Source organism: Homo sapiens, chromosome 7 (assembly GCF_000001405.40).
Source record: "Homo sapiens chromosome 7, GRCh38.p14 Primary Assembly".
NCBI lineage: Eukaryota > Metazoa > Chordata > Mammalia > Primates > Hominidae > Homo > Homo sapiens.
In genome coordinates this window covers 95456334-95578805 of record NC_000007.14, presented here as the reverse complement: position 1 = coordinate 95578805, position 122472 = coordinate 95456334, and the positions used below count along the sequence as shown (strand labels likewise).

The 122472-nt window shown below is 38.5% G+C and overlaps 1 protein-coding gene and 2 long non-coding RNA genes across 8 annotated transcripts, besides 6 other annotated features; all 3 read right to left on the bottom strand.

Annotated features, from left to right (window-relative positions):
* Nucleotides 1–16360: 16360 nt before the first annotated feature.
* LOC124901699 (uncharacterized) lies at nucleotides 16361–25839 on the bottom strand. Its single transcript, XR_007060438.1, has 3 exons — nucleotides 21839–25839; nucleotides 21055–21124; nucleotides 16361–19853 (listed from the first exon to the last, which is right to left on the bottom strand). It is a non-coding gene; the product is annotated as an uncharacterized LOC124901699 (long non-coding RNA).
* Nucleotides 25840–27488: 1649 nt separating this feature from the next.
* Nucleotides 27489–108150, bottom strand: ASB4 (ankyrin repeat and SOCS box containing 4). 4 transcript variants are annotated; one of them, XM_017012303.2, is made up of 5 exons: nucleotides 92648–92863; nucleotides 82749–83048; nucleotides 50503–50993; nucleotides 42256–42369; nucleotides 27489–34594 (listed from the first exon to the last, which is right to left on the bottom strand). In XM_017012303.2, the coding sequence occupies exons 1-5, from the start codon at nucleotides 92832–92834 to the stop codon at nucleotides 34580–34582; spliced, it is 1107 nt and encodes a 368-aa protein (XP_016867792.1). In that variant the 5' UTR covers nucleotides 92835–92863; the 3' UTR covers nucleotides 27489–34579. The 4 variants fall into 4 exon arrangements, with proteins under 4 accessions (XP_016867792.1, XP_047276427.1, NP_057200.1 ...); XM_047420471.1 differs by lacking the exons at nucleotides 27489–34594; nucleotides 92648–92863 and adding exons at nucleotides 38573–41235; nucleotides 108001–108150; NM_016116.3 differs by lacking the exon at nucleotides 27489–34594 and adding an exon at nucleotides 38573–41235.
* Nucleotides 50798–51299: an enhancer, noted in NCBI's record as "H3K4me1 hESC enhancer chr7:95156819-95157320 (GRCh37/hg19 assembly coordinates)". NCBI's record gives its function as "activates a minimal SCP1, AML or CMV promoter by ChIP-STARR-seq in naive and primed H9 embryonic stem cells {active_cell/tissue: H9 hESC(naive and primed)}" and the evidence as "EXISTENCE:reporter gene assay evidence [ECO:0000049][PMID:30033119]".
* Nucleotides 66642–66791: an enhancer, noted in NCBI's record as "active region_26295". NCBI's record gives its function as "activates an Ori minimal core promoter by ATAC-STARR-seq in GM12878 lymphoblastoid cells {active_cell/tissue: GM12878}" and the evidence as "EXISTENCE:reporter gene assay evidence [ECO:0000049][PMID:35858748]".
* Nucleotides 77407–77456: an enhancer, noted in NCBI's record as "active region_26294". NCBI's record gives its function as "activates an Ori minimal core promoter by ATAC-STARR-seq in GM12878 lymphoblastoid cells {active_cell/tissue: GM12878}" and the evidence as "EXISTENCE:reporter gene assay evidence [ECO:0000049][PMID:35858748]".
* Nucleotides 77755–78049: a silencer, noted in NCBI's record as "tiled region #3033; K562 Repressive non-DNase unmatched - State 24:Quies". NCBI's record gives its function as "represses a minimal TATA promoter and a strong SV40 promoter by Sharpr-MPRA in K562 cells {active_cell/tissue: K562}" and the evidence as "EXISTENCE:reporter gene assay evidence [ECO:0000049][PMID:27701403]".
* LOC107986823 (uncharacterized) lies at nucleotides 104804–107994 on the bottom strand. Of its 3 annotated transcripts, none has more exons than XR_001745284.3 (3): nucleotides 107349–107994; nucleotides 106744–106920; nucleotides 104804–105113 (listed from the first exon to the last, which is right to left on the bottom strand). It is a non-coding gene; the product is annotated as an uncharacterized LOC107986823 (long non-coding RNA). The 3 variants fall into 3 exon arrangements; XR_001745285.2 differs by having other exon boundaries at nucleotides 106744–107428; nucleotides 107533–107994; XR_001745286.2 differs by having other exon boundaries at nucleotides 106744–107651; nucleotides 107872–107994.
* Nucleotides 107157–108356: an enhancer, noted in NCBI's record as "CDK7 strongly-dependent group 2 enhancer chr7:95099762-95100961 (GRCh37/hg19 assembly coordinates)". NCBI's record gives its function as "activates an origin of replication core promoter dependent on BRD2, BRD4, P300/CBP, MED14 and CDK7 cofactors, with strong dependence on CDK7, by STARR-seq in HCT116 cells {active_cell/tissue: HCT116}" and the evidence as "EXISTENCE:reporter gene assay evidence [ECO:0000049][PMID:35650434]".
* Nucleotides 108199–108248: an enhancer, noted in NCBI's record as "active region_26293". NCBI's record gives its function as "activates an Ori minimal core promoter by ATAC-STARR-seq in GM12878 lymphoblastoid cells {active_cell/tissue: GM12878}" and the evidence as "EXISTENCE:reporter gene assay evidence [ECO:0000049][PMID:35858748]".

Here is a 122472-nt window from a genome sequence, read left to right as displayed (position 1 = left end):
TATGGTCTGTGACCTGAAACTGCTGAGCAAGGCTGAAACCTGTTCAGACAGGGATCAAACCGAGACCTTGGCCTCTTCAGTAATGCTATCCAACCAAACCTGGGTGGATAGTGGTGCCATATGTTACCTAATGAGATCTATTAACTCTTTTAGGTCCCTTTGAGAGCACTGCAAAGCTGCACCTCCCTGAACACAGAGGAGAAGCTGGCTCACTACACATTATAAACATATACCTAGACAGCCTAACACAGCACTTAGCCCAGAGCGCACTCTCAATAATTGTTTGTCTAGCGGATGAAAGGAGGCTTAAGAGGTTAAAGTAACAATTAGGCTTCAGTTTTTCCCTAGGCAGCCTCTTTCCCCTTCTAAATATCATATTTCATCTTGTGAAAGTAGGACCTTCAAATGATAACAAAAGCAAAAAAACAAAGTTCTTTAAAAGCTTTGAAAACAGTACCCTGGCTTGTTAGAAAGCAGAGAATATTTTCTTACTTTTTTTCTTAGAATATCTGACAATAGTTCTTTGTAACTAAAAATATACCTTGCAATTTATGTAGAATCAGATGTTATTCTTTTTATATAATTCAGATAGTTCCAGGCAGAATCTTCATTTATCATGCACTAATTTGGGGGAAATTAGTTTAGGGATAAAACTTGTCATAATACTTAAAGAAAAGCTTTCTTAACCAGACAATAAAGTTGATCTGATTTCTTTTGAACTATATTTTTCAGTAGCCGTAAAATATGTTTTCAGGTATTAAAATAGAAGTTGGCTTCACTAGACTTTCTTTTCTCTCCGAAATCTTTTTAAATTGAATAGTAAATAGGAAAAAATCTATAGAACTTATGTGTCCTGTACTTTTCTAAGGATTTTGGGCTCGCGCCTGTAATCCCAGCACTTCGGGAGGCCGAGGCGGGTGGATTGCCCGAGCTCAGGAGTTTGCGACCAGCCTGGGCAACACAGTGAATCCCCAACTCTACTGAAATGTACAAAAATTAGCCGGGCGTGGCTGCGTGCGCCTGTGGTCCCAGCTACTCAGGAGGCTGAGGCAGAAGAATTGCTTGAACCCGGGAGGCGGAGGTTGCAGTGAGCCGAGATCGCACCACTGCACTCCAGCCTGGGCGACAGAGTGAGACTCGTCTCAAAAAATAAAAAGAAAAAAAGAAAAAAAGAAAAAGAAATTAATACTTTTTTAATCACAACAATCCATTATGTTAACTCCTACATACAAATTGACTCCTTTTATTCTCACAATAACTGTGTATTTTTACCCCACCTCATGTTACAGATCGGACACTGAGCCACAAAGAAGTCGAATAAACTGGCCCTATGGAGGGGCAGAGCTGGGATTGGGGAACTAAGGCACTATATACTCCAGAGCCTTTGCTCTGTAGAAACAGTCCTTCTTCAAGGAATGCACCCAGGACAGCACCAAGGCAGCGGAATGCCCGAGGCCATGCAAATGAGTAACCCATGACTAGTCTCCAGGGGAGAGGAATACCCACACTGGCCTCATCAGACTTGACCCAATTCCACCAGCTTTAGGTCGCTGGAATTCTTCAGACAAATATTTCAAGAAAGCCCTACCTACTTGCAGAGCCATCAGCAGCTTTGGGTTGTTAGATCAGCTCCCACATTCTACTGAATGACATTTACCTATTCTTCAGGCACTAAGACAATTCACTTACCTCTTCAACCAGCCATTAACAAAGATTTAAGTACCACATACTGCCAGGCACTAGGAACTCCATAATGAATCACAAGGATTCCTACACCCAAGGGCATTGTAGCCTATTTCTGAACATAAAAATTCAATTTACAAATACTGTTGTTTTAATATCTATATTTATTCATGATTCTGAGAATACAAACATGATTTCTGGGGCTGGGACTAATTATTTGTACTTACTTATATTAATAATGGCATCAGCTTCCCTTACCCTAATTTATCCCCCATTATAAGGTAACGCAATAAAACCCAGATGTCACCTTACACTTGCTGGGGTCTGTAGTATAGGTAAAGAATTCCATAAGAATCTGAGAGTTCTTATAGAAGAGGGACACTTATCTCCCTCTTCTCCTTCTGAGACAGAGAAAGAAGCCTATGGTTCCTAATGTACACAAACTCTCTTTTGGGAGAGAATAGGAAGGATCCTGGGTTCTAACCCTTCAGCATGTAAGTAAATGTCTATAGGGGAATATAAGACAAGTTTCTCCCTGTTTTACAACCCCTGGATTGTCTTCATGCTCCACCTTTTCTCATGTCTTCTCATCACCCCTTGAAATAGAAGCATATCTCTAGGGAGGCAAGTCTCTTACTATCTTATTCAGTTATCTTTAAGTTTCAAGGCTTGTCCTTGAATCCAAATCCCAGTAAAATTTGCCCCAAAATCCCTAACCATGCAGAGACATGAAAATGCCCATGCTTCTTTACTTCCTTCTGGTATTTGGTCTTCAGAAAGGTTCTCCAAGAGGAAAAGATGGCAATACCTTCCCCAGGACAATGACTATGCCCAGCTTTGGTTACATGCCTTTTTCTGAATCAACCAATGTCAGTGTAAAGGAGAAAAACCAAAAACACCTTTTTCCTTGACCATCTTAGATTCACTGTCTGGGGCCCTGCAGATTGGACTGACAAACGACAAATTAACAAGATAAAAAGCAGAGTTTGTTAATACATGTCTCATACAGTCCCAGAGGAAAACTCAGTGATGAGTGACTCAAAAGGATGCTTAGAACTTGGGCTTATATTGCATTTTAAAAAAAAAAAAAAAACAATAAATTTGTAGGAAAGTGACAAGACAGAGAAAAGTCTTTGGATTCCCAGGGCAGCAAACCATAAAATGGTTAACATGTGGGTGAAACTAACAGAACAAGTTTTGTGTGTCCAGGTTGATCTCAGCACCCATTTTCTATCTTCTTCATGGCCATAAAACTTCCCTGAAAGAGGATATTTGTGAAGTCTTCATTTTTCAAAATTTTCTGCTTTTAGTCAAATAAGGAAAGCTCTGAGAAAACTTCCTTCTGCATTAGTTAAATCTCAAATGTCTTTAAGCTCAAAATGATCCTTATGCCAAAGTGGCATAGTTGGAGTTGGCATATTCTGATCCCCTATGCAGTCATGTGGCTGGAACATTCTGATTGTCTAAGGTGGGGCCATGTGCCTACCACCCATGGGGCTACAAGAATAAGGATGTGGTGACAATTGGCACAATTCAAACCATTTAAACTGAGCAGGATGATTATGAAATATGGAGAGATGCCTCCCCACAGGAAAGGATGATGGCAAACCGAAGACATAGATCCACTCCAGCAGGAAAGGCTGAGGTCCAGAGCATGGCTGGGAGGATTTTCACTAGCTCCATTATAGCAAAACAAAACAATGTGAGATATAGCTAATTGTATTTGGGGCTGTGAAACTTATCTGTAGAGAAAAGGAAAGATGAAAGGATCAGAGGTTAGAGGATAGGGAATAGCTTTGAAATAATGGCAGAAAGTGAGAAAGTGAGCTGATAAACATGGTAGATTCAGTGGGGATAGGAGAAAGGTTGTTGACTAATCTGCTTAATTGCGTAAATTTTTTTCATTGTATGCTCAATAGTTTGGATTAGGAGTCAGCAATTTTTTTATTTTTATTTTTATTTTTTATTTATTTATTTATTTATTTATTTATTTATTTATTTATTTATTTGAGACAGAGTCTCACTTTGTCACCCAGGCTGGAGTGCAGTGGTGCGATCTTGGCTCACTGCAACCTCTGCCTGCTGGGTTCAAGCAATTCTCCTGCCTTAGCCTCCCAAGTAGCTGGGACTACAGGCATGTGCCACCATGCCCAGCTAATTTTTTGTATTTTTAGTAGAGACGGGGTTTCACCATGCTGGCCAGGCTGGTCTCGAACTCCTGACCTCATGATCCGCCTGCCTCAGCCTCCCAAAGTGCTGGGATTACAGGCATGAGCCACCGCGCCCGGCCAGCAAATTTTATTTTCTGTAAAGGACCAGATAGAAAATATTTTAGATCACACATAGCCTCTTTCACGTATTTTTCTTTGCTATTTTAACAATCCTCAAAAAGTAAAAATTGTTGTTAGCTCCCTGGCCAGGTTCTAGTTTGATGCAAGCAAGGAAAGCATGGAAGCTTCCACTCATCTACAGTTATGAATTTTCCTGGTAAATAAAATGAAAAGAAAGAGGCAATAAAGTTTAGAGTATAGTGAACAAAATAATGGAAACGTTGAGTCCACTGGACAGTGAAGTCACCAATCATTCATTACGTATGAACAAAGCAATTACCATTGGTTAGGTATCTGCCATGTGCTGAACACAAAATTAGACGCCGGGATATAATGATAGTCAAAAAAGGCATAATCACTACCTCATGGAGCTTAGCATTTAGTGGGCAAAACCAAAGATTTTGTTTGTTTCTGCTTTTGCTTTTTGAAACAGGATCTCGCTATATAGCCCAGGCTTGTCTCCAACTCCTGGGCCCAAGTGATCCTCCCACCTCAGCTTCCCAAGTAGCTGAGATTATAGGCACATGCCACCTCACCTGGCTAATATTAAAATAACACAAATAAAAATATAATTATGCCTTGATTAGTATACAATGGGTACAAATTTTGCACTATAAAATTGCAAGAAATATCATAGTCCTTTATTCCAGAAGTTTAATCCATAAAAGAGAATTGGTAAGTGGGACTTTATCAAAGTATAAAACTTCTGCTCTGTGAAAGTCACTGTTAAGATATTTAAAAAGAAAAAACAAGCCATAGACTGGGAGAGTATTTTCTGTGAAACATATTTAATAAAGGACTTGTATTTAAAACTTACAAGAAACTCTTAAAATTCAATAATAAGAAAACAGATATTTAAAAATAAGAGATCTGAACAGACACATCAATAAAGAAGATATAGAAATAGCAAATAAACATATTAAAAGACTCAAGCACCATTTTGTAATTAGGAAAATGCCCAAATTAAAACAAAAATGAGAAACCACAACACACCTATTAGAATGGCTAAAATCTTAAACACTGACAATATTGTATGCTGGCAAAGACACAGAGCAACAGGAACTCTCCTGGTGCAACCACTTTGGAAGACAGTTTGGCAATTTCTTATAAAGCTAAATATAGTCTTACCATACAGTCCAGCAATTATGCTTCTAGGTATAGGTATTAACCCAAGTGATTTGAAAACTGTCCACACAGAAATCTGTAAACAAATATTTATAGTGACTTTATTAATGATCACCAAAAACTAAAAGTAGCCAAAATGTCTTTCAATAAGTGAATTGATCAATAAATTATACATTAATAAGATGGAATATGTATGGAATACTATTTAGCAATAAAAATAAATGAGCTCTCAAGCAAATGCTAAAAGGCATGGATAACTCTTAAATATGTATTTTGTAAGTGAAAGAAGCCAGTTCGAAAAGTCAAAATACTATATGATTCTATTTATATGATATATGAAAAAGGCAGAACTTGAGAGATGGTGAACAGATCAGTGGTTGCCAGGGACTCAGAATGGAGGCATGGAAAAGTGACTAGGTGAAGCATGGGGCTTTTAGAGCAGGGAAGCTACCTTGTATGATTCTGTAGTGGTGAAGACATGGCACAATGCATTTGTCAAAGACCATGGAACTTTACATCACAAAGAATGAATCTTGATGTACGCAAATTTTTTAAATCATTTAGAAAGTCAGAGAGATCCCAGGATGGAATACAGTATATGAGAAAAGAATGTGTGTTACTAATGTGTGTACCAACTCACTGAAGAGGGTGGGAGAAAACGGGCTGACCTAAGTGATTTTGGAAATGAGAGGAGCCTGTAAGACTAAAGGCAAAAGGAATTGCACATAAGCACTGCACTCTAGTTAATAAAGTTGCTTCTATTCTGAAACCAGTATACATGTGTACTGGAATTAAATACGTACATTTATGGATGACAGATATGGAAGCCAGGTTTCTCACTGTTGAAGTGGAAAGTTATAGATAAGCAAGGGGAAAAGGTTAGAATGATCTGAGTGATAATGGATTAGAGCTGAAGACATAACTACGAACTCATAATTAGTGCAGTATATAAAAAGATATATATGGAAATATAAACACATTCATAAATATACATATATATATATACGTGTGATTATATACCCATATATTTTCTTGCTTTGTCATCTCTGAAATAATGATACCCCAGTAGCAATGAACACACCTAAGACCCAGATCTTAGTTACTAACATGGAGTTGTGCTAATAATGAATCAATGTATCAATAATATATCAATAACATACCAATACATCAATATTGGGTTCATTAATTGTGACAAATGTACCACACTAACGTAAAGTGTTAATAACTGGGGAACTGAGCATGAGGTATATGGGAACTCTCCATACTATCTTCAAAACTTTTCTGTAAATCTCGAACATTTTAAAATAAAAAGGTTATTTTAAAAAATTAAACAAGGGAGCTCAAGTTCTCCAGCCTAGTGGCTCCTCTTTTAACTCAACAACATAAAAGTCCTTGAGCCAAAAAACCCACTGAAGCTTGACTATGTTTTTGATTGGGACAGGGGAAGAAATTTCTACAGAGATAAAAGCAAAGCAAATAATATTATTTCAATACATTTTCAGCTTTCAAAATTATAAAACAGAAAGTACAGCTTATTCTGACCTTAAACAAAGGAGTGCCTAACCTAGTAATTGGAAGTGAGCAAAGGCTTCTCTGAGAAAGGAGAAATAGAGGCTAACCAGGTAAAGCAGACACTGAGGAAAGTGTTCCTGAGATGAGGGGATAGCATATCCCTAGACCCCGAGGTAGAATCAGGAAGAATCATGGTGAGTCAGAGGAAGTTAAGAATGGCCAGTGTGGCTATGGTTAAGATGTAGAGTGGGACAAGAGGGAAATTTTAAGACATTTTAAGTGGTATTCCATCATAAGTGGCCCAGTCAACCAAATTAAGAGCCATGGTCTTTATCAGAAAAGTAACAGGAATCTATCGATGGGTTTTGATGATCAAATTTAAGTTTTGAAGATAGCACTCTGGCTGCACCAAGTGGAAGAAATTGGAGCTGGGTTGGAGTAGGCAGGATGAGCACTAGGAGTTCTGTTTTGTGTTTGTGATGACTGAATATGGTAACCTGAGATAGGATAGTAGTGATAAATATGGGGGGAGATGAAGGATTCAGTGGCCAGTTAGAGTTAAAATTGAAAAGCACCTAAGATTAGGAGGAAGGCTAGGATGTTTACTCCTACCACCACGATTTGATATTGTGTTATATGTTCTAATCAGTATAATGAATCACAAAAGAGAAAAAAGGGCATACAAATTGGAAAAGAAGAAGTAAACCTGTCTTTCTTCACAGACAATGTGATCATATATATAGAAAACCCTACGGAATCTACAAAAAAAGTTGCAGGAAACAACAAGTGCGTTTAACAATGTTGTAAGTACAAAATTGCCATATAAAAATCAATCATATTTCTATAATCTAGCAATGAACAATTGGAAATTATAATTTTTAAATAAAATACCATTTGGGTAGCATCAAAAACACAAAATACTGGATAAAATTGATGAAAGATTTGTACACTGAAAACTATAAAACATTGCTGAGAGTAAATAAAGGTGATGCAAATAAATCGAGATATATTATATTTATAGATCAAAGGACTCATTATTTTTTAAAAAATCAATTCTCTTCAACTTACACTTTTGATTCAATGCAATCCTAATCAAAATCCCAGTAGGCTTGTCAGTGAAAATTGACAGACTTATTCTACAATTCCTGTGGAAATATAAAAGATATAGAAGAGCCAAAACAAATTTGAAACAGGAGAACATAGTTGAAAGACTAATAGTATCTGACTTCAAGATTTATTATAGAGCTGTAGTGATCATGACCATGTGGTTTTGGCATCAAGACAAAAAAATCAATTGGTGAGAATTGAGTTCAGAAATAAACCCACACATATATAGACAATTGATTTTTGACAAAGGTGCAAAAGCAATTCAACAAAGGAAGGATAGTTTTGTCAGCAAATGAGCCAGGTACAATCAAATATCCATATGGGAAAAAACTACACTTCAATCTCAACATATACAAAAATTAACTCCAAATAGATCAGTAACCTAAGTGTAAATCTAGAACTATAAAACGTCTAGGAGAAAACATAAAAGAAAAGTCTTTGCATTCTTAGATTAGAAAAGATTTCTTAGACATGCCACAAAAGCATGATGTATTGTAAAAAAAAAAAAGATTTGATTAAAATCGTAAATTTATGCTCTTTAAAAGACACTATAAAAAGACAAGCTACAGTCTGGAAAAATATTTGTGTATTATATATATGTTAAAGGAATTCTATACAAAATATATAGAAAGTTCTCAAAGCTCAATAAGAAAACATATAATCCAGTTTTTAAAAGTCAGCCAAAAATTTGATTAGACACTTCATAAATGAAGATATGTGGATGGAAAATAATGTTATGAAAATATGTTCAACATTATTAGTCATTAGGGAAGCACAAATAAAAAATAGGGAATACAACTACATACGTATTTGAATGACTAAAACTTGAAAGCCTGAGTATACCACTTGCTGGCAAGGATGTGGAGCAACTGGAACTCTGATATACTACTGGTGGGAATATACAATCACTTAGGAAAAATAGTCTGGTAGTTTTTCTTTTAAAGTTAAATATACATCTACCACATATTCCAGTTTTTCCAGATATCCAGAAGAAGAAAAAATAATACAGCTATACAAAGATTATATGTGAATGTTTACAGTATTTTTTCCAATAGTATCCCAAAGTAGGAATCAACTGAATTGCCCAGCAACTGGTGGATAAACACATTTTTATGTGTCTGTATGATGACATATGACTCAGCAATAAAGAGAAAAACAGTCGATATACACAATTCAAGGATGAATCTCAAACTAATTATACTGAGTGAAGAAGCTAGAACAAAGAAAAGTGTATACTTTGTGGTTCCATTTATATAAAATTCTAGAAAATGAAAATTAGTCTTTGGTGAGAGAAGCTGATCCATCAGTGGTTGATGTGACGGTGGGGGAAAAGTGGATGGGAGGGAATAAAAAGGAGTATGAGGAATTTGGGGGGTTGTAGAAACATTCATTTTCTTGATTGTTGTGATGGTTATATAAACATATCAAATTTACACCTTAAATATGTACAGTTTATCATATATCAATTTTTAAAGTATGTGTTCCAAACATTAATTTGAAAGGACTTGGTGACTGACTGGATATGCTTGGTAAATAGAAATAAACTATCAAGAATGATTCCCAGAGTTCTGGTGTAGACACCCATACACCAGTTCTGGTGTTTTGGCAGCTAGGATTCCTCATGGGGGTGCTTTGCGTTGAGTCATTGCTGCAGCACTCTACAGACAGGTGGAAAGAGGGCTATTGAAATTGAATGTTTGTTGATTATGCTCCATTGTATGCCCAGGAAGGACTGTGGGAGATGCAAAGGAAGCTTAAAAATCACAACACAGGCCGGGTGCGGTGCCTCACGCCTGTAATCCCAGCACTTTGGGAGGCAGAGGCGGGCAGATCACGAGGTCAGGAGATGGAGACCATCCTGGCTAACACAGTGAAACCCCATCTCTACTAAAAATACAAAAAATTAGCCGGGCGTGGTGGGCGGCACCTGTATTCCCAGCTACTCGGGAGGCTGAGGCAGGAGAATGGTGTCAACCCGGGAGGCAGAGTTTGCAGTGAGTGGAGATCTCGCCACTGCACTCCAGCCTGGGCGACAGAGCGAGACTCCGTCTCAAAAAACAAACAAACATGCTGTTTTGGTTACTGTAGCCTTATAGTATAGTTTGAAGTCGGGTAGCGTGATGCCTCCAGCTTTGTTCTTTTGGCTTAGGATTGACTTGGCGATGCGGGCTCTTTTTTGGTTCCATATGAACTTTAAAGTAGTTTTTTCCAATTCTGTGAAGAAAGTCATTGGTAGCTTGATGGGGATGGCATTGAATCTACAAATTACTTTGGGCAGTATGGCCATTTTCACGATATTGATTCTTCCTACCCATGAGCATTGAATGTTCTTCCATTTGTTTGTATACTCTTTTATTTCATTGAGCAGTGGTTTGTAGTTCTCCTTGAGAGGTCCTTCACATCCCTTGTAAGTTGGATTCCTAAGTATTTTATTCTCTTTGAAGCAATTGTGAATGGGAGTTCACTCATGATTTGGCTCTCTGTTTGTCTGTTATAGGTGTATAATAATGCTTGTGATTTTTGTACATTGATTTTGTATCCTGAGACTTTGCTGAAGTTGCTTCTCAGCTTAAGGAGGTTTTGGGCTGAGACAATGGGGTTTTCTAGATATACAATCATGTCGTCTGCAAACAGGGACAATTTGACTTCCTCTTTTCCTAATTGAATACCCTTTATTTCCTTCTCCTGCCTAATTGCCCTGGCCAGAACTTACAACACTATGTTGAAGAGGAGTGGTGAGAGAGGGCCTCCCTGTCTTGTGCCAGTTTTCAAAGGGAATGCTTCCAGTTTTTGCTCATTCAGTATGATATTGGCTGTGGGTTTGTCATAGATAGCTCTTATTATTTTGAGATATGTCCCATCAATATCTAATTTATTGAGAGTTTTTAGCATGAAGCGTTGTTGAATTTTGTCAAAGGCCTTTTCTGCATCTATTGAGATAATCATGTGGTTTTTGTCTGTGGTTCTGTTTATATGCTGGATTACATTTATTGATTTGCATATATTGAACCAGCCTTGCATCCCAGGGATGAAGCCCACTCGATCATGGTGGATAAGCTTTTTGATGTGCTGCTGGATTCGCTTTGCCAGTATTTTATTGAGGATTTTTGCATCAATGTTCATCAAGGATATTGGTCTAAAGTTCTCTTTTTTGGTTGTGTCTCTGCCAGGCTTTGGTATCAGGATGATGCTGGCCTCATAAAATGAGTTAGGGAGGATTCCCTCTTTTTCTATTGATTGGAATAGTTTCAGAGGAATGGTACCAGTTCCTCCTTGTATCTCTGGTAGAATTCGGCTGTGAATCCATCTGGTCCTGGACTCTTTTTGTTGGTAAGCTATTGATTATTGCCACAATTTCAGAACCTGTTATTGGTCTATTCAGAGATTCAAGTTCTTCCTGGTTTAGTCTTGGGAGGGTGTATGTGTCGAGGAATTTATCCATTTCTTCTAGATTTTCTAGTTTATTTGCGTAGAGGTGTTTATAGTATTCTCTGATGGTAGTTTGTATTTCTGTGGGATCAGTGGTGATATCCCTTTTATCATTTTTATTGCATCTATTTGATTCTTCTCTCTTTTTTTCTTTATTAGTCTTGCAAAACAGCATGGTACTGGTACCAAAACAGAGATATAGATCAATGGAACAGAACAGAGGCCTCAGAAATAACGCCGCGTATCTACAATATCTGATCTTTGACAAACCTGAGAAAAACAAGAAATGGGGAAACGAATCCCTATTTAATAAATGGTGCTGGGAAAACTGGCTAGCCATATGTAGAAAGCCAAAACTGGATCCCTTCCTTACACCTTATACAAAAATTAATTCAAGATGGATTAAAGACTTAAATGTTAGATCTAAAACCATAAAAACCCTAGAAGAAGACCTAGGCATTACCATTCAGGACATAGGCATGGGCAAGAACTTCATGTCTAAAACACCAAAAGCAATGGCAACAAAAGCCAAAATTGACAAATGGGATCTAATTAAACTAAAGAGCTTCTGCACAGCAAAAGAAACTACCATCAGAGTGAACAGGCAACCTACAAAATGGGAGAAAATTTTTGCAACCTACTCATCTGACAAAGGGCTAATATCCAGAATCTACAATGAACTCAAACAAATTTACAAGAAAAAAACAAACAACCCCATCAAAAATTGGGCAAAGGATATGAACAGACACTTCTCAAAAGAAGACATTTATGCATTTATGCAGCCAAAAGACACATGAAAAAATGCTCATCATCACTGGCTATCAGAGAAATGCAAATCAAAACCGCAATGAGATAGCATCTCACACCAGTTAGAATGGCAATCATTAAAAAGTCAGGAAACAACAGGTGCTGGAGAGGATGTGGAGACATAGGAACACTTTTACACTGTTGGTGGGACTGTAAACTAGTTCAACCATTGTGGAAGTCAGTGTGGCGATTCCTCAGGGATCTAGAACTAGAAATACCATTTGACCCAGCCATCCCATTACTGGGTATATACCCAAAGGACTATAAATCATGCTGTTATAAAGACACATGCACACGTATGTTTATTGCGGCACTATTCACAATAGCAAAGACTTGGAACCAACCCAAATGTCCAACAATAATAGACTGGATTAAGAAAATGTGGCACATATACACCATGGAATACTATGCAGCCATAAAAAATGATGAGTTCATGTCCTTTGTAGGGACATGAATGAAACTGGAAATCATCATTCTCAGTAAACTATTGCAAGGACAAAAAACCAAACACCGCATGTTCTCACTCATAGATGGGAACTGAACAATGAGAACACATGGACACAGGAAGGGGAACATCACACTCTGGGGCCTGTTGTGGGGTGGGGGGAGGGGGGAGAGTTAGCATTAGGAGATATACCTAATGCTAAATGACGAGTTAATGGGTGCAGCACACCAGCATGGCACATGTATACATATGTAACTAACCTGCACATTGTGCACATGTACCCTAAAACTTAAAGTATAATAATAATAATAAAAACAAACAAACAAACAAACAAAAGATCACAACACAGTTTATATGTTCATTAAAAAAGAAACACTATAAAATGGTATTTAGGCAAGTCTTGGACAGTGTCACCCTAAATAAGTAACAGGAATAAGAAAGTGGCCTAGGAGTGGTGGCTCATGCCTTTAATCCCAGCACTTTGGGAGGCCGAAGTGGGAGGATCATTTGAGCCAGGAGTCTTGAGACCAGCCTGGGCAACACAGCAAGATCTTATCTCTACAAAATAAATGAAAAAATAAATAAATAAAAATTAGCTGGGCATGTTGGCATGAGCCTGTGGTTCCAGCTACTTGGGAGGCTGAAGTGGGAGGATTGCTTGAGCCCAGGAGGCCAAGGCTGCAGTGAGCTGTGATCATACCACTGCACTCTAGCCTGGGAAACAGAGCAAGACCCTACCAAAAAAAAAAAAAAAAAAGTGGATGGATAATGTAGGTTACGGTCATCGGGGAGCTTCTTGGAAGAAAGTAGAATTTGTGGTGACTTTTAAAGAAGTTTAGATGTTGCTAAGAGAAAAACTATACATACGTAGACATCAGAAAAGGAAAAACGCATAAGTAAAAGTCCCAAGGCCAGAATATGCATGAAATGTGTGTGTGTGTGTGTATGTGTGTGTGTGTGTGTGCATGTTTTATATACAAACCCTTATGTGTTGCAGTTGACAGGGACAGAGAAAGGCAGTAAGGTAATAACAAAGATTATTATAGGGAAATGTGAAATAGAATGTAGGATAGGTAGGATGGAGGCAGATTATTAAGGGTCTTGAAAAGTATAGACATGATCTGAAACACCATAAGTCATTATTGATTTTGATCAAGCAGCTGAATGATCAAAGTAGCATTCGATAAAAATTAGAATTGCATTTGTGTACAGCATAGCCTGGAGAGGAGACAGGCAATTTTATAGCTCTATAAAAGCGCCTTTGAAAGTTAAAACATTTTTAAAAATCTCTATAGGGCTAAACTGAAGAATTCCCAACCACATGTCATTTTCTTTCTTTCTTCTCAAAGGAATGTCAATGTGATAAGCAAAATAGTTTCACCATGTCTTCATACTTTCTTTTTTAAAAGAGTGTTAAATAACTGCTATGCTTTTTAATCTAAGGAGCTCAGGCACAAGGACTTGAACTTCCATCTAGAAATTTTATTGTGGGAAAATTTCCTGTGAAAATGTATACCACTTATTTTCACTTGGTGTGTAAAAAATTCATTTCCAGGCACGGCGCGGTGGCTCACGCTTGTAATCCCAGCACTTTGGGAGGCCGAGGCAGGCGGATTATGAGGTCGGGAGATCGAGACCATCCTGGCTAACACGGTGAAACCCCGTCTCTACTAAAAATACAAAAAATTAGCCGGACGTGGTGGTGGGCGCCTGTAGTCCCAGCTACTGGGGAGGCTGAGGCAGGAGAATGGCGTGAACCCGGGAGGCGGAGCTGGCAGTGAGCCCAGATCGCACCACTGCACTCCAGCCTGGGCGACAGAGCTAGACTCTGTCAAAAAAGAAAAAAAAACTTAACTTCCAGTTTGGTTATTTAAATCTTAACATGGAGAAATTGATGTGAGATCTTTCCCCCAAAATTCAAATAACTAAAAGTTGAAAGCTAAAACCTTTAAGATTAGAGGAACTAGGGTTAGTTTGTGAAGAGCAGAATAACTGAAAACTTTTATCCCCAATAGACATGGATTTATCTTAAGGTTTATCTTATCACATAGTTCTTCTCTCTACCAAAAATAATGCAAGAACAAACACATTTGTTTTGAACTATGGTTTCAAGGAGAACTCAAAAAAGGATATTCTTATGGAAAGTGATAACCTGGGACAGATTATTAAGAAATATTATTGCACTTTCTAAAAGAGTTTTGCTAAGACTGTGGAGGTCCAATTTGAGTTTAGGCGAGACTCAAACATGTTATATGCAGAGGAAGCAGAGGTCTAGGGAAATTTGGGTTATGAATTTGAATTTTATTTTTTATTTTTATTTTTATTTTATATGAATAATTTTTATTTCTAATTGGCAAGGTGAAAAATTGTATATATGTATGGTGTATAACATGATGTTTTGATATATGTATACACAGTGGAACAATTAAATCAAATTAATATATCTGTCACTTCTGCATATATTTATCATTTTTGGTGATGAGAACATTTAAATCTACTCTCTTAGCAACTTTCAAGTGTACAATACAATATTATTAACTATAGTCACATGCTGTACTATAGTTCACCAGATCTTATTCCTCCTGTCTATTTGAAACTTTGTAGTCTTTGACCATAACTCCCCATTCCCTGCTCCCACCCCTAGCCCCAGTCCCTGGCAACCACTATTCTACCCTTTGCTTCTATGAGTTAAACTTTTTTAAATTCCACATGTAAGTGAGATCATACAGTATTTGTCCTTCTGTGCCTGGTTTTTTTCACTTAGCTTGTTGCAGATGACCCGATTTCCTCCTTTTTAAGGCAAAATGGTATTCCATTATATTATGTATACCACATTTTCTTTATTCATTCATCAGTTGATTCCCTATCTTGGCTATTGCAAGTAATGTTGCAATGAATATGGGAATGCAGATATCTTTTTACCATACTGATTTCATTTCCTTTGGATACATATTCAGAAGTGAGATTGCTGGATCATATGGTAGTCCTATTTTTAATTTTTTGAGGAACCTCCATACTATTTTCCATGAGGCTATACTAATGTACATTTCCACCAACTGCGTGCAAGGGTCCTCTTTTCTCCACATTTTTGCAAATGCTTATCTTAGAGAGGTGAGATGATAGATATCTAATTGTGGTTTTAATTTGCATTTCTCCAATGATTAGTGATGTTGAGCATCTCTTCATATACCTGTTGGCCTTTCATACATTCTGTTTGCAGAAATGTCTGTTCAGATCTTTTGCCCATTTTTAAATTTTCTTTTTTTTTTTTTTTTTGCTGTTCAGATGTTTGAATTTCTTATATATTTTGGATATTAGTTCCTTATTTCATGTATGATTTACATATATTTTCTCCCATTGCATAGGTTTTCTCTTCACTCTGTTGATTGCTTCTTTTGCTGTGAAGCTATTTTTTTGGTTTGATGTAATTCCATTTGTCTAGTTTTGCTTTTGCTGCCTGTGCTTTTGGGGTCATATCCAAAAAATCTTTGCCAAGACCAATGTCAATGTCTCTAGGTTTTCTTCTAATAGTTTTATAGTTTCTGGTCTTACATTTAAGTCTTTAATCCATTTTATGTTGATTTTTGTATATGGGATGAAATAAGGGTCCAATTTCATTCTTCTGCATGTGGATATCAAGTTTTTCCAGCACCATTTATTGAAGAGACTGTCCTTTCTCAGTTGTATGATCTTGGCACTTTTGTTGAAGATCAGTTAACTGTAAATGGGTGAATTTATTTCTGGGCTCTCTGTTCAATTTCATTGGTCCATATTTCTGTTTTTGTGCCAGTACCATGTTGTTTTGATTGCTATAGCTTTGCAGTACATTTTGAAATCAAATAGTGTAATGCTTCCAGCTTTGTTCTTTTTGTTCAAGATTGTTTTGGCTATTTGATGTCTTTGATGTTTTCATATAAATTTTAGATTTTTTTCTATTTCTGTGAAAAATGTCATTGGAATCTTGATAGAAATTGCATTGAATCTGTATATTACTTTGCATAGTATAGACATTTTTACAATATACTTTTTGATTTTTACATTTGAGAGACACTCAAATTCCAGGGCATGACTGGAAGCCAGATAAGGCAGGCATCAAAAAAATATACCCTGCAACGTGAAGCCAGGTGTGATGAACTTTGTTCAGGGGTAAGGACCCACAGTAAGAGGAAGACACAATTTTGAAAGTTTGAAATGTATTCTGTCAGTCAGATTTGTTGCCTATCTCAGTTCCTACTGAGATAGGTCAATATTTTGAAAAATATTGCTTAAGCTTTTAAGCACTGTTTTTCATGCTGCAATGCTTAGGAACTCCTCTCGCAGAATGTAATCATGGGGGTCCTCCTCCACTGTATTACTTTCCAGGGACTGCTGTAAGAAAGCACAAATTGGGTGGCTTAAACAACAGAACTGTATTGTTCTGAGAGTTTGGAGTCCAAAATTAAAGTATGAGAGAAGTTGATTCTTTCTGGGGGCTGTGAGGGAGAATGTCTTCCATGTCTCTCTCTCTTAGCATCAGGAGCCTCAGGAGTTCCTTCACTTGTTGACGGTGCTCTCCCTGTGTATTCACACCATCTTCTCTTCCTTCCGTTTCTATTCTATCTTATATGAACCCAGTCATATTAGATTAAGGCCCACCCCAATGACCTCATCTTAACTTGATCATCTATAAAGAACTTATTTCCAAATAAGGTGACAATCACAGGTCCTGGAGGGTAGGACTTCAATATCTTTTTTGGGGGATGCAATTCAACCCATAACACCCACCATCATCAACCTTATCACACACCATAACACAACTTTGGTATCAAGAGAGTTCCAGTGCTTCTGAGTTGAAGCACATCAGGACATGGAGACAGTGTAAGGTGAGATGAGAAAAAAGGAACTATTGGTAGCAAATTCAAATTGTTAAAAACCTTGGTGGATTCAGCCAGGATATCTGTGGACTATTAAAGCCAACCAGGTTGAAAAGCGTGCATTAAATTTTACCTAAGTCTACTAGACCTAAAATACTACAAATGCTGCTTTGTTATTTTTCTTATAATGTTTCCATTTTCCTCAAAAGACTTAGATATGGCTTTTTGAAATCCTTTTTTAAAATATAATTTCATAAAATTGGTTTCAATTTAGCATAATATTTTGTTTATCTTGAAAAAGAAGACGGTTGCTTTGAAAGAAAATATCATTAAGCTTTCATTTTTCTTTTTCATCCCCAAAAGAGAAAGAAAAATCACCATTTCAAAAATCAAAAACCTACTACTAGGAATATACTGTGATTAAACCTAATTTATCAGAAGCAACCAATAGCAAGGAAAACATTTGACTCCCTAGAAAGTTTTAGAAAACCTCATATACTCACATAAAGGAAAATTCCTAGAACTTAGCCCATTTCCCTTTTGCCAGAAAAATTAAAAAAAGGCACTAGGAGTTGACACTGACCTTGTAAATAGAGAGCCAAAGTTCCTGTAAAGCAAGGTTTGCTTTGTACACAGCTGAGAAGTACAGGAGCCAATAACAAAATCCAGATATTCTTCCACTCTGTGTTGCCTCACTACTTAGACTGGTCACATATTCAACAACCATGCTCACTTACAGAGTAAATCTCTGACGAGGGTAAGTTCTTTAGTCCTTCTTATTTATACCAGTTAGGAACGCTTTCAGCAGCAAATAACAAAGTAAATTAATAATAACATAAATAGATAGGGTTGTTTCTGTTTTCTTTTTTGCTTTGTTTTTACAAAATCTGAACTCTGGATACAGAGTTCAGGACATAAGTAGTGACTTAATGCTGTCACTAGGAATTGGGTCTTTCTATTCTTCCTCTCTACCATTCTCAGTAAGTTGACTTTTTGTCCTTGTTTTTATGATTTCATGGCTTCAAGATGGCTGTCATAGCACCAAGCATCCTGTCTGTGTGTAGGCTGAAAGAAAGGATCACAGGAGCCAATAAGCTATCTTTTTCATCCCTGTCTGTTTTATTATGGAACAAAGACTTTCTCATAAGCCTCTACTTAAACCCCATTTTGGTCAGATCTCAGTCATGTGATCACCCTCAGCTATAAACAAAAATGAAAAATTAAGTATATGGCAAAGGAACATAAGATCATCATGATTTTCTTAGACTAGGAATAAAAACACTACAACACAACCAAACTGTGGCTCTGTAAACAAAGGAGAATGTGGAAATGGCTGTCAGGTAGACAGAGTCTGCCAGAACCACATTGAGGGTATATTAGAAGGCTTTTAGAGAATCCTTAAATAGTAACCCATCACTGAGGCTGAAGTAACAACAAAAAGATGATTAAAACAATTAGCTACAAGAACATATAAGAAGAAAACAGAGACTGTTTACCACTTTAGGAAGCTCAAGAAAACCATTGGATAAAATGGTTTAAAATCAGAGCCCTTTATTAGAACAAGAAACATTGACTAAATTAATAACCCATATAACATAAATTAAAAACTCATATAATAATATCACTAATATGGACACAAATAAGTATTTGCTGATCCTTAATGGACATTGTCCATAACATATTTAAGTGCTGAATGCAATCATTTCAACAAGTGACCTTATGAATAATTTTACAGCATCTAGAACAGGACATTAGAAACTCTAATGTGCTTAAAAATGACCTGGCAATGTCAAAATGCAGATATTGATTCAGTAAGTCTAGGGTGGGGCCTAAGACTGAATTTCTAACAGTTTCCTGGGTAATATGAATGTTGCTGATGACACTTAAAATAGTACGGATGTAGAAAACAGTTCATATCTTTTAAATTATTTCAGCATAGCCAATATAAGTTTACTTTGGGTTGAGATTTCCGCAAATAACTATCCTTGCTTTTGGTGAGAAATATCAAGACATCAAGACTGGTCACTGGAATGTTATTAAAAAGCCTCTGATAATTGATTACTTCAAATGTCACCTTTGCTTCTTTCACATAGTGTCAGTCTTAAGTTACCAGTCTTAAGTAATTTTTCCTCTTAAAGTTATTGAAAGAAAACCCATTTCTACCATAACCTAAATGCCTTCTAAGGACACAGAATTCTTCAAAGGGAAACACTTTTTATTCTGTTGAGCCCTTTGATAGGTCTAGCTTTAAGGTTTTAGTCAAAAACCGTTTAGATGTAAACCAGTTATTTAATGTTTCTGGGTGTATTACCTTCCGCACACCTTCAGATAAAATATGAAATTAGGTACAAGTTGTTATTTACTTATCTAACTGCAGCTTCTTGAAAATAACCTTTTACTTACCGGCTAGGCAGAGCTAGAGCTGGGGGAGAGGAGGTCACATGATGCAATAAGGGATCAAGGTTTACCAGAAGGACATCAGAAGTTATGCAGAGTCCAGGAGCTGATGCAGCAATCTAACATTTACCTGCTTAAAGTGTGCAGGGATACAGAAGGCTTTCCCTTGAAAACAATAAATGTTTAAAATCAAAAGCTGCATCTTTCCTTATTTTTAGGTGCTAAAGTCCTTAACATGGAGCATGTTTTGTTGAAGTTCTTTAAATGTTTAATGATGACTGGGAAGTCAATTTCATTTGGATACCTTCAGGGTTCTCCTGTATTCTTCATACATGGTATCTATATGAATGTGTGCTGAGAGGAAAAATCAGATTTAATAATTGTGGGTAGTGAGTTGCCCACCATCTAAGAGCCGGAATTAATATCTCTACCCTCCATTTAGCTATTTCTATCTCTATTTTTATATTTCTTTCTCTCCACCCCCCATCCAGACTTCTCCAGCAAACCTTTAAAATATGGTCATTTCCTCAGAATAGAATCCACTCTAGCTGGTTTAGGCAAAAGGGATTAAATTTTTTTTTCACAGAGCATTAAAAGGTTTACAAATCACTTGAGAGATAAACAGTCTCTAGGTTGAGCATCCAGGAGAAATGTCCAAAGCCACAAGACACAACTGGGCACCTCTGAGACCAGTTGTCTCTGCCATGATAGGAAGTACCATAGTGGCTGCTGGCCACTTACCCAGCAGCTACTACCATCACAGCTCATGCTTCTCTCCCCACTTCCTTCAGTTCTAAATTCAGTTCTCATGAATACATCTCTTTGGTAGAACCTGAATCATATTCAGAACAGTAATTTCATTGAAGTCTGAAAAGTGTTAGTTTTAGCTTTCCAGGCTCAGCTGTTTAGGAAGAAAGTTGAGATGATCACTGAATTGCTAAAACTACAGGATCAGCCATAATAAGCACAACAAAATGGGCACACATCTCAAATTCATTCAAATCAGCCTATGGAATCCTAGCTTTTGGCCATTCCTAGAACGTCACTCCAATACTACATACACTAAGTTACACATTTGTTGAGACCTCACTCCTTCTAGACATGCTAAGTTTTCATCATCCATTTTCCTCACTCTTCCAGACCTATCTTGGACATTTCCTCAGATCCTCCTGGGCCTCATCTACCCTCAGCCCCAGACTGTTGCTTGCCCAGAGTCCTGATCAGAGGAGCTCAGCAATGGTTGATTGACTCATGCCATTCCAATGGTCATAAAACTCAGAAGACTCAGCATCTCTCACCCTGGTTTTTGCAGCCTTCCCTGCAAATCCTGGGGAGAAAAAGCCAGGCTTTGACATGGCCTCCATACCTCTCATCACAGCAGAAACAGCAGCAGCTCCAGTAACTAAGTTGGAGTTAGTTACTAACCCAGCAGCTGTCTGGAGGGAAGATGTGCAAGTTAACACTTTGTTAGGTCAAGTAAGCATGAGAAACAGGAGATGGAAAGAAGCCAGTAGATAGATTGTTTGCCCTTCTTTCCACCAAAGAATTTTTCTAAGGTGCCGTGAATTCATGAATCTCTCTGGAGATGTTCAGTGTAACTGAGTAACCATTTAAATTTCCTATAACCAGAGCTCAATAACATGACTTTTTGTTTCCTATCCTTCCTTTTTTGTCACACTTGCTTCTCTGGACTTGTACTCTACAATAAAGCATGTGCTCATAAGATTAACCTCAGACTCTTTTCTTAGGAACCCAAGCTAAGCTACCACCTTTGCAGAGACCACTCCCTCAATGTGGAGTGACAGTTCCTCTTCATCAGCCCACATCTAACTTCTCTTCAAAAATCTGTCTCAAGATATTCCCTTGCACAGGAGCCCATACTTCACTAATTATTTCATTACCTCTTGTCTTACCTCCTTCACTCTGTGTTTTTCTGAATATTTTTGTGATCATATTAACTTGTACTTTTCTTCACATAGTTTGCACATATTATGCATGATATTCCCCCATCCTCGAGCTGGTCAGAACATAGCCTTTTTTTTCTACCATATATTTTCTCAGTTGCACTTACGCAAAGGCTTTACAACAAGAGAGTGCCCAATTTGAATACAGTTATGGAGTATCCACCCACCCTCTAGGTTCTGCCTTACTTCAGTCAGCATTTTTTCCAAGCATGCTTTGCCTTCCTGATGCAGCTGCAGGCTTTCCAAGGCCAGTCTGCTATACCTCTCTCCTGGGGCCCTGTCCCACAATCACAATTATTCTCCTCATCCTTGTGCATAGTTCTCTTTCCACTGCTCCAGCCTAAGAAAAAAAGAAAGAAAGAAAGAAAGAAAAACACTTGTTCTGGGTCCTGTTCTTGATTACCTGGCAGATAAGTGATTTATGCCCAGTTATTAATGACTAAAAGGGTAACTCCCAGGGCAATATTCATATATTTAAGGACATCCTATGAACAGGTGCCTTAAACCAAAGTGAGCTTACTCTAAAAAGTGTAGTTTAATGGAGGAAAACCTTCTGAGCAAGATAATTTTAATTAATAATTGCACCATCAATGTTCAACATTCTAGAACTCTAGTAGATCATACTACAGACTCTTATGTACCCAAACGCCAATATTTTGTTAGTGTGATATCATTATTTTAACATTTTTAAAACCTGAGACATGAATTATTTATACTTTGAGAATTACCAGAGAGTTAAACCCAGCATTAAAAGAGAGACCTTACGATCTCTCAAGGCCTCTGAGCTAGAAAGCAAAGATGACTGGGACAGTAGCCCAAATTTTCCCAGATTAAATTCACCCTAGTTCTACTTCCTGAAAGAAGGTTTTTAAAAAACAAACAAACAAACAAACAAAAAACAATTTTCCCTGAATATTTAATGAAATAGGACCTCCTTAAAAGACAATTATAAGGAAAAAGGAGTCCGTCTTACTCTCAATATAAGGCTGCCTCCAATGGGGTAAGATTGATAGCTAAAACAGTCAGTGTTTGGTGGTAGAAGCTCTTGCCTGTCTGATGGATTTGTTTTGTTTCAAAAAAGGCTATTTCACAGCAAAAGCTAAGAACCAGGCATCCAGTAAGCTGACTTCTGGGCCTTAATAACAAAAACTACAGCTGTCAATAAAGACATCGTAGTCTTTAATACAATAAAAATAAAAATTTCTAAAAGATCATCTTTATACTCTCACAAAAAGATGGAATCATTTGTAAATAAAAGTTCCAGAGGAAGATATTTGGACTTAGTTGCTTTTTGTCTCGTCACTATTTTTCTGTCTATTTTAAATTATGGAAAGTGTTTCCAGTGGCTAGAAGAATATGCCCCAAAATGAGGCTCACCATCGAAGATAACACCATTGATACACGTTGTTCTTAAGATCATATTTGCCAGAAAATCCAATTTAATTCATTTTCAATTTTCAGGATTCATTTTCTTCATTTTGTGCAATGTTTACTTTATTTTATATACTTTTGTATTGCTTTTTATCCTGCTAATTCAAATTATAATAGATGGTTAATGTTTACATTTTGAAATTTAAGTTATAGTCAATAATGTAATATTTAGTTTAAATGATTTTTTAATTTTTCTGAATTCTGAACAGTTTTTAAACAATGGGTGTTAAAATGAGTACTTATATACATCATGAGATACATATGAAAATACAAATATTGTGACTTTGCTCCAATAGTGTTATCATGACTTTCTATGGATCATCTCAATACTGCTGCGTAAATGACCACCAACCTTGGTCAAATGTGCAAATCAATGTTGAGTTCACTATTTCTGGTGTCCTTTTGACTTTCCCAATGCCTTCCTTCTGAACAACAGTACTTTATGTCTTCTTAGGGGTGTCTTCTGACTCTGCAACCTTGGAAACGGGACAACAGCTATTCCTTAAGCTTCATCTATGTGCCTAGCACTGTGTGACATGTTTTCTATAATCATCTATTTACTCTTCACAATAACTCGATGTGGTCCTTGTCAAAACCCCTATTTTACAGGTGAGGCAATGGATGCTGCATGGGGTTGGAAAACACATAAAATATCACATTACTGGGAGCCGCTCTGGGTCCCCTGGCTCCAAAGCCAGTGTCCTCTCTCTTCTACTTCACCACATCTGGTCTCCTCTTTGTGTTATAAGCGTGTAGAAATTACTTTGTTTGCAAACCAGCACAAGACACTTTGATTTTAATAACAAAGTATTTTTCTAGTAATTAAATAATATTTTATCTTAACCAAATTGGAAACGAGACTAGATGATTAGATGACCTTTGTAATCTCCTCAATCCCTGGCGGGTAAAGTGGGAATGTCCAGAAAAGGTCAAAGAAGGCAAATGCCCAGCGTAGCAAAAGGCATATGGTCAAATAACACAGAAAAACGTCCCTTCGTGGGGGAAATGAAGACTTGAAGGCATAATAAGGGCATTATGCTTTATCTAAAGCAAAAATACAAATTGAATATCTTATTCGCTCTTTGATAGCAAAACATACGTAGACATTTTCTGAACATTTATTCTCTCTAGGTGACTAGAATAATATCTACTATTTGTGGAGCACTACCTACTTGTCTGAACACCTTGCATTTGTCAGCAATTTATTGAAAACTGTGAACTCAGCAGGGTTCAAACCTGAGAAGGTTTTTTTCTCCTATTGTGGCTGTAACATGCTCTGTCGAATCTCCCTTTCCCAAGACTTCATGGCTTCTCCAGCAAATGCCAATTTTGTGAACTTTTTAGGCTGGAAAAGAGTGGAAAAGAGGCAATCCAGTGCCATCCACTTCAGTTTCTTGTCCAATTCAAATGTCCATCTCCTCCCCAGGACACAGTGGCAGTGAGAGGAGGCTACTCGTAACTCTTTCCCCTCCCTTTTGCATTTTCTGAGCCCTTTCTATGTTGAGGAAGAAGAGAGAATTCTCAAAAGTCAGCAGAAATGTTTTGCTTACCAGTTGTTGTTGTGACCTCTGTCCTCCATGTAGCAGGCAGTCTCTTCATTGCACAACCTCCTTTCATAGGAAATCGACTCCTGTAGACCTCTTCCAGTCTCCTTATTTCCTGCATAACTCACCTTACAGGCTTTTGCTGCTGGGGTCTCTTCTCTTAGTAAGTCACAGTCTAGGATGAACTTGCTTCACAATAGTTCAAGCCTGGTACCTTTGTAGTATCTACTTGACATATGGAAGACTCATGCATCTTTTTTCTACCAGACAATGGGAGTGTGCCTCATTGCCCTATTGCTCATTTTCTCTCTCTTGAGTTCTGTCCCTATATTATTTCCTACTGCTGGAGTAAGCAAAAAGAATACTACAGATCCATGACATGAGTAGGTATCCAACTGAAAAATGAGATTTCAGGCTCAACTTATTGCAGGCAACCCCCAGTCATTAAAAATATTTTCCTTGGAATACTCCATTGGATTATGCATAAGGGGCACTGAGAAAGAGTAAAAGGAAAAGACACAGAACCCTTTCTGAGGCTGAAGATTTACAATTCAGTAGTCCCCTCAAGATTAGTGAGTACAGTGGTAAGCGGAGTAGCAGAATGAATTTGCCTCTTAATGACTGGTGTTTACCAATCATCTATTTGTCTCCTAATTTTCACCTATTTGTCTCTAACTTTGGAGCCAAGTAGACAATTATGAGACAAAAAAAAATCCACTTACAAATCCTATTACACATAACTCTGAAAGATAGGCATTGTTATGCCTTAGGGAGGTAGATTGCAAATAATAATTACTGTTACTTTTTGAGGGCAGGAGAATTTCCATCACCTCACAGAGTGCTTGGCCTATATAGGGCTCAATAAATATTTATTAAATGACTACATAGAGTGAATGAATAGCTCAAGGTCATGCTTAGGAAATGGTGAACTGGAGTTCAAATCCTTTTCTTTTTTACCATCAATATCTCTCTAAACAAAATGTCATCCTAACACTAATGCTCATTAAAGCCATAGTACAGTGTCATATAAGAGTTTCTTCAGTCTAACTCAGTCATACCTTTCAGTGAAATAACCCATTTCTCTCCTCATATTGGAATCCAGTCCTGGGATGGTTCCACACACATGTGAAACCAATTAGCAGGTCCTAATGAAAGGTGACAGCGTGCTGGCAGCCCTCACAGCCCTCGCTCACTCTCGGGGCCTCCTCTGCCTGGGCTCCCACTTTGGCAGCACTTGAGGAGCCCTTCAGCCCACCGCTGCACTGTGGGAGCCCTTTTCTGGGCTGGCCAAGGCGGGAGCGGGCTCCCTCAGCTTGCAGGGAGGTGTGGAGGGAGAGGCGGGAGCGGGAACCGGGGCTGCGCGCTGCATTTGCGGGCCAGCTGGAGTTCCGGGTGGGTGTGGGCTTGGCGGGCCCCACACTCGGAGCGGCCGGCCGGCCAACCCTGCCCCCCGGGACAATGAGGGGCTTAGCACCCAGGCCAGCGGCTGCGGAGGGTGTACTGGGTCCCCCAGCAGTGCCGGCCCACCAGCACTGTGCTGGATTTCTCGCTGGGCCTTAGCTGCCTCCCGGCGGGGCAGGGCTCAGGACCGGCAGCCCGCCATGCCTGAGCCTCTCCCTTCCATGGGCTCCTGTGTGGCAGGAGCCTCCCCGACAAGCGCCGTCCCCTGCTCCACCGCGCCCAGTCCCATCGACCACCCAAGGGCTGAGGAGAGCGGGCACACGATGCAGGACTGGCAGGCAGCTCCACCTGCAGCCCCGGTGTGGGATCCACTGGGTGAAGCCAGCTGGGTACCTGACTCTGGTGGGGACTTGCAGAACCTTTGTGTGGACACTGTTTATCTAGCTAATCTAGTGGGGACGTGGAGAACCGTTGTGTCTAGCTCAGGGATTGTAAACGCACCAATCAGCGCCCTGTCAAAACAGACCACTTGGCTCTACCAATCAGCAGGATGGGGTGGGGCCAGATAAGAGAATAAAAGCAGGCTGCGCGAGCAAGCAGTGGCAACCCGGTCATCCCCTTCCAGACTGTGGAAGCTTTGTTCTTTTGCTCCTTGCAATAAATCTTGCTGCTGCTCACTCTTTGGGTCCACACTGCGTTTATGAGCTGTAACACTCACCGCGAAGGTCTGCAGCTTCACTCCTGAAGCCAACGAAACCACGAGCCCACCGGGAGGAAGAAACTCCAGACGAGCCACCTTAAGAGCTGTAACACTCACCACGAAGGTCCACAGCTTCACTCCTGAGCCAGTGAGACCACGAACCCACCAGAAGGAAGAAACTCCGAACACATCCGGACATCAGAGCGAACAAACTCCGGACACGCCGCCTTTAAGAACTGTTAACACTCACCGCGAGGGTCCGCGGCTTCATTGTTGAAGTCAGTGAGACCAAGAACCCACCAATTCTGGACACACTAAGCCTAGAATGAGCTTATTGTGCCTGGGTTTTACATTCTATATTTTGTGGTTGCATATGGTTGGTGAAATCTCTCCATGGCAAAATCCCTGACATTCACAAGTATTATTTTCCCCTGAGCTTTTCTATTTTCAGTTGCTTAATAAACAATAAGGATCTGTGTGACATTTATCATGTTAATTGCCGTAGGTTCTCAAATTCAGTCATATAAAGGCTGGTTGGTTATTCTAGGGACTTTAAACAAAAAGTATTGGACAGATGGATAGATGCATGGATAGATAGAATGGACTAAATACCTACATTTCAGGGAATTGATACCTTATGAATGCATCTTGATTAATGGCAATTTCATAAGCCAAAAAAGCAGTTGAGTCTCAGAAACTTGGAGAACTATTCAAACAGCTTTAAAACAAAAAGCTGTACCCTATATAAATACAAGGGATATGTGAATAACTCATTTAAAGTGCTTTATTTAAAAACTGGTCAGGCGCAGTGGCTCATGCTTGTAATCCCAGCATTTAGGGAGGCCAAGCCGAGTGGATGTCCCGAGGTGAGGAGTTTGAGACCAGCCTGGCCAATAAGGCAAAACCGTGTGTCTACTAAAAATTCAAAAATGAGCCTGGCATGGTGGCATGCGCTTGTAGTCCCAGCTATTCGGGAGGCTGAGGCAGGAGAATTGCTTGAACCTGGTAGTTGGAGGTTGCAGTGAGCCAAGATCACACCATTGCACTCCAGCCTGCGTGACAAAAGCGAGACTTTTATTTAAAAACGCATGGTTGATTCTTCCCAGTATTATTATAGAGGAAAAAACATGGTAAATATTTAATTTTAGAGCTGGGGCCAAGTTGAAGACACCAAGGATTTAAGAAAACTTTGGGGAAGGGGTTGGAAAGACATCCTGTACATGGAAGAGAAGAGTCAAGTTTTTTCTCAACATTGCCTGCACTGGCTGAATTTCAAGTAACCTTTGCCGTCCTTGCTGAAGCTAAAGCAGAGGACTAATGAGGAACAGCAACAACTCAGACTCTTCCTGGGCAAATGGACAAAGTTGTTGACTATTTTCCTTGGGTTCTACCTCAAAGATCCACGGCCTGAGTCTCTGAGATGCAAAACAAATGCAAGCAGAGGGAACATATTTGCATTTGGGTTTGGACAACAAGATTACAGGTGCCCAAAGAGGTATAGCGAGCTCCAGCAATAATTTTTCGACTGATCAAGAGATTAAGAAGTGCAGGGAAACAGTTTCAGGTTTGCTTTTGAAGGCTAGAGGAGCACAGAGGGGCGGTAATAACTCAGCACCACACAGTGTCCCCTTCCGAGACAGGAGAGAAGCCTTGCTTGTCTATTCTTGGCACTGATCAGACTCTCTTATAAGTTTCTGGCAACCTCCCAGAGAGAACGGCGTGTTCCCTGCTGAGTGTATAAAGGGCTTGGAAAACATGTTTGTGTGTGCAACCCTGTGGGCAGGGCCTGGCTTAGTCTCTCTGTGTCACATAGTTCCTCTCTGGAGTGTCAGGAGGCAGCCTTGGACTTTTAGACCTGCTGTGCAAGTCTTCAGAAGCTAAGATAGTCCCCAGGTCCAGTCTGTGTACGTTGCTGTGTTTCCATCATCATGGAAGAGATAAATTTTTAGGGAACCTGGATGTTCCTGTAAACCATGGTTCATAAAGTATTCTGTTGCAAGGAGTAAATACAGGTTGGATTTCAGCTAACCTCCTATTATGGTCACAAAGCCTTCCTTTGGAAACTTGCACCTGTTTTGCCCAGTGAGATTTGGCCAGGCATGATTACTCACCCTGTGGGAACTAAGATAACACAGATTAACACCAGTGCTCCTTGCTGCCATCTTGGAGCTAGTGACTCACTCCCTGCTCGTCAAACTCCCTTTTCAGAAGAGTGAAATTTGAGCAGAAGGAAGGATTAGTCAGCTTGGCCTGACAAGCCCCTAAGGAAGCTCCTAGGGTTTCCAGTAAACAGAAAAGGGGTCTTTAGAGAAATTGTGAGCTCCTAGACCCTCTGGGCAGGCAACCTAGGTCCACCTGTCAGAGTCTAATAACAAACAGCAACCAAAATATTTTAGAGTATCTTAAAAACAGACTGTAAGATTTCATCATTACAGACCTGTTCTTGTGAACAACGTAAATCCATTTTAAAAATGGAGTCTCGGCCGGGCGCGGTGGCTCACGCCTATAATCCCAGCACTTTGGGAGCCCAAGGCGGGCGGATCACGAAGTCAGGAGATCGAGACCATCCTGGCGAACACGGTGAAACCCTGTCTCTACTAAAAATACAAAAAAATTAGCCGGGCGTGATGGCGGGCACCTGTAGTCCCAGCTACTAGGGAGGCTGAGGCAGGAGAATGGGGTGAACCCGGGAGGCGGAGCTTGCAGTGAGTGGAGATCGCACCACTGCACTGCAGCCTGGGCGACAGGGCGAGACTCCATCTCAAAAAAAAAAAAATGGAGTCTCCTATGGAACTTTCTGGAATGGAATCTAGTGAAATTCCTCCATCTTCCAATATTTCAGGCACTTTAACCACTTTCTTAATATGGTCTAGCACTGTAGTTATCAAGTGCACTCTCTTTCTATATCCCCATCCTCCCGTAACTCTCTCCTAAGTGTCAGGGATTTACTGGACATCCCCATCCTGCTATCCCATAAGCCCCTCAAAATCAACATGTCCAAAATTAATTTTGTCATAAGAAACAGGATAGCATAATGGTTTTAAAACAAAGCAAAACACACAGGCATTGGTATGCAAGTGATTGAGTTTGAATCCTGCCTCTACCTTTAATTACCTGTGAGATCCTAGGCAATTGCATAATCTGTCTATACTACAGTTTAATCGTCCATAAAATAAAAATAATAGTATTTTCCTCATAGGGTTATAGTAAGAATTAAATAAATTAAAGCATGTAAAGGAATTAGCATCATTATATTTTCCATGTCAGGTTTGCTATAAATAAGAGTTAAAAAATGAATGAAGCAACACAGTTAATGCTTAATCTAATACTTAGTCAAGCTACTGGTAACAAAAAACTCAAAACATGAAATACAGATTTGAGAAGTCCAGATTTCAGCAGCAATTTTGATAATTAGTAACTAGACCTTGATTAACATAACTTTTCTAGTCCTCATTTCCTCATAGTCAAAATAGGGATGGCACTAATAGCTACCAACTGTGGGGTGTTGACTATGTGTTAGGTACCATTGCTGAGTACTTTATAAGCATTACAAATAATAACACAAAAGTTTAGTAATCATTTTGGAATAATCACTGATGGACAATATAACATTCATTCATTCTTAAAACAGTATACACTGAGTGACTATTAAATGCTAGGAGTTGAGATACAAAGGGAACAAATGACAAACTATTCCAACAGACAGTTCACCAAAGAAGATACACAAATAGCAAATAAGCAAGTGAAAAGCTGTTTAACATCATTAGCCCTCAGAGAAATACAAATGAAAAGTACAGAGACTTATCACTATTTACCTATCAGAATGGCTAAAATTAAAAAGACTTACATCACCAACTATTGACAAGAATGACAGCAACCGGAACTCTCATATTGCTGGTAGAAATGCAAACATGTACATCACTTTGGAAAACAGTTTGGTACTTTCTTGTAAAATTAAAGTGGCTGACCTTGAATTTCACTTCTAGATATTTGCCCAAGGGAAATGGAAACATGCCCACAAAAAAGATTTGAACAAGAGTGTTTACAGCATATTCATCCATTGTATTAGTCAAGACTCTCCAAAGAAACAGAACCCGTAGGTTATATATACATAGAAAGAGAGATAAAAAATATGTTAAGAGATTGGCTCAGATGATTATAGGGACTAACAAGTTTGAAATCTGCAGGGGAAGCCAGCAGGCTGGAGACCCAGGGAAGAGTTAATGTTTCAGTCATGAATCTGAAGACAATCTGGAGGCAGAATTCCCACTTTCTCAGGGGACCTCAGTCTTTTTCTTGTAAGGCATTCAACCGATGGGATGAGAACAAACCCCATATTATGGAGAGTGATCTGCTTTACTCAAAACCTATTAACTTAAATGTTTATTACTTCTAAAAAATATTTCCACAGCAACATCTAAACTGATGTTTAACCAAATATCTGGATACACATAGCCTAGCCAAGTTAACACACAAAACTAACCCTCACATCTATTATTACCCTAAGCTGGAAATAACCCAAATCTTCATCGCTAGGAGAATGCATAAATATTTATTTTGGTATATTCACAGGATGGAACACGATTAAGCAATAAAGAAGTATAAACTACTAATATATGCAAAATATGGATGAATCTCCAAAATATTATGTTACGAGAATGAAGCCAAACACATAAGAATATATGCTGTATAATTCTGTTTTTGTGAAGTTCAAAACCAAGTAAACCTAACCCATGGTGATAGAAACAGTACAGTGGTTGCCTGTGGGAGATAGGAATTTACTAGAAAGAGACAAAAGAATACATGAAGATATTCTGGGGTAATAAATGTATTGTTTACCTTGACTAAAGTGTTGATTATAAGGGTATATACACTTGTAATCATTCATACAATTATCCATTTTAAAGTTGTGTATTTCACTATTGGTAAATTTTACCTTAATCTTTTAAAAAACTGAAGAGATTACAGTTCCTTCTTTTAAGGAGGTTACAGCCTGGTGGTAGAGACTGGCAGACAGGCATTTACAACATAGTATAAGTGAGGTACTTAACCTAATTCGCCTATTAAAGCTTTTAAAAGGGGACGTGGGAAATTGGAGTGGTATTTTTGAAAGCACCCCAGGTATCTGAATGTGCAGACTCATCAGTTTCCCAATGAAGGCCAAGACTTTGCCATTATTCACCTTTGAATCCACAGCAGGTACAGAGTCCAGCTCAATAAATATTTGTTGAATAAATGGCAAAATTCTATGCTTCTCCTGACCAAAGAAAACCAAAAGTGAAATCCTGTGCCGGCAGCCCTGCCTTCTAACTCCATCCAGCTTTTTATTTATACAATTCGAGACCAAGAGCCTGTGAGAGGATTGAGAATGAAATCCAAGGATGACAAATGTATTTCACCTTGCCTATCAACTCTAAGCAATTGGAAGTAACAGTCCTTACACTGTACTGAGAAGAACTCTGCGGCTGAGTCTGGGCTCAAAAGGAGAGAATATTTTGGTTGGTTATTATTGTCTGCCGTAGGTGTAAAAAATAACACACCCCACTTTTGCCATCCCTGAAGAGCTCAAATTCAAGCACCACATAATATCAAAATAAGATACAGACACAGCATATGTTCAATGAGTCAACCTTGCTCCAACGCAGAAAAAAAAATATTTAAGAATCATTGGAAACTAAATCAAATATCTACACATTGAAAGAGGGCCCATATTAATTTATTTAGATGCGGCCCATGTCTACAAATGGGCAGATTTCCTTCAGTGGGCTGCAACTGGAATATCACTGAATATCTATTCATATGCTCACATATTTTTGTTAGATATGTGTGTGTCTAACCATTTGTGGAATGTGCAGGGTCTACAAGTCAGTCACTTACAGAAATCTAGAATTCAAGCAGGGTGGGACTATAATAATAATTGCAATTTATTAAAAGTTAACCAGGTGCCTGACATTGTACTAAACAATTATTGCTCCTAGTTACAAAGGTGGGAACTGGGCCTCAGAAAATATTAAGTGACAGGGAGGAGTTCCAACTCTGGCATGTCTGATTCTATGCATTACTCTGTATGGCTACCTATTCAGCTATATTATCTCAATAACTAATTCTTTTATGATTTTCCAGAAGGGAGCAACTCTGTGACCATACCGGTGGAGATGTCTGACTATGTGCAAAAGTGCATGGGACACCTGTGACTCAGATGGCATGATTAGGCTTCTCTGGCATTGCCTGGGATGGGCAGAAACATGCATATCTCATTTTGGAGGCTTTTCTCCTGTCTCTTTGGTAGTTTTTAATCCTAGCTTGGTCCTGATCTCTCACCTGCAATCTATTGCTAGAAAGACAACAAATGCTATTCTTGCCAGTTGTTGACAGACCCTAAGAATATATCAACATTTACTCTACATAAGTACATGCTCACACTGAGATCCTAGCCACGAAGAAGCAAAACAAAAACAAAAACAAAACCACACCCAGGAATGAGAACAAGAAACAATAAGGGAAGAGAGAAATGGAGAGAATATGAAAGAGACAGAAAGAAAAACAGGGAGGAAGAAAGAAAGAAGGGAAATTGAATGAATGGAATTACTAATGAAATTGTCTATTTCAGTGCTACACAGAGAGAAACTAACTGCAATGTTGTTTTTTTCCTTCCAGATTATGTAACCACAGGACAGAAACCTATGGTTCTAAAATCATTTCCTGATACCCAGATCTCTTTCCAATGAAGGCAAGAGCAAAATTCTTTGAAACTGTAACCAGGAGATTAAAGAAAGGTGCCATAGAATACCTATTTACCTTTCTTGATCTTTCTGGTTTAATTTTCTTCAAGACGGCCTTTAGAAATGAAAGCTGTGTGTAATTCCATAGCTGTGATTCACAGCAGGGAGAAAATTCTCCTACAGTGCCTCCTTTAGGCCAAACTGCCAGGAGCAATGAACCCTTAACAAAACAGCTTGGGACAGTTTGTTTCAGAGAGTGAGTCTGTACCACGGGAAAATCGTTGCAGTTAAAATGCAATAAAAAGAAAAAAAAAAAAGCTGGATCTTTGGCCTGTGCACATAAATGTCTTAGAAACCCTGTCATATCTGGCTGGGCACAGTGGCTCATGCCTGTAATCCCAGCACTTTGGAAGGCCGAGACAGGTGGATCACAGGAGTTTGAGACCAGCCTGGTCAGCATAGTGAAACCCCCTGTCTATCAAAAAATAGAAAAATTAGCTGGGCGTGATGGCATGCACCTGTAATCCCAGCTACTTGGGAGGCTGACATGACAGAATCCCTTGAACCTGGGAAGCGGAGGTTGCAGTGAGCCGAGATTGTGCCACTGCACTCCAGCCTAAGCAACAGAGTGAGACCCCATCTCAAAAAAATAAAATAAAATAAATAAAAATAAATAAATTCCCCCAAAGAGTCTGGAATGTCAAGTAGTTAATCACCATTACCTAAATAAAGAAATTGACACTTGAATTAAGAAACTGACCCAAGTTCACAAAGATATTAAATGGAACAATCAAGATTAAAACTCAAGCCATTGAATTCCAAAGTCCATATATTTTTCTTTGTGCCACACTGCAGTGCTAGTTGGAGTAAACAGTTTTCAGCTTCTTTGTATTTTTGTCATAGAATTAACCAGATGTTGCTTAGGAACAATTTGCTGATGCCTGTGTTTTCCTTGATGGATCATCCTAAGAGACCTTTTGTTGTCCATCTGACTTCAGCAGTATTTGGAGTCCTGGGATCCCTGAAAGACTGTAATGACGTCAGTGCTTCAGTGAATAATTTAGCACTTGAACACTGCCATGTTGAGAAGTATAAGCAGTCCTAGACCTCCAAATTTTGCTCTGTTCTGTCATTTTCTGATGCCCTGGAAGAAACATTTCTTTCTTTTTTTAATGCAATTTTTAAAATCTTTAGCTTTTGATAAAAAGAAAAAGTAAGGCTATCATCCCCTTTGTTGCTCCAGAGTAAATTATTCCATATGATTGGAGTGTTTTACATGAGAAGGGAGGGTTAATTAGTATCATTTTTACATATTTTTTCAGATCTAAAGGATCAGAATTGTATTTGGGGGTGGCATGGAAGAAAAGAGTAATGATAAAGGCAATTACCTGGTATTAAACATCATGACGGTGCTCTAAAAATGATGAATACCCTGTAAATGTTACATGGTTGTATCATAATTGTTACTGCTATAAAAATTATAAGGTTGGAAAAAGTATAATTATAATGATAATAATATTCATTGATTCCCCATGGTGCTTCCCCACTCTTTGAGACATTTCATAATTTCATCCCACTCAGCTCTTCCAACCTCATCCTCTGCTCCCCACACACAACAAATGTTCATCTACGTGCATCAAGTTACTCTAACTGACAGTGGTGAATACTCAGTGTATACTCCAGCTCTCACCCTTTGTCAGGGATACTCACTTTTAAATTCCCTCCCAAACCCCAGGGCCTTACTGTTACCCAAACTATTACCTAAACCCCACCCCTCTTCAGGTCACAGATCAAGTCCACCTGCCTTCCGTGGTCCATAGTGGCTTCTATCTGCCCTCGACTCCAATAGCACTTACCATCCCGACCACCGCCCAGGCTGTCACGGACTTGTCACAGTGTTTTTTGTGTGTGCATCAGTCAGATCCCTAGAGGAAATGGAGGACACACTCAATAGGGGTGACTGAAAAGAAACTAATTAAGGGCTATCTGTGGAAGTGTAGGTAGGGAGCCAGGAAGGGCCCCAATCTTCTGCCGATCTTCCCATGGACTGAACCCTCTAGGAAGCCAGGCGACAGGGAGTCAGTTGATACAGTCTGTGAAAGTCATTCTGCCAAGACCCAGAGCAGGGTAGAGAGAGGATCCTTGTTTAGAGAATGGGCAGCTCATTTTGTATGTCTTGCTTCCTGAATCAAATTATTCGTAATCTATATTGGTTCCCACCACTTGTCAGTCAAATACTGACTTTCAGCTTCCACCACATCTGGAACAGGACAAGGAGTGAATGTTTGCCTTTGTACCTCTCAGCAGGTGTGTCTTGGCTCCTGGATCTTGAGAAGGACCTCAGTACCTACCTTCTACATCTGAGGCTGCCTTACACACCCCAGCATGATAGCTGTTTTGTCCATTTTTCTCTGCTTAGTGAGCACTGAAAACTAATCCAGGCTGTCTTTAAGAAATACAAGGTGGCTATTTTATTTCCATAACTGGATTCAGCATATATTTGCAGAGTGGTTATCCAATATCATTGAGACATAGCTCTTTCTGAGAAAACAGAAAACCAATTAGTAAAGAAGAAATTTAAGTTCACTTAAACGACTTAGTGTCGCTTTTTTAACAACAACTGCTGGCCAGGCGCGGTGGCTCACACCTGTAATCCCAGCACTTTGGGAGGCCAAGGTGGGTGGATCATTTGAGGTCAGGAGTTCGAGACCATCCTGGCCAACATGGTGAAACCCTGCCTCTACTAAAAATACAAAAATTAGCCAGGCATGGTGGCAGGCACCTGTAGTCCCAGCTACTTGGGAGGCTGAGGCAGGAAAATCGCTTGAACCTGGGAGGTGGAGATTGCAATGAGCCGAGATCGTGCCATGGCACTCCAGCTTGGGTAACAGAGCAAGACTCTGTCTCAAAACAAAGAAACAAACAAACAACAACAAAAAAAAAAACCACTTTTGGGGGATGTTTTTGCATACATTGTTTTTCATTGATGGCAGATATGATCAAACATGAACAAAGCAACTTATCACTGAAATGTAGGTTTTGAAAATCCTTTCTGATGAACCAAATGGCTCAGTTAGACAGCATCTAATTTTTTTAAAAAACTGTGTAGTTTTTATCCTTATTTCTAAATAAAAACAAATAAACCAAAACCTTGAGCTACTAAAAATGAATCTTAAAGTGACTTGATAACAACACTCCTCTTCTTCTTCCCACATTTATCAGAGAACTACACAGGTAGTAATACCGAATAAAGTTTTTGGGTTTTTTTTTTGTTTTTTTTGTTTTTTTACAGTCAAGGTCTCACTCTGTTGCCCAGGTTGGAATACAGTGGTGTGATCATAGGTCACTGTAAACTTGAACTCGTGGGCTCAAGTGATTTTCCTGCCTCAGCCTCCGGAGGAGCTGGGACTACAGGCATGTGCCACCATACCCAGCTAAGAGAATAAATTCTTGCATGTCAAAAAATAAATGAATGAAATTATTCTACCCTCTGCTCATTCATTCTGATACCCAATGACCCTCCCTGCTAGGGATCTCATTGCTAATCTATGTCCTGCTACAAAATTCATCTCCTCCTTCTCTTTCCCCCACTGAAGATGGAAACAGCTGCGAAATCAGCTCCGTATATGATACATTTTCAAGTGACTAAATTTTTCCATAGTAAAATAGATCATTGCGTCTATTTTACTACTTACAAAAATACAAAGATGCAAAAATTAATTGGTTGGCATGTTTACTAATCCCCCACTCAGTGGAGAATTTCTATCCCTACTCCCTATCTCAAAAAAGCCCAGGAAGGTCAGGGACCTGGTTTGTCTTGTTCCCCCGTGGATTCCCAGCTGTCATCAAAGTCCTGACACAGTACAAGCTCACCCAACAGTTCCCAAAGTGAATAGAAATCTACAATGTATCACCTGCAGCTACAGATTCACTCTAAGGATATACTACTCCACTGGTGGGAGCCTATCTCTACAATATAATGATTATGACAAAAGCAAGGACATTAATACCAATAAAATGCTACTGAGTGTCATGGTCTGCTCTACATGTTTTAATCTGTTAATAACTTAACCCTCAAAACAATCCTATAAAAGTCCTATGAAGTAGGCACCGTGACTATTCTCATTTTACAAATGAAAAAACTGAGGCCTGGAGCAGGTGTGTCATTTTCCCTATATTATGAGTCAGATAAAGAGGGGACCCAGACAGAGAGCATCAGAGCCAAACCTCCAAACACCTAACTGTAATGCATCTACTTTATCCTCCTAAAGAAAGTAACAGGAATTCCTTCCAGATACTAGCTGTGGTGTTTGTGTTTCAAAGAAAATGGGTGAATAGTTGAATTCATTTGTAAAAGTTTGGAAAGTGTACCAACTTAGAACTTTGTAAGTTCTTCACAAACAATCAGATGAGTAATAAAAACGTAAGACTCAGCTGTCTTTTCCAACATTGATAACCCACTGCAAATGGTTTGTTACTTTTCTTATCCCTACAATCATCGTTCGACTACTGTGTTTTTATCAGAACCCACTGGGTTTAGAATGGAAGGACAAAGTAGAGACATAACACTCGATGATTAAAAAATAGAACACAAGTGTGTCTAGTTCCTAAGAAGGAGAGAAAACAAGATAGGTGATCTTTCCCTCATATCTAAGATTCTTCCTCTCATGTAAGTTTCAGAAGAGAGATTGTTTTTTTCTTCAAGACAGTAGATCCTATTTACAGAAAGTTTTCTAAGAAAGTAACAAAGGCGTCATGAGGATGTAATTTCCTCTGTTGCTTTGCCCAGGGTTTAGTGGACAGTGAGAATGAAGGAAAATGAAAAACCCCAGGAGGACAGAGATGGTGAGAGGCAGAGGAGAATGATTCAGTACAATTTCTTTACTACTATTAAAACACACTTGTTCTTACAGCAAGAGGCTGCATTGTATTTGTGTTTTGGCCACAGTTACCCTTTACTTTCTTTTGAAAACATTATTTATTTACAGGCACAATCCCTGATTCTCTTTTTCTTTTTAACTGTTGATAAAAGCAATGAAATGTGTAGAGTTCTTCAGTGTCATTGCTGAAAAGTCAAAGCGGGGTTAGGAAAAAGAGTCTTATTGGTAAGTAAACACAAAGATGAAAGGAGACAGAAGAGCTTTATTTAAGTTCTCTAAATAAAAGTTCAAAGATAAGGAAAAATTACTTTAATTCCACCAATAAAAAAATTACAAACAAGTAGCCATGTATTCTACACTAGATGAACATAAGTGTTTAAGCACAAGCAAGGTGAATAAGAAAAGTTTTCATTTCCCTGGGCGAGGAACATCTTCTCCCTTTGTCCTCAGCATCAGTTTTACTTGCCCCAAGTCAGTGCATCACAAGCTTTGCTGCTAGAATACGCCTTAAGATGCAGGGCAGCAAGCAATCCTCCAATTGTTCCAGGGTGTGATCTTGTTTTACTTTGTTAATTATTACTATTTTAAGATTTCAATAGTTTTGGGGGTACAGGTGGTTTTTGGTTACATGGATACATTCTTTAGTGGTGAATTTTGAGATTTTAGTGCACCCATCACTGGAGCAGTGTACACTGTACCCAATATGTAGTCTTTTATCCCTCACCCCACTCTCAAGCTTCCCCTTGCAAGTCCCCATAGTCCATTATATCACTCTGGATGTCTTTGCATCCTCATTGCTTAGCTCCCACTTATAAGTGAGAACATATGGTATTTCACTTTCCATTCCTGAGTTACTTCACTTAGAATAATGGCCTCCAGCTCCATCCAAGTTGCTGCAAAAGACATCATTTCATTCTGTTTTAGGATGTGTTCTAATACCACTTGCTGCAAGCAAACTATTTTTTGAAAGATCAAGCTTTATGTGAATAATTCATACAAATTCAGCATTCTATTCCATGATATAGATCTTGTTTTAGTACAAAATATCTCCACCAAAATATCTGAGTAAAACTGATACTTAAAAGAGATTATTGTATCCACCTATGACTTTTCTTACACAGCCCTGGGAGTAAGACAATCCCAGTTCAGAAGCACAGTCTCAACTGAGATTAACCAGTTAGGTGATTGCCAGTTAACATTAAATGATAGCCTATTGGAATATCTGACATCATCTCTATTCAACACTCCAGCATCCAAAGTTAAATATGATGGAGAACCACACACATAAAAGAAATCTGCTCACAACTGACAGATTTGTTTGCAATTTACTTCTGCTTTAACCTCTAAAAAATGATGCTAAGAGCAATGAGCTTATCTAAAAGTGATTATAGCAAGAACAAAAAAAAAAGTGAAGCAAAATTGACCTCATAAACCACAAGGCCCAGAGCTTAATCACCTACATTTTTCTTTCTGCAATCCACTAACTAGCAAGCCTGATTAACACACTAATCTTCCCAAGTTTCTCAAACTTTTACCATTTTCAAAAAGTCTCTCTATTTACTTTTCGTAGCCCACTGTCACTAGCAAAGTGCTCCTTATCTCTTAGCTACAATGCTATGAAATGTCAGTCTGCTACATAAAAAGACCGAAGTAATCAACTAGGTCCCCTCACACACTTTCTTTCCCCCATTTTCCTATGCTTCCTTGTCACATGCACTGGAGCCATTGAGTGTGCAATATTTTTCTCAAGGAGTCTGGGAAAGTATTAATACTAACCAAGAAACCATACCAAAAAGACACACTATCTAGAAAAAACCTTAAAAATACCCTAACAAGAGCAGGAGATCCCTCTACTTTACATAACCCCTTCACTCTTTAACTTCATGCTTAAAAGAAAAATCACACTTCATGTCAGAAACACAACTTTGAAAGATAAGCATTAAAAGTGAGTCTGCACCTGTACTCTTGCCCCATCACTTTATATTGCAGTTAGCTGTGTGTATGTCTGGATCCTCTGCTAAATGGTGAGATCCTGGAAGGCAGGAGTCACATGGGACTCATCTTTGCATCTCCAGTCTCTGGCTCAGTGATGTCTGGTTCAAATGTCCATTCTTGACTATTAACTGGACTGATGTTTCTTTCTCATTTCTAATTTGACTCCAAGATCTCCTTGTTTTGACTATGCTCATATGCCTTCATCACTGAAATAAACTTGAGTAGCTTGGTTTGGGGAGTAGGAGTTTGCAAAACTAGTGACAGTAATTACTGCTAAGGGGTAATGGGGGAAAACACCAAGTTTAAGAGGCCAATTGCAAAGCCTGCTATATGGCCATTTGAATGAGAATGTAAACATATTACTGATAAGGCACAGAATTATATTGGTTGGAAGAAAACCTGGGTCCCATTTCAGATGAGATAAGATATAAGAAGTTTTACAAAAATATTTCAGGTACTTAGTAAGAACACTATACATATTAGTTATTACTGTTCTATCAGTACATTCTGAATACATCCTTGTCTTTGAAAATTCCTTAACTTTACTTCTTCTTTATTTCCCCATACCATGATATTCTAGGATTAATGGCAGTGTTTGTAAAGTGTTTTGAAATCCCTGAAGTGTTATAATCAACCCAAGTACCATTTTATTTAGGCAAACTGTGTCTACCCAGCAAGTCCACTTAAATACCTAGGATTGGGAACTGCTGTCTCATAAGGCTTAATAAATAATTCCCTCTGGCTCTAAAAGCAAGTACTTTTTCAATGACAATGGGAGGGAAAGCAAAGGAATTGCTCTATGGCATCTGTTGTGTAATGTTCTTCTAATGGCACATCTCGATAAGTGCATGAGAGTCCTTGGAGAGTTACAGCACACAGTAAAGAGAGAGTGGTAAAAATCCCAGTATTTCTGAAAAGGAAGGCAAGACAAATTAAAGTTAGCAAGGCCCCACAGTTTACATCAATAAAAATCAGCAATGCTGCAACTAACCTCTATACGTAATGGCAGCTTCCTAGGGTCTCTATTGGTGAGGCAAAAATTAAACGCAATATTGAAATGGGAGCAGTGAGGCGGTGGTATACAAGGAAAGGGGAGGGGAAATAACATTCTACAATTCAGAACCCAGGAGATAAGATAAAATATGCAAGTGTGAAGTGCCTGGATGAATCTAAACCAAAATAGCAATTTTAAACACATTATGTGCTTGGTGTGATGCATATATTCAGATATTTAATGGAAGTGAAGGATTAATGCAGCTCACTCAAGTTAGGTGACTTTTAAAAGTAACACAGCCAATAAGTAGCAGAATAAGATTACACCTAAGCCACAGACCTCCAAGCCCAGTGAACTTTGCACCCTGTGCCTGATACCTCTCCATGTGTTACAGACAGACTTTGACATCTAAAACCAAGAACCAAGGGTGTTCAGTGGGAAGGACTGGTATACATTGGTAGCAAAGTCTGAAAGTCTGCAAGTGAGAACTTGACTCTGCCAATGGTTTTCTGTAGGACCCAAGACAGGGTTTTTAAAACTCTTTCCTGCCTAATAGTCACTTCATGATATTTAAAAGTAAATGAAATAATCTACACAAAACGCTTTAATATTCTGGTAAAAATGCTATATAAGCAATTCCAAATGTTATCATTTAACTCATCTAAATTAATGAGAAGAAAGGAAAACTGCCACCTTTATATACTTAATTCAACTTGCCCTTAAATGGAGGAATTCCCCAAGACACTCCTTAATGCCACATATTTGATGGAAATATTAACTCTCAAACCTGCATTTTATAACCCTTTGTCTCATTGCATTTGAGTACGCTTTAAAGGCATTCTCAAAACCAACTTTTTTGTTACAATTTTCTGTACTTCTAGAGCAGTCTGGAAGTACTTGATAGTGAAAACTATTAGAAGGGAATCGATTATTTACCTCCAAGTCATCATCGGGGATAGCTCTTCTCCACTTTGTGTTCCATCTGATGTGTTCATAGGCATTGACTACAACTTCAATTGCTTTAGGACAAGAATGGCAGGCCTGTATCACCTGCAGAGGAAGCACAGAGTTTCATCTGTTTGATGCACATATATGGTTCATTCATTCTGCTCACAGAGACATCAAGAATTCACAGACCAGTGGGCATGGTAGCATGTGCCTGTAATCCCAGCTACTTGGGAGACTGAGGCAGGAGGATTGCTTGAGCCCAAGAGTTCAAAGCTATCTTGGGCAACACATCAAGACCCTATCTGTAAAAAAAAAACCAGAACCCACAGACCTATTAAGCTCCCTGGAATGCTAAAACGATTTTCAGAAGTCTCACGCCTTTGAGTATTCCAGTACACTGCCACCATGGCAAATAGATAGATTAATAAAATCAAACCAATTTCTTTCACCTTCCACGAGCAAGTGAAAAAGAGGCACTAACAAAGAAGATGAGAATTGAAGAATTACTTTGCCTTTGTACATAATTGAAGCAATTTAGAGACAGACTGGACACAGAATACATTCCCAGCTGCCTGGGAAACTCTTCCAGCTCTACAGAACATTTTATCAAAAAATTCAATGTTAGTCAATCAACTTAGATTCACTGGTGACCACGAGGTAAAGTAAACTACAGAGTAACATGCAAGTTGAGCCAAGTTATCTTCCCAGTCCAATGCCTGCAGAGGGCTGGTGTCATGTACTAAACCACACTTATTGGTATTTTACCTTTCATTAACAAATGAAAGATGACATGAAATTCAGTTAGCTCTTAGCACACTCTGTTTAATAGTTTATTAACCAACCAAAAATACTTGAAAGCTTAGTCAAGATGGCCAGAATCTCCTTCAGGAGATAGAAAGATTTAGCTTTAACATTTAGATTAAACTACATGGATGTTTATACACTTAACCAACTTTTGGTGTGGCCAGTAAAAGGCATTCCTGACTCCCAGTTTAATCATCTTTCTTTCCATTGCCACCCAACAAGCAGCTCCAGCCACAGATCTGCTCTTCTAAATTTGTTCATCATGAGTTTCGTATCAGTTCCATTTTTCCCATGAAACTTCGGAGAACATAAATCAACCTTTCTGAGGGGGTCCTCCTAAAGCCCCTTTCACTTGGTGTTAGGTGAGGCATTAGAAGAGAGGCATGCCTCTGCACTTAAACAACTTTCTCCAAAGACATTTCTTCCTAATTTCCCAGACCGTATCAACCTCAACCTATTACTGTTGAGCAAAAGATCACAAAACCGACTTTCTCTCCATAGGGAAATGTGTTGCTCGACAACCTTCCTCATAGGTGGTCTAGCATTGCCTTTTTCAGTGTAGGGTGGTAAAGACCTAATGTCTTGGGATCACAGATAAAACAGAGACAGAAAGGTTATGATCTTAATATCCAACTAAGTAAGAGTGTGCGCATGTGTGTGCATGTGCATGTGTGTGTGTGTGAGTGAGTGTGTCTGTGTGTGTTGACAGTAAAGAGGCCAACCTGGATGGAGTCAGGGCAGGGCTAAAGGTCAGAGCTGGTAAGATGAAGCCAGCTGGCAGCACATCTGGAAGTCAGCCTGAAGAGCTTGGGATTGACTTGACAGGCAAGAAGAGGCTATTATACACTCTTAACGAGAAGGGATGATATTCAACCTATCCATTCCATTAAGAAGCCTTTATTGAGCACTGGGTTTAGTACTATGACAGTAATTCTGGGAGATTTATGACCTGTTTTTTGTCTTTAAGCAGTTTACAACCTAGTTGAAGAGAAAAGACACAAATAATTTCAAAGAGTTAGAGAGCAATATAAGTCAGTAAATAATAAAAGACTAACATAAAGATCATCAGGTGATCCTTGAGCACCATCAGCAACCCACAGAGGAGAAGACAAGTGCATCGAGGGCAGAGAGTGGAGGGGAGGCTAATGGGAAGTGCACCAACCGGCTCCCAGGCTGGTGTCAGGGCTAGTGCTGGGAAGGAGGGGTGGCTGAAGCTGGGAGAAGAAACAAGTATAGGGCTTAATACTAATCAGATAGGAGGAAGAAAGAATACAACTTGGAAGCCAGAGATAGAGGACAAACAAGAGTTGCCACTGATTGACAGAAATAAGGAACATACTAATCTGGGATGGACAGATAATGAGGAGGAGGATAGTTCATCTTTTTTTTTTTTAATGGAGTTTTACGTTTTTAGCCCAGGCTGGAGTGCAATGGTGCAATCTCAGCTCACTGCAACCTCCACCTCCTGGGTTCAAGCGATTCTCCTGCCTCACCTCCCAAGTAGCTGGGATTACAAATCATGCCACAACTCCTGACTAATTTTTGCATTTTTAGCAGAGACGAGGTTTCACCATGTTGGTAAGGCTGGTGTTGAATTTATGACCTCCAGTAATCCGCCCGCCTAGGCATCTGAAAGTGCTGGGATTACAGGTGTAAGCCACCGCGCCCAGCCATTCATGTCAGCAAAAAATGTACACAATAGATGCTCCCCATTAGAAAGCTAAGATGGAGTTATTATGTGTCATCAAAGTATGTGCTGGCAGAAGCCATGAAGTTCAGTGACAGTCTAAATGGGTATAAATGGAAAAGATAGAGGATCATTACCTACAGCTTCAGAAATCCTAATAGGCACGAGAGAGGAAGAAGGGAAAATAATAGCTACCATTTTTCGAGGACTTACTATGTGCAAGGGACTGTGTTAAATCTTCATATACTTTAACTTGCTCAGCCGTTGAACAATCCTATGAGGTTGGTCCTATATTCATCCCCATTTCAGAGATTTAAGACCAAAGGCTGAGAAAATTTAACCTCTGGGTCTTTTAGCTAGGAAATGGTAGAGTCAGGATTTAAACTCAAGTCTGCATGACTCCAAAGTCAAAAAAACACCAGACATGTCAGAGTGAAAGATACCAAATGAAGAAAGCATTCAAAGTGAGATTATCAAGGGGGTCATGAAGATCAAGAGATGAAGACAGATTAAATACCAGCAGATTGAATTAGAAGGTCAAGTCACTGGGAGTTGGGTGGACTGAAACAGGTAAGGAACAGATTGTGGGGGATAAATAAAGGATAAACGAAAAGTTGTAGCTAGGGCTGCCCTGTCCTCATCTTTAAGACCCTTGGTGTCACAGCACGAAGAGTGTTAGAAGCCCAATAAGTAATTTTCCCTTTTTAGTGTAGGACCTATTAAAAAATGAAATGAAGATGACAATCAGAGATCAGAATATCATCTTTACTACTGATAAAATAGATTACATATGTTTAGTTAGGGGGCCATACACAGCTTCTAACATTCTACCCCCAAACTGAATTTATACCCTAAAATTGCAGGCCTCTCCCTGGCAGACAGAGTTTATTACTGGAAGCCTGCCACATAAATGAACAAAGAATTCAAGGATCCTCTAGACCCAAGGTTGAGCAAGCTAAGTCAATTCCTCCTCCCAACTCATCAATCTGTTAAGTGAAGTGAGAAGGTTAGGGACAGAGATTAGTGGGAGTTTTATTTTAGCAGCATTTTCCTCATGAAAACATAAGACAAAGGAAACATGAGACAGCAGACTGATGTGGACCCCAAAGGGAGAAACCACAGCCTCCTTTTGACCTTGCCAGCCCAGAAAACAGAAGATGTTCAGTAAGCTCACCTTGATGAGTCTCTGGCATCTCTTATTCTCCCTTCATGGAGGAACAATTAGACAAAAAAGTTATTTCTACTGTGGTGACTACTGAAGAGAGATTTAGACACCTCATCTCACCATCCAACCCCCAAAAGCATGGATTAATACACAATCTCTTAAAAAAGAGATTCAAGGTAAGTCTTCCTGCCTCTCTTCTCATCCAAACATCATCTGTAAGCCACTTCAGCAGAAACATTCTCAAGCTACTTCCACTCTTTTATATTGATATATATGTGTTCAGAAAGGTACTTAATGATCAAAGAGAACTGCCTACCTTCATATACAGCATTGTTCAATGGCAGAAATCATCCTTACCTCTCCCAGACCCTCGTGTTACCTTTTCCTCCTCTAGAAAAATGTCTTTCTTGCCCTACAAGAAAACCCAATCTTGGCTCCCTGGGGTGTCACTTTCTTCTGAATTACGCTGGGAGAAAAAAAAATCAAATGTCCTTTTGTACCCTGGAAAGCAATTGCAGACCCTATAATTCTTTTTTCCCCCGCTTATGTAATTTACACATTGGCTTTCAGTGAAATACACCCTCTACAAATTGGCTTTGTATTTGGAAGAAAACATCTTCAGCTCTGACCTTGTTCCTTGTAAATAAGGAAACTGAATTCCCCATCCACACAAGAACGAATCACTTTATCTTCTGGATAAATGAGTCAGTCACTTACTTGTCGTAAAGATGACTTTCTCTTTGGAAAGTCGGGCTGTGGAGTAGTTGTTCTAAATCACTTTGAAGCATCTGCATAGTAAATTGAATAGTTTTTCTTTACTTTTCCTTTGGAGGGGGGCCAGCTCTCCTACACAGTCTGTTGAGTAGCAACAAAAATGTTTGTAATACCAGCCATCTACCAGTAGCCAACTCTATCCTAAATGTCTTTAGCATACAGCCAAACTAAAGGAACTCAAAGGAGCAAAACAACTGAATAAGAAAATGCTAACCATGGACAAAGTTGGTTGGAACACAAAATTGTATGCCTACTTTACAGGCTGGTGGAGCTACCAAGAAAAGCCAGCAGGGGAGATGCTTATGCTGGACCAAGAGCACATGTTGAGAGGAGGAGAAAAGTGAACACTAGGGTTGAATGCCACTACTAGATTCCACAGCAAGTTTCAGAATACAAGTCAACATTTAGTCTCTGGGCAGGGACTCACACACATACTGTCTCTCCTGGATGGGAAGACTGCTATAGTAAAGCAGGCCCAGGAGCACCAATTCTCCTGCTCAACACATGTTTAAGAATAGTAATAGTCATAGCCATCATTTGTTTAATGGTTACCATGCCCATGGCACCGTGCTAACCACTTCTCAAATGCTATCTCATTTAATTATCAAAACAGCCTTACAAGAAGGCTATTACTATTCATGGATAAAGTGATAGAGTATGTTTCTCTGGCACCTTCATGCCCTGTGTCCCTGTCCATCCTTTTCGCTGGAGGGAAAGTAGTCTTTGAACGACAATATGCAGAAAATTATGCTTTGTGAAGTGAGCTGTATTACAGAGGTAGATGTTTTTGTCTTCTAGAGCTAACGTCATGAAGAATGACCAGCCCTTAGCAAGATGTAGGTAAGAAAAAAAGATGGAAGTAAACAAAGAGAGAGATGTGTATAGATGTAGGATAGGACTGAAGGGAGGAACTGGGAAAGAGACTCTGCTGTGACTGAAAGAAGTCCAAGAGAAAGAGGAAAGAAATGTTTGGCACCATCCTCTGAGCTTTGAGCATATTTGTGATGTGCTATGAGTAGGAATAACTTCCTTCTGGGGAAGGACTGAGTCTGCATCGCATTGCCAAGGCATAAATTCAGGGTATACTCATTCAACAGGGGAAGAAACTGAGGCCCAGAAACTTTCAGCAGTTTATTTAATCACACTCTTAAGTAAGTGACAGAATCCAAGTTTGACCCCAAAGTCCATGATTCTCACCACCTTCACTATTCCACTGTGAATCTAAGTTACCCTCATCTCTCATCTAAATTATTGCAAATTTGCCAGCCCCCCACTCAGAGTTATTCTCTGAAAGGCAGTCAAAAGGACCATTTTAGAATATAAATCAGACTTTTATTTTTCTCAACTCAAAATCTTTCAGTGACTTCCTCTCCCATGCAGAGTATAACACCAAGAACATTCCCACAGCTTACAAGGCGACATATATGGTCTGCAAACAACCCACATATATACCTCTTGGATTTATCTTCCCCTTGCTCACTCCACTTCAGCCACTGAGGCTTCCTTGCTCTCCCTCAAACATGCTTAGCCCTCTCCTACCTCAGGACCCTTGCACCTGCTTTTCCTTAGGCCTGGAATGCTCTCCCCACCTCCCCATCAGGTATTTGCATGGCTTGTTCCTCCACATCCTTATTTTTTCTTTTGGAGACAGAGTCTCGCTCTGTCACCCAGGGTGAAGTGCAGTGGCACAATCTCGGCTCACTGCAACCTCTGCCTCCCGGGTTCAAGCCATTCTCCTGCCTCAGCCTCCCAAGTAGCTGGGACTACAGGCGCACGCCACAACACCCAGCTAATTTTTTGTATTTTATTAGAGACAGGGTTTCACCGTGTTGCCCAGGCTGTCTGTCCTTGAACTCCTGAACTCAAGCAATCCGCCCGCCTCAGCCTCCCAAAGTGCTAGGATTACAGGGGTGAGCCACTGCACCCAGCCCCCCACATCCTTATTTTTTCTAATCAACTTAAAGTAGCACACATAATCTGGCATTCTCTTTTTTTTTTTTTTTGCCCTGCTTTTTCTCCATAGCACCTAACATATCAGAGTATATTTATTTGGTTGTTGTTTTGTTTGTTTCCTGTCTCCCACTAGAAAGTATCTTTCATGAAGGCCTTTGGTTCATTGCTCTACCTCCAGCAAATAGAACAGTACCTGACACTTCGGAGGTGTTAAGTAAATATTTGTTAAATAAACAAATGAGTGAACTTGACACTTACTCTGTGTGACTTTATGAAAATATATTAACACTATTAGCTTTAGCTTAGTCACCTTTTAAATGTGAGTAATGCCAGTGCCCACCTCAGAGTCCATTATAAAAATAAAATGAAATAGTCTGTATAAAACCTATTTAGAGCTCAACACAGGACAGTTACTGTAACATTATTCTTATTCTATTCCTCATCTTAATCATTTGTAGTTCCCTAAAAAACTTTTGGAAAATTCATGACATTCTGGGCTTTACATATAATTTTTTAAAAAAGAATTAGTTAATCTTCCATTAGCATCCTGATAACCAAGAGAAAATTCCTATTGAGATCACAGGATTGCTGAACCCATCAAATCTTCATTTGAAAGTTCTCTGGTTTGTCCATCTGGAATCTGCCCTGACTGAAGGCACTACCCTTAAATTCTCTAGTAGAACTTTTCTTCTAACTAAGCCTCACACTGCAGGACTTCAGACAAGTCCCTGACATTTTACCCAGGTAAGACGTAGAACTTAAGCTGTGAATTCAGAAAAACATCTGTTACTTTGCTTTCTGTGGCCTAATTAGTCAGTTGTTGTATACTTCAAACTCTTCTTGTTGTTAATTAAATTTTTAGAGCAAGGGGGAAACCTAAGTATAGTATTATTTGATTTATTTTCAGGTAAAATGCATTTTGGCCTCCAAATTAATTACTAGCTATAAAACTATGCAAAATTCACTCTCTTCCATATTTCTGTAGCACTCATTATTCTTCTACCTTGTCATTTACCACAGCATATTAAAATTACCCCTTTATTTGCTTGTCTCATCTGCTAGATTCTAAGCTTCTTGAGGATACGTCCCATGTCTTAGTCATATCAATACTGGTAGCAACTGGTCCCTACCAGCCTGTTTGAGATTATGAATGTTGTTAAGAAAAACCGTGCAGTGTGATATCATAAGAGTAGATGCTGGAACCAAAGTATCTAAGGTTGAATCCTGGCACTGGCACTGTGGGAGCTCAGGTAAGCTACTTAACTGTGCCTCAGTTTCCTCCTCTGTCAAATAGGGACAATAATAATATATACCTCGTATGATTGTTGTAAGAATTAAATGAAGACATACAAAATGCTTATAACAGTGTGCTTATTTATTATACATAATAAATATAATTTTAGTACTTAATAAACGTTAGCTTTCATTAAACTGGAAAATCGGGTGGCCCTTTCATGGCTACAAGCTAATTTCAAAGCAGGCTGAGTCATCTTTAGATCAGTCATTCTGTTTAAAAGATGGCAAATGTATGCCTGTCTAACACTATTCACCTTTCTGGCAGACTTACCTCAGTCCCTCAGGAAGCCACCAGTGCACTGGTGTTCACACAAGGCAAAACAAATTATTTGCTACTCTTTTTCTCATTCTAGCTCTCACACCCAATTTCAAGCAAACCTAGACTAGGATGAGATGAGGAGACAGCTAGGATTAGGTATGTAATGGAAGGTCAAAGAGGATCAGAGGTAGTTAGCCCAGGACTCAAGCCTCAAGCAAGCTTGAGTTACTTGGAGATTTCAGACAAGGCTGCCATTTGAATCTTCCTCAACCTGCTGACCACTGGGCAGAGCCTCACCTTATGGAACTGTGGAGGGTATATTCGGGCAGCCCCATGGTTCAACAGGAGCTGGTAGCAGATCTCAGGCTGGGCAGCAGGGCGCACGGAGGTGACCTTCAGCACGTACTGGATGGCAGCACAGCCGTTGATATCCATGAGATTGGCTTCGGCGCCAGCTTCCAGCATCATGTGCATGAGCACGTGGTCACAGTTCCAGGCTGCCTTGTGGAGGGGAGATTTAAAGTCGTCATCTCGGGCATTGACTTCGGCTTTGTAGTCAAGCAGCATGCGGCAGACCAGGTGGTGCTCCGTGCTGTACTCCTGCTCCTTAAAGCGGAGGGCCCAGTAGGCGGCGATGGCCAGGGGGGTCTCCATGTGGGCATTCACGCTGTCCACTATGGCCCCGTGTTCCACGTAGAAGGCCACCAGCTCCGAAAGGCCGAAGTGGGCAGCCGTGTGCAAGGGCGTCTCCTCATCTTGGTTGTTGGTCTTCATGTTCACATTCGCCCCTATAAAGGGAAATTGAGGAAGACAATTATTTAAACATGTTTTGTCATTATTCCTAAGGTTCATTAAACAAGACTTTTCTCACTGCTTCTCTTTTAACTTCTGACTGCCGTATATTATCCCCAACCCTCAACCCCTTTGCCCCCAGGCTCTCTTCCTGGGCCTCGTGGAAGCCATTCCCTTGAAGCAACAGTGCCATCTCCTGGACAACCAGCAAAGGTACCCAGGGGAGGAGAAGGAAGGATTTGTGCCAGAATGCTGGAGCGTTGCTGAATTTCACTTCTTACTCCCAGGTGGATTTGGAAATACCAAGAGATTTCTACAACTAAATCTTCTTAATCAACATAACAATGATATTTGCTAATATCATTAAAAACAAATGTTATGTCACAACACTTGACTCTTTAAAAATCAACTGTTTAGAATATTCCACAAAATAATACTTTTCTTCTCTTTCATAGCAGATAAACCTAAAAGTTTGATGCAAGTAAACTTTAGTGGTATGGAAACTTCCCATCCCTTTGACTGAAATTGCAGTATTAGGGCTGCCCAAGTCTGTGAGGCTTTCTTGGAACGCAGCACCACCACCACCACATATGCCTGTGCATGCACACACACACATACACATGCACACACACACACGACTTTAGTCACCAAACTAGCCTAAAGGTTATATTTTTCATCAAAAGGGGCAGAAGCTGGTATAGTAGAAATATTCATTGAAAGAGAGAAAATGATTCAGAGACTGCAAAATGTTTTATTTATGGTTGACAAAGGATGTTAGAAATAGGAATTTTTTGTACTTGGAAAGCTCCTTAGAATTACTTAATCCAACCCATTTATTTAACAGACTAGAAAACTTAAGTGAATTTTGTTTTTCTAATTAGAAATGTTAAATGTGAGAGTGGTCAACTCAAGAAGCTGAAATTTTCCTTCTCTGCCTAATTTAATGAGGTGAACCAAATGACCCTTAGGGGGCCAACTCTAATATCAGCGCTGCTGGAATTTTTTATAGCTACTTCAAGTATTAGTCTGTACAGACTTATTATTATTATTGTTATTATTATGCTAGTAACTAGTATTTATTAAGCACTTAACCATGTGAAACATTCTGGGCTAAATGCTTTTCATATATTGCCTCATTGAACCTTCCAAGTAATCCTTTGCAGTGGGTGCAGTTTTTAATCCTAATTTTATGGATGAAGAAATTTGTACTCAGAGAGGTTAATAATTGGCCAAAAGTACAACCAGCTAGTTGTCACGAGTGCAACTAGCTGGGGCCGGTGTCACAGGTGGTAAAGTAATTTACCAAGACAGTTGTAGGTAAAGAAAGGCAGATTTATTAGAGAAAGTATGTATGAAAATGCGTTGCAAAGTTGCAACCGGCAGCACAGCAGAGAAGGGGCTGTGTAGAGGCAGGGTGCAACTGCAGCGAAGTTTTATAGAGTTGTGCTGGGGGGAGCTGCTGTGCTGAAGGAGGTCATTGTGCGCACAGAACAAGGTCATTGTGCCAGGAAGAAGTCATTGCTTGTGATTTCCCATTTCTCAGAACAACTGTTCATTGTTCTTCCCCACCTGGGGCTCTCTCCCACTGGGGACCCCTTCCTCATTGTTGAACCAAGGTTTGAAAACAGACAGACTGGCTTCGAAATTCCTTATCACTGTTCTATTCCACCTCATATTACTTTTCTGAAGGAAAATTTTTCTGTAGTTTACTCTCTTTTACTATATGAAAACCAGAAAGTACTAGAAAGATAACATTGCATTTTGTTAGCTTTAAAAAAAATCCGTTTACCATGTATTGTTCCTTTATGCCCTTATTTATGGCATCTCCTGATCATATGGAACATATTTGAGAAAGCCAAAACTCCTACAAGCATGCTCAATATCCTATACAAACTCAGTCCCCAAGGAAGGTACCCAAGAGTACATTGCTCTGTAAACTCTGAGACTGTATTCCTAACTTGTAGAAGGCAGAATTGTAACCAAAGATGGTCTTTCATGAAGCCATCTGTGTTTATCAGTATTCTGCCCTAGAGAAGTTCTGGGTCAGGTCTTATTTCAGGTCAGCTCGTCTTTGCTCTGGAGTGAAATGGAACGAATGAGAATGTCTTCCCAGAAGCCATGTGCAGGGTCACTTCAGATGCTGGAGAATTTCCAGTAAGGAAGAGAATCAAAGGGTCAGGATGAAATTCTTACAGGCCAACTTGGAACAAACCACATCCTTTTTTAATGTACTTGGACATTTACGATTGATCTTTGACCTGTTGGTGCAACTAGATATGCTACATGGTTTCCTTTTCTGAATAGGAGTTCCTTATTTTTATACTTGAATTGTGTCGCCAGTGTAACTTTTCCAGGAAATATATAAAGTACAATTATTTGGCTACTTTTTTATTTTAGATTTTGTGATTTATTCAATAAATTAGAGACCAGAAACATCAACTCCTGGGAACTTTGAAATATATTTTTAATGTGAAAATACAATGTATTAGTTTCCAAGAGCTGCCCTAACAAAATACCACACACTGGGTAGCTTAAAACAACTGAAATTTATTCTCCCACACCTCTGGAGACTGGAAGTCCAAAATTAAAGTGTCTAGGGTTGGTTTCTTCCAGAGACTTTGGAGGAGAATCTGCCTCAGACCTCTCTCCTACCTTCTGGTGATGGCTGGAAGTTCTTGGCTTGTAGACCTATCACTCTAGTCTCTGCCTTCACCTTCACATGGCATTTTCTCTGTGTCTCTGTGTTGCAGGAAAATCTGGGTTCTTGTCACATGACCAGGTTAATTTAGGCACGCAGACACTTTGAAGGGTGAGTGGTTACAGAATTTATTTGGCAAAAAGGAAAAAGACTCTCAGCAAAGTAAGAGGGGTTCCTGTTAACAGGCCCCCATCTTACAGACTGGATCCCAGGTTACCACCCAGGAAAAGGAGAGGCCAGGCTGCTCCCCACTGCAAACGGCAGGAACTTCCATAGCTCCATCCCATTCTCCCAGTGCACAGGCTGGTTAGAGGGTCTCTGGGGACCCGATTATACTTGGCTGTCTCATTTGTGTCTCCACATGGTCATCTTATAAGAACACCAGTCATACTGCAATAGGGAACAACCTTACTCTAGTATGATTTTAACATAACTTAAGTAATTACATCTGCAGCAACCTTATTTCCAAATAAATTCACGTGCTGAGGTATTGGAGGTTGGAACTTGAACGTATCTTTGTGTGTGTGTGTTTTGGGGGGTGGCGCACAATTCGACCCATAACACATAACATACGTTACATAGTATATAAAATATATATGTACAGTTTTTTTTAATTATTGTAAAGCCATCACCTTCTAATCACATCCTTGGTCAAGAAATTAGACACTCTTAGCCCCAGAAAATCCTTCCATTTTCCAATTTTTGAACTTTGAATAAATGGAATCATAAACACAAATTCTTTTGACTTGCTTCTTTCACTCAATATTGTATTGGTGAAAATAATCTGTCTTGTGCTGTTTAGTTCTCATTTGTTCATTTTATTATGTCTGTCTTTTAGCACGAGTAATCCACAATTTATCCATTCAACTGTAGATGGGCATTGCCCGTGTCAGGCTATCCCAAGCACTGATGCCATGGGCATTCTTGCACATTCTTGTACTCTGGTGCTCACGTGCAGGGATTTCTCTGGGCTCTACATCTATGAGTGGAATTGCTGGGTCACTGGGTATGCATATCTTCAACTTCATTAAGTACTGTCAAATAAGCAGTTGTACCAGCTTACACTCCGATAAGCCATGGGTGAGGGTTTCTCATTGTATTACATCCTTATCAACATTGGTATTTTCCGTCTATTTAATTTTAGCCAATTTCTTGGTTGCAGAGTGATATCTCATTGCATTTGAATGGTTTCCCTAATTACCAATGAAGTTAGACACGTTAATATTTTTACTGACCAACAATGCTTTTATATTACTCTTATAAGCATTTCCATGTAATTATATAGTCATTTTAAACATAATTTAAAATAACTACATACTCCTTAGAGTAAGTTTACCCTACTGTGCTGATTTTTTCCAAAATTTTGATCTTAAAATTAATGCTACAATTAATAATTTTGTATGTAAATTTTAGGATTATTTCCTTGGAATAAATTCCCCCAAAATAGAATTATTAAGCTGAAACATTTGAACTATGTTAAGAGTCTTTATTAATAACTACCAAAAGTTATATTTTTATCTCTCTCTGTGATGCATAAGACTAATTACCTCACTAAGCAGTATATTACACACTTAAAGAGAAATTCTTGCAAAAATTCTTATTTTTTAAAATCCGAATTCATTTGATTATTAGAGTTTAGACACTTTCTCTGTAATTATTAACTAATGGTATTTCTTTTTTAGTTAATTGTCCAAATTTAGTTCATTGTCTCTTTATTAGGTGAAATCGTTCGGCTTTGTTTGCACTTTTATGAGCTCTTCATCAAGATATAAGCTTATGCTATCATAATTGCTATAAACGTTGTAACCAGTTTGATTTTTCCTAAACACAGTGATGTTGACTTTCGATTGTCAAGTTTTCCCTTGCCTTTTCCTTTGTACCAGAATGTCCTACTCCTTTCAGAAGTTGCATAACAATCTTGATTAATTATAATCTAGTTTTTATAAATGTTAAAAAAATGTTTAAAATTTGATTCGTCTGGATTTTATTTTGGTGTACATATCAATTTAGGAAGAATTGACATTCTTACAGTATGGAGTCCTTCCATGCAGACATACAGTCTGTTTCTCTAAAAAGTTTTCTTTACATTTCTATAAACTATACCCTATAAAATTTGTAGCAGTTTTCATTCTAAGTGGGCAGAGTACATTGTTTCTGGGGTAAAGTGACTTTTAATGGGAGAAGTTCCTTCATGAACCTTTTAATTTATGCAAGAGGGTCTCCAGAACTAGTCTAGAATTATAGTAAATGAGAGAGATAAAAAATTAAATTTTCTCTGCATGATAAAGAAGAGGGAATTTTCAGATTTCATCTGTGGGCAAAAGAAACACTGGTTTGTGTGCACTGAGAATGGGATGAACAGGACAGATAAGATAAGAATTTCAGCAGAGAAGATGGAGACCCCTTCCTGTCCTGATGGTCTTGATTTCTTGAAAAGCCTTTGTGTGGAAAGAGACTGGTACTAAACGGGAGGACCAACACAGATAAGTGCTTCCCAACCCTTCCAGACACTTCCTATGCTGCAGTGTAAGCCATAGAGAGTATCATCTACACATAATCTTTTAAAAATAAATACAATGCCCTGCCTAACATGTAGAGGCAAATTTATGATGGTTACAAATAATATAAATAAACTACAGTGATGTAGTGTGAAATTCAATATGTTAATATTTAGGAAAGATTATCCTAAATGATATAATGAAATATTATTTGCTTAAGCCCATGTGTAGAATTTGAACAGCTACATATTCGAACTGATAGAGGTGTTTTATATTGTAATTCAAACACCACGAGCATCATTGCCATCATGAATGGTATTCCAAAATAAAAAAAATTATTGGTAAAGTTCTAATAAATCAAAGTTCAGCCTCTCCTTGATTTATACCATAGCTGCATTTCTAGAAATGCAGCTGTAGTTATTTAAAATGCTATAGTTATTTAAAAACTCAAAATTATTTTGTGTTTATATATAAAAGAGAGAACTCTGTTGTGTTACTGCATCTAAATATCTATTATTACATCAGCACCAAATCTAAGACTTTAATGAATTATGAAATAGTCAAACATAGAGAAAATTCCAGAAAATATTGACACCTGTACACCATACCCATATTTGACTGAATTTAATTATTACCATATTTGCTTTAGTTTTCTTCTGTCCTACGAGTTTTACAGAAAACCCTAGCCCTTTTCTTTCTTCTTTCTCCCATAATTTTTTCCTCCACAGAGGTAACTACTGTTCTAAAATTGATGCTTATCATTGCTTGGTAAATTTTTGTTCTTTTTACTATTTATATGTGTATCCATTTAAAAAATATACTATTATTTTGTGTTTTAAAAAACTACGTACATTGTATCTCACTTTTGCAACCTGTTTTTATCCATCACAACATGTCTTTGAATAGAGAACTGTTTTTTTTTTTTTAATTTCAACTGCTGAACAGAATTACCTTGTATAAACCACAGTTTAGCTATTCCTTTATGAAGGATGGTAAAGTTGTTTTAGCTTTTTCCCAATAGTAAATATCTTTCAAACTGTGCAGTAGTTACTTGAGAGGAAGAAATAGAATTACTGGGAAGTAATGTATGAACATTTTCAACCATATTAAATTATATTCATCAGTGTATATATCAATGTATATGTCCATCAGTAGAGTTTAAAGGTTCAAAATCATTTCCAACATTTGATACTCTCAAACTTCTTAGTGTTTGCCAATTAAATGGTATTTTGATTTAATTTGCATTCTCCTGATTACCAGTAAAGTGTATTCTCATATGTTTACAGGCCACAGAATCTCACTTGTAAGAATTGTCTCTTCATAGCTTCTGCCCATTTTTCATTGGGTTGGGCTTTTCTTATTTATTTTTCATAATAAAGGTCATATTCAAAAAGGAAACATTTCTTTATGTATTGAAAACATAATCAGAATATATAAAGATCTACTATGAAGGAAATGATAAAATTTTTATTGAAGGCAAAAGACTCAATAAATGGAAAGTTTTACTATGTTCATAAATAGAAAGACTCATTATTGTAAAGATGGCAATTCTTTCAGAATTAATCTATAAATTCAATGCAATTCAAACATTTTTCCCCACAAAATTTGCAGAGTAAAGAGCAAAAATAAATCAATTTTGGAAAAGTGAAGTAAAAAGAATGAGAAAGAAATTTTCTTAAAATTAAAAAAGAATAAGATGGAAAGAAAAGACAGTGAATAAGGGGTACTTACCCCACCAAATATCAAAGCAAACTAATTAAAATAATGTGGTGTTGATGCATAAAGAGAAAACTGGACCAATGAAATAGAACGTAAAGCCTAGAAACAGACCTACCTACAGAAAGCATCTGTAATGACAGGTGTGGCAGTGGATAAAGAATGGACTATTAATAAAGGTATTGGAACCAAAGACTAACAATGTTGTAAAAGCACAGATTTCATCTCTAGTGTGTGTGGATGGGGATGGGGGGTGGGGAGTGGGAGTGTGTGTTTAATTTCAGATAAATTAAAAGCAAATGAAAAGCTAAATAATAAGCTTCTAAGATAAAGGTGTAGAAGTAGGGATTGGAAAAGAATGGGCAATACTCTGTATTCAGTCACTATGGTTCCAGAATACCCTCTCAACTTATTTACTTTTGATGGGCACATTTTTAGCCAAGCCTTCTATGAGATCTGAAACAACAGAGCATTATTTTTTTATTCTTCCACCAGTTGAGCTTGTTTGTATACTTTCCAATAAACCTGAGTTTGTAGACAGAGTGTTAATTGTTTTCACTTTGTTCAGTCTCTTAGTTGGCTGGAAGAGTTGGAGAGATCAGCTGAACAGCTGTTAATGGTATATTTTGTTTCTGCTCCCTTTGTCCGTAACTTCCTTAAAGATTCTGCAGTGCAGTACCCACCACCGTGTCAGAGGCACATGTGCCCCTGTTGGGGGGACACTTTCAAAATTCAGAATTCAAATTATTCCTTGACTCAGGGATATAGCATATCATTGAATATAATGCCCCAGCACTGAAATTTAATATTTTATTAAAGGTTTTTCTGGGCTTAGATGTTTTTGTTAATTTTACCAAACTGAACCTACCCATTTCATCTCCAAACAAGGCATGTTTTTTAGATGAAGATTTTTTTTATTCTACTCTGTTTTGAAACATTGTTCATATTCAAAAAGAAAACATCTCTTTATGTATTAAAAACTATAAAACCATTTTTGCTTAAAATATTCACCACCCACCAATTATCAAGTGAGTTAAAGTCAATGAAAAAAAAAATCCCCTCTCAAAATTTTTAACTCCAGTCCTCAAATGCATGACTTAAAACATAGTAAATCACTAATGGCTGCCTTTTTAACATCACCTTAAAAAATTACACTTTTCTTAGAAAAGGTATTAAGACAGGTCAGAAAGACCATGGAGAAAATATTATCATGGTTTATTCGTAAGGATTTGAGAAGGAATTCGGTTCCATTTACTATAACTTCAGGTAGAAGTCCAGAATCCTCATTAGTTGTTTATTTTATCTGAGATGTTTGATCCATGTTGGTTTACACTTGCTCTCATCACCTTGACCTGCACCTGCCTCAGTACAAAACACTGCTGGGCTGGTATAGGCTTCTGTGCAGATAAAGAACAGCACATTTGTCATGCATTCTTTTATGAAAATATTAATTGTGTCTGCTCTTTTTTGAGCACTCACTAAGAGTTTTACATATATTGTCTCGCTTACTTCTCACAGCACGAATTATTTAGAAACATCTATTATTCAAAGGTTAGATCCCTTTTATTCTATTCAGGGCTTTTCATTTTCTGCATGTTCTGGAATTATTTCTCAAGTCTGCTTCTTTGTCAAGGATGCAATTTTGTACAGTGTCGAGTATGTCATGAACTGTCGCCAAAGCATATTTTCAGTTGGTTGCTTTTTTCTAGTTTCAATTTTGCCCTTTCAGTCTACATTCTATGGCAAATATATTCTCTTGTGTCTTCCATAGTCTTGTCTCAAATGAAATCTTAAATGAAGTACCATTTCCTTTCAGTTCTCATTTATCTAACACTCACATTCTCTAGAGTCTGGGGTTGAGAACTACCTTCTTCTAGAGCAACAAGAACCATTAATTCCTCACCTGTGCACCTCATTCTTTAAGATTTATGTCATCCCGTGAAATTACTCTTTATTTCTTCTTATCTATAATCTTACTAACTCCCAGTGACTCTCCCATTTTCCCTGAAGGCACAGGTGTCTGGCTCAAGTCTTCCTTTTATCTCTGTCCTGAAGTCACCCTGCAAAACCTTTGTGGATGGCCCATCCAACACACTTGCACTTACAATTCTAAACCTTCTGGGTCAAATTGTGTGGCAATGATAAAAAATCTCATTGGTCGTTCCTGCAGTGGAATCCCTGTTAAAGATTTGTACATCATCTTGTTGGACTCAGTTTGAGTTAGTGGTTCCAGTTACCCAGTTTAATCTCTATCTTACCCTTATCTAGGTATCTAGGTCATTCAACTCTTTCTTGAGTGCCAATATAGTCTAATTTTTTTCCTTAGGTTAGGATTTAGTCAGAATAAACTTAATTATGCTGTTGTAAAGACACTCATATTTCAGTGGCTTAGAGCAACAGAAGGTTATTTCTCACTGTCACATAGTGCACTGCAGTTCCAAGGGGCAATTCAGAATCAAGGCCCTCCATTTGATTTCTCAGGGCTCCAAGCTGCCTTGGTCTTATGGCTTCGCCATCTCTACCTGAGGCTTGCCCCACTATCACAATATCATGGGGAGAAGAAGACTTTAAAAATTCCTCATGGACTTTTCATTGTCTAAGCCTGGAAGCCACTCTTATTTCTTTTGTTCATATGTCATTAGCTAGAAGAGTCATATGCCTGCTGAACTTCAAGTGGACTAGAAAGCGTGGTCTTCCATGAGCCTGGAGTGGAAGAGAACAAGATATTGGTGAAAACTAGTTATTTCTACCATTGCTGAATTGAGTTTCTGTGGGTTTTGGTAAAACAAACAGAAATGCTGACTAATTCAGCATCTTTACCTTCTCTCTATCCTTTTAGGGGAAGTAGGGTCTCTCCTCCAATTTAAGACCAACACCTTCCTCTTTGCAATTGATCATACACCCAGCAGTAGAACATTGCTCCACAAGTAATTTATCTCTATTATTTACCCAACATCTCCATTCCCATGGACTCTTTGCCCTCATTTTCTAAGCATACTTAAGCTTTTGCAACTCTTTTCTCCCTTTTAGCTAACCTCCAATTTCTTTCTATTGCTTTTTGTTTGAACTCCTTGAAAGGGTGGTCTCTGTTTTCCACATCCACTGTCTCACCACCGATACACTCCTCAGTCCATCAAACCTTGCCTCTGTCCCCACACTCCACTGGAACTGCTCAGACGAAGATCACTAGTGGCCTGTAATTGATTATCTACATTTTTCAACCTTCCAGTTACCACACCTCTCTACTATATCTAATGGTATTGATGACTCATTTCTTGAAATTCTTTTTTTTTTTCAGTTTCCTTGGGTGTGCTTTCTTCTCCCTCTCTGAAAACAAAGTCTGTGATGATTTTTCTGTGATTTCCTTTCTTCTCACTCCCTAAATTTTTGCCTCACTTTGGGCATCATCATTTGCTCCTTGCACTTCCTATTATACATAACTTCCTGGAGAAATCAAAACTACTATTTTCTCTTTATCTGTGAACAGACAGGTCCCCAAATTCTATCATCATATATATGATAAAAGACTCGTGTCTAGAATACATAAAGAACTATTAAAACTAGACCTGGCATGGTGGCTAACGTCTGTAGTCCCAGCATTTGGGGAGTCTGAGGCAGGAGGATTGCCTGAGCCCAGGAATTTGAGGTTACAGTGAGCTATGATGGCTCCACTGCACCTCAGCCTGGGCAACAGAGTGAGAACCTGTCTCCAACAATAACAACAAAAAAAATAGAACTATTACAACTCAATAGAAAAAGCCAAATAACCCAATTTAAAAATGGATAAAGTATATAAACAGACATTTCTACAAGAACAAACCATGCAAATGATCATTAACACAGGGATAGGAAACACTTTCTTTCTGGACATGGAAAGCTTGAGAGGATAACTAAACATCCAGTGGAGACAGATTATATATAGTTGGATAGATGAGTCTGGAGTTCAGAGCAGAGGCTCAAGCTAGAGATACCAAGCTGAAAGTGAACACCATTTGATGACATTTGAAGTCACAGAAGCAGATGGGATCACACAGGTTTGAGTTCAGATGGAGAAAAGGGCCTCTTAGACTGAGCCCTAGGACATGCAAATATTTAAACACAGAAAAGAGTAGCAGATCCAGCAAATAAGACTGAACAAAGACCAGTGAAGGAATAGGAAAACAGCTCGGCTTTATAAATGCTTATTAAACCAAACTTTTTGACACTTGGTCTGCTCTCATGACAAGTTTCTTCTTCTTTAACAGCTACTCGTATTTTTTAAGCCATATTGAAAACAGGAAGCAAATATCACAAACTATTTCCCCTGTCTCCTGAAGCAAATCTTTTTCATATCAAAGCTTATCTGCCAACTCCACAGAATATTGCTTCTCATCCTTTGGGAGACACATTTTTTTCATTGAACCCATGTTTATTTATCATTTTGTTTATTTTTAACTTACTCAACCTTAAAGAAAGGATATCTTTCTAGACATGCTATTGGAGAATAACCAAGATGCAGACACTGAGCTCAGTCACCCTGTATTTATTTTATTTTTTATCTTTTTAATTCCAAAAAACCATTGATTAAAATTTTGCAAAGTAACCATAGATAAGACTGAATAACTCAGACTTTGGAATATGTACCATTACTGTATTATTTTGCACTAATCTGTTGGGCTCATGAAATCAGACCATATATTATGGTCAGAAAGGTGTTTTCGTTGAAGGAAATTAATGCTGCTATTATCATTCAACTGAAAAAGAGGTTAACCCTGAGGAAGACTGATTTTTTTAGAAGATACAAGTTTGGATAAAGTGATAAGGACTTCTTCCTCCACTCAGGGACAAAATTCTGTCTGTTCTGGACTCAAAGGCAAGAGGAGGCCTGGACCAGCCCTAGGGGTAGAGGTGAATGGCCCTGGCTCATGGAGGCAGGACTGGAGTGAAACAGGGAGATAACATGGCATGAAGGAGAGTGGTACCAATGGGGCTTTGGGTTATTAGAAGCCAATTGTATGAGAAGGAATTTGTCAAGCAACAGTGAGCCTACTTTTTTGAGTGGCAGCAACAGCAGCAAAAGCAAGGGTGATGGTGCCCATCTCTGGAGCAGCCAGCATCTTTGATAATAAGTAAGGAGTCCTTTAGTCCAGGGGGAATACCAGGGTTTATTCTACAACCAGTGCCTTACAGAAAGAGCAACTGCAGCTGGGCGCAGTGGCTCACGCCTGTAGTCCCAGCACTTTGGGAGGCCAAGGTCGGGGGGATCACAAGGTCAAGAGATTGAGACCATCCTGGTCAACATGGGGAAACCCCGTCTCTATGAAAAACACAAAAATTAGCTGGGCTTGGTGGCACATGCCTATAATCCCAGCTACTCTGGAGGCTGAGGCAAGAGAATCACTTGAACACGGGATGCAGAGGTTGCAGTGAGCAGAGATCACATCACTGCACTCCAACCTAGCGACAGAATGAGACTCTGTCTTAAAAAAAAAAGAGAGAGAGAAAGGAAAAAGAAAAGAAAAGAAAAAAAAGAAAAGAAAAGAAAGAAAGAAAAGAAAGAAAGAAAAAGAAAGAAAGAAAGAAAGGAAGGAAGGAAGGAAGAAAGAAAGAAAGAAAGAAAGAAAGAAAGAAAGAAAGAAAGAAAGAAAGAGAAAGAAAGAAAGAAGGAAAGAAAGAAAGAAAGAAAAAGAAAGAAAGAAAGAAAGAAAGAAAGAAAGAAAGAAAGAAAGAAAGAAAGAAAGAAAGAAAGAGAAAGAGAAAGAAAGAAAGAAAAACAATTGCTTGGACAGAGGTTGTCTCTGCTGGGAATTCATATGAGGAAGGAGTACCTTGAAGAAACAAGATTCCCTGCTAACACAGTGTGTGGAGGACCACAGTTGTTAAACACAGGGATGCCTAGGTGTCATACTGTCTACGTCACCAGCTGGTGAAACTAGAGCTATGGCTACATAAAGGTTTAGAACAGCCCCTTAGGTGAATTGAAGAGGGAAGTTTTTTCTCCAGCTCCCTTTGCATTTCTGCCTTTATCTCAGTCCATCATCTCCTTAGGTCTCATAAAGACCAAGTCCCCTTCACACTTTGGATGGAATTAAGCAAAAGACTTCACAATTTTTGTCTGTTTCTTGCAGAAAGGCCATTTCAGAATTATCTTCCCGTGTGTAGTCAGGGTAAGGCTCCCTCTATGCTGGGCCAGAATATTTTCATGGACTCCAGGTTGCGCTTCTTTGTACCATCTTCATCACTGAGAAATGGGTAAGACAGGTAGTGACTAATCATCTGAGACTATCTTTTCAAATACCTGATAGGTTGCATGCCTGTCAGAATGATGAATTTAAAGGGAGGGAGAATTTGTGTACCCTGAAGCCAGACACTGAACATGTCAGTCAACCTCTTCCTCTAACTCTTGGAGGGGTTGTCTGTCCATTTTGTTTAAGAGGGACATCCAAATTCATTCATTTTTATGATGTAATTAATAGAAATTTCACCATTCTTTGGTTTATAGTTTGTTCATATATTTAGTTTACATAGCTATTGCTAAAGGGCTTTGGTAAGTTTTTCTGTATTTTTATAGATGATTTAATAGTAGGCAGGGAATGGTGTATTAGAGGTGTATATGGTCTGTGCTAATCTAGAAGGATTGTACTGTGGCAAAGTTATAGTGTCGGTGAGACAGAAATTCAAGTAATCAACAAGGAAGCCCAGACTGAGTAGAGAAAGAAATGACGTTAAGAGAGGGTGAGAGACCTGTATTCAAAAAGGGGCAAGGAACTGGAGTCATGAAGACATTAAAGAATTGGTGCAGTGTAACTGAGAGAGAATGATGGAAAGATAAGAAGCGAAAATACTGGAGAGCCATAAAGGACCAAGGATGAGATCATGTGAGTGCACAGCTGACCTGGAGTGAAATGCAGATTGTTAGAATTGTGGAGGTCCAGGAGTTGTGAGGGTGATTTTGGACTGGTAATTTATGCCAGCATCGAAATCCTTCGTGGATGATGGCAGAATTAGAGAAATGGACCAGAATTGACAGACAGATGACCAATTCCTCAAAAGGAAATCACTTACATTATAGCAGATAGTAATGCCTAGGATGCCTAGGGTGGGTAGGTGAGAGTCCTAGCTTCTTATTGCTGCTGTCACAAGTTACCACAAACTGGGCAGCTGAAAACAACACAAATTGATTATTTACAGTTATGCAGGTCAGAAGTCTGACACAAGTCTCAGTGGAGGTAATGGTTAATTTTATGTAACAACTTGGCTGGGCCATGCTGCTTAGCTATTTGGTCAAACAATATTCTGGATGTTTCTGTGATGTTGTTTTTCTAGATGAGATTCACATGTAAATCAGCAAACTTTGAGTTAAAAACAGATTGTTCTCCTTAATGTGGGTGGGCTTCATCCACTCCATTGAAAGTCTTCATAGAACGAAGACTAACCTCCCACAAGCAAGGAAGGGCTCTGGCAACAGACTGTATCTATTCCCTAGGTCTCCAGCCTACTGGCCTTCCCTCCAGATTTCAGACTTGCACCTCCACATTGCATGAGCCAATTCCTTAAAATAAATCATTCCATTCCCTGTCTCTGAACACACACACACACACACACACACACACACACACACACATTCTATTGGCTCGATTTCTAAAAAAAAAAAAAAAAAAAAACAAACAAAAAACAAAAAAAACCCTGACAGTGGGCTAAGATTGAAGTCAACCAGAATGTATAGAAGAGTCCATTTCCTTACCTTTTCCAGCTTCTAGAGGCTTCCCACATTTCGTGACCATGGCCTCCTTCCTCCATCTTCAAAGCTAACAATGGTGGGTAGAATCTCTTATACATCCTATCTCTCTGACCTTCCTTCTATAGCCACATTTCCTCTAACTATAGCCAAAAAAGGTCCCTGATTTTAAAGAGACATGACCAACATGGATAATCCAAGATAATCTCCTCATCTCAAAGTTCTTAATTTAATCACATCTGCAAAGTGCTTTTTTTGCCATATCAAGTAACATGTAATCACAGGCCCCAAGGATGAGGACTTAGACATCTTTGGAGGGTCGTTTTTCTTCCTAACGCACTGATAGAATCTGCCCTCAGAAGAGAAGCTGGAAAGAAGACTGACGTACACAGGGCTAAATGGAGTTCTTGCTGCACCAAATGTGAGTTCCCCTTCTAGCTATAGGCCCTAATTTCATTCTTCTAAGCCAGCATTACCCAAAGTCTGCTCTGTGGCATATTAGTATTGCAAGATGGATTAAAAATAAAAGCTCTGTGGTTAAATAAATGTGTAGATTTTATGTACCTTTGTATCTTTACAATTCACATTAGCACATGAAAGATTCTGAGAAGTTTATATTGAGGAAATCTGTCCAGTTTAACATGGATTTTCCAGGACTTATTTTTCCAAGGAATTCTCTTTTTGAAACACCTATTAACAGCTCCAGCATCATTGCTTAATACAGTGGACTTTGGGAAACGCATTTCTAGACAACATAAAGATACTTTCACAGGTCCAGGGATGGGGGAAAAGAGCCTTACATAATCCATAAAGCCTTGCTGGAGTTCCCTAGAATCAACTTGAATTATCCGTAGCCCCATTTGGTAGGTGAGGGCTAAGATTCAAAGAAGTTAAATTTTGCCCTCATGAATGGAATAGTCAAGGTCTGAACCGAGTCCGTCTTACTCCAGAACCTTCACTTTTAAGCACTGTCCTTGAGTTCCTCTTTTCATATCAAGCCATGTTCGAGCCTCCTGGCCAGCCCTTGGTTGAACACCACCCCTGGTCTAATAGGCTACAGCATGGGAGGATCAAGTGTTACAGAAGATAGCAACCTGTGCTTCCCCTTCATCAGGGGCTGGGAGCAAGGCAGTTATAGAAGAAGCTGAGGGAGTGGCAGGTTTGCTGACTGACATATACAGTCTACAGTGGAGATGAGATCCACAGAATAAGGCAAAAACAGCAAAGTCACCCAAGGCAGTCCCGAGACTAATTTACATTAGCGGCAGGACTCTAAAGTAGCAAAGGGAAGGCAGCACCACCTAGTGGACAAAACGAGAGCTCTGTATTGAGGTCACTGCAGTCAAAACCTGATTTCACTATTAAGCAATTTGTCTCAAGCTCAGTGTTTTAATCTGCAAATCTTAACCTCATAGGATAGTTGTGAGGATTAGTGAAAGCATAGACAAAGTGCCAAGCATGCAAAATAAATGCCATATCCAGCTGTTGTTATTTTTATTTATTTATTTTTTTTTTTTGAGACGGAGTTTTGCTCTTGTTGCCCAGGCTGGAGTGCAATGGCGCAATCTCGGCTCACCGCACCCTCGGCCTCCCAGGTTCAAGAGATTCTCCTGCCTCAGCCTCCCAAGTAGCTGTGATTACAGGGTTATTATTAATTATTAAGTCCAAGCCGATCTTTCTTCACGGCTCTTCCTCCTGCCCCCACCCAGGTTAATTCAACTATGCTTGCGAGAAGTGCACGTACTTCCTACTCTTACCACCCAGGTCTTTGGTTGGTGTGGCCCTCTTAATTCAAGAGTGTTGCTGAGGGCTGCCAGAATTCTGAGGCCGCAAGAAAACAAAGAAAAGGGGGCTGGAGTGATTTGCTTTCAGGGGACTCCCTAACTGGGCCTTCCCTGCAGCGTTCACTTCTTGGTGGCTCTCGGTAGGGGCGGGCTGTCAACAAAATGTTTTGTCTTGGAAAAGAGAGGGGTCCACCGTTATTCTGTCCCCATTAGCTTTCTAATTAGTAAAAACTTCAAGAAGCTGGCATGTGCTTGATTCTTAGCATCCAATTCTGAGCTTTCATCATTTCCCCTATTTGTATGTTTTCTTGGTTAGCTTAATGGAAAAACCTTCTAAAATTGTTTATATTATGTTCCATAAGTTATTACTTACAGAGATGACAAAGAAAACACTTGCATTTCTGTTTGTAAGTCTGATATCTTTTGCTAAATGGGTATTTAAAATGTTCAGAGGATAATAAGCTCCAGGCTCCCCTAAGTAAGAAACAAATTAAAGTGCTGATAGAAAATAAATAAAGAAGTACAGGCCTAAGGAAACTTCATCCTTCAATTTCCGGTTTCAGATGCTTCCAGTTATAAAACAAAGATAACACATCCAGACTGAAAACTCAAAACAGAAGACACATATGGTTTTTGATTGTAGAATTTAAAGAGAGTGGGTCAGAGAAGGAAACCTGTAATGCTAACAGGTGGGAAAGAAGGCTGTGATTACTACTTTTCCTCTGAAGCACTTGGGAATCACCTGGCTGCAGTAAGCAACCCAAACTTGAGAAAATTGACCTAAAATTGTCGTATAGGTGAGACCAAAACAATTAGTGTTTGGAGAAAAAAAGAAAAATGCTAACATCTAAGTTTAGTGACAGGGATATTTAACATACGCCTAGTTATTTCTATTATTTTAACCCTTGCTATATTACATTGTTGGAGGTAGAAATTAGAAATTGATCAAAGTGTTGTTTTTAATTAAAGAGTTTAATTTTAAGGAAAATGAATTAATGGATTTTCAATATATCTTTTTCAATCACTTATCTACACCCTTGTTGGAGCAAATCCAGAAACCAAAATAAAGGCATGATACTTAAAAGGAAAGGATCAGTTTCTGTGTTGAGAGTGTGCTTTGCAACTCCAATTCTTCATGTTAGAAAACGACAGAATGGGGATAAACGATTGCCTTGATGGGACTCATTTCGGAAGAAACATCGACAGTTTTTCATATCTTTTCATTAAACACACTTCTAATATACCCAGCTGCCTTCTCATTTTTTTTTTAAGAAAAGCCTTTAAAAAATCTTAGGATAGTTAATTTTTTAAGCTAATAGGATTCTGATATAGCATTTAAGCTTCTCTTTTAGATATTAAGTGTCACCTTAGCACAGTCTTTTCTCCTAATTTTTTAATTAGCCAAATGTCCCAGAAGGATAAGCATTATTCAATTTCCAGCAAGACACAGTGGGAGCATCACGGACCCAAAACAAATAAAATTTGATCTGCTTGAATCTGACAAGCTTTGTACTGAGGCCTGATTCAACTTATCTGAGTCTCCGATTCCTCATTTTTTAAATAAGGAGAATAATGTGCAACCTCACATGGTTGTTGCAAGGATTAAATGAAACATTTTATTTTCAAGTACCTGACATAGCCACATCATAGATGCTTAATATATATTATTTTCCTTTCAGTTTTCCCCTTCATATGCATGTATACCGGCAACATCAATTTCCTTTATATGTAGTGCCAATGCTGTTAACTTTATTAAGCTAGATTTTCCATTAAGCATTTATCCTTATTCATTAGCTAGGAGGACTGACGCACAAAGATATTAAATTATTTACTCAAGTTTAATGAATGAAATTGAAAACCCTTTTCCTCTGCTTAACATGAATGTGCCCTTTTCAGTATGCAGAGCTTTGTTGCATTTATTCAGAAGCTATTGCTAAGTGCTTAGTTTGGAATAGAGGATTAATGAGCCCGGAGACATGGCGTTGGTCACCATGGCAACCAAACTAGCTTTGCTGTGTTCCAAGCTCAAACAACGGATGTGGGATGCTTAACTCTGGCCTGTGGTATATAGCTGGGTGTTCTTTTTCATATATCTGACTCCCCATTGCTCCTTCCAATTACTCCCTAATTCTCGTGGAAAGATAAATAAAAAGAACACCCCTACTTCTTTAGGGCTTTGCTTTTTCAGCTATACCACCTAATCTCCTTCCCGAATATAATTATCTTCCCATCTGTTTCTTAAGATTTTAGCACCTAACTCACATTACTCCTCACCTCAAAAATTCCTGACATTATTTTGGGGGTCTTTAATACCACATGAATGACCCACCCAATCTCCTGGTCTCCCCGTTTCTGAATCTCATTCACTTCAGTGACTTTCTCCTACTCTGACTTGATGACTCCAACCCACAGTCATACCTGGACTGAGTCGTTATCTGAAATTTATCTGTCTCCAGAAATCACTGATTCACATATCCAATTCTCTGCCCACAATCTTCTGTCTTTGCATCTTGCTTGTTCAGTGTCCACTATAACAATTCTTGGACTCCATCAGATCCCTCTCTGTGTTCTCTTTGTCCATTAAATGTTCCTTTCTTCTCTCCTTCTCTATCCAGCTTAGTTCCATATTTTATCATTTTAATAACTCTTTTGCTGGAACTTTAAATTCCCTTCATCTCTTCATAGCATCTATCTGGGGCCATTATGAGTGACCCTAAACCTGCGTGAGCCCAATTATCTGCTGTCTCAGTGCCTGCACCCAAGCAGCTGAGTGCTGTGTGACAAAAACCACCTGTGCCACCTGTGCAAGACTAGTAGCATCATAAAGGCAAACATCAAAACTCAATTGGACCCTCCAGACTGCTCGGAAACCCAGTGTTTCTCTGTTTGACTTACTTTCCTGTTCTCTATAATTCCCTATAATAATTATTCTCTATAATTATAGAAAATATAATATTTCCTCTCTAACAATTATTTCAAACCTCTTTTTTCCTCAGATCTTTTATACTTCTTCTCTTTTCACTCTCAACTCTCTTCACTTCTTACTTTACATAAAAAATGCCCTTCAAAGGGAAGCTTCCTTAAAGCCTTCCCACCACACACATCAACTCTCATTCTCTCCTTCTCTGCCTCTGGCTACGATAGAACAGAGGTTCTCCTCTCCAAAGTCAATCCTTTTACCTGCTCTGGATCTCATTTCCCAAACTTCTCAGAATCCTCACACCAAAAATTATCCCTACTGTCTTCTTTGTCTTCAATGTCTGCCCTACTGGTGGATTTTTCCATCAGTTTTTTAAATGCTCAGGTTTCTATCATCTAAAATCTAAAAAAAAAATAAGTTCAAACCCATTTTCCTCTTCATCTACCTTCTCATCTCCTCTTCACAAATACTCCTTAAAAGGCTTGTTCACACTTTCAGACACCCTCCTTTTTAGTTCTCAATCCCCCCCACTCTGACTTCTGCATCCGTCGCTCAACTCATTGGTATAATCTTCAGTTCCATCCATGTCACTAAATCCAATAGCAGCTGTTTAACTCTCAACTTACTGGATCTCTCCGTAGTATTTAACACTTCTGACTTCTCCCTCCTTCCTGACATACTCTCTTCATATGGGAAAGAAGCAATGTGTACAACTGAGCATGATTTTACTGGTAATGATCATGAAATTGCTCTGGTTCAACTGCACTCTTTTCCCTAGTGCTAGAACTTGTTGTCAATTGAACATTCAATAAATTTTTAACAATCAACACCCAATATGTACTATGCACTGGGCTCTGCCAAGCAAAACAGTCTCTGGTCTCCTGAAACTTATGGTTTAGTGAGGGAGGCAGTTACTAATCAAAGAATTCAACAAATAAAATGTAAGTGCCACAGAGGAAAGCTACAATGTGCTATGAGAATACAGAACATAGCATTGGGACCTAATTGATTTTAAAGGAATTAAGGAAGACTGATCCTCAGAAGTGAAGTCTGAACTAAGACTTCGCACAGGAGTAGAAGTTTGCTCGGCAAAGAAGAGGAGCAGAGCATTCTAGATAGCAGATATGCTGTATTTGCATCCCCAGCCTTTTCCCCTAACTTAGCACCTGGAATAATGGCATTTAGGTCTTGACTCTCTAGAAAAAAAGCCAGTTAGATTTTTTTTCGGAGAATCTGACCAATCTCAAGGAAAAAAAAATTCATAAGAGACTATGTCAGAGATTCCTCAGATGAAAGGTGCAGCCAGATACCCTGCAGCAAAAAAACAAACAAACAAACAAAAAACCTCTACGTAGATAATTAGATTCCAAATCAGCTTTTAGTGACTCGGATCTTAAATATAGGCAGACAGCCAAGGATTATAAGACATCTGAGGAAAACCTCTAATATAGTTGACAGAGACAATAAAAACAGAGAAAAACAACCTAGAAAAGATCTCCCAGCAAGTAGAGAATAAAAAACATAAAATAGGAGAGACGAGACAATACAAGATAATTAGAGAAACAGTCCAGGGAGGTTCGATATCCAAATAATAGTAATTCAAGAAAGAGAGCATATAGAAAGCAGAAGAAAAGAACTCACCCAGGAAATAATTCAGGAACATTTTTCAGAACTGATAGACAAGCAGTTTGGAATTGAATGGACTCAGTACAAAGGATGAAGATAAACCTACCAAGACAGTTCATTGTGAAATTTTAGAACATCAAAGACCAAAAAAAAAAAAAAAAAAGAATCTAAATTCCCCAGAGAGGAAGATAAAAATTCACATAAAAAAATGAAGATGTAAATGGCTTTCAATTTTCCAGCTGCAGTACTGGAAACTAGAAGGCAATGGGGCAATGCCTTCACCATGCTAAAAGAAAATGTTTATGAATCTAGAATTCTACTCTAAGTCGGGGGTAGAATTCATGCACTGGGGTGCATGTATGGTCTCATGCACCCTTTCTCAGAAATGTACCAGAGGACATATCTAACCCAAACAGGCAACACACCAAGATTTAGGAAGACTTGTGGTCCAGAAAACAGGAGAGAGGAAAAGGGTGTCCCTGGGATGATAGGGAATGGGAATCCCAGGATGACAGTGGTTCACCAGATGCACATCAACCTGAAACTCATTGGAGCAGGTCTGAAGACTCCAGAAGGAACTTTTTCAAGAAAATAACATTGATAAAATACCCACTGAGTTTAAATATTTCAGAAAAGATTAAAACTATTGTCTGACCAGGTACAATGCCTCACACCTATAATTCCAGCACTTTGTAGGCCTAGGCAGGAGGATCACTTGAGGCCAGGAGTTGGAGACTAGCCTCATCAAAATAGCAAGACCCTGTCTCTACTAAAAATAATTTTTTAAAAATTAGCCAGGCACGGCCCATGTGCCTGTAGTCTCAGCTACTTGGGAGGCTGAGGTGGGAGGACTGCTTGAGCCTGGGAAGTCAAACCTGCAGTGAACCATGGTCATGCCACTGCATTCTAGCCTGGGTGACAGAGTGAAACCCTGTCTCTAAAAATGAATAAAGTAAAATAAAATAAAAATATTGGCAAAAGCTTTGAGGTTAAATAGCAATGAGTATGTAGAAAATTAAGCAAAAGAATGAAATAAGACAGTTTTCTACAGAGATAACAAACATTGCACAAAAAAAGAAACTATCATAGTTGACCACAAGCCTCATAGTTATAATATAACATCATAAGGGACAGGGAATGAATAAGTATTTGGGGGGGGGGGGACACGGATAGAGGAAAAGGAGCCAGATCCTCATTTTCCATTAGAATAAATCAATAGATTCTCATAAAGCTGCTTCTATTGCTACTTATTCTTTTCCACTTTTATGGATAAATAAATGGTATTTATTTAGTAATTTGGAGCTAAATACCAAACTAATCAGCTCAAGGAAGTAAAAGTGGTTGCCTCTGAAGAAGGAATAATCTAGTACTACATTTTTCATTATAAACCTTGAATATGGTATCTTCTTAATGTCTTTTAAACAATTTTCATATTTCTTCCACCTCTTTTGCTAAATATATTTTCTAGGCCCCTTAAATTTCTTGTGATATTATAAATATATCTTTTCTTACATTGCAATTTCTAGCTGCTTATTTCTGGTATACAGAAATGCAATTGATTTTTGTATATTGATCTTAAATGCACTACCTCTTCTGAACTCAGTTACTAGTTGTAACCATTTAATTGTAGATTTTCTTGGATTTTCCATGTAGACAAACATCCTGTTTTAAATAACGGCCATTTTGCTTCCTTCTTTTCAATCATCGTACATTATGTATTTTTCTCTTCTCTTTGTGCCAGTTAGGACCTCCAGGACAGGGCTGAAGAGACTGTGACGAGAGCAGAAAAGTTGTTTCATTCGTGATTCTAAAGAGATGCTTCTACAATTTCACCACTAAATAGACTATCAACTTGAAAGCACTGCTTAAGGTTGTGTTTCCTGAAGTGTGGTATGATTTTTCGTGGAACATGCTTTACGGGACTGGAGTAACTGCTGACTGACTAGGTGTGAGATAGGGACTGCAAACTCATTTCAAGTTCACTCACTCAGAGCAGAATGATTGGAGGCAAGTCTTCTGGAAAAAGCAGTGACCAGAAGACACGGCCTTTTAGAGTCATTTTCTGCCATCTGAGAACAGAGGGTCTCTGAGCAGATGGAGGTCAAGAATTTAATTGCCTTTTATTTGCTGTTACTGTTACCCTCAGTGTATGTCAAGGGATTTTGGGTTTCAATTTTTTATAGTAATATCAAGTTTCCTTTAAAATTGAATTTCATAAGTAATATCAATTTGATGACAACATTAAATTCATATTGCACAGGTGGTACTCACAATACAGCAGATGTGGCAAAAATCCTCAGGGTGGTTTGCAAATGTCTAACATGGTCAGATTTATGCTATTACAATGTATAACGCAGAAGATGAAAAGATGGAACGCGGTGAGGTGGTAAGAGCAGCGTCTGTCCAGCAGGCATATCTATTTCGGATTAAAATGAAGGCCAGTGACATCTTGCCTTACCATGTTCCACTTCATTGACCAGGGAATTTCCTAACATGTGGTTGACTTGTGTCACTGTCAGATAAAGTAGCAGGGAACAGTCTTTTAAAAGGCATGGTCCCCTTTACATTGCCCCCATGTCACTTTCTGCTAAGGAACATTTGAATTTTTATGGCTTTCCTGCAGTAACAAATTTTCCTCCTACTGTCAGGATTTGCTTCATGCAGAGTAAAGCGGGCAGCTTTCATTTTCCTCTTACGAATGGAATAGGTAGAAATAATATGCTGCTTAGCAGCCACCTAAACCTGCCCCGACTCTCTTTATTCATAGGGAAATGCAGGATTCAAGGAGAGGAGGTTTTTCAGCAGGGTAAATAAGCCTTCTCAACTGATGAACATTATTTTACTAATACCAAAGGCAACAAAGGCCAGGAGATGGGGGCATTAAGTAGAAAGGCAAACAGAAAAATAACAGACAAAATCCAGCATGGGGACAAAGCAGGCTCTGCAACACTGAAAAAATAGGGGAAAATCCTTTAAGAGAAAATTGGGTGCAATTTTTTGCCTCAATTAGCCTTTTCCACAAAGAGCACTTTTCCACAAAGAGCCCATTAAATAGCAAATGAAATTACATCGGTTTTCAGTTGCCATGGCATTGGTTCTTCCTCTAACGGACTTCTGTGGTCCTGAGCTTAATGTTAGCCTGACGTATTTTCCTCGTCTATATGTTGTCTCAATTCCCTCTGTCCAGCTACAAAGTGATGTATTTGAGTTCTCCCCCAGAGTATCTGTGACATAATCTAAGAGAGAGAAAATTTAGCCTTTGGCTATACCTCTAGAGACTGAGAGGGTAAAACTGATGAAGAGCAGCATTTCATTAACCATGAACCACACAGTTTTCATTTATTAGGTGGCAGTGGGTCCCCATCCATGCACTCAGGGCTTCTGGAGCCATTCCCAGATCTGTCAGTAATCTCAGTAACTATTTATTGAGCACTTTCTATGTGCCAAGCGCTGTCCAAGAAGCTGAGGCATAAAAATGCAAAGGAAAGAAAACAAGATGCTCACAGTCTTTTAGTTTCCAGGTTAGAAGACCTACCTGCAAAACACTTACTTTCTCCTCATGCATAAGATGGGTTGAAATTTTACCCAGTGATCTGATTCACAGGTTTGTTTTCTTATTTATATATCTGCCAGCTGCCACACTTTAAAAAAAATTATTCTAGCAGCAAGGATCTAAAATAACAGATTTGCCTTTTTGAAATTGCTTAGCTACAGTTAAACATTAGCTATAATATCAAGTTTCACTCTGATATTTTAAATATTATTTTGATATGCATAGTCACATATAATTTTCAGAAAAATACATCTATACAGTCCATACTGTCCCATAAGCTGCTTTTTACAACCTTCCCATGTGAATGGACATTCCTTTAAACATCATTTTAAATATCTGCATGGTATGGCGGTAACAACATGAAATTTTCTATTAGATATGTAAGCATTTTTCAGTTTTTCAGTAATATAAATGACTCTCTGAGGGCAAATAGGAATCAAGCAATTTTTTGAGACTCTAAATACATTTAAAAATTAAAAGTGCCTATCTATATATTTTCAATTGTGGTACATTTTAAATGTTTTTCTTAACCAATCAAAACTTCTAAGATGAAAATATAAGGTAAAATAAGTAAAATATACTCTAACTGCATTATTCTGAAAACTCTTACAGAATTAGGAGAAAGTCTCTAATTTCTAGTGTACTGCAGGTCATGTGACCAAGCACAATTCTAAGTTACATGATCAGTGTCTTTCTTTTTCTTTCTCCCCAGTTATCTCTTTGACTTTAGGTATAACCTAGTTCAGAGATAACATCTAAAGTCTGAATTTGAGGCCCTAAGTAAATGACAGCCCTGGGTAAAATGGTCTCCTGCCTAGAATTGGTCCCTAATCCTAGAGGCGAATTTTCTAAGTTACAAGAAAGTTTTAAGCTTTTGATATGTGTTATCAATTTGCCCCCCCCCCGCAGGCTGGTACCTATTTACATTCTATTAAGCGTGTGTAAGAGCACTTCCCTATGTGTTTGTCATATATGTATTATCTTTTGTATGCTTATTAACGTAACAAACAACAACAAAATAGCTAATTGTCATTTTAATTGACATGTTACTGATTACCAATGAAGGCTATCATTATGTCATATATTTATTTGCTGTTTATATGATTTTTCTTTTTTTTCCCTTAAATATTCCTGTTCTTGGTCGTTTTGTTCTTTTTCTTTTTTTACCTCTTTCTCTCTCTTTTTTTTTTAGTTGTTAGCCTCATTACTTTAATTGAAAAACTTCTGCGTATAGTAAGCCCTTTGTCATATAGTCTCAAATATTTTCCCCAGTTTTATGATTGCCTTTTAATTTTATGGTGTTTGCCCTTCTGAAGTTGAACATTTTTGCTTTCTCTAATTTATCTCTATTTTCTTTGTGAATTCGGCCTTTGATGACATGGCTTGAAAGAGTAAGTGGATCTTTAATGGACTTCTATTCTCTCTCCTTGATTCTTATAAGCCTAATTCATTAGTGTCAGCCTACAAGCATTGCCCAAGCTTCCCCCTACCTCTTTCTTCCTTCTCATCTCTAGGTAGTCTCCCTCTGTTGACAAGAACAAAAGAGATGGGGAATAACTGTACCGGCTGGGAAAGGTGACACCTCTAGGGAGTGAAAGGTTGGCCACTCTGTCAGTTTGTGGTTGATGAAGTCACATGAAAAGGCCACAATGTAAAAAGTTAACAAAGTTTCAGTTACACCGGATGATGAATAAGTTCTGAAGATCTAATGTATAGCAGGATGACTATAGTTAGTAACACTGCATTGTTTACTGGAAATTTGTTGAAAGTAGATCTTAAGTGTTCTTATTTATGATTAAGATGAAAAGATGGAATGCGGTGAGGTGGTAAGAGCAGCGTCTGTCCAGCAGGCCTATCTATTTCGGATTAAAATGAAGGCCAGTGACATCTTGCCTTACCATGTTCCACTTCATTGACCAGGGAATTTCCTAACATGTGGTTGACTTGTGTCACTGTCAGATAAAGTAGCAGGGAACAGTCTTTTAAAAGGCATGGCCCCCTTTACATTGCCCCCATGCTACATTCTGCTAAGAAACATTTGAATTTTTATGGCTTTCCTGCAGTAACAAATTTTCCTCCTACTGTCAGGATTTGCTTCATGCAGAGTAAAGTGGGCAGCTTTCATTTTCATTTCATTATTACGAAAAGTGAGACAAAAAATGTTTTAATTAGAAAGTTAATGATTAAATTAATATATAATTTCTAAAATTCCTTAAACTCTTAAAAATAAAAAGCTTGCATGTTTAAACTAATTAAATTTAAAAATCAATAAAGATAAAAACTAAATCTAAACATAAATGAATGAGTAAATGTGAAGAGTGGTGATGGCTACACATAGAAAATGTGAGTAAGCTCCAAATTATGCCTAACCTTGTCCCTGTAGCTTCCTTCCTAAGTGGGAGGCTGCAAAAGCGAAGAAGAGCACAATTGCTGGAGGGAGGTCACAGGTCACTATTATCTACAGTTGGAGATCAGAGGAAAACCTTGTGTGCCAAAGTAAGTGATTCATAGAAATAACAGTTGAAGATGTATGAGACAGGATAACTGAAAGGTTCCAGTCTTTCAGAAGTTGAGATGAGATGAAATCCAGAGAATATGGGATACAGCCTCATTTTTAACAAGTGAACCAAAGAAGAAGGAGAATATGCTGGGCTGAATTTTTTCTTCCCCTTCATTTCCGCAGGTTGAAAAGATCATGGCTTTTTTTTTTTTTTTTTTTTTTTTTTTTGAGACAGATCTTGCTCTGTCACACAGGCTGGTGTGCAGTGGTCCAATAATAGCTCACAGCAGCCAGCCTCAAACTCGTGAGCTCAAGCAATTCTCCTGCCTCAGCCTTTCGAGTAGCTAGGAATACAGATGCACCACCATGCCTGGTTAATTTATTTTTCCTTTAGTAAAGATGTGGTCTCACTATGTTGCCCAGTCTGATCTCAAACTCCTGGCCTCAAAAGGTCCTCCTGCCTCAGCCTCCCCAAAGTTCTGGGATTACAAGCATAAGCCACGGCTCCTAGCCACATGGCATCTTTTATAAGTCCAGTAATCCTACTACATTTCTCTAGTAAGTTTCTTCTCCCATTTTTTTTCTCCCGAACCTCCCATTCCTTCTCCATTCTTATGAAAATGTCTATGCTTTCTGCTCTCCTCTCATTTTTTGGCTGGTGACTTTGACACATTGTTGAGGGGAAAAACCATCCGAACTCCCTCATCGTAGCACCATCAAATCTATAAATATTCTGGCATTTAAAACCATCTTTTACTTTGTCCCGCTTCTTAAAAATGAGGATGCTCCCAGCTACTTGGGAGGCTGAGGCAGGAGAATGGCGTGAACCCGGGAGGCAGAGCTTGCAGTGAGCCGAGATCGCACCACTGCACTCCAGCCCAGGCGACAAAGCGAGACTCCGTCTCAAAAAAAAAAAAAAAAAAAAAAAAAAGAGGATGTATCCCGTAGTCTCTGGATTTAATCTCATCTCAACTTCTGAAGGACTTTCAGTTATCCTGTCTCGTGCATCTTCAGCTGTTTTCTTTCTATGAATCATTTCCTTTAGCACACAAGCTTTTTCTTTGATCTCCAACTGTAGGTAAGTCTTGCCTGTGACCTCCCTCCAGCCCCCTCCAGCAATCATGCTCTTCTTATGTTCACTTCTGCAGCCTCACTTCTTTTTACCAATTGTTTACCTGTGGCATCTCTGGTTTCTTACCACCCATTTGCACTTTATACCATTCAAATCTGGCTTTTAACACTGTTTCACCAAAACTATTTTTGTCAGTGATAACTCTGTCACCTAATCTAATGAACATCTAATTAACCCTGGGTAGCTATCACTATAGCTGGCCACTCTCTGCTTCTGGAACCTACTACCTCTTTCTTTGTCCTTGTGTTGCCAAAATACTCTTGGTTTTCTCCAATTTTACTTATCAGTATATCTTACTCTCCTTTACTGGTTTCTCCTCATCCTTCTAACATTGAAATGTTAGAATTCATTGGGGCTTTTTCATAGATTCACTTTTCTCTATATATACTCTTTATCCAGGCGATTCCATTGATTTCCTTGACTTCAAATACAATCTATAGGCCAACAATTCTGAAATTATACCTTTAGTCCAGGGCTCTGTTCTGAAATCTATACTTTTATATAAAGTGCATCCTTGACATTTTCACTGAAGTTTCAAAGAGATATGAAAACTCTCATACTTAAAACTGATCTAGGAGGACTCACTCTATCTGATTTCAAGACTTGATACAAACCTGTGGCAATCAAGTCAGTGGAGCATTAGGGAAAAAAATAAAAAGATATATAGGTCAATGGAATAGGCTGGAGTCCAGAAATAAACCCATACATATATTGCCAATTGATTTTTGACAAAAATACTAAGGCAGTTTGATGGTGAAAGAATATTCTTTTCAACAAATGGTGTTGAAACAACTGGGCATCCATATAAAAAAAGACGAACCTAACCCATAACTTATACCATATAAAAAAATTAACTCAAAATGAATCCTACACCTAAAAGTAAAATCTGAAATGACAAAACCTCTAGAAATAAACATATGAAACAAATTTTTTGCTAGGAGGAAAAAAATTGGTAAATTGAATTTATCAGAACTAAATACTTCTTCTCTTTGAAAGATACTGTTAGGAAAATGAAAAGAAAAGCCACAGAATGAAGAGAAATACGTGCAAACTATGTATCTGATAAATGACTAGTATTCGGAATATATATCAAGAACTCTCTCAAATCAATAAGAATACAGGCAACCCATTTCTTTAAAGGAGTAAAAGTTACAGACATTTCACCAAAGTAAATAATATACAGATGGCAAATCAATACATGAAAACATGTTCAACATCCTTAGTCATCAGAGAAATTCAAATTAAAACAATGAGATACCATTACAAACATATTTAGAATGGCTAACATTCTAATGATCTACCCCCCAGTAGAGGGACATTTAGAATGTTAGCCAATATGTTAGCTATTCTAATATGTTTGTAATGATTGCAAACTGATGTTGCCCACGCTGAACTCAAACTCCTAGACCCAAGCAGTTCTCCCACCTTGGCCTCCCAAAATACTGATATTATAGGTGTGAGCCACCGTGCCCAGCCTAATTTTTTTTATCTCACATTATCAAGTTCTGCCAAGCAACTGGAATTCTCATACATTGCTGATAGAAATACGAAATGACAGAACTACTTTGGAAAACAGTGTTGCAGTTTCTTATAAATTTACCACATAGCCATCATCCCACTCCTAGGTATTTATATAAGAGAAATAAAAAGTCCACATAAAAACCTGTATGCAAATGTTTATATCAGCCTTTCTTTGAAAACTGACAAAACCTAAGGACATTCCAAATGTCCCTCTACTGGGGGGTAGATCAATTTTGTTATGTGTATACAATGGAATACTACTCAGCAATAAAAAGGTCTAATTTATTGGTCCATGCAACCATATGGATGGATCTCAAATGTATTATGCTAAGTGAGAGAAACCAGACTCAGAAGCCTACATATTTTATATTTTAATGTATATGACATTCTGAAAACAGGCAAAATTATAGGGACAGAAAACATCAGTGGTTGTCTGTAGATGTAGAGGGGGAGAGGACTAACTACAAAGGGCATCAGGAAACTTTTTAAGATGATTGGCATGATAGTTTCACAAAAACAATATTTCTCAAAATGTTAAATTGTACTGTTAATTTTGCTGAGTGAAAATTATACCTCCATAAACTGACTTTTTAAAAAATGGATTTAATGATTATCCCTACATAGGTGCCTCTTCCTCAAGTTTCTTTACCTCAAAAAATGGCATCACTATCTGCCTATTTACTAAAACCTGAAACCAGGCAATGATACTTGGGACTTCCTTTTTCCTTCACACCCCACCCACATCCAATCCATCTCTGAATCCCAACAATTCTACTTCCAAAATGTATTGCAAACCCATCTCCTAAACTTCCTATCTGAGCTTGCCCCTGGTGCAAGCCACCATCTTCTCTCACCTAGACTATTACAATAGCTTCCCTACTGGTCTCCCTGCTTCCATTCTTGTCTACCTCCAATCTATTTTCTGCATAGCTCCAGAATAATGACTTTAAAGGAAAATTAAATCATGTCACTGTCTTACTGAAAACTTTTTTGTGGCTCCATTTCAGAGCCCTACACTTTGACCCTCAAAGGCCCTGTAGGATCTAACACATCCAATGTCATCTTGTAACACTCCCCTCTACCCTCTTGTCCTTCCCACCCTACCCCACACCCATGATACTCTGGTCATAGTAGCCCTCTTCTATCTGTTTAATATTCCAAGTTTTATTGCTCTCTTAGCAATTTTGCTCAAGCTATTTCCTATAGCTAGACCCCTCTTCCTCTCGGCGTTCTTTTTTAATGGCTGTCTCCTTCCCATTTGTTTTTTGTTTGTTTTTGTTCTTTGTTTTTTGTTTTGAGACAGGGTCTCACTCTGTCAGTCAGGCTGGAGTGCAGTGGCATAATCACAAGTCACTGCAGCCTTGACCTCTTGGGATCAAGTGACCCTCCTACCTCAGTCTCCTGAGTAGCTGGGACCACAGGTGCATGCCACCATGCCCGGCTAATTTTTTTTGCTTTTTGTAGAGATGGGGTCTCCCTATGTTGCCGAGACTGGTCTCGAACTCCTGGGCTCAAGTGATCCTCTCACCTTAGCCTCCAAAACTTCTGGTACCACAAGCATGAGCCACAGCACCTGGCCGTCCTTTTCATTCTTAAAATTTCAGCCTACCTAGCATAATATCCTTAGAGAAGACTTTATACATTTTATAGTAATTCACTTCTGACATCCTCATTCATAACTCCTGTTTTCTCCTTCAAAACACTGTCCCAATTTATAATTATATATTTATGAATTTATTTTGTTAATATTTGTCTCCCTTATTAGAATATACTTTCTTTGAGGGCAGGAGTATTTTCTCTTTTTCATTGACTTAGTGCATTACCTGATGCATAATAGGAGCTAAATAAATATTTGTTAAGTAAATGAGTAAATGAATGAACTTCCTGCTATTAGATAATAAGATTTTAATGTGATCATCATTGAATTACCTGAATCAACAGAACTATGTATTTTTTAGGGCCTTCTGTACTAGGCATAATTGCATCTTTATGCTTACTACATCATCTGGGGTAGGTAGGGGTCACAAAGTCTTGAAACCATGAGTGTACAAGCAGACAACAATGTTGGCCACCCAGAAAGGCTTACCTCTCCAAACCAATTGCTTGGCACAGAGAATGGAACTTGGAGTTGTACAAAAGTGCAAAGCTGTGTGTCCACTTAAGGAGTAGCAATTGAGCTTTGCCCCACGATCACAGAGGATCTTAACACAATCCACATTGGCCATTTCACAAGCCACGTGAAGAGGGGTTTTCCCATTGGGTCTACAGTTGATTGTAGCATTGTGGTCCAGTAGCACCAGAAGACATTCCACATGGCCAAACAAGACAGAGAGATGGAGGCCTGTGGCCCAGGAAGACTTCAATTTATAGCTAGGCAACCAGTAACCTGAAAAAAAAAAAAAAAAGGAAAAGGAAAGTTTAACTTCTTGACCTAGGCTTTCTCCCTGTTTTGTGAGGATTTTTACAAGTATTTTATTTTGGCCACATTTATAAAAGTGGGGTGGAGAGGGGATGACAGAGGTTTTAAACTAATAGCTAATGGGTCTGCAAGCGTTTTGTTAAATAGCATATTCTGATATTCATCAGGGGAACAGGCTTTCTCAAGCTCTCACTGTCTCTACTGTTTCTTATTACTGTGTCTTGTTCCTTTATTTACTTTACCTTTCTAGGTCTTGAAGGCATTTAAGTTTGGGATCTTCATTTATGTAATTGTATTTTATTTTGCATGCTGAGTTATTTGAGATGCTTCAAGGATATTTTTTTAAAAAACTTTCAATCATTGAGAGTTTGTCTTGAATGATTCCAAGGCTGTCAGTTGCAAGCTTATAATTTTTATTCTATCCAAAATCTTTTTTCCTATAGTTGTTGTCAATCCAACATATGAATATATTTAATCTTTTTAAAAAAATTATCACTCCAAGATTTTATTTGCCTGCCTGTTGATTTATGCAATATCGCTTTCCAAAGACGAATTTAAGGCAACTCTCAACTTTCACACACTTAAAGATTTTTTAAACGATTTAGAAAATAAGGGCAAAATAAAAAAGTAGGAAAATAAAAATGTCAAAAGTAAGACAAATACATACACAAAATATAAACTGTATCCTATACACTAGAATGGCATTGCAAATTTGCCTTTGAATTTCCTAGCAGCCAAAATAAACAGGAAAATAAGATATGTTGCATAATTAACTATGTCTACAAGCCATACATAAATGATTGGGCAGGGGAAGCATAGATGTGCCTAGAACTGAGATCTTCAATAATTTTTCCCATTGGTTTTTGGAAATGTGCATTCTCTCTCTCTGCCTCTCTCTCTCTCTTTTCTCCCACTGATCTCTGACTTCTATACGCTGAGCTGGTCTTTTTTCTATAAATCTGCAACTATTGCCACATTTGACAAGCTATAACTATGATGACTTTATAAACCTTCTTTCTATGTCAATGCCAATAGCCATAGCATTTAAGCTTTTATGAATGGAGAACGGAAAATAGGTACAGAAAGAAAAAATACTGAGGGCAAGAAGATGAAGAGATAGTTCTTCAACAGTCACAGCGTAGAAGTTACTTTAGGGCTGAAACAACAAAATAAATTTTAACATGGATAAATCAAAAGTTTGCTTATAGATTATAAAAATTCCACTTACAAGTACAAAGTAAGCAGAATATGATTTAATGGTCATTTATTTGAGAAACAACCTAGGGATTTGAGCTGTAATCTCAAAATAAGCCAACAGTGGGATGGTACTGCCAAAAAACTAATACAATCTGAAACTACATTAATAAAAGTGTAGTGTCCAGAACAAGAGAAGTAAACATTGTATTCTTCACTGATTAGATAAGGTCATAAGAAATCTAGAATATTACGATGACTGCTGGGCATTGCCCCTTACAAGAAATGATGAACTACTAGAGGGTGCTCTGAGGATGATGACCACATTAAAAGTGGGCCTGGTGATCAGGTATTAAATTTCTCTCATTTAAGTGAAAAACACTAGAGACATGCCACTCCTGGGTATTTATCCTATAAGCATAAACACCCATGTGAAATGTCCTAAAGGACCACTGTATTGCACAACTCCACAAAAAACAACATTTGCATTGTACTCTGTGAAATGTGCTCCTGGACTTAGGAATCTTGACAACCTGGTCTACATACAAGAACATGCACTACACTACAGCATTGTTCGAATGGTTAAACAACCTCCATGTTAATTGATAGGAGATTGCTTAAATAAATTATGATACATCCGTCAATCAAATACTATACAACCATTAAAAAAAGGGGCAGTTCTATATAGACTGAAATGGAAAGATCTCAAGATATATTACTGAATGAGAGAAGCAGGGAGCCAAACAGTATACAAACTATGCTATCATATGCAAATACATTTGTAAACACTGAGAACACGAAACTGGTTATAGTGGTGGCCTCCAAGAAGAACTGGGGGGTTGGGGGATCAGGACAGAAATGCACTTGTTCTTGTTACAAGGAGGTAACATACCAAGTTACCTCCTTGGCAACTTCTAAATTTAGTATCCTGTGCATGTATTGCTTTTTAACAAAAATAAATAAAATCAAAATAAGCTATTGTCTCTCTGTCCAGAGGGGAAAAAATAATTTAATTTAAAGAAGCTATTTACAAGGTTGTGCACAGTGATTAATCCCACAGGAATGAATGAACTCAACCCAAAGTTTGTCTGTCTTTCTGTAATGTATCCTCCAACCTAGCTATACACACACACACACATACACACACACACACACACACACACACACACTTTCATCTCTTTTTTACTCCATTCAGAATTCTAGAGCCATCTTGCTTTCTCTCTCTCCCACCTTTCCCTTTATCCAAATCTCCTCTTTAAAAAGAAATCCAGTTATTTCACATTAAGGTCTAATGGACTGAGGATTGTTTAAAGTATGATCACTCTGAGGATTATCTGAATTTATAGAAGAATCTATATTCAGCTAATAGAATTAAATTCTAATATATTACTTTGAGATTCCAGACACTGGGAAGAGATGGTGTTGGATTATATGGACTTTCCATGGCAGAACTAAGTAGTGTCATAGACAGTCTGGGCTGGGGAGCATCAACTCCACGCCTCGTGTGTATGTGTGTGCAAATTGATATGCACACACAATGTATGTACATATAGATTCATTTATACATTTCTATTGAGTTATGTACATTGAATCTCTGTTCCGAGCAGAGTTCCTAAGCTGTATGTCATGCAGCTTGCTTTTGATGATGAACGAATCACATTAACTTCAATACTTAATCAGTCATTTTAATACTCAAATTTCCTCAAAAAGCAACTGGCAAAAACAGTCTTTCCTAACTGCCTAAGAAGTTGGTTCCAGGTCTGAAAACCAGGATGTGTTTTGCCTGCTGATTAACAGCAAAAATTAGGCAGCTCTCTGTGACAACTGATTGGAAATTTGCGCCTGCTTCTGCAATGGGAAGAAAAATGATCCCAGAAAGGAAGCAGCAGAGAGCTGATTAAGAAAACACCATTTTGATGTAAAATCAAAGAAACACAGAATGTTAGCGCTGGAGGGAAGATTATCCAGTCCAAGCCTTTCATTTTCCAGATGAGAAAACTGCCACTTTTTCAGCCTGCTAGAGCCATGAGTTGCCTGCCTCAATCCAAACTCATGGACTCAGAATACCCGCAATGCAGTTTTCATCTGTCTTTGTCTTTGTGGAAGCAGAATAGAATTACCTCCAAGCCTGCTTCACAAATCACAAGGAAAGGAAGAAGATCCTCAATTCATCTGTAATATTTCACATCTCTGATATGGAAATGCATTTGCTAGTTGAATTTTTTTCCTCCTCCTAACTTCCAGGTAGCACCTAAAGACTCTATCCTGTTCGTGTATTATGTGAGTCAGTCATCCTTGGCCTCTCAGTCAGTTTCTTCTGCATCTCCTGTAATCATAAACATTATCTGGTCAATCAGGCTCACAGACTACAAGGTCCTGGAATTCAGCCAACTCCCAGAATGGAGTTGTGGTTACAACTCACCTCTCCTAAGATAGGAATGTGTGTAGGTAGGTGGTAACAAGACACCTTAGCTGCTGCCTCTGGGGAGCTGAAGTGGAGAAATGGCAAGAGGACAGTTTGCAGGCTATAGCTTAGGGTATACTGAAGTGTATCTGGAAGCTGTGTTGCAAAACTTTGGTGGTAATGTGGGGCTAGGGATTTTTGAATAATTCAGCCCTGAGCATATCAGGAAAGTCTGCTGCTTTGAGCAGAGAAAAGAGCAGCCCCTGGCAAAAGGGCCATCAGCGTACAATCATCACTTTAAAATGAGGCTGGGCCTACAGGTCACTGTGTAGCAAGTGTGGAAGTAAATACACTTACTGTCATGGAGGACCAAACCCCAGGTAAAGCTATCTTCAAAAACTACAGATGAGGCTGTGCCTATTCACAATCTTCTGCTGATGCTGATATGTCAAGAGATCAGAATTTGTCCCCCAAAATATAACCACCAATGACCACAGCATGCTAGAAACACAATTAACTGATGAGGCAGATTCATTTTTTACACACTCCCTTCTTCCCACAGCAAAATTTTTCCAGGGCTTCGAAACCTAGAATGTGATTTATTCCTAGTATTTGTCTTTCAAAAGCCCCCCTCTGCTCACCTCTGCAGACTTCAGGCTGCCCTTTTACTATGTGTTTAGACTTCACAAAGGACAGAGGTGAGGGAGAACCGGGGAACCAAGCCCATGGGAGCTAGGGGTGGGAGGTGAAGCAGCGGCTGCCTCCCTCTAATGTAAACCACTCACACGCTACCCCATGTCTAGAGTCTGTGTGCAGTGACAGCTCCTTGCAGAAGAGTTCTGTTTGAATAAGAAGCTCCACTAAGAAGAAAAGAAAAATAGAGATTATTTCCCCTGTGTACAAAACCCACAGGAACTCCCAAATACAGGCCATGCCCATGTGGCTTTGACCATGATACATAATCTGTTTACATAGTTTCACCTTCATAATGTGATTAATTATCTGCATGCCAGAATCTGAACTTAGAGAGGGTCTTGTCAAAGCTTCCATTTTACAAATGAAGATAATTAGTCTGGAAGAGGTTAAGTAGTATAAAGTGTCCATGTTCATATAACAAGTACCCACAGAATCAACTCTAACTCTCAAACTCCATTGCCCCCAAATCTTTAAATAGCCGTCTATGATCCGAAGGCTACATGCAGTTTACCTCCAAACTGATATCACTTGTAGCTAAAAGTTCTAAAGGAATTTGAGAAGTTTTATCCCTGAAAAGAAAATATGCAGACTAATCGTGTGTGTGTGCACGCGTGCGCGTGTGTGTTTAATTTAAATCTGAAACCAAAGAGATATGCCCCAATAGCTGGGTAGAAAGCTGCCTAGAAATATAGCAAGGAGCAAAGTGTTTGGGCCTTCTTTTGGAAGAGGGGATTGGTTCTGCTCCAGCGTTTGGAGAGGATGTACACATTTCTGGTAAACCTTCAGCTAAGCCTGGGCTCTGCAACAGTTATCAACTATAATGTTATCTGAGTCAAAAGAACCCCACACATGAGAAGCCTCTGTTATTACAGCCAAAGGTTACACACACTGCTCGTGGCTGGATTAGCAGACATTTGCTCTGCCTGTGTCCATGTATTTACACAGTCCTGAAGGATTACAGACTGAAGCACAATTCTTGGCTATTTTTTAATAGCTAATATTTTCCAGATAACTCAAAGTTCCCCTGGGAAGGGGGGATAAAAGCAAGTTTGAAGTGTAAAATGTAAAAGAAAAAAGTTTGAACATCGAAGAAAGGAAAAGAACCCTAGGATGGAAATGGGAAAGCAGGAGAGTGAATTTCTGGCAAAGAGGAAAATTAGGTGATAAAGAAATTATTCATTCAGAGAGTGGAAATAAGAGCTTTCACAATATTGGGATATAAGTTGCTACTTAGTAAAGGAAACAGAGTACCTGCCAGAAAGTTTTTTAAGTGAAATCATTCATTGGTTATTTTAATTAAAAATATGACTACCAACCAAGGAATCAGTGGCTATGGGCCATAAACGAAGTACTTAAAGTGCATTACCCTGATTAATAAAAGGACTCTGATTAACCTTGCTGACTAGGGAATTTCATACCAAAGAGATAAGTATGAAATTCTGCCTGTATCATTTATGAGCAAAAGCTCATACATCTGAAGGAAGATCAAGTTGGTAAAGCCTTTGGAAACAGTTTTATGGACAGTCCTTCGTCTTTCCAGTATGGAAGTAACCAGTGAAAACCAATAGAAGGGACATTTGTGTTTTCTTTAAAGATTTCTTCTGTGCTTGACTTCACTCTAAATACTCAGTGGTTGGCTCATAATTAATGTTATATCACTGACATCCCTTGACTTTCAATGACTTATTGCATTTGGCAGTTAGAAAGTCATTCTTTATGTTTTCTTTATATCGTTTTTATTTTAAAGTGATCATCTGGTAAACGCAATTTTGGCTTACTTGTTTTTGCTTTTAAGACCCATTATCTCCGCCATTCCCAGGGAGGTCTCTCAAATGCCAACCAGCACATTTTAAATGTTTGCTTTACAAAATGTGAGAAAAGTTTCTTTAAATTAATAAAACATGATTTCATCTGCAGATTTTATTATGAAGCTTAAAATAACTTAGAAAAGTAAAGTGAGAGCTCTCTAACTTTAAGAATCATGATTAGGTGCTGGAGAAAGACAGGATCCACAGTTTGAACATGAACTCTGGAGGCTGGCTTCTAAATCTGTTCTCTGCCAAATTGGTAAGAGAAGCTATTCAATGAGATGGGCCCAGTGCTACAGAGGAAAGCAGAAATGAGCTTCCAGACTTATTTGTAATCCAATAGCTTTATTCTGTCTTCCTCACAAAATACACATTTCATATTTGCTTATGAGCTAAACTTTTGATTACTGGTGTGCCCAGTAGATTGTAAATTTGGGAAGCACTATTTAGATTTTAGGTGATTTATTTGCCAGCAGAGTTCTGAGTTCCCTTTTCAAAAATTATACACTGACTTTCATATAGGCTTAGATGGACTATATTTAGGGATAAAATTTAGTTACTTCTTAAATCCTATAAAAATGCTGTATGTTCTAAATAAATAAGAATGGTTTAGAATTGATTGTACTACTTTTCACTTTCTATAGGACTATCAAATGTTGAATATAGAATTTTAGTATTGATTACACAAGGAAATTTAAGAGTAGCATGAGATTCGTTATAGGTTTTGTGCATTGTCTTTCTTATTAAGCCAAAAATAACTGAAACCTGAAGATTCCCACACTTTAAAAGTAAACAGGAATGCTCTGTTTCCTCATCTGGATGCTGGTTACATAGGTTTGTTATTTTGTGAAAAGTAATCAAGCTGCACACTTATTTATGCACTTTTGCGGAGAGCTTTTCAAAAGTGCTTTAAAAAAATCAAAGAGCAGTGTGTAGCAGTTCAACAGCGTCCAAGGTCCAAAACTTCTCCTTTGATTTAATAAAGTCTCACAAACTTTAATCCAGCCACATACCTTTTAAGGCCACACAGAAATGGGTCCTATTCCTTTGAACTATTTAGAAAAGAACTAACTAACCACTGTAGACTGCTCAGCTCCACGCTGTTGCCTGACAATGACTTTATGACTTAAGAAATTGATATAACCACTTAGATCTACTAGCAGCTAGGATTCTATTTGTCATTTCCATTCCTAACTTTCCATTCCTAAGTTTAAAAGGATCGATGATAAGGTTGGAAGCATGTGAAAAAAATTGGAAGAAACTTCTTTTTTTTTTTCTTTTTGAGACGGAGTCTCCCTGTGTCACCCAGGCTGGAGTGCAGTGGCGCCATCTGGGCTCACTGCAAGCTCCGCCTCCCGGGTTCACACCATTCTCCTGTCTCAGCCTCGGGAGTAGCTGGGACTACAGGCGGCCGCCACCGCGCCTGGCTAATTTTTTGTATTTTTAGTAGAAATGGGGTTTCACCGTGTTAGGCAGGATGGTCTCTATCTCCTGACCTCGTGATCAGCCCACCTCGGCCTCTCAAAGTGCTGGGATTACAGGCGTGAGCCACCACTCCCGGCCTGAAGAAACTTTTAAGAAAGATGAAGTTTTAACCTGGGTTTAAGACTAAAGAGACAGGTCCTTGTGCCCATGTGCGTATTAAACAGAGTAGTGGAGAAGTGTGTTTCAAGTGTGTTTCTTTCTACACATGAGTGCAGACACAAATTTCCTGCATAAACCCTAAAAGTAAGACCACAAATTTTACTAGTTCTGTGCAAGCATCCACTTGGCATACATAAGAATGGAACTGTTCTTTTCCTTTTCCAGAGGGTGTAATTTGCTATCTCCCTAATTGAAAGCCACATCCCACAGTCCTAACACTATGAAAACACCTCAATTCGTGGGAATGAAAATTTAGCTCTATGAGGACCATAGGAGTCAGCTCATATTGACAAGAAGAATTTAAAATGTATTTTCTTTTCCTTCAAGGAAGATGACACCGGTGGAAGTAGGAGAACCAACCCCACCTCTCCCCTCCACTTCCCTAGAGCCTGCACCTAAAACTTGGTTTCTTATATCCTCAGAAACTTCCCACAATCTGTGCAACTTGGCCTGCTCAGATGAGAGAAGACAGTCTTTGCAACTCAGGGTCAAATAACTTACCCACTGACTTGAACCTGAGTTATTTCACCCTAGGCACAAATATAAGCTTTTTAAAAACATCTTAAAAATTAGTTTAGCATTCAGACATTCTATCACTGAACAAAATTATAAGATGAAAGCAATCTGATTATATAGTATACAAATTTTCTAACAGACCCCATAAACTTTTTAAAAAATAGATCCCTTCTTTGTCTTCCCATCAAAATATTAATGCCATTAATGCCAAAATATTATAAAGCCCTTGAGTAAAAATCATAAACATAGTAACTAGCCTGAGCTCTTCTATATGTCCCTCAGAACTGACAATCGGAGGACAGTAAATTAATGAAGAAATATATACTGTACCATTAGCATTTGTATCTGGAAATGTATTATACTGATGATTTATAGATGGCCAGAAATCATTTTTAAACATTAAAATAATGACTGTCTCTAAATGCTATACACAAGACCTTAGCATCTATATTGTATTAAACATTAGTGATGTTGAGCAGCATGTTTGCAGTATGCTCGCCAGATGATCTAACTACTCACGTTCCCCCAATTAACCAGTTGATTTGGGAAATCAGAATCAGTGGAACTCTAATTCATTTCTGATTTATTAAGCATGGGTTCCAGAAAATTCCTTGGTAAAAAAAAATTGGTCTAATTTTTGTTTTCCTTAGGTCGTTATAAGACAGATATTCTGTATTAAACACATCTACAATTTTGAACAATTATTGTAGTCCAGGAAAAAAGTTAACTTTTTGGTTTTGCTGAATTCAGCTTTTGTGCCTGAACTGAAAACTCATTAAAATGAAGAAGACCATGAAGGTGCCTGTGGCACCGCTTTATCCATTTATTAACCCTCCAAATGTTGGGGAGATTCCTCTTTTTCATCCACATGGACATAGAGAGGATATATCTTTAAGTAGCTGTTAATGGAGAATTAGCAGCGTGTTCTTAAACCAGGTACATTGTCTAAGATAGGGTTTCAACAATCTGCTTAGCCATAATCTAAAAATGTTTTCTTCCTTCTATATCATCATAGTCAGAAGAAAAGTTAAAAACAGAGAGAGTGCATTGCTAAAAATGATTGTCTGGGATTTCAAGTCCTAGGCCCAAGGGTGGGAAAAGAAAAGGAGAGACACGACTTATACATATATATCAGCCCACAATGTGTTTTAGTTTAAAAAGAAAGAAAATATCAATTTAGAAATATTTTTTAAATGAATACTTAAAGAAACAATAAAAACTACTGTTTAGAGTGGATAACTGACACTGTGCATTTTTTTAAATCATTTTCTAACAGTTCTACAATAACACCTATATGTTTTTACCTTGTTTATAAGATGCCAAAACCATATTCTCATCTTCGACTTCAAAAACAGTGTCCACATCTATTTGCCTTTGGATCAAAATAGCCTTCAATTTTCCGAAGTCATTGGACTTTAGCGCCTCAAGGAAATTTCTCTTAACTAACTTGGCAGCTCCAGATTTAGTGACAGGGGCAGTGGTGCCGTCCATCCTTCCTCTCCCTCTGGAAGCTTTGTTGTGATTTATCGAGAGAACAGCACCGAGCAAACAGGCGCATGCTGGAGAGTCCACAAACTGTCGGCTAATTTTATCCCAAAGTTATGCTGATCCGTTCTATTTATATAGGGATCATTTCAAACTTCAAAATATCCTTCTTGGCTGTCACTACATTTTCAGGTCCTTTAAACTGGTTATATATTAACTGATCCATTCAGTAATATATAGTGTCAATATGAACGAAAGCCCCCGTGATACATTTCCAGGCATGAAATGTCACAATTATTTCTTATATGATCAAAGTAATAATATAAGATTTAAAAGCTCTTAATGCTCTTTTTTTCCCCTCAATAAAAACATCTGGTGCCTGGCTGGAGATCCAGCGTCTTGCTCTGACAAGCCAATATCCAAAAATGAAAATCTGTTACAGTTGTGGATACATTTGCTTCTAAAAACCTGTAATAATTTTGCAATATGAGCTTGTAAAATCAACCATTGTCATACATATCTGAAGACAAACAGGAGGTTTTCAAGTGACCTAGACTTGAAAAATTTTAATATGAAAAGCTGGGAAGGGAGGAGGTGGGGAGACGGTCCGGGGCAGGGACTCTTTTAGGTAAAAAAGAAACTGAAGAGATAAAACATTTAAATGCAACATGTGAATGAACTTTATTGAATCCTGTTTTTTAATCAGCTAGAAAAGACAGTATTGTGGAACTATAAATGTGGACTAGATATTACTTGACAATATAGAAGTGTAATGATAAATGTGGTTATGTAAAAAAAATTCTTACTCTTAAGTGATACATTAAGGGATAAATTGTCATGATGTCTAAAACTTCTTTAAAAATAGCTCAGAAATGCAGACAGATAAATAGATGTGTGTGTATGTGTATATACATATATATACATATATACACATATATATACATATATACATATATACACATATATACACACACATATATACATATATACACATATATACATATATACACACATATATATATGTGTGTGTAAATAGAAACAGAGAGATAGCAAGTGTGGCAAAAACTTAAAGACTTGGTGAATCTAGTAAGGGATATATTGGTATCCATTACATTATTCTTTCAGCTTTTCTGTAAGTTTGAAATTTTTCAAATAAAAAGTTGGAGAGAAAAGTATACACTTAATTTTTCTTACATAAAATCATTAAAAATTAGGAAAATTATAATAGCAAGTTCTAAAGAGAATGCAAATAAATTGCATTTTTATATGTCGTTTGTGGAAGTCAAAACTGGTGCAAACTTTCTGCAGAATAATTAAAAACATGAATTTTTAAAAACTTACAATGATACTATTTGATTCTTAGAATTTACTTAAGCATGTAAATGATGCAAATCACAACATAATTTTAAACTTATTTTATTGATGTGTAATATAAATGCAAGAAATTGGCAAGTTACAGGTATACAGCTTGTCAAATTTTTAGTGAACAAACTCATGTAATCAACATTGAGGTTAAACCATAGACTAGTTCAAGTTTACCTGAAGCCCCCTTTATGTCCTCTTCTAATCAAAACACCTGCCTCAAAGAGATAACAATAAATCTTAACTTCTAATACTATAGATTAGTTTTGTTTGTTATTTTTTTTTGAGACAGGATCTCACTCTGTCACCAGACTGGAGCACAGTGGTGTGATCTGGGCTCACTGCAACCTTTGCCTCTCAGGCTCAAGCCATCCTCCCACCTCAGCCTCTGGAGTAGTTAGGACTATAGGCATGCAACCAGCACATCTGGCTAAATTTTGTGTGTTTTTTTGAAGAGACAGGGTTTTGCCATGTTCCCCCGGCTGATCTCCGACTCCTAAGTTTAAGCGAACCTCCTGCCTCAGCCATCCAAAGCGCTGGGATTACAGCCATGAGCCACTATGCCTGACAATTTTTTTTTTTTTTTTTTACTTTTTAATGTTAAACATTTTACAATTTTTGAAGATTTTAAATTATATAATTTTTGAAAAATAGCAACAACAAAAAGAGCCATATATGGAAATACTTCCTCAACCAAGGGATTGGCTCCCAACTGACTCTCTGTGACACACTGCTTTTGTTGAAATTGTATTGGCATTTTTAGGGAGCACTTTGCAAGTCTGTTTTATGCTATTGTTATGATTCTTTCCACAAATACCCATCGAGTATCTACCATTTGTCAGACACTTATTCTGGGCACTGCAGATACAGCAGTGAACAAACACAGAAATCCCTGCCCGTGTGTAACTTAGCTCACTAACAGATTTAAGTGGCGATGGGAATCCCTAGATCGCCTCCATTTCCCATACACTAGAATTTGTCACAAAGCTGCAAATATACTAAATTTCATACAAAAATAATATAGTTTGTTTATATCTAATCATTTGATCTGATCCCCCATTATGGGTCTCCCCACCTAACTCAGTGGCAAAAAGAAGGACAATTTAATTTTGTCCAACCTGATGTGTTAATCTGATCCAAATATTTAGCAGTCTCTTTAGGTAAATGATCAGTCTCTTTGAATAAAATTCTCTGTGTTTGAGAGTTCAGGCTTTCCCTCTAAGAGAGCTTCAGGGAATATGGGATACATGGAGGAACAATATTCACAATGCTAATATTTAACAACTGGTATTAACTAGAAGAGACTTTTGTCATAAATTACCAGTATGGCCAGACCACGTGTATCAAGTGAATAGCAGTCAGCAGTAAGAGTGCAGCTTACGAGACCTCATGGTGACTGAAAGAAAAGGGGGTCCTCAGATGGACTCATTGTCCTCTGGACCCTCCCTGATATCTCCGTGGCAGAATGGGTCGTCACTTACTTGGTCCTATCTGGCTACTAGAGTGTGTGATTCTGATCATTTGACTCCAGTTTTGATGTTCTCAAACGCTGCAGCCCGTCGGCTGACAAGGACGATGAAGAACAAGTCATCTTCTATTGTGCCATCTTCTTAGGGCCAGAATAGACATGAACCTAAGCTAAGGAATGGAGTTCCCAAGGGGTCTACATTCTCTCTAATGCTGAGCCGCTAACCTCAGTGTCCTCGAACTTCCTCAGGCATATCTGGTTGTTTCTAAACCACCCCCCATCCCATCAAAGTTCAACCCCGGAAGAAGTGTGTGAGGAGGGCTGAGTACATGCCATCTGACCCCTGGATCAGGCTATATATCCTCTCATAATCCATCAAGACTTCTAGCCTTCCTAGCTACAAGGGTCCAGTTGGACAATTTACTGCCTCTCTAGCTTTTCTTTTTCTCCCTACGTCAGCAAGCCTATTGATCTCCCTCCAGAGGTGGAATGGTTATCATCTTTGCCTTGTGAAAGAAACCCTATGACGTGAGTCCTTCAGGCGTGGTCCTTGAAATGCTAAATAAGGAGATAAGGTGATTTAGAAATATCCTCATTTCCTAATCCTTGAGTCTCACAACGGCTGTCTTTGTAAGTGTCTGCATTGAGACTTAAAGCTGATCAATGGACAGATTGTCCTTCAGTCCTTTCCTCAGGTTGGCAAACTTCAAAACTTGGCCCTCAAGGTCAAAGGCCACAGGGAACATGACTTCAGAATGAAATTTTAAAGCATTGCTTTAATATCTGGATGCAAATTTAAAATTTTAGCCTAAAGAGATGGCTATAATTTTTCCCACAGAAGCTATTTCAGTCTTGTCCCATAGCTATATAAATAAATACTGTATCTAAACTTCGTGGAATAATCCAAGAAAACAAACAAAGCAAATTTTCATTTAAAAAATGTATCAAGTTGAAAATGTTATCTATATAATTCTGCTAAAAATCAATTGATTATTTTACCTGAGCAGCAAAGGATAAAACTTACAGATTATTTGCACCTACAAAGCAAATAGCAGCTTAATTAAATTGCCCATCAAAGTCCTTCTAACATAGGAAGCAATGCCACCAATGCTAATAGCAGGTGTGAGACCTGCCTCCACTATCCAAGCCACCGCTTCAACTCACCTCAGGAGGTCAAATTACACAGTGGTCATGTTTCACACTGTCTAGTCAGGCCTGTCAGAAATTCCTGTCTCCTCAGCTCTTAAAAATGAAAACTCTCCATTCTATAAGATGAGCTTTTTATTACTGTTTCATTACATGTCCAGAACAGTGTCCTTTGCTCTTGAAATAGTATGAAGACCTTTCTGACAAGGCAATGATGTGGCAAGTGGCCCGTAAGACCCTGGTGTACTCTCTGGGGACCCATGGCTGAGACAGCAGGCACAAAGTCCCAGATGCTTGTCTGTGTACAACATAATCTGTCTACTTGGAATATCTTCTCTGGAACACAAATGGCTCCTTGGTTTATCATGGCATTTAAACATGAATTTGATGCTACTAAGCCACAATCACTTATCAAATGCAACCATAGGGAAGAAATTTGAAGCCAGCTAGAATTGGAAACTAGAATTTCTGTGGCAACAGAACCCCTTGGGCCTCCTGACTTTCTCAGCAGCTGAATTAGATGTCCTTGCTATTACAGAAATGGATGATTAAGTGGTCTGACATCCCTTTCTTCTCATCTGTTATACTTCTGTAATATGTAGCATCTTACTTATTACACGTCATCTTGTTGTTTTTTTTTCCTTTTTTTGCTATTCTTTTATAGGTTAGTGTTAATGCTTAGCATAAAGATGCCTTTGTTTGTAAGTAACACCAGCAACTGGAACTGAACCAGTAAAGATTTATTGGTTCCTATAATGGAAAATTCCAGTTGTAGTGTTTGGGTTTCAGCAGAGGTCTGATCCAGAAGTTCTCAATGTCAACAAGGCTCTTCCAGGCAGGAGGTATTATTTGTGGTAAAATTTTAATTGTTATCATTATTTCTAGTTTACAGATCAGGTAAACTAAGAATCAAAGACTATAAATGAATTATACAAGGTCAGATAGCAAATAAGCAGCAGATATAACACTCAAGCCTAGATCTTGACACTCCCAACCAATGTTCCTATTGCTCAAATGGATTTTTATATGGTTTTTTTCAGGTTAATTAGATATTCTATTTGATCACTGAGTAATCTAGTAAGAAATCAGCTCACATTTAGCCCTTCATTCAATAAATATTTTTTGGGAACTTACTATGAGCCAGACACTGTATTAGTTATCTTTTGCTGCATAGCAAATAACCTCAAAATGTATTGGCTTAAAGCAACAGTCATCATTTATTATCTCTCATGGTTTCTGTGGATCAGGACACAGTGGGAAAGGCTTGTCTCTGCTCTATGATGTCTGTGGCCTCAAACTAAAGACACAAAGGTCGGGGGTTAGACAATCCCCTTTAAAAGTGGCTCAGTCACTTAGCTAACAAGTTGATGCTGGTTATGTGGTTTGTGTCCATGTAGTTCTCTCCATTGGCTGCTTGAGTATCCTCACAACATGGTAACTGATTTCTCCCAGAATGAAAGATCCAAGAGAGCCAGTTGGAAGCTGCAACATCTTTTGTGACCTAACCTAGGAAGTCATATACCACTGTTTCTATCATATCCTATGGTCACACTGACTAGCACTGATTCAGAGTGAGAGAGGATTTTGTTAAAGGTGTGAAAACCAGGAAGTGAGAATCAATGGGGTCCATCTTAGCTACCACCTGTACTTTTTATAAGTACTGCAGATACACAAAGAAAGCATGTTAAAATCTTTACCTTTATGGAGCTTTTATACCAGTGGAGGGGCTACAAGGGAACAGACAAAAAAACAGACAGTAAGATATATAGTTTGTCACATGGTAATATGTGCTACCAAGAAAAGTAAACTGGGTAAGGTCTAGGATTGCAGCCACACCATAAGCCACCCTTGTATAGATCAGAACAAGGTGTGCTCCTGTGGACCAACAAGTAAGAAAAGTCTCCTCCACTTCCAGGTTGGTCCTGGGAAGGTGTTATGGCCCTGGAAAGCACTGCAAATTCAAATAAATGGTCAGAGAAGTATTCACTTGCCTTGAACAAAAACTTGAATTGCGGGAATAAGCTATGCTGATATTTAGGGAAAGAGATTTCTAGGCCATGGGAGCAGCAGATTCTAAGACCCTGAGACAAGAAACAGGAAGGGACACCAGGAAGCCATCCTATTCAGATGCCTGCACCTCTTTTCAGATATTTTTGAAGCTCAATGAAGCTTAGGAGTATAACTGATGAATATGCATTTATTTCCTTTCTTCTACTTCTTGAACCCAAGTCCAATTCTCTCAAAGCTAAACCCACAACAGCATCCTCATATCTGCTGTGTTCTAGGCCTGATACATAGTAGGTTCTCCAAAATGGCTTATAATTGATGATAGTTTTGTTTCTTCTGTAGACAAGCAATAAAGTGCATATTTTATCAGTGGATATTCAATATTTAACACAAAAAAGTGGGGCAAACACACAAAAAATTTTCAAACCACATTAGGATTTCAATGATCTATTCCCAGAGGCCATCTTGATTTGGGGGCATGGCCACAATATTATAATAAAGAGCCAGCAAGCTAGTACAATTAAAACTATACTTTTATAACAATACAGATCAATTCTGTGGACTAAGCATACTATTTCATAAGAATAATTACCAGGGTTGTAAAAATCACATGAAACAACGTATATAAACGTACTTTGCATATTGTGAAGCATTATAGGAGAGTTACATATTATTACTGTTGTTCATATCAGTGGACTAATAGAACATCACAATTTTTCCTGAGAAATACTAAGTGGTGTTATGGTGAAAGACCGTCAGACTGAGACACCTGGATCGTATTCCCAGCTCTGGTGGTCATAAGCTGTGTGTTTCAAATAATTCAAAATACCTCTCAGTGACTTCTTTTCCTGTAAGTAAAATGAGACCTACTAGACACACTCCTCAGCCTTTAGGGCTTTTTTCTCCCTTATGGAACACAGTGTCCTGGACATTGGCAAAGATTAATACCATTTTGCAAGGGCAGAAGACCTTGCTGAGATTTTTTGAAAGTCTTCCCTGTGGCAGCCATGTTATGGGCTGCCCTTGTCCACAGACTGATTCAGGTTCTGTCTTCAAGCAGTTGGGGGCGCTGGAAGAACTGCTAAGATGCTTCAGCGCTAAAGTTCGGCGTATTCATTCTCAATTGTAATTACATACTGGGAGCATGTGTGTTTAACATAAAATCTGTTCAACAATCCTCACAAATGGCAGAAATGATTGCTTTGTAAACGGGAGGGTCCAAAGTCCTACGCAAGCACATCTTCGCTTGGAACTCTATTTGTGGCCTGGCATCCCTCTCTTTGGAATGCTGAAGTAATTATTTAGCCGCTACTGCCCACTTCTTGGATCCCATATCAGCGAACAAACCAGCTGCCTTTCATGTAAGAGTATTTAAAGAATTCGTAGCTAATTACCCTGAGTGTTTCCGGAGAATCTTGGTCGCTGGCACGATGCTAGATTGTTCCGTTTCAGCGACTCTCTTTACAGGTGGTGGATGTCAGAATGGCTGGATTGACATAAGCAGTAACCAAGCACTGGCCCACCTGAATTTTGACAGACTATTCATTTCACGTCATCTTTGACTGTGAAAGACAAGGTTTTTTCAGATCAAACATCCCTGCCCCACAGAGGGGGCATTAGCTCTGTGTTCCAGGTCTCCTAGCAACTGACCTGCATTTACACGCCGTCCAGCACAGTTTAAACATCAACACCAGCTTGTATTTCCATCCCTCACCCAGTTACACACTTCACAACATCAACTCGAGGGAATAATTTACCATAATTTTGTCTCTTCAGAACATTTACCTCACAATTGTACTCCAGGCAGCATTTGCATCCTCTTTTTACTTTTGACAAATTTATGATGCAGAGGTGCAGTAAGAAAAAAAAATTATCCTTCCCTTTTAAGGGGTAAAGAAATTGGACTGTCCTCTGTAACGTTCTTTTTACACCCACAGTTGTCAGAAGCCAATAAGTTGTTTACCAATTGCAAAGATTCATCAGTTTTATTTTATACTATGGAAGTATCTAATTCATGAAGGAGCAATCCTCAACACAACACCAAAACTATGGGATATTGCAGGAAAAAAAAAATTGCACAACAAATTTGCAGACAAAGCTGCAGTTAGGAATGGGAAAGAGGAGTGGAGAGAAAGGGGGCACATATTTTCAGAAAACCATAGAAAAATAGTATACCTAAAGAGAAACAACACTCTTGCTTTTTAAAAGAACTTAATTTTGCTTGTAGAATCACAGAATTATAGCAAAAAAAAAAAAAAAGGTTCTTGTTAAGGGTATCAAATCTTCTCATTTAAGAAAAAAAGTACTGAGGCCATCTCACTTACATGTTTGCACAAAATTGCATAATTAATTAGTCGCAAAGCGAAGTCTCCAACCTAATGTCAAGCTTCATACTTTAGTTTTTGAACTACACAACGCTGCCTTTCTGTAGTTTTCTATAGTTTTGCATCTCCTCTCCCTAAACTGATAGTGTAAAGAAAAAATAAGCAGCCACACTAGTGTATATAAGCAAAGCATTCCACTCTTTTTACAGTAGATAAATTTGTGAAAACTTGACAAATTTATAAAATGAGCAATGTTCAATTATTATTTTATATATTTTTTGATGTGATAACTATATACTTGAGAAATTCAAAAGGTGACGTAGAGTTGACCCTTTGGCAAATATTTTAAGGATGCCATTTCAGAAAGGTATTAACAAACACAGCTTCAAATAACGAAGCACATTTTAAAGCCACAAACGTTTTTCTAGAGAGAGAATCAAAATTAAAACCGTGCTGCTAGTTGTCTTTTAGGGACTGTGTTAACACGTCAGGCCACATGATGGCAGTGTTCCTCGATAAATGAACCCGGAAGAACAGCTGCAGTATCCTGGGGAAAAAAAAAAAATCCAAGCCAATGCGGATAAAACGTGATCCAGGTTAAACCACAAATATGGATTTTAAAAATTTTGTTTTAATCCACGTAAACCATATCTTTCCTGATCATATTTTCCTACAATGAATTTCTCTACTGAGAATTTGCTATTGGTTTATGATTTCATAAAATAAATTTCAATATGTATCTAACAAATACATAAATTAAACATTGTTTGGAGGAGGAGTGGGTTGTCCCTTTATTGTTTGTTTTTGCTACAATGGTATTAAGAAGAACATTCAAAATAATAAGCTAAAAATGTTTCATACCATGTGTCTCCAGATTCTTTACAGACCGTTGTCTTATGAGTCTCTGTCTTTGGGTGTGGGAAAGCAAGACAAGCTTGCTTCTCATGCTCACAATTTTTCTCCTAGGCTGAAAATATTCCCTATAAGACCAGAGTGTGATTTCCTGAGTCCTTTCTAAAAAGGCGTGAAGCCACAGATGGAGGTTAAAGCAGCAGCTACTGTCAGTCAAGGCCCCAGGCAAGACTGTGAAATCAAAGATATTGTTCCCGTTTCCCAGCCCTGGTCTTTTCTAGTGTCTGTAGCTGCCCCTTGATTGCTCCAGGGGGTAAAAGAGCTAGGCTTGTCCTCTAGATCTTCCTTCCATTTCTTGATTTCTCATAGGTGAATTTTGTATTTTAAACATGGGCTGTGAGCTTTCTATAAATTTTTTTTTAAATATAAAAAAGAATGTCAGTCACCTGCAAGAGAATATTTTGGGACAAGCATGCAATACGCACCTACCTCACACAGCTAACAGCCTTGGCTGAAAGCTATCCGATGACTCTGGGCTGGGCTGGAAGCCTTGCCGCTGCATACCACAATTTGAACACTATTGACTGAGTTATTATTAGGTGTCTGACACTGTGATAGGTGTAGTAGGGACCGACAGATGTGTAGGATTCAGCCCCAATCTCAAGAACTTATAGACGAATGAAATTAGACCATACTGGTTATACAATAAGGCAGACCAGAATCTACTGTGCCAGAAATACGAAACACAGGGAGCTGGCATTATAAAAAGGAAAGATCACACCATTCGGTTTGAGGAATCAAGAAAGATTTCACAGAGGAAATGGTATTTGAAATAGGATCTTGGGATCTTGATATATAGAGACCGAAAAGTTCAGGTGATTTGATTTCTTTGTTTACACTGTGATGCCATTTAGGAAGGCACCCCATAAATCTTAACTAAGTAAAGATTCTTCACAACCTTGCCAGCTCATGGCAAGGATTAGAGATGGGGGAGAGAATGGCCATCTAATTTTACTAAAAGATAAAGAATATGAGCAGGAAAAATAGAAGATGACACTGGAATACATGATTTGGTTTTATAAAGACAGAAGACCTTGAATGCAAGTAGAGCAATTTAGCTATTAAATAAATTCAAGGCCGGGCACGGTGGCTCATGCCTGTAATCTCAGCACTTTGGGAAGCTGAGGTGGGTGGATCACCTGAGGTCAGGAGTTTGAGACCAGCCTGGCCAACATGGTGAAACCCCATCTCTACTAAAAATACAAAACTTAGCCAGGTGTGGTGGCACGCACCTGTAGTCCCAGCTACTCGGGAGGCTGAGGCAGGAGAATTGCTTGAACCTGGGAAGTGGAGGTTGCAGTGAGCCAAGATTGAGCCACTGCACTCCAGCCTGGGTGACAAAGCCAGTCTCCATCTCAAAAAATAATTAATTAATTAAATTCAACCTGCAATGGGGAGTCACTGACCACTGCCAATATTCTAGGTTGTGATTTTACTTCTAAATTCTACATCCAGGTGGGCGTGGGGAGGGACTATGTAAGGAAAGATGGTCATTGGCTATAGTGTAGTGAGTGTATAGTATATGACCCTACCTATTCTATTGACAGCCTGGATTATGACAGCACTTCTCAAATTTTTCGGTACTTCAGAGTCCTCTGGTGGGCTTGTTACAACACAGACTGCTGGGTCACACCTGACAGAGTATGAGTGAGATCTGAGTTCTTGTTAAATGCCAGTGTTGCTGGTCTAGGCACTATACATAAAAAACAGCTTGTCTATAGGCTCTACAGAACATTTGCCAGGGTATAGAAAGCCACCTCATCCTAAGGATCATATTGCAAAAGTATCTCCTGAATCCCTCCTCCTTAATTACTGTTTCTAAATCTCAATGATCAGTAACATCAGATAATTTTTACCTTAACTACATGCCTATTTGGGGTAAAACCATTTTACTGTTGAAAACATGGTATGCATAATGATATAAAAACTAATTTTTAGATGAGGCATGGTGGCTCATGCCATAATTCCAGCACTTTGGAAAGCTGAGGCAGGACTGCTTGAGCCCCAAGAGTTCATGACCAGCCTAGACAACATGGTGACACCCATCTCTAAAAAAAATTTTTTTTTAAATTAGCCTGGCATGGTGGCATGTGCCCGTAGTTTCAGCTACTCACGAGGCTGAGGTAGAAGGATTGCTTGAGCCCAGGAGGTTAAGGCTGCAGTGAGCCGTGATTGCACCACTGCACTCCAGCCTGGATGACAGAATGAGACCCTGTCTCAAAAAGAAAAACAAAAACTAAGTTTTAAAATAGGATTTTAAACTGCACATTCTGCAATCATAACCAGGTGTCCAGTTGTCAGGGTCTGGAATAACTTAAAAGATATGTACAAAAACAGAGATATAAAAAAAACAAATTGATAAGTGAGCAAGATCCCTTTTGGTAAATTTTGGTTCTTTAAAAAATCAAAGCACACAAGTTATTATCAACTGCTACAGTCCATGTATATCCTATTTTTATATTTGACCTCCCCAAAAGGAAAATATAAATAGCCAAGAAAAATAAATGTGTAAAATGGCAGAGACAATTATTAAACTGAATGTTCAAGAAAAGGAAAAGACTAAAGTTCAGCACATATGCATATTCGCTAATTTGAAGTCAGAAAAGTCTTTCGACCTGATTTAATGTGATCTTCATGTGATCTATAGTCTGGGCCAGATCAAGTAAGGGTGCGCCCCAACTTTTAGCAAATACCACACATAAAAATCTAGCTTTACAGAAAAGATCGAGATTCATTGAATGTTAAGGCTGAAAGAGTTCTGGAGGTAACTTATGGCTTTATTTTCAGTTAAGGAAGGTGAAGCCTAAAGATTAAGAAATGTCCCCAAAGCCATCCGGTTCCTTCTTTCCATCCCCCTTCTGACCTAACTCCACAGCCAGTGAGTAAATCCTCTTCCCTGCTCTCATTTTCCACACCATTCGTGGGTAAAGACCACAGGGCGGCATTGGCTTAAATCAGGCCTGGAGTCCCTGACCATTGTTCCCCATCTGTTGGTTCTGTCTCTCCAGCAATGATTGCAAATGCCTCAAAAACAGGAACCGCTTCTTCAATCCTCTCCTGAATTCCCTATGGATACATGAAGAGGCTGATTATTCCGTTGATTAAAAAAAAAAAAAAAGGAATCTCCAAATTACAAAAGCATTCACAATGGCATCTGTATTCTATAGGCTCTTTCAGGTTGCAAGAGCAAGGGAGACCAATCGTGCTTCCCTCATTAATGGGGATTTATTGTAAGGACAAACAGTACGAGGTCTAGCAGCTGCACACCCAGCCAGGCTCCGCTGGGAACTCATCACTGCTTGTTATTGTCCTGGATAAACCTGTGGCTCTCACAGCCAGGCAGCTGCTCTCCTGACTTAACTGCTTACCCTCTCTGTGCCTTGGGTCCTTCACGTCTAAAATGGAGATAATAATAATACCTCATTGGGTTCTTGTGAGGATTAACTAAGTTGACATGTGTAAAGCCCTTACAAGGGTATCTAGGGCATAGTAAATGCTAGAAGATGTTAGCTATCATGATTAATTCAGTGCAATCCGACAGGTCTCCTTGAATGGGAAAGCTCTGACTCCTCTGACGGATAGAGGTGAGAAATTCCCTTTTTGTCTTCTTTGAGAATTTGACTTTTTTTCTCTCCTAGTTTCTGCTCATTAGGATCATTACTTCCCTGGTGGAGAAAATCAGCTCACTGCCCGTCCCTTCAGAAAAGATATTAGGAGCTACCGACTCCATGGAAACTTGCCACTGGTGAGCAATCATTTATTCTACTGCCAAACTGCTGGAGCGTGGAGAGAGGAAATAGAGGATTTAGCAGTTTGGTTTCCTTGTACTGAGACAGTTTGATTTTTCTCTACAAGTTTTGGCAAATCTTAACTATAGCATGCCTAAATTATGCAAACACCGTGGGATGGGAAGTGCACGTTTCTGGGTGGACCAGAGCTGAAATGTTATACATAGACCTGTGTTGCTCCTGAGGAGTGCTCCTTGGGGCTAGCTGCAAATCCAGCTGAGGTTAACCGCGTTTTATCATACTGCAAAGAAGCTCCCTTGTAGTTAACCCTGCTGTGGAATTCAGAGCCTGTCCTGAGCCTTTTTGCTTGAGGCTATGCACGTGGACCTTGGCAGAGCATCATTAAAACCCCTATTAGTGAGAGTAGACTGCTTTTCCCTGTGAGGAAAAGTATTACATTGCAGTAAAATGCAAATCCACTAACAGGCAACTGCAGATTTATAGCACTGCAGTTCCACAGGAATCACAGGGAGATAGAACCTTGTTTCCCCCGGCAGATTGGAGTTACTAGTGTGTACAAATTGCCCAGAATTCCACACAGGACCAGGTACATAATTTGCAGGGCCCAGTGCAAAATGTTCAAATATTATTGAGATTTGTTCAAATAGTATTGAGATTTTCAAGATGGCGGCAACAGATCATTCGTCTAAGCATCTGGTCATTCTGAACACAGGGTCCTGTGCTACTGCCCAGATTCTATGTGTCATTGAAAAATGGCACTTTCAATTTTGGACACATTTTTGGGGAAAGAATGTAAGTGCAGATATAAACCTTGTTAACCCAATTCCTTCAGCCTGGGGACACCCACACATTGGTAGATAATCAAAATGGCATGAGCTACTGAGCCCCCACCTAGTGTCATTATTGATATTGTAAGTCCCCTCCCACCACCACACACACCCACTGACCTCCTTTTGCTGTGAGTATGAGGACACTCACACTCCTCCTCTGATCCTTATGTTTTTTTGCTTTGTATTCAGTAAGAAATGGAATAGCACAATACTTAAGCGTATAGACTCAATACTACTAGTAGTTGTGCACCCTTGGGCAAGTTATTTAACCTCTGTGTGGCTCGGTTTCTTCATCTGTTAAAAAAAGCAGATAATAATAGTACCTGCCTAAGAAAGCATAGTGTTAGCACACATAAAATACTTAGCATTGTCCCTGGCACATGGCAAATGCTCTGGAGGTGTTAGCTGGTATTAACCTGCTACCTTTGCCCCAGCTGCAGTCAACTCCACTGTTGCCACCACTGCTGTCCTCTAAAGTCCTAATGTTCATGTAAGGGCATTCCTTTATGAGAAAAGAGGGCATTAAGCTAGGACCTCAATTAAGGGCCAAAATTAGACAATTATTGTTTATTTCCAAATGAGTTTAGATACATACTGTCACAGAAGTACACTGACAGTGTTGGAAGAGCCTTCAACTCTCATACAAATATAATTGCTAATAGGTGTAAACATTTTAACTACAACAGAAACCTATTTTGACATGTCTTCATTTTAAAATATACCTGGAGTCTGGAAAAATAGAGGTGGCCTTAGCAGTGTGGAAGGTCCCTGAAGCAACCACTCTTGATCATCCTCATTTTTCCTTTAATTATAAGGGCAAGAACAGAATTCACATTGTTTTGCAAATGAGGAAGCGTGCAGGAAAGAGGACAATAGCAATGGCCCTGGAGCTCTGGGGAAGCAAACCTGACTCAGACACCAACTCTGTTTTCCATGGGGCAAGCCACATCATTTGAAGGGGACGTGCGTCTTTTTTCCTGTAGAATGCAGTTCATAATGAGGGTCCTCCCTAGGTCATGGTGCTGCTGGCAATTGTGCAGGATATGGACATTAGAAAACACACTTAGAAATGAGCCAAGGGGACAGAAAAATGAGAAACATTTTGAGGAAGCAAACAAGAACGAAATCAATATGGCATCAACTAAATCATTTCAGGCATCAAGGATGACTGAAAATGGAAATATGGAATAAAGTAGGAGTTGAATTTAGGGCTCTGAAGGAAAACAAAGTAAAAGTTAAACTTACTTTGTAAACAGGGAACCACCCGGAGAGTTATTATGTTAATTTCTTTCTCTTCTTTGGTGGTGGCTTAAAAGAATTTTGAATAAAACATGTAAGTATCTTTCCTAATGGGGGGAAAAAAGAAAACCCTACCTTTCATTTCAAATGAGTTAATGGATGGGACAGTGCCTTGAAAAGTCCTATTATGAAACCAGCCAGAGCATTATCAGCCTTTCTTCTTAGATTCAGTCGCCACAGCTGCCAGGCCTGTCCAAACAGCAAACAGGAAATGAGAAAGGATCTGACACCACAGCTTCAGAGAGTTCTTACCGACCTCCTGGAGGTGTGGGGGCGGACAGAGAATCTTGAGCAAATATGTGTACTTTCCACTTTATTGATAAAAATATACTTTTATTGCACAAGATTTATCAAAGTGGCCCTGTCTACAAGTGTTTGTTCATTCTTTTAAAACATTTTTAATGGAAAAATTGCATTTTATTTGCTTAGATCTATGGATTAAGAGTTTTTTTTAAAAAAAGCATAAAAGTTCCTATTGCAGCAAATGATCAAAGAGAGCTGATTTCCTCCCATAGCTGTTCCTTCAGGTGTTTTTTATTCTGAAAGGTTATTTTCCTCTTCTTTTCAAAATGGTGCTCAGAATGAAAAGGCAATCTGTATTTAAATGTTTGCTTTATATTTCCTTTGTTATTCAAGAAATTGTGTGTGCCTGGACATTTAGTGTTCACATTACACTTATAAGAAAACTGGAACAAGTACTCTGAAACTGTATATCTGTAATTTGGGAGAATGTGTTTAAATTTAAAAAATAAAACTTTTTCCAGGAAGAGGCTCTATGCACAGTATCAGGATGGGGCTACTCCATTCAGAATCTGTTGCCATGGTGACCGACCTGGGAGCCTCGTGGGCTCTGTACAGGAGGCATGTGTGGTAATTATATAAGCTGAAGTGCTGTTGAATAACCCCAGGAAGGCAGGACTGCCACAGTGCAATTTCTCGGAAACCACTATTTAAAAATTCATACATCATAATGCCTTCTTCTTTTATATGAAAATCCGCCATTTAAGTATTTTTCTTACATCAATCTGATAAGACTGATATAACGGAAAATAGAACTTACTCAATTCTGAGCGTATAAAGTATGCCAAATGAGCTGCATTATATACTAACGAATTTATTTCCAATAACTTTATTTTTTATGAACGAGCAATGAACCAACAATTAAATGCATTACTGTTGTTCTCATAATAAGCCATATGACTTACTCCTTTTCTTTAATATGTAATATATAATAATTATAAAAGTATAAGTAGGCAATTGATTGAAACAATAAATCAATGCCATTTTTAATTGAATAAACAAGTGAAATTAGTTAAGCATGAAGTGCAATCAATACATATTTTCCGATAAAAAATGGAAAATTTTCTCATTCCTGTTCACATTTAACATTTTACATTGTCACATGTAGGTCACAGGCCACACTTGTAGGAGACAGATCATTACCTGACACATAGGAAATTGGTTTCTGGTGATGATGTAATGTTATTCTTTCATTCAACAAATTGTTATTGAATGAGGAAAACTAAATGTTTGATCTTAGCAAGTCTTTTTGCCTCCTCAGGCCTTCAGTTTCCTCATCTGAGGGCCTTTTGACCTCAAAAATTCTATCATTCCAGAACTCACAAGATAAAATTGTCTGCATGTCAGTTGTTTTATAATTTTACTTTGAAGCAACAGAACAACTGTTATGTACTGAGTGTATTCTAACACTGTGACAGACATTTAACTGATATTACCTGTAGCACTGTAAGGTAGACACTGCTTTCCCATTTAACAAATGAAGACACAACTTATATAATTTAAATCTGCCCAGCTCCAAACAAATGGAATGAACTTTGTATTGCCCCATGCTGCCCATACACTGGTGAAGAAACTTCAACTCTCTTACAGATAAATTATTTTTTGTACTGATAAAGAAATGGAAAGTATGATTGTACAACATGTTCAAAAACTCTAAGAGCACTGATTTTTTAAAATTTTTAAAGAACCCTGGAATCAAAGCAACAAAAGACTAAATTGAACTGTCACAAAACAGGGATTTCCAGATTCATCCAAAGGCAATGAGATGCAGAAAGTGGATGCTACTTATTGTAAGAACAATGCTAAAAACAGGACTTGGACATGCGTTTACTGCTCATTAGTACCCACTTACGTCTAGTCATACACAAGTGATTAATCATGGCTCTATGTCTGATCAATTGAATTTTGTACAAAATTAAATGACGGTTAAAAATAATCATTGTAATGAGCACTTAAAATGACAGATATGACTTAGTGCAGGGTTTCTTCATTAACTTGAGTGTTTTTCCTACTACTCTTCTGAAAGTGCTTTCTCTCTCCCTGTATTTGAAGATGTGGCTGATAATGATGTTACCATTCAGGTGTCCACATTTATTTGTGAAACCATTGTGCGTTCCACAAGCTCCCTCCATTACATGCATGGTCTTCTGTTCAGTGGTTTTACATACTTTTTACTGAATTAGTACTGGCCCTTTCCTGTTCTGTTCATAGAAGAGGCCCCCCCACATGCTTTACAAGTCAATGAATGCAATTTCTGCCTCTTTATCCTGGAGACTTTTTTGCCTCAAGTCTCAGTGTTATACCCCATCTTGGTTTTTGTTGTGTAAAAGAGTGGACTGATGACAGATTTCATTTCCCAGAATTTATTACCTATTGTGTATATTGCAGTTCATTCACAATGACTCCATCTGCATTTAGGTTGAATGGGGCCCCCCCCAACCCAATTTAATAAAAAAATAATGAGGCCACTCAAAGCTCATAGATGTGTCAGCACTATGAAAAGGCTCTATAATCAATGCAAATGTGATGTTTTCCTGCTTTGTGGAGCACAGAGGTTTGACACCCATCTCTTTTGCTGGATCAAATCAGGCTCCCTCTTTGCTTTGAGAATCTAATGAAAGGTATGGGCTCTCTTCTTCCCTCAAAAAAAAATGTATGTGGCTGCATAATTTATTGAAATGTTAATTGGTGAGTTGTTTCATGCTGGAGTTTTCCTCTCTCCTGCTCCAAGAATGTGGTCAAGCCTCTTGAGATGTGAATGGTGACCCTAAGGTTGTGCAGAGCATAGACTACAATCCATTTATGCAAGCCCCGCTGGAAAGTTCAGGAACCTTTGCACTGCCCACAGGTGGGGCTAGGAGAGTATCAGCAATGACTGAGCTTAGATTTTCTCCCATCCAAGACACAACGGTGGCTTGAGATCAAGTTAAATTTGATTTAAAATGTATTAAGTAATATGTTTTTGCACATGTGTGTAGGTGTAAGTTCACATCTTCTGTATAGGTCTATAAACACATACATACACACACACACACACACACACACAATTTTACAATGTTTCTGAGGACTTGTGATCTCTGTCCTCTAGCATACCCTATCCCACTCCCTGACGCCAATAGTAAGAAATTTAACATTTATCAAGTGCTTACTACTGAGTTTTCTTTTTTTCCCCACACCCCACCCATCCACTACTGAGCTTTCACAAAAAGTAATTCATCTATTTTCGTGAAAAGGAATAAGGGTTCGGAAATTAAGTAACTTTCTCAGGGTCACACAAGCTGTGTTGGTGGAGTCAGGATTTGTATCCAGATATGAAGAGGGTAGCAGTAGGCTATACTATTGCCACAAAAACCACTGCCTCTAACATTAATAAATGCTGTATTAATGGATGCATATATTTTTGTTGAAATTAGTATTTCTTTGCATATGATTTTATATTCTCAATAAGCATGATTTGTTAAATGAGTTTTAAGTAACTTAATTTTTACATTTGGTAAGCTGTTTACGTATATATAAGTTCACAGAAAAAAATCATTATTTTGTGGTTCTAGAAAAATAACTTATTGTTGGCTGATATGGTTTGGCTGTGTCCCCACCCAAATCTCATCTTGAATTGTAGCTCCCATAATCCCCACGTGTCATGGGAGGGACCCGGTGGGAGGTAATTGAATCATGGGTGCAGGTTTTTCCATGCTGTTCTCATGATAGTGAATAAGTCTCACAATATCTGATAGTTTTATAAAGAGAGTTCCCCTGCACCATGCTCTCTTGCCTGCCTCCATGTAAGACTTGCCTTTGTTCTTCCTTTGTCTTCTGCCATGATTGTGAGGCCTCCCCAGCCATGTGGAATTGTTAGTCCATTAAACCTCTTTTTCTTTATAAATTTCCCAGTCTTGGGTATTTCTTCATAGCAGTATGAAAATGGACTAATACACTGGCAATAAACATAAAATGTCTTCTTTTTTTAGTTTGTATAAATTGACTTCTTTATAAGTTAAGGGTGGTAAGATAAAAATGTCTTCCTTTGCACAACCATAGTATTTTGAACATATTTCACTGTTGTTTTTGGATTCCATAAAAATTATGTTTACAAATATCCATTTTCCCAAACTAGACTTAGGACTCCTCAGGACTGGATTTGGTTTCTTTCATTTTTCTTAGCTTCCTAAAAATATATTTGAATAGTCCATAAATCTAAACTTGGTCATAATGTACCCATTCCCTACACAGTGATCACGCACTATAAACATTCTATCATGTTAAAGGGTCCCTGCTGTACGCCCTCACCTTTTAAACCCAACTCCCCATCTCATTACCTCACCTCTTAGAACTGTGTGGCTTTGACTGGCTATTTTATCTCTTGAAACTCCAAAATCTTTATAAGTAGAATAGGGATGATAAGAATACTGATGACATGAGATTGTTGTATGAATTATATAAAAAGCAGGGGACATTAAATACTTGGCATAACCAAGGTGGCTGGATAGCTCAGTTGATTAAAGCATGGTGGTAATACTTGATATAGGGCCTAGGACATGATAAGAGTCCAGTAAATGGCAGCTTATTATCATACTTAAATTGCACTATTCTAATTGGGAAGACTTGCATTCAGTTGTCTTTTTGTTTGTTTGTTTGTTTGTTTCAGAAACAGGGTATCATTATGTTGCCTAGGCTGGAGTACAGTGGTTACTCATAGTTGCAATTGTAGTGCACTGCAGCCTTGAACTCCTGGGCTCAAGCAATCCTCTTACTCCAATCTCCCGAGTAGCTAGGACTACAGGTAAGTGCCACTGCACCTGGCCTTGGTTGTCTTTAAAAGCAAACAAGCAAGGTGGGAGGATCACTTGAGAACAGGATTTCAAGACCAGCCTCGTCAACATAGTGAGACTCCATCTCTAAAAAAATTTTTAAAAATTAGCCAGGCATAGTGGCATGTGCCTGTAGTCCCAGCCACTCAGGAGGCTAAGGAGGGAGGATTGCTTGAAGCCAGGAGTTCAAGGCTGCAGTGAGCTATGACCATGCCACCGCACTCCAGCCTGGGCAGCAGAGCAAGACCCTGTCTCAGAAATTTTTTTTTTTTAAGTGAACAAGACCATGAGTCTGGGATGATTCCTCTGGACTTCTAAACTCTTCTTTTGCACTACCATAGTATTTTGAACATATTTCTCTGTCATTTTTTAGATTCCATAGAAATTAGTTTTACTTATATACATTTTCCCTAACTAAACTGAGCATATCATATCGATCTTTGACATCTCAGTATCTAGCCTGGGAGCCAGAGGCTCCAGAGGATGCCATTTATATTTCTTATAAGTAGCATCCACACCAGCCCCAGTTGTGCCTTGCTGCACTCTGGGTAAGCCTAGAATAAAATATGGCTATAATAAGGATAATTCTGTATGTTGAAATGCTAGGTATAAAGTCATATTTGGAAAGAAATAGAAAAGGGCCAAGTGTGTTATTTTCAACTATTTCATCCTTTAGTATTAATCTTTTCCTGATTCTTCTGAGGTGTCATTTAATTTTCCCCTATAACAGAAAATTCAGAAGGTAGCAGTATTCCTAAAGACATCCAGCCATAAAGTAGACTAAAGATTTTGTTAGATGTTCTTTATAGGATTTCATTTAGAATTTAATATTGAGAAAAATAACTTATTGTTGTCAATAAACATAAAATGTCTTACCTTTCCCTAGTTTGTAGAAATTGAGATATTTGTAAGTCAAGATTGGTAACATAAAAATGTCTTCCAAGCTGGTGCACAGAACTTCTGCACCAGTCATTTAAATGAGTTCTGAATGCATTTAAAAGAATCTTGATTTCATTCAACCTTACTATTGATGTGTCTCATGGGGAAAAAGGTTAACTGTAACAAAATCGTCAGACTTGAGTGAAGGTTTCAGGAGGATAAAATTAAAAGTGTTAAGAATGTAAAAGATAAATCAAGCTTTTCACTTTAGAACAGAATATAATTCAGGCTAGACTAATTTTAAATTTATGATAATTTCATTAACCGCAGAGAAGCTGCCTTAATCCAATCTATGAAAGAGTAGTTTGCTAATTAATAATTACAAAATATGGGCGATGTTTAAGCATTATTTTCAAGCACTATTTGCATTTGTTGTTTTCAAGCATCATTTACTCACAAGCTGCTAATTGTCACTTTAATTTATTTATCAATCTAGGTCTAACAGAATCTCTAGTAATGTTTTACTAGTCATTCCCAATGTTATTGTAATTACTAAAAAATTATATAAATGTATTTATGTTCAAATAATGTAACTCAGAATTTTTAAAGTAATTAAACTTCACCTAATGGTGCAGGCTATGTGTTAGCTTTCAACTTACTCAAAAAGATTTAACAGACAATTTCTAAGTTCATATGCTCAACTGTATAGTCAAGGGTGAAGAAAGTAAATAAACCAATTCATCTTAGAAATTTATTAGAAAATTGGAAAATGACTGTTGGAAACCTGTCAGAATGATTTTTTTTTTTTACTAAGCTACAAAATTTTTATCTATCTGTCTAAAACTCACAATCATCAGATAAAATAATTTGTCTCAACTACTTAATGCACTAGGGCATCTTTTCCACTTTAGTTAAAATCCTTACATCTCCACAGCTGTCATAATTTATTTTTCTTTCTCAAGCTGTCCATGTTCATTTCAGTGGCAAAATGATAACTTATAGTAATTATTCTAACAGATGATTAGATTGAAGACAACCTGTATAAATCCAGGAGTGCTTTTCAAAATGATTCAATTCTTTCTATATCAAAAGTAATATGGAAGTCACAGTATTAGTCTGTTCCCACACTGCTATAAAGAAATACCTGAGACTAGGTAATTTATAAAGAAAAGAGGTTTAAGTGGCTCACAGTTCCACAGGCTGCGCAGGAAGCATGGCTGGAGAGGCCTCAGGAAACTTACAATCATGGTGGAGGGGGAAGGGGAAGTGAGCACATCTTCACATGGCCAGAGCAGGAGGAAGGGAGAGAGAAAGGGGCTGCTACACACTTTTAAACAACCAGATTTTGTAAGAACTCTACCGCAAGAGCAGCACTAAGGGGATGGTGCTAAACCATTAGAAACTGCTCCCATGAACCAATCACCTCCAACCAGGCCCAACCTCCAACATTGGGGATTACAACTGGACATGACATTTGGGTGGGAACACAGATTCAAACCATAGCAATCACAGATCCTCCAGTGTTCCTCTTAAATCTGTGACAAATCTTAGAAGTTCTCCTGGCTGGGCACAGAGGCTCATGCCTGTAATCCCAGTACTTTGGGAAGCAGAGGCAGGAGGGTCACTTGAGGCCAGGAGGTAGCAACTAGCCTGGGCAACATAGCAAGACCTCCACTCTACAAAAATTTAAAAAATAGGCCAGGTGTGGTGGTGTGCACTTGTGGGCCCTACTGAGGCAAGAGGATTGCTTGAGCCCAGGAGTTCAAGGTTCCAGTGAGCTATGATCATGCCACTGTACTCCACCCAAGGTGACAGAGCAAGACCTTGTCTCTTAAAAAAAAAAAAAAAAAAAAAAAAGACAAGAACTTGTCTCTTAAGAAAAAGAAAAAAAGAAAGTCTCCCTGAGACTTCCCTTATTTCTCTTTTCTCTGGGTTTCCCTTAGGATTCTCACCTAAATTTTTTTCCTTTCTCTTTCTCATTCACCTTTTGTATAATCTCAACTATTGCTATGGAGTCAACCATTATAATAGTTCCCAAATCAATAGCTGTCTAATTTCTCACAAGCAGCTCAATCCAATAGCTCAATTTGTGTTTGTGGTATGTCTTTATATATGCAAAACCAGAATAATCCCAGTTTTAGTTATTCAAATGCTAATACTACTTGATGCATACATTTTTGCTAAAATTAGTATTTTTTGCATATAATTTCATAATTATCAGTAAGCGTGATTTGTTAAATGAGTTCCATGTTATGTAAGCCTTTTACGTGTAAATAAGGTCACAGGAAAAACATTCATTATCTTCTCGTTCTAGATGACAGACTAGGCCCATGTAGAAGTCTCTTGTTTTAATACTAAATAACTAGAAATAACAGAAAGATAAGCCATTTGAAAATTTACTGTCACAGAGGTAATTTTTTTTTTAAAGGAAGTAAATATGAGGGGGGGAAATCCTGCTAAAATATAAATAGGTGCTATAACAAGATGTCTTAGAAAAAAAAAGAACTTTTTTAAATAAAAGAGCATAAATAGGAAAAAGCTATTACAAAGGGGGCTGCTCTGGAGATTTCTGGTTCCAGATAAGATGGAGTAAACACATTCCATTTTATTCCTCCCACTAATCACAGGAAAGAATCCTGGACCAAAAATATATATATTTATATCACAGAGAAGACTTTGAAAGGAGGAACAAACAAGATAAAATGGCTGGAAACCTCAGAACTTGAGAAACAACCTGGAAGTGAGCTTCCTGAGTATTTTGTTGCCTCATAAATACCTTGGCCTGGGTGCTAGAGAAGGCCACTATATTAGTCCATTCTCATGCTGCTATGAAGAAATACCCAAGACTGGGTAATTTATAAAGGAAAGAGGGTCAATTGACTAACAGTTCCACATGGCACGGGAGGCCTCAGGAAACTTATAATCATGGCAGAAGGAGAAGGAAACATGTCCCTCTTCACATGGCAGCAGGAGAGAGAAGTGCCAAGCAAAAAGGGGAAAAGCCCCTTTTAAGCCCCACTTAGTTGATGGTTTTAACATCAAATCTTGTGAGAACTCACTCACTATTACAAGAACAGCATGAGGATCACCCCCATGATTCAATTACCTCCCACCAGCTTCCTTCCATGACACGTGGGGTTTATGAGAACTACAATTCAAGATGAAATTTGAGTGGGGACACAACCAAACCATATCATTCCACCCTGGTCCCTCCCAAATCTCATGTACTCACATTTCAAAACACAATCATGCCCTTCCAACAGTCCCCAAAGTCTTAAATCATTCCAGCATTACCTCAAAAGTCTGCAATCCAAAGTCTCATCTGAAACAAGGCAAGTCTCTTCTGCCTATGAGCCTGTTAAATCAAAAGCAAGTTAGTTACTTCCTAGATACAATGGGGGTATAGGCATTGGGTAAATACACTCATTCCAAATGGGAGAAATTGGCCAAAACAAAGGGGCTACAGGTCCCATGCAAGTCCGAAATCCAATAGGGCAGTCGTTAAATCTTAACGTTCCAAAATGATCTCCTTTGACTCCATGTTTACATCCAGGGCATGCTGATGCAAGAGGTGGGCCCCCACAGCCTTAGGCAGCTTCACCTCTGTGGCTTTGCAGGGTACAACTTCCATCCTGGCTGTTTTCATGGGCTGGCATTGAGTGTCTGTGGCTTTTCCAGGCACACAGTGCAAGCTGTCAGCAGATCTATCATTGTGGAGTCTGGAGGATAGTGGCCTTCTTCTCACAGATCCACTAGGCAGTGCCCCAGTGGGGACTCTGTGAGGGGTCTCCACCCCCCACATTTCCCTTTTGCACTGCCCTAGCAGATGTTCTCCATGAGGACTTTGCCCCTGCAGCACACCTCTGCCTGGACATCCTCCACACGTAAGCTGCCAAGGCTTGGGGCTTGCACCCTCTGAAGCAATGGCCTGAGCTGCACATTGGCCCCTATTAGCCATGGCTGGAGCTTCAGCAGCTGGGATGCAGGGCACCATGTCTCTAGGCTGCACAGAGCACGGGGGCCCTGGACACAGCCCAGGAAACCATTTTTCCCTCCTAGGCCTCTGGGCCTGTGATGAGAGGGGCTACTTTGAAGGTCTCTGACATACCCTGGAGACATTTTCCCCATTGTCTTGGTGATTAACATTTGGCTCCTCATTACTTGTGCAACTTTCTGCAGCTGGCTTGAATTTCTCCCCAGAAAATGGGTTTTTCTTTTCTACTGTATTGTAAAGCTGCAAATTTTCCAAACTTTTATGATCTGCTTCCTCTTGAATGCTTTGCCACTTAGAAATTTCTTCCACCAGATACCCTAAATCATCTCTGTCAATTTCAAAGCTCCACAGATCTCTAGGGCAAGGGCAAAATGCTGCCAGTCTCTTTGCATAGCAAGAATCACCTTTATTTCAGTTCCCAAGTTCCTCATCTCCACCTGAGGCCACCTCAGCCTGGACTTCATTGTCCATATCACTATCAGCATTTTGGTCAAAGCCATTCACTAAGTGTCTAAGAAGTTCCAAACTTTCCCATATTTTCCTGTCTTCTGAGCCCTCCAAGTTGCTAGGAAGTTCCAAACTTTCCCATATTTTCCTGTCTTCTTCTGAGCCCTCCAAACTGTTCCAACCTCTTCCTGTTACCCAGTTCCAAAGTTGCTTTCACATTTTGAGGTATCTTTACAGCAGCATCCCACTCTCTGTGGTACCAATTTACTGTACTAGTCCATTCTCATGCTACTGTGAAGAAATACCCAAGGCTGGGTAATTTATAAAGGAAAGAGGTTCAATTGACCTACAATTCCACATGGCTGGGGGAGGCCTCAGGAAACTTACAATCATGGTGGACAAATACATCCTTCTTCACAAGGTATCAGGAGAGAAGAGTACCAAGCAAAAGAGGGAAAAGCCCCTTATAAAACCATCAGATCTCACGAGAACTCACCATCACGAGAACAACATAAGGGTAATCGCCCCCATGATTCAATTACCTGCCACTGGGTCCCTCCCACAACATGTGGGGATTATGAGAACTACAATTCAAAATGAGATTTGGGTGGGACACAGCTAAACCATATCAGCCACAATCTAGAAACACCAGTAGTCACCGACAGAAAATAGCCCCCAAGAAAAGTCAGCTTTCTCTAGCCAGAGGATGAGGAAAGAGGCAGCCCAAAGACAAAAACCCTTTAATCATATCTGCCTGTTCTTTGGTTGAATACCAAGCAAACACCATATGTCTCCCCCACCACAATGGCACTGCAGTGGCAGAACCAGTGGGCAGAGCATCGTATTCTGCCCTGCTCTTCACAGTAACAAGAAGGTGCTCCTTCCTCCAGGGTCTGTGGGCAGAACTCTGACTTCTACATGTCCTTTGAAGGAATGGGCATGACTCCTCCCTGCATAATCTTTGGGAATAACTATGACTTCAAGCCTTTTCCTGGAGGTGAAAGGAAGATGCTGCTTGCCCACAGAGTCTATGTGTAGAGCTCTAACTTATAATCCCCACTTCAGTAATGTGGAGGTAACCATCACCAGCTGAATCAGTAGGTAAAATCTTGTCTTCTAAAGTCTTCCAGGTAGTAAAGAGTGGCACCCCTCCAACTATCCAGCTAGTGCTAAAAGACTGTGGGATGCAGTGCTGTCATCTGGGTAACACAGAAATGGAGGAGATCAGAAGTGTAGCATGGTAAAGTCTTACTAAATTAGGCTAATATTTGCACTGCAACTCACAAAAAGAGTGTCAGGATATGCATTTTGAACCTCGACAGTTTGCTAAAGTAGAATATTTAATAGGAACCAGAGTCTTAAAACAACATTCAAAATGTCCAGGATACATTCCAAATTACTGGTCATACCAAGAACTAAGAAAATCTAAATTCAAATGAGAAAAGATGATCAATAGACGCTAATGCCAAGATGACACAGATATTGTAATTGTCTGAATGTGGTTTTCAAGAAGCTGTCAAAAAGTGTTTTAACAAGCAATTATGAAAACTTTTGGAACAAAAGAAAAATTAAAAAATATCATCAAAGAAATAGAAGATGTGGTAGGGCATGGTGGCTCATGCCTATAATCCTAACACTTTGTGAAGCCAAGGCAGGAGGATCATTTGAGTTCTGGAGTTTAAGATGAGCCTTGGCAACATAGTGAGACCTCATCTCTATAAAATTTTTTAAAAATTAGCCAGATATGGTGGCATGTGTCTGTGGTTTCAGATACCTGGGAGGCTGAGGTGGGAGGACTGCTTGAGCCTGGGAGTCAGAGGCTACAGTGAGCTATGATTGCACCACTGCACTCCAGCCTGGATGACATATGCGAGACCATGTCACAAAAAAAGAAAAAAAAAGATATAAAGAAGAATAAAATGTAAATTTTATAACTGAAAAATACAATAACCTAAATTTAAAAACATTTACTAGGTGGGCACAATAGCAGACTAGAGATGGCCAGGAAAGAATCAGTGAACCTGGGAGCCCCTCTGAATATATCCTGGTTTTGGAGCTGCCCAGTGGAAAAAAAAAAGAATCAGTGAACTTTAAGACAAATAAACAGGAAGTGTTCAATTTAAAAAACAGGAAGAAAATGAATTGAACCCTATACACCAATGAGATAATAACAATTCATCTAACATTTCTGTCATCAAAGTTCTAGAAGAAGGGAAAAAAGAATGCAAGACTGAAAAATACCTAAAGAAATAATGGCTAAAAACTTCCTAAATGTGATGAAAGTCACAAACTTACATATTCCAGAAGCTGAGAAAACCCCAAACACAGTAAACCCAAAGAGATCAACACCCAAATACATCACTGTCAAAACTGTGAAAACTTAAGACAAAAGAAAAAATCTTGAAAGCAGTTAGAAGAAAATGACAATACCTACAGGGCAACAATGATTCAAATAATAGCAGATTACCCATCAGAAATCACAGGGCCAAAGGAAGTGGTACAACATTTTTAAGTGATGAAAGAAAAGAATCGTCAACCCAGAATTCTATATCCAGTGAAAATATCCTTCAAGAATAAGAAGAATCAATGCATTTGAAGACTTAAAACAACAAAACAACAACTAAGGGTATTTATCACCGGCAGAATAAAAGAATAGCTAGAAGAAATAGTTTGTACAGAAAGAAAATGATAACAGAACTAAGAACTTAGTTCTGTTGCAACTAAGAACATCAGATATGAAGAAAGATGTAAAGAATAAATATAAGTTTAATAAATAATTTTTTCCTTGTGATTTAAAAAATGTGTTTAATAGTTAAAAGCAAAACTTATGATAATGTCTGCTTTGGTTCTCAATGAATGTAGAATATTTTCAGACAACTATAAAGGGAGAGAGTAAAATGACCTAAATTGTGGTGATGCATCCATATTCCACAGGAAGTAGGAAAATCTTGATAGTAGTAGACTATTAATTGTAACCCCTAGAACAACGGCTTAAAAAAAAACTGTGAAGCAACACACTCAAGAGTTATATTGTAGATAAATCAGAAAACTAAAGTAGTGCTCAAGTAGTCCACAAGAAGACTGGAAAGGAGAAACAGAGAAATAAAAAAAAGAAGAAGCAAACAAAATAAGTTAAAAAATGGCATCCATAAATTATAAAATATTAATCATTACCTTAAATCTAAATGGTCCAAAAACACCAATTAAAAGACAACAATTGATAAAAGGATTTTTAAAAAATGACCAACTATATGCTGTCTACAAAACTCACTTTAAGCATAGCAATAGAGGTATGTTAGAGGTGAAAGGAATAGAAAAATTATACCATGCAAACAACTAATCAAAAGAAAGTTGAAGAGGCTATGTTAATACTAGATGAAGTGGACTTCAGAACAAAGAAAATTACCAGGGACAAAACAAGGCATTACATAACGATAAAAGGGTCAACTCATGAACAGAATATAACAATCTTAAATGTATATGTACCAACGCACACTGGGCTTCAAAATACATGAAGCAAAAACTCACAGGAATGAAAGGATAAATAAACAAATCTACAATTATAATTGAGGACTTCAACAACCCTTTGCTAAAAATTGGTAGAAACACTAGACAAAATGTCAGCAAGGACTTAAAAGAATTGAACAATATCAATTAATAAAATCTAATTGATATTCATAAGAACACTTCACCCAACAACAGCTGAATACACATTCTTTTTAAGTATGCATGAGATATTCACAAGATTCCAGGTCTTAGATTATAAAATAAACCTTAACAAATTCAAAATAATTGAGATCATAAAAAGTATATTCTCTGATCATAATGGAATCAAACTAGAATACCACAATAGAAAGATATCAGAAAAGTCTCCAAACACTTGAAAATCAAGCACCCTATGTCTAAATAATTTACATGTCAAAGAGAAAGAGGTTAGGGAAAGGGGAGATGAGAGGATGGTGGGTTGGTTATAAAAGGGCAACAGAAGGGTTCTCTGTGGTATTGGAACTGTTCGGTATCTTGACTGTGATGGTGGATACAGGAACCTACAAAGGTGACAAAATTGTTTAATATTTAATACACACACACAAGTACACATGCAATGAGTACAAGTAAAAC

What these genes read in the sequence shown, in the direction of transcription:
- ASB4 (NM_016116.3), bottom strand. Translation starts at nt 92,834, where the DNA reads ATGGACGGCACCACTGCCCCTGTCACTAAATCTGGAGCTGCCAAGTTA. An exon ending in CAAGCAATTGGTTTGGAGAG is followed by an intron (nt 50,994 to 82,748) that starts GTAAGCCTTTCT and finishes TTCCCTTTATAG; the next exon opens with GGGCGAATGTGAACATGAAG. An exon ending in ACCCTCCACAGTTCCATAAG is followed by an intron (nt 42,370 to 50,502) that starts GTGAGGCTCTGC and finishes CTTCCTCTGCAG; the next exon opens with GTGATACAGGCCTGCCATTC.